The sequence below is a fragment of the Colletotrichum truncatum genome, assembly GCF_014235925.2.
Source record: "Colletotrichum truncatum strain CMES1059 chromosome Unknown Contig_0010, whole genome shotgun sequence".
Taxonomy (NCBI): domain Eukaryota; kingdom Fungi; phylum Ascomycota; class Sordariomycetes; order Glomerellales; family Glomerellaceae; genus Colletotrichum; species Colletotrichum truncatum.
This window is the reverse complement of record NW_027222407.1, coordinates 2,758,566-2,878,742: the sequence shown is the minus strand read 5'-3', so window position 1 is coordinate 2,878,742 and position 120,177 is coordinate 2,758,566. Positions and strand designations below refer to the sequence as shown.

Sequence of the window (120,177 nt, the reverse complement as noted above, 5' to 3'; positions counted from 1 at the left end):
TGCCCAATGTTCGTTCACAGAGGGAGAGGAGGGGAAAAACACATTGGATGATGGGGGATTTAATGCGAGTAGTGAGACGACCAGATGATCCACCCAACGTTGATCCGTGGCGAAACTAAAATAAAATAAAAAATAAAATAAAAAACAAGCGGGAACTGAGAACAGAGACAGCTCCTCGCTTTGGGACGACCGTTGAAAGTTTCCGTCGCAATTCTTCTCTCACGGCTGAGCCCCCTTTTTTTGGACCTCATCTGCTTCTCATTCGGAATCCGTGGTATAGCGAAATAAGGGAGCTATTCGCAAGGACCGCCCTGACGCTGTACAGATCCAGACCCCACAAGGCTGGGGGCGTAGCACACCATCCATTCTCGGCCGAACGAAAGGGAGCCCCAGCCCACTTCACGGACATTGTAGTCAGTTTTCCGGCTCTTCGGACATTGAAGAACCAGAAATGACTGTGAAATGGTCCACGCAATTAGGCGACGATCACCACATGTGTAAGTTTCTCACATGTCATTGTATGGCAAGCTTGGTAATTCCCAAGGTCTTGGGGATGGGGCGGCTTCTGGAGCGGACACCGTCGATGCCGGGAACCTGTAATTTCGCAGTGGGCATCTCCCGTCCTTCAGCGGACGGCCATCATTACTGTAAGCCCTCGTTGGCGTTAGTGTGGAGTCGCCTGAAATCCATCGCTCGTGAGATCAGACGAAAAAAAAAATTGATGAAAAAAAAAACACACTGTTGCCAAGCTTCTGTCAAGGAACCGGGCTTGTCGGTTCATCTAGTCGAGTCTGGTACGGTCCCAGCACCAGGTTTGCTAGGCGGATCTTTGATACGAATCCGACCCAGACGTTGCGATCAATGCCGTGACCTTTTTTGCCGTTAGTTTTTTTTTTTTTTGTCTTTCTCTCTTCTCTCTTTTTCCGCCCTCGTCCCGCCTGGCCAGGCATCGCATTTCCACCAACCACATGCAATTTATGCCACCCGTTATCATTCGGTTCATGGGCTTTCCGATGATCATCACTACCCATCACCGGTAGGGGGAGATGAGATGGCAGAGTGACAGGCAGGGGGCCGTGACGTTTTGACGTTCACCCAACGGATTCGGAGACTAATAGTTACATAACCTGCAGCCAGCTGCATCCTTAAGCCGGAACAGACCTGGCCGCGGGCGCTCAACGACTTTCCACGGGTGATGGGCGATCCCTTACGATCCCCCCAAGGTCTGCTGAGGGGTTCGAGTTGAGGCGGTTGGCAAAGAGCTTATTGCTGGTTGATGGCCCGGATGATGGCCCTTCCGCCCCGTATGTGTTACTCTCTTGTCTTGGTGGTCAAGAAGGGGGCAAGATCCTCATCGTTTCTGGCCTTTCTTGGCCGGAGCCTCTCACAAGCCGGGGGCCTTGTTGGGGCAAGTCGACTGGTAGGGCAACCCTGGGTTTGGTTGCAACTTGCACGTTTTGACACTAGATGAATGACGGGATCAAACATATGCCGGGGGTGTGCATTTGAGCCTGAGATAATTAATCATGGTTTGCTACTGAGGTCAGCGGTGTGTGGCTTTGCAGCAGGCATGAGAGCGATCGGGCTTTGGAGAGTTGGGGGGTTGGTAGTTGGTTGAGAAGAAGCCTAGCAGCTTTAGCAGCCTAGTAGCGGGCGGACGGGCGGGCGGGCAAATCTTTGGGTGGCGGTACCTGTGTACCCGCAGTGGACGCGTCAAGTTAGGGAGCTTGGCCACGGGGAAATTGGGGGCGGTAAAATGCCGTTGGGCTGTGTAAAGTGTTTGGATCTTCATCGCCTCTCTTGAGTGCTATAATTCCACTCTATTTTGATTTTATTTTCATTTATTTTGGGGCAAGTCATTCCAGGAACGGCCTGTTTCCGTCGAGTGGCCACTGGCGACCAACAATGTTTCCGTAGGTGTACGAGATAGAGTCCTAAAAGTGAGATCTGTGATGGATGGCAGCCAGCAGTTCTGACTCAAGGGGACCCGTCTGTCAGGTTAGGCAGCGCACCATCAGACCGGTTTGACAGCCAGGGCGAAAAGGTCAGACGAAAAGTTTGACTAAAAAGCGAGGGTGGAAGGGTGAAGCATGGTGAGGAGACCCGACACCAAGGATTGGCTCAGACTTCTTGACTTAGGGACACTCAGACGCTTTTCCTCTGTTGACCCCTCCCCCCCTCCCCAGCGATTCCAATTTTCGAACCATGAGACTGGCGCGGGTGATGCTGATGATGATAACAATGACTAACTGAAGGGTTCACGACGGGGACACCTGAGGGAGAGAGGGGGTTTGGTTATGTTCCATTTCGAGGGGAGAGGGGGGGAGGAGTAAGAGCTGGAAAGGGAAAAAACCGACCCCGTTAGTCGAGTCCGAGCCAGATTCAGATTCAGCAGAGATCTTGTGAGAAACAAATAAGGTTTCCTGCATTAGGGCCCCTCTGTTGTTTCTCATTATCCATGTTCATCCCGTCCGCTGAGGGGAGGGGTGGCCGGCTGTCTGTTCGCCGTTATAGTGAGAACGTTTGGCGTTGAAGAGGAACAAAGAGAGAGAGAGGTACGGATAGAGAGTAGGGTATAGGTAGGTGATGGTGGAGGAGTTGAAGTTGTAACGGGCGTGGGCAGAAAGAGAAGCAAAAGGAAGGGTGGGGCACTTTCATGACTGTGGGCAGCAGATCCAATAACGTGAGTGGCTGAATTAGCGCAGATGTGGAGAAGAACGGAGACTACGTACCGAAGTGAAGCAGGGGCCACCGTTGTAACATTGTGAAGGGAGACCAAGAGGGAAAAGGCTGATACGTGGGTGAAATTGCATCTGCTCGCTAGCGAGTTTCAAGGGACGTGGGCCCAGGGCCGCAACTCACTAGGGACGTGCCTGGGGATCCTTGATTGATGCCAGCCCGGCAGCCCAGTAGGAAGACCCCCCTGGAGATTTTGGGAGGGACAGAGGGAGAAACCGACTATCCTTTAATTGTGCTGTTGTTACGAAAACAGGTGAAGCGTTTTTATTGCCCTCTCCACATCTTGGCGGAAAATGGTGTGGTCTTGATGTTTGGTGTGCCTCGGTGGTCATGGGGATGGAAAGGAAAGCGGGGGGAACAGATTATCAGGCAGCGGGCATGTGTTTCTTGTCTACAATGATTAATATGTGCTGCATATGCATGTGGCGTGAGGGTTTAAAAAAGGATACTTGATCAAAAATTTGTTATGAATAGGCACACCGTTGTTTATTCAGGTCGATGATAGGGCCTCACATAAGGTACGGGGACTTAATGACGCCTAAACGCTATATACTACGTAGTGAAGGTTGTATATCCATGGATGGGATGGACGAACTTGGACAAAGAGAAGGGAAGAGGGGGCCATGCGTTTTCAAGGTTTAACGCTGCTGTGGCTAATGGAGGCCAGTCAATATCGACAAACATGCCGTTATGCCCGTTACCAACAGAAAGATGGAGGACAGTGTGTGAGTGTGGCCCCCAATCAGCCTGAGAATTGTTAGTCTCAGAGCGCAGATGCCGAGGCGCCGTCAGAGAGGGACGAACAAGAAACAGCCTCATGTTTCGATGCCAATGCCAGTGCCATGCCCTGGAGGCGTCCGTCACTGAAAGGCGGCGGTCAAGGTAGATCAGACACTCATCTCACTCGACCTACCCTACCCTATCCTTGACCCGACAGGACACTCTTACTAGTAGTAGATTGCCTACTTGATAGCTAGTGCTATAGCACTTGGCGATACCGACGAAGCTACCGCACATGGTATAGCGCCTTGTAGCACAAGAGAAGGGGGCTAGACTTCAAACCAAACAGCTGGGTTGGAAACTGATAATGGGCGGCTGTTAATGCCCAGCACCAGCATGCTTCTGGCATAGTAGCACAGGCGCTGATTCCCTTTTTGGAGGCTCTTTACGGTGCGACGGCCACGACACCGACAGGGGTTCTCGGCCCCGCCGCACCGGTGTTCATCGACCTGTGGCTCAAATATGGGGCTCTTTCTCTGCTCATCCTTCCCTCTTCCCTGCTACCTTCTCTCGCTGCGATACCACGATACGTACTCTACGTGCCTACCATTCTTAGCGGTTGCGAGGCTGACTGGGGCCACCGCACTTGACCGTTCCTGACTAGGCCCGATCTGGACTAGCCTTCCCTGTCTGCCCTTGCCCTTTTGCGCACAGCTGCAGGGAAGGCTCAGGGGCAATCGCGAAAATCGGCCAATGATAGCCCTCGGCGCGCCTCTGTAACACGTACCGTCCATTGCTTGACCCCGCCGTCAAACGTCAGACAGACATCCTCACACAACCTTCAGACACGAACGAGCACATTGAGCAAAGACAGACGACACTGACGATGATGACGACCTTTTCTTTTCTTTTCTTTTTCTTCCCCCTCTAAACACTGTCTCCGCAATGGCTACTACTGCACCAGCAGGAGCACGAGCAGCAAAAAGAAGATGAAGAAGATGAAGAAGAAGCATGGGCCAAGCTGCACCACCAAAAGCTGGCGACGCCGAGCCAACCGTCCCCCTCCTCCTCTCTGCTACCGTATCGCATCGTACCGCACGCACCAACTTCCGTTCAGTTCTCAATCCCACCAGCATCACCATCTCTACTAGGAAACCTACATGGTACCCCGTTCTTAGCTCGAACGGGCATATGCCGCGAATGTATGCAACGTGTACCCGCAAACCTCCCCTACGGTTTGTCTCCGTACACTACTACGCACACCGTATCTTTCTTTCTATACCCATCCTGGCAGACCTCGGTTTCTTCACGACTCCACGGTATCATCACCTCGACAGCCCTCCCCTTCCCTCATCAATACGTCCTTCGCGAGATCGACGCCGAGCAAACGTATGCTTATCGCGACTTGAGACCAGACGTCGGCCGCAAATAGTAACATTGTCCTCCTTGTTGCGAGAGTCATCCGACCCAGCGTGACGGTGTCGTTTCGCCCACTATGGTTTGTTCTTGAGTCAAGAATGCCCTGCCAAACATTGTTCGGCGATGCCATGCCAATGCCACGCCATCCCAATATGTTCCGCCCCCATCTACACAATGCGGTTTGCGGCTCAGCCGCCTGCCACCTGCTCGGCAGCAACTGCAAAAAAAGACTTTCTGTCCATCAGTCATGAACAAGATCCACTGGCCATGTGCCGTGACCGAAACCAAAACCGGCCGGTGGGTAATCAAGATGTTTGCAAACCTGAACTTTGGTATCCATTTGAGGCTCTGATCAAATCTGTCCTGGAGGGTCCCTCAGCGGACTCTCAGACAAGGTGGTTAGCCGCAGGAGTCGCTCAACCCACGGAAGAAAAAAAGAAAAAAAAAGAAAGGAAGGAAACAAACTGGAGGCGAGACACGCCTCATTTGGGCAAGCGGGGTGCTACGGTACGCGGAGCGGATTTGGTGGCGCTCTCCATCTCTCTTTTCTGTCTCTCCTCTTCCCATGTCCTTGGGGTTCACCCAGAGCCTCCTCTTGTCTGTTCTTGGTAACGCCCCGGCCTGTGTCTCTCTCCCTATTCTCGTTTTCACATCGTCAACGGGGCCCCGGAGAATTGGCAAACTTGGTCTATGCTTTCAATTTGCACCCGAGGCTCCGAAAAGGGCTACGTTTTCGGTGGTGGGCAGTCGTCCACATACAATGACAACCCGGCTCGGGTGGCTGCTCACTTCTCAATCCATCATCACCGCCGCCAATTTGAGACGCACGTTCGTCTCTCACCGGATCCATAATCTCGCACCCATGTCCGGTCTTCGTCTTGGGTCTGGGTTCCTCGTCTCCTCTTTCTGCCTCGAACAGGGGTGTGGCCCGGACAGGGTGTGGCTTGCACAAGCGTGCTGGGCGTGTCTGGTGTTCCTCGACAGAGGGAAAATGGGGATGGCAGCAGGCCGACGGATCAGACCAAACGTTATGCTCTGCTAATTCTGTCACATCCACCCCATCTTCTCCAGGGTCTGCTGGCATCACTGCTGAATATCTGCAACAGGGCTAGACTTGACGGTGTGCTAGACCCCTGCCCATGGATGTACCAGCGCCCGAACATCATGAGGCAATGTTTGCCATGCCCGCCCGCCCGCTCTCTCTTCTCTTTTGGGGAGTGTGCGAGTGGGTAGGGCCAGGCCTGCCTCTCCTACACTTGGTACCCTCGTACCTACAGTACCTTGCATAGTACGCACTCCACGAGAGGAGTGTGGTGTGTCTAATGCTTGTCTCTTTTTTTTTTTTTTTTGTCCCTGCCAGTTGCCAGACGAGACGGGACCACCACCACCACCACCAACGGCGGAGAGGGCTGCATTATTACTTTATCCTCCCCTCTCCCCCCGTCTCGATCTCTTCCCATTCCACCTGTTTACTTTCTCTCTCTACCTTGGGTTATCATCAACATCCCTTTTTTCGTCTTCTTGAAGCGCAGTTGCGTGTCCTTCTTTTCTTCTCCCGCAGCTAGGGTTTTACTTTCCTTCATTGTCCAACTGGCTTGGCTGCACACACTCATTTGACTACGCTTCTTGAACACCACCTTTTTTTGTCAATATACTTGACCTATCCGGTTTATTCAAACGAACGACTTCACTTCTTCTTTGGGTCCCTTTCGCGCGCCCCTCCGCCTTTCAACCAAAGCTTATCCGTTTCCTCTCCTTGACGGATCTGCACAAAGCCGACTTCGTTGTCACGAGCTTCTGGCCTGGGAATCCCTTCAAAACCTTTTCAACCACCCGATTTATACCTTTCGATTCGTCGGCAGCAAGTTTCTGCCTCCTTCTTACAAACCCAGCTTCCAGGACGACGCGAAGACGCGCGAAGATTTCAACAGATTCTTTCCAAGTGAAACCAATCTCCACAAGCCTTCTTGAAGAGCTTCACTTTCAAAACAACCATTACCCGGAAACGATTTTACGAGGAAAACAATGTCTCCCACGATGCAACTTGCACCCCACACCACCACTTACACTCCCACTTCTGATGCCATGGACCGTCACGAGTACGGCGTTACCAAGAGCCGCAAGGCGGCTTCGACTGGAGGAGGCCGAGCATGGAGCGAGGACGAGGTACGTGTCACCAACTTATTTCACAATCCACAAAACCAACCCCCCCCTGTGGCTGTGTGCTCCAAGCGTCTCGTTTCGGGCTTGAAGGATCATATGTCTCTAACACAACAAACAGGAAGTCTATCTCCTCCAGACCCGTCTCCAGAAGATGCCTTACAAGCACATCGCCGCTCATTTGAAGAAGACTGAGCTGGCTTGCCGCCTGCACTACCATCAGCTTAGCCACGGCAGCAACCGCCGCAAGCAGCGCACGACTTCAGTGTCTTCTGGCTCTTCGGCCAACCATTCCCCCGTCATGCAGGCCACGATGCCTTCCCCGATCCGAGAGTCGACTCCTCGCTCTGTCTCGCCGCCAGGCAGCTCGGGAAGCTTCGCCCCCATCTCGCCTGGTCCCATGCAACTTCCTAGCATCATGGGCAATGTCGCCTCCCCGCGTCTTCCTGCCATCCTCCCCAAGCCGGTCTGCATGACCCTGCCGCCCCGCACCTCTTCTCCTTCCCGTGGTTATCCCACCCCCCTCCCGGAGCCTCACAGCGCGGCCCTCCCCTCGGCCTCTTTCCAGTCCATGTCTGGCAGCCTCCCCATGACGCCACCTCTGCGTCTGGAGTGTGCTCACTCCCCCACCCAGCAAGCTGCCACCACCCACCAACACGTTGATATGAACCGTCTCCAATCCGTCTACACTGCCCACCGTGCCTCATTCTGGGCCGCCGTCGCCAACGACTACGGCCCGGGCGCCAACCCCGTCGTCCTCGAGCAGGCGTGGAAGAACGGCTCCTGCTGCAACCAAGCTAGCACGCCCATCACGCCCACTTCCAGCCCGGACAACATGGACCGTGATACCTACGGCAAGCCCCAAGATAAGACTCGCATCTCTGCGATTCTCGGCATCGACGCCAACCCGCGCTCGCCCCGTGAGCGCGAGCTGGTAAGGCGCATGGAGGAAGAGAGAGTCGGAGCCTAAAAACGGCTAAACCGACCACACGATAAGGGCTTACACCAGCCCAGCTCTCTTTTCACTTCTACCAGTGTATTACTTCATACCTTTTGTGTCTGATTCTTGCTTGAGGTTCTGCTTCTTCCTGATGTGAGCACAAGGAGACTACAGCATCGAGCCACAGCCCTGTTTATTCACTTCTGTCGGCTGCTCTTTCGAAGAGATTTGAATTTTCTTTGTCTTTTGGTCAATTTTTTTTTTTTTTTTGATTCGCCGTTTTTTCCGCCGTCTTCTTTCCGACTTTTTTTTTTTTTTTCAACACATCCGTACATGAACACATACGACCAGAGGGAGGCTGTTGGGGATGGTTGATATCCGGCGCAGGGAATGTGATGGACGATCTGCGGAATGGGGGAAAAGACTCTTTTTCATTTCTTTTTCATGTTCCGTTTTACGGGCAACTTTGAGTCACAAACCGACAACGGCGACTCACGCGAGGAAAGCTTAGGGGGAGATTTGGGGATGGAGGGGACGAGGCTGGCATGGCATGTGGCAGCAGTGCGGAGGCATTTTGACACTTCTTTCATCTTGGGGGAGGCATCTTTTCCACAAACACCCATTCGCAGAAATGAAGTGATGACACACACATACACACACACAGCACACACTCCTCACATGAGTGGCTTTTTGTGACCACAATCGTATGGCGCGAGTTTTTTGTACACTAGAACGGCCCAGCCGGGGTCCGCTGAGGGAACTATCATGCAGACGACGATTGCTATTTTTTTTTCTTGATATTTTTTTCTCCAAAACGGCGAATTGAAAGAATCAGAGTTTTTGGGAAACGCTTCATGCTGTTTTTTTGCCTCCTCCTCACTTGGGTGTTACAGTGATGCTACGTCTAGTGAAGCTAAGCGAGAGCCATGGCGGTGGTGATTAGGAGAGATGATTGTGTGATGATGGTGATGATCACATTGCGCAAGTCCCTGTACTGTCTAAAGCGTGGCGTTTGACACCTGATCCTTCCAGCGCCTGGACGACGATGTGGTCTGTCTGTCTGTCTGTCTGTCTGTCAGCGTCACTGTCACTGTCACTGTCACTGTCACTGTTACTATCTTGAGCTGGCGAATGATGAATTCAGATCGGATTCGGTGTCGATGTTGACACCGAAAGGTGTGTGTGTGTGTGTGCTATGATGGGGAAGTTGCAGGTGTTGCTTCAACGTCGACACGTCAAACGGGCTTAAGGCATGCGGCTACATCGGCAATTGTTCCCGTGGAGATGGCTGCTTTGACGGTCTATATTCAAGACAAATGTGACGTATCTTTGAGTATGTCTAAAGGTGGTGTTTGTGGTGTGTAGAGTTGATGGTGGCGAGTTGGTGAGAAACAAGCCATGGAGAAAATGTGGGGGGTGTGTGTGTGTATGTGCAGAAACAGAGAGTGAGTATGGTTTTGAGTAACGACGATCCAAGATGAAGAAATCAGACGAGGCGAATCCGAGAGTATACAACCTCGTCCGTCTCTCTATCCAGACCATCGCAGCATAGTTTTACGCACCTGTTGTTACTGTGTGTCGTCTCGGTCAATTCCCGTCCAAGGTGTCCGTCCAACTCAAGACCCAAAAAAAAAAAAAAAAAAAAAAACTCAGACCACCACCACACCAAACCCATCACGACGGCACGCCACCCCCCCCCCCCCCCCCCCCCCCCCTCCACGACCCCCAAAAACCTTCTTTTTCTCCCAATGTCTTGAAGCATAAATGGTTTTGGGCTTGTTGGAACACACGACCGCCAAGCATTGTCCCTGAAGACGTTTGTCAGGAGAACCGAAGAGGGGATGGGGGGCTTCGTAATGGGCTGCGCCATCGTCTGGACTTTTGAAACACGGGAAAAAGTGAATGGACGTGGAAAAGGACACGGAAGAACTTTGAGAAAATACAATAATAATGAGAAAACAAACACGCTCACATACACTCATACATCATACAAGAGATGGACGGATAGCTCGGACGAAAGGTGATGGAGGCCAGATGAACACCCCTTTTCCCTACTTACTTACTCCCCATGACTTCACACTGCGACACCCCCGGTGTATCTGGTCCCCCCGTCGATCCAAACAGAGTCAAAATACAGCCTTTTTTTTTTTTTTTTTTTTTTTTTTAGTCATCCCATCCCGTTCATCGTAGCACTCAGCTCAGCTTTATGGTCCCCTCAAACCCAACCCTATTCCTTACGCAACACTCAAAAGGTGTCTTGGCGAGGGTCATGTTTCTTCCAAACCCCCTCTAAGGGGTCTGGGGGAATTGGGCCATGATGGGGAGGGGGTGTACGATAGGGTTACAGACGAAGCGAGGTCGTCGGTCTTGGGTGACGATGACTGGGCCTCGGGCGGTGCGTGGGACGTGATACCAATGGAGTAGACGGAGTAAAAAAAACTACACGCCGCATTAAAGCACACTCTTTCCGCGCGAATGGCACGTAATTCGTCCGGCAAAGGGGGGGGAGAATATAACCGGATAGTATGTAAATAGATGGCTGCGTGCTGCTTCTGCTGCTGTGGGAGAGACCGTTGCATCACATCATTCCTCCACGCCCCCGTCTCACCCCCTTACCAACCCCCGCCAGACAGAGCTCGGCTGTCTAGCTATTGTTGGAGATGCGGGGAACAAGACGACAGAAAGAGAGTGTGTGTGAGTGTGTGTGAGGCGGAGACTCCGTCGAGGCAAAAAAAAAAACAAAAGGCAGAATGGACGGATGAGCTCGTATGAATGGACCCCGAAGATCGGACCGCCAACGACCGAGTTACGAACCGAGTCTTGTGTTCCGTCCCTCGGGCCAGGAAAAGCTGGGGAACCCGGATTGGTTCCGCTGTCGGACGGGACATGGCATGGTTTTTTGGCCGATGGCGGCTCAGCTTTTTGTCGTCTACTACGGCATAGTATACCCCTTGATAATGACAGTGGAAAGTCGGGGGAAAAAAGGAAAGAAAAGAAAAGAAAAAATACAATAAAAAGGTATTTACCCTACGATTGCAACCCCCGCACATCACCACCAAGATCGAGGCACGAGGATGCAATGCGATGCGCCTTACCGGCACTGAATCATTGGCTACCAACGCCAAATACGTCTGCCGTGATTGGAGCCACTGTTTGAGTAGGGGTTCGTTTCCCCCCAATAGCTACAAGCTACACTAGTTTGATGGCTAAAACATATTATGCTAAGGACTATGGGGGACACACACACACACACACACACACACTCACACACACATCCGCAACCAGATCAGAGACATTGCCGTCGTATCTTTGTGTGACCCTACACTATACTCAACTCACTACTCTCTAACCAGCATGCAAGTCCTTCTCTCCTACGTCAGCCGTGTCCCACGTAGTAGAGTATATCGTCCAATCAACAACCTCAGCCAGTTCGGTTGCTGAGCTCGTTTACGGCTTTCTTGCTGACGGTGTCGACCATGACGATGAAGCTGTAGCTGAAGCTGCGTATACTACATGTCGGAGAGAACGCCGTGGTTGGTATTGGTGACACTGTTGCTATATGTACGTTGCTATCAATACTGGCAACACTCCATAGGATTGCTCACCCTGCTGAACAAACATCCGTTCCAAACCCCCCCCCCCATTTCCGTAATTCATCACCTCGCAATCCTTTTTCCGTTATACCCGTCCCTGGAGGGGGGAGTCTCTTCCCACCTTTACCCTCTCCACCCAAGACCCTCCTCCTATTACTCATTCATCCGCAGACAAATAAAAAATAAAAATAAAAATAAAAAGTCAATGAGCTACGGGCCTCTTTCTCCACTCGCAGCCCGCGGACAGTACCCCGATTCCCCTCCGATCCAGGGTGGAATCACCCGATTCTGGGGCCGCCTCGTCGCGTCGGCAGCCCTCCCCAATAGAATCGCGCGTATTAGCAGTCATCCGGGTTCCAGGGGTCGTTCCCGAGCGGATCTGTCCCCGAGGCTCGGTGGATCGCCAGACTGTTTCCCGTCCCCTCCCCCCCCCCCCCCCCCCCCCCCCCCCCCCCGGTGGTCTAACCCCAAGTGAACCCGCCTTGTCCCAGCGGTTGAATGTGTCTCTCTTCCCTTCCCCCCGCCCCCGCTCTCTATCCGCATTTTGTTGATTTCTGGTAGCTGTCATTGGGGAGGGGAGGGGAAGAGAAAGGAATAAAGAATGAGAGAGAGAGAGCTCTAGCTTCTGTGCTGCTCTCTCGTACGAAAAAAAACAAGGTTCAAAAGAAGTCAGCTACCCACCCCAGTCATCCCATCCCATCCCATCACCTCTCCCCTTCTCCCCGCTTCTGTGTGTTTTGTCCATTGAACGAACCTCTTCTTCCCTTTTCTTTCTCTCTTCTGACACACATCCTCCCCTACCTACTACGTAGTACATCCATCCAAGCTGCTTCAGCACAGCCACCATCTATCTACTTGCCCACACCTTGTCCAAAAAGGCCGTAGACCATCTCACCGCATCATCACACTCGACTAGACCACACATATTGAACCCAATTGAGCCCACGGCAACTGCCATCTTGGCACCAAAACGCACACACAGCGAGTCTCTTCCGCAATGAACGGCGACAGCGCAGGCCAGGCCACCTCCAACGGCCATAACAACAGCACCTCCTACAAGGACAGCCATGACTACCTCCAGTTCGCCGAGCTGCCTCCCGGAGGCCCATTGAACCGGTGGTCGCACACCATCACGAGGGAACATGACTTTCCCGGCGCACAGGTACGCGAAAATAACAAGGACAATTGTTCTTCGGACAATTGTTGTTCTCTCATTTCGAGTTGGGGTACATGCGGGGTTCTGCCCGGTGTGCGGGGGTTACACACGCGATGATGAGATAGAGAGAGAGAGAGAGAACGAGACCGAGGGGCGGTGTCTGAGAGACTAGAGAGCTCACCAGTCATTGTAGGCCATGTTGTACGGCGCCGGCGTGCCGAACCGCGACATGATGAAGAATGCGCCGCATGTCGGTATTGCGACGGTGTGGTGGGAGGGCAACCCTTGCAAGTATGTGTGCCTTTTAACCTCCCATGGATGTATGACGTTTGACTAACACCAAACACAGCACACATCGTGAGCTTCACCTCACCAATTGACCCGAAAGATGTTCCTTCCTGGCTAACCCACCGCAGTTCTCGAGTTTGGCAGAATCGTCAAAAAGGCCGTAGAGAGGCAGGGCATGCTCGGATGGCAATTCAACACCGTCGGCGTGTCAGACGCCATCACAATGGGAGGCGAAGGTGAGCTCTCACCAGACCACCATGACCATCAAGCTTTCACTTACTAACTGATCAAGGCATGCGATTCTCCCTCCAGACCCGTGAAATCATCGCCGACAGTATCGAGTCCGTCACCTGCGCCCAGCACCACGACGCCAACATCTCCATCCCCGGCTGCGACAAGAACATGCCCGGCACCATCATGGCCGCCGCCCGCCACAACCGGCCCTTCATCATGATCTATGGCGGCACCATCATGAAGGGGCACTCGGAGCTCCTCGAGAAGCCCATCAACATCAGCACCTGCTACGAGGCCCGCGGCGCCTTCACCTACGACAGGCTACACGCAAAGTGCAACCCGGGCGCCGAGGGCCGCACGCCGTCCGACGTCATGGAGGACATTGAGCAGCACGCCTGCCCCGGCGCGGGAGCCTGCGGCGGCATGTACACGGCCAACACCATGGCGACGGCCATCGAGGCCATGGGCCTCTCCCTGCCGGGCTCCTCGTCGTACCCGGCCCTGTCCCCCGAGAAGTCGCGCGAGTGCGAGCGCGCCGCCGAGGCCATCAAGATCGTCATGGAGAAGAACCTGCGCCCGCGCGACCTCATGACGCGCGCCGCCTTCGAGAACGCCCTCGTGCTGACCATGATCCTCGGCGGCTCCACCAACGGCGTCCTCCACTTCCTCGCCATGGCCAACACCGCCGACGTGCCCCTGACCCTCGACGACATCGACCGCACCAGCAACCGCATCCCCTTCCTCGCCGACCTCGCCCCCTCCGGCCAGTACTACATGGAGGACCTCTACCGCGTCGGCGGCACCCCGTCCGTCCTCAAGATGCTCGTCGCCGCCAACCTCATCGACGGCTCCATCATGACCGTCACCGGCAGGACCCTCGCCGAGAACGTCGCCGACTGGCCCTCCCTCGACCCCAACCAGAAGATCATCCGCCCCCTCTCCGACCCCATCAAGAAGACGGGCCACCTGCGCATCCTCCGCGGCAACCTCGCCCCGGGCGGCGCCGTCGCCAAGATCACCGGCAAAGAGGGCCTCTCCTTCACCGGCGTCGCCCGCGTCTTCGACAAGGAGCACGAGCTCGACGTCGCGCTGTCCGAGGGCTCCATCAAGCGCTCCGACGGCAACCTCGTCCTCATCGTGCGCTACGAGGGCCCCAAGGGCGGGCCCGGCATGCCCGAGCAGCTGCGCGCCAGCGCCGCCATCATGGGCGCCGGCCTGGACAACGTCGCGCTCGTGACGGACGGGCGGTACAGCGGTGCCTCGCACGGCTTCATCGTGGGCCACGTCGTCCCCGAGGCGGCCGTCGGCGGACCCATTGCCCTCGTGCGCAACGGCGACAAGGTGACCATCAACGCCGAGACGAACCGCATCGACGCCGTCGACGTCGACGACGCCGAGTTCGAGAGGAGGAGGGCCGAGTGGAAGGCCCCGAAGCCCCATGTGCGGAGGGGCGCGCTGGGTAAGTATGCCCGGCTTGTCGGTGACGCTAGTCACGGTGCCGTGACGGATCAGGCGGATCCTTCGTGGTAGTTGTTGTGTGTTACTAGCAATGAGGGGGAGGCGAGGGGGAGGGGATGGTTATACTTGATGTGTCGTCTGTGAGGTAGACCATTCTGAGAAAACATCTTGGTATAGAGTTGTAAATCTAGCGTACTTTCAAAAATAGAGAAAACAGCTTGAAGTCGTAGGAACCCTATATGCATTCAGCCAATCCAGCTAACCTTTCACGAAGTTGTAAAGTATGATACCATGTCGTTTTGAGGAACTTATAACACAAGTCACCAACTCACCATAGCTGTAAAGACTACATTTCAGACTTCAGCTTCACTTACCAACAACAACACAGTTGTGGACATCACTTCACTGACATCGTAGACAAAGCATATATACCATTCCGCTGGACCGCCTCCGCAATCCAGCATGCTACTCTAACATGAAGAAAGCACACGTCTCTTTTTCTCTCTCCAAAGAACCCAAACATTCATGTTCGTTGTTTGTAATCCCCATTCAGCTGGTATCCTTTGCGCGCGTAAACACGTCTCCGTTTGGGAGGTTCGTTTCTTTCTCTTTCGCTCTCTGCTTCTGCTTCTGCTTCTGCTCTGCTCTGCTGCCCATCCTTCCAATACAAACGTTGAAACAATAAAATAATAAAAAAAACGTAGATTCTCTTTTCCGGCACCAGAACCTAATCCGTGCCAAAAAGAACAACCGTTTCTGTAGCTTTCCACCTCTCTATTTCATGCTTCGCAAGTTTCCCGTGCGTTGTAAAAAATAAAACAGACAAAAAACTGATTATGGACAAAAAGGCCGGAATACGTTGAAACCCTGATAACTCCCAAAATAAGACTGTGCGAGCAAAGACCGATACTGGCGATGCCGATACACCTCCCCGCGTGAGCACCAACATTATGGAGACAACCTCTGAAAGTTGAAGGAGTCGTAAGCGTCTCCGCTTTCATCAATATACAATCCCGTTTTTTATGATGTGTTTTTTCTCTTTCCACCCAACAATTGGCGCCAGAGTTTGTGTATGCTGGCCGTGACTCGTGACATCGTATGCGATGTGTTTGTTGTTGTTGCTGTTTGGTTGCTTGGAATTACGGGCTGGCCCATCCGCCTGCGACGTCAACCCACTCGGCGAGGCAGGATCCCTCCTTGCCCTCAACGTCGACAATGTCCGTGTCGCATCGGCAGCGGCATCCGACACCGTTCTCCTTCTCGGCATCCCAGTGCTCCCAGTAGTCGTCCTCCTCAATGCGCTTCTTTTCGTCCAGCGTCGTCTTCTCCAGGTACTTTTGTCTAGGGAGCTGTCGCGCCGGGGCGTTGGCGGGGCAGTGCTGGATGGTGGTGTGTCGGTAGCCAAAGTCTCGGAAGTAGTGAATGTCACGAGGGGCCAAGAGGGCGCCGGCCGCCAAGGAATGGATAGGAGCGTCACCCCACTGACAAAATATTAGCTTAGGTCTGACCGTGATGCATGCTGATGGCGACTTACGCGTTCCATCCAAAAACCGCCACTGCGGTCCATCATTTGGAAGAAGTCCTCGTATTCCTTACTGCGGAACCACTTGAGGCTGGCAATCTCGAAGTTGGACCAGAAGTGGCACATGTTGTACGTCTCGCCTTCCATGGCCTCGGGGTCGATCTCGGGCACGGCGTTGCGGCCAGGGTCGCTGCGGAGGACTTCCTCGGGGAGAGGGGTCTGCTCGGTGGGCTCCTCCTTCTTCTCGGGGACGGGGTCGACAAACATCTCCCACAAGCCCTTGGACTTAAGGCCCTTGAGACGCTTGTAGGCAGAGGCGTATCTGAAAATGTTGGGGACAGTCTCGCGAAGTTCCTTGACAGCAATGGTGAAACCATAGGTCTTGTTGGCGTCGATCATGGCCAAGAAGGGATCACTGCTTCGGTTAGTATTGTCAGTCAGATACAAAGGAGAGGTCAGAACGTACTAGGTGATGTCGCAGAAGTACTTGATCTCCGGCTCCAGGCGCCAGTACCACTCGTACTTCTGAAGGAGCTCATGCTTGTAGAAGAATCTATCGCATGTATTAGTAACGATCCGAAATCATGTTGCCAGCATTCGACTTACCCAGAGTAGAAACGACACATGGCGTGGTAGCTCTCCAAGCCACCGTACATGACAGCGGCGTCACCCTGCTTGGCGATACCCTCCTTGGCGACCTTGTGGTCAATCCAATCAGGGTAGCCCCACATGTCGGGGCCAACCTTGCCAAACTCGACGGGAGCAGACGTGTAGTTGGTGACAACCTCCTTAAAGGTCTCGTTGAAGTCGCCGTCGTTCAGGAAGACATAGGGGTAGTGGTACCATCTGTTGAAATGACGCTCAATAGACTTGATGGACTGGATAACGCCGTCCAATTCCTTGTTGCGGGCCAAGACAACAAAGGCACCGTTGGCCCTGGGTCTGCTCGTGTCGGGTTCGAGACATCCGGTTACGAAGACCTTGTCATGTTCTTCACTGATTTTCCTGTGCGCGCCATCACGTCAGCTATTGTCAATTGCTTGCGGCGGAGCGCCAGACATACCTAATGGCCGGAGGGGCGCCGGCGGGCATCAATATCCTGCCAGGGGAACTGGGATGTCTGACAAACAAGACGAGGATAAGGATCACAACGATCAGGGGGAAGAGAATGACCACGCCGAGGGGAACGGAAACGCTCGAGTTGCCCCGAAGTCGCAGCGGCCTTCTGAAGAAGGCCAGGCGCGAGGTGAATCTGTTTTGCCGGGCATGCTTTGTGCTCGGCTTCTCATCGGCGGTAGGAAGTTTGGGCGATGTCGACGGGATGGCCTTTACGGCTCGCCTAAAGAGATCCATGGTTGCGGCGTATCGTCGCAAACAGGTTTGTGGTTCAAAGTAGAGGTCAGATCGGGCGGCAAGGCGATATCTAGGTCAATGGCGGAGTGCGGGTTGATGTGGCTCCAAGAGTGGCGCGAAGGGATTTGGTGTTTTGTCGATTAACGAGGCGGCGCCTTAAGATAAGGGGGGGAAGGATGGAGATGAGGTAGCGAGGTGCGGATTAGGGATTTTGGATGGACACGCGAACCGCGAACAAAAGCAAAGCCGTGTCTAATGAAAGCAGCGAAACGTTGAGCGGCGGGCAATGCAGATTGCGAAGTAGACGTGAACGAGCGGCAGGGACGAAGTTTCCCTCTAGCAGGCGTCGGGTTTGCGAAGGTAGTATGACAGTGAAGAAAGGCGGGTCGAACCAAATTCAGACAGCCTTATGCGTAGAAAGAAAGACCTCACGCACAGCGGCACGGCAGCGGCGTATGGGGGGCAAGGAAGAGGGTGCGATAGCGGCAGCGACAAGGGAACCACTGATTCAGTCGCCTTTGTGCTTTGTTACGCTTCGCGTTGGTGGTCTCGGGGGAGACGAGAGAGGGAGGTAGTGGTGTGGATAGGGACAAGAAAGTCAAAGGACTCTGTCTGTCTCTATCACTCTCCAAAGATCTGACGAGTCGAGCCGAGTTCCAATATCAATTGTGTCTGGGCGACCTCTCGGCAGGCGACATAGGGCAGGGGCGCTGGCAAAGCGGCCGAACGCTGTCGATGTCGTCGTCAGATCGCGGGGGGTTCGAGCTCGAAAATCGAAGTCGAAGTCGAGGTCGAGGTCGAGGTCGAGATCGGAGAAGGGGGGGTTCGTGGGAAAGGGAGATAAGTTGGTGAGGAAAAGGAACCAACTTTTTGGGGGTGTGGGAAAAAAAGAGAGAAAAAAAAATAAAGCTGACAGATGTCACAGATGGGAGCAAGAGTAAGGTGGTCGGTACGGAAAGAGACAAAGGCCCAGTACCAGCACAAAGTTAGGTTGGCATATTTTTTGGCGATAGGAGAGCCGGGACGGGGGACAGGGAATGGGGGACGGGTAGCGAGATAGGGGACTGTCATGCAGAAGGGGGCACAGGACAGGACAGATGGGATTAGGGGATTGTGTGGCCACTGCACGCTGCTCTCTCTCGTTCTCTCTCTCTCACTCTTTCCCGCTGCTGCCCAGCCTGGGTCCCAGGAAGTCCAGACTGTTCGCGTCTACAGACTGGGCAGTTGGTGGCAGTGGCTGTGGACTTTTTCGAGGAACTGCAACAGACCTTGGGGCCAACCAGATGGATTGAGTGAAGTCAAAGTGGGTACGAGGGGGCGTCGAGTGGATCCTTGTTGGTCCAGGCACCAAGTGTTATTGGATGAAGCGTCCCGCCAAGACGCGCGGAAAGGAGAAAGTGGAGCATCTCCTTTCCTCAGGCAATCTGGATTCTGGATTTCTGCAGTCGAAATAGAAGAGAAAGAAAAGCCTGCTACTGGCTTGGTCTGAAAAGTGCTTCCAGACTTCCTTCCATGCCATACTATGGTGCATGCCTGGCTTCCTTCCCTCCTTTTCCATTGGATTGCCAAAATTAAGCTGCCTTCCCATCCTGTGCCAGCCTGTCCTTGCCTTCCTTGCACACTTGCTTGTCCTGCCTGCCCAGCTCCACCTACCCTTACTGCCCTTGAGCTTGTCATGTCTGCGCCACGTTTCTATTCCCACTAACTACCACTGTAGTACGTACAAAGTACTAAGTTGCTCCGTAGCGTTCCGTCCAATGGTCGCCTGCTCAATTCCTGTTTATCCGATCCTCTCCCGATTGTGGCATATTGGTCCAATCGTAACATGACGCATCCCTTTTTAGCGCGTGTAACCTGACGCCTCCCGCTCCCGTCATCTCCCCAAACCTGGCAGTGCTAGCAGTCTGGGAACAGCTGCTCTCAGCTGGACCCAGCTGCCGCTTTGAGATGCGATCTGCACGAGAGTTTGCGCTTCGATGCTGGATTTATATTACTTGTGATAACCATGATTTCAACTTTGTGGATAACCATGATATACACACGTGTAAGCTTGTAAACGGCCCGTCAGTGCTTGCGTAGCCGACATCCGATGCCGCTGGCCCAAACCTTTCCATTGCCCCAGAGTGTCTCGCTACCAAAACCTGGCACATGCCCTTGAACCTCCTCCCATATTATACAGCAGATCGCCGAGATCGCCGCCCACCCGCTTTACTGGCCCTTGGAAAACATCCTCTTCTCTTCGTACCTTAATCTGCGGAAAACCTTTCCATAGAGTGGGTTCCTCAGAACAAGAGGTACCAAGTCCAAAAACAACATTTGTACCAGGTGCGGCCAGTATGGCACCAGGACTGAACGTCCGCATCCCACACGGTCCAAGATGGCATTGGCGATGGTCTCCACTGAGGGCCAGAATAATCCGGGTGTCATGAGATCTGTCTTTGTAGCCACCGCTCCGATACGGACGCCCATGACTTCCACGTTGATGCCGTCCATTGCCAGCTCCCTGGCCATGGCAGTTGAAATGGCGTTGATGTACGATTTGCTGGCGCAATAGAAAGACAACAACGGCCAACCGCCGTCCGACACCGATCCAACATTGATAATGAGCGCAGGTTCCGCACTGCCGGAAAACCGCGGAATCATCAAGGCATTAAGTAACGTCGGGAACATGGCGTTCATGTGGACATTGTTCGTAATCTCCTCCATAGAAGCCTGGTCCAAACGCCTCATCATCGGCATCGGCGGACATCCTCCCACGTTGTTGACTAGGACCCTTAAGTTGAGCCCCTCCAATGCAGCCAGCATGACATCCCACGGGTGCGAACCGGAACCTAGTAGCCCCGCGTCGCCTACCATGATTCTGAAGTCTCGGTCGGGGTGCTTGAGTGCAAGCTCGTGTCTCACTTTCTCCAACTTGACGTCGTTGCGCCCGTGGAGGACGACGTTGAATCCCCGGTGGGCAAGCTCGTTTGCGAGGCCTTTACCAATTCCATCGCTCGCGCCAGTGACCAATGCCCAGGCGGATTTTCCATTGATGGTTTTGAGATATTTTTTGAGCTTTGAGGTTTGAAAAAAGGGAAAAATGTACCAAGCAATATTATAAGCTGCGATAACAATGGCTCCTACTCCCACAGTCCGAAGAAACCCCTCTAGATTCATGATGGAGAACAATGTTGTACAGTTTGAACAGAATGAGAAAACATAGTTGAATGACACCATATCCAAATGTTTCTGCCCGCCGCCTTTTAAAACACCTTAAAGTCAAAAACCGTACATGTGAAGACGCCGAGTAGACGTCACGAATTCGAACAAACCGGTCGAATTGACTCTAGAAACAGGGATGACCGGGCGAGACCAAACACTCATCCTCATGCTTTGCTGATGGGAATAAAGCCCATCCGCGGGTACGAGAACGAATCGTCCTGCAAGATACGGATACGCTTTCGGGGTTATCGAAAACCTCCGGGCAATATGCAAGATCTGCCCGTGGCGCTGCTGGGTGGGGTTGGTTCACAGAGAAGAGCAAGTTGAGCTGAACTCTGATACAAAACCCTTTCCCCTCCCTTTTGTGCTGGCTTCCTTGCCTTAATTCGTGGCGGGACTAAGCGGAACTCTAGGGGAGCCTCAATATCGGACGGAAACATGAAATAAACACGGCTAAACTTGAGAGAAGTCCCAGCGTGAATTTCTGCATGGGGTAGTATACATAATCTCTGTACATACATATCGCCGGGAAGTAATGGTACAATCGTCTGCTATAGCTCCTTTTATGTCCTCCCCTGTCTTCACGCTCCATTTTACCAGAGGAGGTCCTCCTTGACAACCTCCTTCTTGCGCTCCACCTTCCGCACAGCCTGCACACGCTTCTTCGCGATGGGCACCTTGAAGTACAAACTGGGCGATTCGCCCTCCTTGAGCAGATGGCTCAGGTATCCGCGGTGAGCGGGGTCGCGGTAGTACTCAATATCGGAACGGCTTGTGGGATCGGGAAGTCTGTACTGGAAGGGCTTGCTGCGGGCTTGGGAGAGGATGGGCTCGACGTGCTCCTTTCCGTAAGGCAGCGGCTTGTCCGTGTTCTCGCTCTCGCCGCGCAAAAGTTGCTTGATGGACTGCTTGGTGTAGAATCTCGTGAGGATCTTGCCACCGGCGTTCTCAACTGCGTCGATGGCCGAGGCGGAAGCGCGCGAGACCATGATATCGACGGGCTGGCGGAGCTCTTCCTTGCCACGAGCGAGGAGCTTGATGCCGTCCTTGACACTGCCAATGAGGCCCGACTCGATGATTTCCTTGACGGTGATGCGCTTCGTGGCGTCCAGTCGGCCGGCATCGATCCACTCCTGGAGCTTGTCGAGGTTGACCTTGGACATGACGGGGGCACGCCTGGTTTCCTGTTAGCCTCTGCGACAGAGTAAAAAAGCCCAAAGCTGTCGTCTCGAGAGAAATTGGCAGCAATTGGCAGAAATTGACAGGCAAAAGAGAAGACCTACTTGTTGTCGAAACCCTTTCTTCCCTTCTGCACAATCAAGTGTGTCTGACCACCCTGGAACCACGGCTTGACATGGCCATGCTGCTTCTGACCCTTGTGACCTCGACCGGACGTCTTGCCCTTACCGGCTGAGGCACCTCTACCGACTCGGATGCGCTTATTGTAAGCTCCCTTGTTGTCGCTCAGGTTGGCGAGAATAGAGGCATTGCGGACGCCGATGGAGAGACCAGCAAAGAGGGAGACGAGGCTCGTGGGGTTCGTCGAAGGTCGTAGCGCCCGGCTACAGCATGTCGACACATGCAATGGGGATAACCGCGGCGGCATTGTGAGGTTGGTGGCTCTGGTGACAGACTTTGGGAAGTGGTGGTGCAGCCCAAGGCCCAAGGTTCGAGCCTCCAAAATTTCCAATGGAGCCTCGCAGGAGCTGCCGCGAGACGCGGAATCATGCGAAGAAACGCCGAAGGCCTTGCACTTGCGCCACAAACCAGATTATGTGGCTGGTGAGCACAATACCATTGGGGCTGATTGGAATGATGACATAAACAGCTTACCGTGTACCTCGACTTGGCCGTTTCCAGTAGTGTGGGGGGAGGGGGGGCCATGACTTGCTCGAACTCATAGTGGAAACAGTGGGACCTGCAAACTGACGCCGCCTGCCCTGGTCTGGAAGCTCCCCCCTAGTCCGTCCCCAGCCCCCCTCTCTGATGCGCATGTTCAGCACCTGCGACAGGGCACATTTTGCTCCGCTTCGGCGTGGTGTCCAGGGCAGGTGAAGCTCCCTACGATGCCGTACTGTACTGTGTTGGGTAGGGGCCACTGCTGCAAGTCAGGCACAGACGACAACGATTCAGGCCCTCCGTCTCCGGCTTAGGCTTCTGTCGTCAGCGTTCCCCCGTCCACGGTCACGGCCCGCCTTGAAGGTGTCTCAAGCTTTACACTTCCGCCCCAGCTCCCTTTCCGCCCAAACAACAGACCAGACCAAAGGAGGGAAAAAAAAACCAAGTCCTCGGGCTTACTTTTGCTTTTGGTGTTTGAAAGTCCAACATCTGTAATTTTTCCTTCTGTTTCTTCAACAATTGAGGCTGCGCTGCGTGTGCATTTGCCTTGGCTTCTCTTTTGTTATCATCCATCACCGTTCGCAGCCTTGACCTTCATATGTTGTAGCGATTGGACCTCGGATTGCGATTATTACCTTACGCGGCAAGCTTGACGTGCTTTGGTGTGTGCTGCCGCCCTGCACCATACCATCCATCCTCCATTACGCATCAATTACGAGGCCCTGCAGCTCATTGAGTGTCCTACGACGCTCCTTCATCAGCAGTCATTGGAGGGAACTCTTTTGGCGTACACAGCTAGCTGCCAGTACTACCTAAACCAATCCCTACCTATCAACTGGTACATACACTCTCAACGTCTCCAAACATGTCCCTCTTCGGATCATCACCGCCAACGGAGTCTCCGTCAAACACCTCCGCCGCTCCCTCGAGATCATTGTTCGACGAAGAGCCCATGTCCAAGTCTGGTTCTAATTCCCTCTTCACCGACGATGACTTCGCCGGTGCTGAAGGCTCGCCTTGGGACATGCCCACTCCGAGAAAGCAGCAATCCCGCGCCGACGTCGTCCGCAATCTGCTGCCGTCATCCGACGTCCCCGATGCCTACATCGAGACCTTCGACACGGTAGTGCGCGACGATGGCAGCGCCGGGCGCGTCAACGCCGGCGGCATCGCCAAGGTGTTTGCTGCCGCACGTCTCGGAGCTGACCAGCAGGCGCAGATCATGTCTATGGTTGTGCCCGCTGCAGGTGGCGATATCGCCATCGGACGCGCCGAGTTCAACGTCCTCTTGGCTCTCATCGCTTTGGCACAGGAGGGCGAGACAACCAGCCTCGACACTGTCGATGAGCGACGCAGAAGTACGTTTTCTCTCTCCTTCTCTTTTTCCATCGGAGATCTTCCAGCCTTCTCCATGACGATATCTCGGCCCCTGTCCGCCGAGCTATCGACTATCGACTTATCAGTGCGCAATCTGTGTGGGGTTCATTGCTAATTGCCAATACACTAAACCAGACCTTCCACTCCCCAAGCTTGCCGGCCTGACTGCTGCTCCGGTGATGCCTCCCGTCTCCGAGCCTGCTGTCGTACCTCCTGAAGCTCCTAAAACTCCCACCCCCGAACCTGTTGCATCGCTGCCGAAGCCAAGCACCCTGCGCCGACCTCCGATGGACTTTCCCGAATCCGACGACCCATGGAATTCCCCCGATGTGCACAAGGGTCATGCCCACGCTGCTGCTGAATCCCCCAGCAGACCCAACGGCGCCAGCCCCCAGCGCCCGGCCGCGAACGGTAATGGACACAGCAATGGCAACTTTGGCACGTCGCCGAGCACTGCCATTGCCGGCCGGACCATGTCTTCCTATACAACTGCGACCGTGGGTTCCGAGACGGCATCCAATCGTCAGAGTATAAACACTGGAACGTCCCCTGGCGGCTGGGGAGGCTTCTTCGATGGCAACACCGCGGGAGGCGGTTTTAACGAGCCTACCTCCAACCCGGTCACAAGTCCCTTTGGCGGTGCCGGTGGCGAACGTGAGCCGACTGAAAATACCCCGAGTGTGCCCGCACTACGGACCGGTACGAGTGGGCGGACTGGAGCCGGCGTCGAGGAAAATGTTGTCGTCACTTTGATGCCGGAGAAGGAGGGTCTCTTTATGTTCCAACACCACAACTACGAGGTTTCCAGCATACGCCGTGGCAGCAAGGTCATTCGCCGATACAGCGACTTCGTATGGCTTCTGGATTGCTTGCACAAACGGTATCCTTTCAGAGTACTGCCTCTACTGCCGCCAAAACGTGTTGCCGGTAAGTTGTCTTATATCATATACCTTTGATGGTCGCTGATATCCGTAGTCAATGGAAACCATTTGTCCAACGATGGCGCCTTCATCGAGAAGCGCCGCAGGGGCTTGGCAAGATTCCTGAACGCCCTCGTCCGCCATCCAATCCTCAGCCAGGAACAGCTCACCATCATGTTCCTCACTGTACCTACTGTAAGTTGCTACTTTGACCCCACAGCGCCTTACACTGACAGCGTCAGGAACTTTCCGTATGGCGCAAGCAAGCCACCATCTCTGTCCAGGACGAATTCACTGGACGTGTCCTCCCGCCTGGGCTCGAGGACTCCCTGCCTCCTACCCTCGAAGCCTTGTTCGATAAGACTCGATCCGGCATCCGGCGGTCGGCCGAGTTGTATATCAACATCAGTAATATCATGGATCGTTTGGTAAAGCGCACCGAAGGCGTTGCCGCTGACCACGCCCGTATCGCCATGTCTCTCGCCTCCCTTACCGAGACCAGTGCCGACACCTACGCTACGGACACCAACGATGTGCCTCTGCTTAATGACGGGCTCACATCGATGAGCAGACATTTGAGGACATGCCAGAGTCTTATGGAAGACGAGAGCAAGGCCTGGGATGAAGGTGTCTTGGAGGATCTGAAGCGCCAAAGAGATGCGCTTGTTAGCGTTCGCGAGTTGTTTGACCGTAGAGAGCGGCTCGACAAGGACAACATTCCCTACCTTGAGAGACGTATTCAGACGAACGAGACCAAGCTGGCCAATCTCCGCAGCAAACCCGAGGGCATGGTCAAGCCTGGTGAAATCGAGAAAGTGGTGGAGGCCATCATTAAGGTATGTCAAGGCTCCCTTGTCCTTCCCCACACCAGCACTGACATGTTCTGCAGGACAAGGAGTCGATAGTCAATCAGCACAACCGGTCCGTCTTCGTCAAGGAATGCATCCGCGACGAGCTCATCTACTTCCAGACGACGCAGTTCCATGTGTCGCGTTGGAACCAGGATTGGGCGCAGGAGCGCGTCAAATACTCGGAGATGCTTGCCGACAATTGGCGCCGCCTGCTCGACGAGCTGGAGGGCATGCCTCTCGGCGACTAGCCGCGCAAACTCCCTGTACCTCTCTGATTCGATGGGCTTTGCATACCAGCGTTTTTCTACATCTGGCGTTCCGGTCCTTCTCTACATCCCGCCATATTCCTCAGCATCTCTGCCGACTGTCAGCCGCAGCCCCCAAGTCTTGTATGAAATTGTGTTGCTCCTTTTAGCGCAGTGTTTCCTAAACCAAATGTACATCTTAGAGCAGGGACACGTTGCCGAATACCCTTTGGTTATTGGTTACGCATTTTGCTTAATAAATCGTGCTAATTTCTTTACCTGCAATCTCGTTTGTGACGGTTCTTTTGCTCGGGGCGACGCTAATTAGTCGTTTTAGTGCTCGCGCAGCACACCCATTTGACAACTCCACGCGACGAGGACGCGTCCTAGTAATCCAAGTTATGGTATGACTGTCATCCTCAGCTGACATAGGTTCTTTGGGCAGATGTAGTGTTCAAGATGCTGGCAAGGAAGAAAGACTGGGTGTTTCTGGTGGATGGCACTCTTACGGTGTCCGACTTTGTCGAGTCCGCAGTAGTTGAGAATTTGGACAAATTGCAAAGCTGTTGATTTTATACCGCCGTTTTTGTGTTATCCGTGTGTTGTATTGGGTGTATGGGAAGGGTTATGATCAGAAGGCTCGATATGCCTTGCGGGCTTAGAGTGTGTACACTCAGTTGCCTTTGTCTTGTTTGCTGTTATATCTCAGTGTAATAATGCTATCTCTGACTGGCTCCAATGTGGCCAGCCTCGTCACGCCTTCCTCTTCTCCCGCCGCTGCTTAAACCAACTGGCAGCTGCTCAACAGAGAACCACAATGTGAAGAATACTAAACAACCATACCATTGCCTTCGTTGTTGCTACTTAGAAAAGTCCTTGGAGCTACATGGCTTTTTGAAGTCTTGAAAACATCAGACAAAGATGGCCACGACACACACGACTCACGACTCACGACTCACGGCACCTACTCACGATGGCTTCAAGGTCCTCTTGGCAGACCACCCTCTGGGTTAAGAGTCCTTGCATGTGCTCGACGATGCATCACGAAATTCGCAAGCCTCTGATACTGTCGGTTTGATTAGTCGCTAAACAATTTTCGTCAAGATATAAAAGCAGGTCCCGTTAAATATTCTTTTCTTCCTTTTGAAGTCTGATACAAAATACCACACAAGATGCCTGTAAGTCTTCCTTGTTCCCCATTATCCTGCAGCATATGAGCCCTCTTACCTTGATCTCCCTGTCGCGGATCATCATTATCGTCTCTCAATCCCTTTCTTCCTTGGTTTGTATACTAACTAATACCTAGAACAAAAAGAACCCGAAGGGCAACAAGGGCAAGAAGCGGCTCCCCCACGCCGACTGCCTCATCCGCCACTATCGCGCGGAAGGCCATCTCTACCCCGAGGGAACCCCTCGCCCTTGCAGAGAGCGGGGCAGGGGTCCCGAATACGATAACCTCTTCTTCTGTTCGAGCTGCCGCGGCTGCCTCGACGGAAGCCACTTCCTCGACGACGACGGCAACCATCCCTCCTACAAGTCCTGCGACGGCTGCCGCAACCGCAGCGTGACAAGAACCAAGAAGACGCCGGACGAAAAGGCCAAGGCCAAGACCCGCGGCAAGGCCGTCAAGAACCTCGACACCACGAGCAAAGTCACAAAGTCTCGCGGTCGCACCGGCGCTCTCTATCAAGCTTCGACTCCGAAGCTCATTCACGTTCTCGCGGCACAGAAGAGGAAGGAGGAGGCCAAGGCTGCTGCTGCTGCTTCCCGTGTTAATATTGGCAACTTCCTCACTGAGCCTGATACAGACGACGAGACTTTGGACGAGGAGGATCTGGAGGATATGGAAACGGATGAGGATGAGCACCCGTATAACCCTGGTTATCGCCGTACACCCGATGATGAGGATGACAAGCCTGGTCAGGATGGAACGATGGGCGGCGGTCTCACTGGTACTCTCATCGCTGCTTGAGTTCACTTCTTTCACGTTTTTCTTCTCGGTTGGTTGATATTAGATTTTGGCAAGGTTCCAGGGACTGTTTGGGAAGGAACGATGCAGTCAGGAATGAATAAGACTAGTGAGGAAGAAGTGGACTCAGCCTCATGGTTGAGAACAGACCTTCAAACAATTTATGCAGACTTCAGGCCCAGGAAACAGTCATGAATGTTGCAGACCAAACAGAATCAATAAGAATTGCTGTTTCTTATCATTTCACTCTCTGATATGAACCTCAATAACCCGCTTGAAGGAAGAACACCCATCCAGGTACTGCCATTCCCAAAACGTCAAAGCCACACCTCAACGGTTTCTGTCTCGGAATATCCCGCCTCAGCTCATGGCAACGAAAACAGAATGGACTTGAGAAACTGTGCCGCAGCACGCCAAGAAGACTCTCGTTCTCGCTTGAACGTTCAATCTCACGCGATTGGGCAGCTATTCCGGGAGCCAAGAGTTCTAACGAACCCATGGCGTGTTTTGGGGGTTCAATAATGGTGCTATATTATCAATGGAAAAAAACGACCTTTGCTAACGTGGCAGCCTTGCAAGGATGAGTTCAGATTTCGATCGGTACCTTTTCCGGATTCTGAAAAGTGAGGGGATGGGGTCGCATGGTGAATGTCTCTTGTTAGATTTACAGGATCTTGTCTGACTGTGTATTTTTGCATTATGAGTGATGTTGTTTAATATTAGAAGTGATATAAGATGATTTCCATATTATTAAGTCCTAAGTAGGAATACTCTGACCAGTTATCTGACAACGGCTGATGTCATGTAGAGACACATGATTCATGACTACGGCTTTACTATAACTTAATGTAACATGGGAGACTAACGGGAGACGATCGATGGGGGAAAGAACTCTTAGTTGTAATGTCTCTGCCATCAGCCACGCACGTTGTACAAGAGTCTAAACTGTGGCAAAGTCAAGTATCAACTCACATGATCTCCCAAGAGATCAGCAAAGACAGACCCCAAGGAATACCTTAAGCTCATCCCACTCTTCCCTTGACGGAATGCGCGCCCTCCGAGAGCAACAGACGAGATACGGGATGTAATGGTGCCGTGGATGACAGCTGTCTCTGCCTTGGCACGCAAAAGACTACACCGCCGGGCCCCGAGACGGCCGTCTTAGTCGCTCTATAAGAGGGTAACAAGCACTTTGTGGCCCTCGTCAAGCACCCCGCAATAGTGCCGTGGCTGCTAACAACTTGTGATCGACCATCCGTGACTGCGCAGCACCTTCTCGTTGGCTCAGCTCGACGCCATATGCCCTAACCCAAGGTCATTATGCAGTCAGACTCGACCTTGGATCAGCTGGATCATCGAGGCCTCCATGATACCTCAAAGCCTACAACTACATGAGGACCACGGCCACCGGCAGTTTGTCTCTGGACCTCCTCTGGCTAGGCACATGGACAAGACCATGCCAAGTTGACAGGGCGCGGCCCGTAGTCTTGCCCTTCTCATCCAGCCGCAGCAATATCTTCCGAGGAACCTCTGAACGTTGCCTTAGGGAGTCGACGGGAAGCAAGTGAGGGGGGACCCGGGAGTTGAAGAGGAGGGAGGGGGTCCCGTCTTCCGACAATACCATCCGGCGACCCTTCGCTTAAACTCGTCAATCATTTTTTTTTTCTGCTCTTTTTTTAAACGGCAAGACTCGCCAACCCGTTTGCCCAGACGGGAGCTTTTACACCGCTCTTCACACCATCTTTGGGGCATTGTCTCATCTGGTTTGTACATCACTTCTCGTATTTCCCTCGTCCTTTTTCCCTCCTCTATCTTTCCCGTGTATGCCCTCACTTGCATCCATCACACAAAGACAACTCACAACACTACTCTCAGAGGGAAGAAGATAAAAAAAAAAAAAGACTCAAAAACGCAACCCTCTTATCTCACAGACCGGCATGACCAACCTACTCGAAACGGCAAGGCTGGGCCCAACAGATCCCGGCCTCGTGCCGATACCGATGCCGCGCAGATCAATAGATTATGCAGCGTGATATGAACCCGGAAACAGAAAGTGTCACCACCCCCCCAGGAAGCAATATCTCCAAAACTGATAACAGAAAACGAAAGCACATGCACCATGCGACTGCATACACGGGGGAGGGACGGTATAACAACAACAACCTCCTCCCCGCCTCCCACCACCCTTTCCCTCCCCCTCCCCCCCCCCTCCTCCGCGGCTCGTAATCTAAAGGTCCGTCGTCGCACAGGGCCGTCGACTTTCATCTCTGCTGACCCTTCCAAAAATGCCTCGCGAGACATGTTCTCTACAGGGTCGACCCGGGAATTCGGCACCGTAGGGCGTCGGTAATCCGTCGTATTAGCGACGGACGGGTTGGTTGAGAACTAGCTGGTTTGACAAGTGGGCGGGCATGGGCTATGTGCCGTGTTTCCCGGAAGGGGGGGGTCACCCATGGGGATTCTTTCGTTTTTAAAAAAAGACGACATCCGCATGTGTCGCGTTCCCATCTTCATCATCATGATTTATACGTATACGATACTTCCACCTTTGCGATTGTGGACATGGACAGAAAGAGGTGGCTCAAGAAGGGACCGTCATGGCATGGGAGGATAGATGGGCTGGGGGCGCAAGAGACTTTGTCAACATCAAGGGATTGGAGGCGACGACACTGGACTTTTGAGAAAAGATAATGGAATGATGCAAGAGATTCTGGATTTCCACGATTGACGCGACCTCTAAACCGACTTCGATACCCAGAAGGGTGGATGTAGGGAGTGGCGACAGCCACAACACGCTAGAAGCCATCACCATCGATCTCACAGTCGGGAATGTATCCGCTCACACTTCGACACGAGAATTCACAATCAAGGTAAAGAGAAAAAGCGGAATTTGAACTAATAAGTCGAATTTAAGAACAGTTCCGGACATATGTATCGCGCGCATCTATCTTCGACGGCAGTCAATGCCCGTCCAGGTCGATCTCGTCGAAACACATCTGATCGACCGAATTTTTTTTTCTACCAAAAAAATCAAAACCAGGACACCAGCCCATGAGAGACAAAGGAAAAAGAGAAGCAAGGAAGAAGAACTCCGAGGTATTACGTCCGTCGTCATCCGTCTGTTACAACAAACCTGTCGTTTGCACCAATGTACACACCCTCTGGCAAACAACAGGTCTTGTGCGCCCAACGATTCTAAGAAATCCCCATGATTGGAAGGGATGGGGGGGAAAAAAGAGAAAAGGAAAAGATCATGAAAGCATGAGGAGGGGATGAGCTCGGTCGGTCGATGACGAAACGAATAGCCACCGCCACCGCCAAACCGGCCCAGCCAGCCCATTTCGCAGCCGCAAAACCTTGGCTTGTCGACTTTAGTTGCACCACATCTCAACGCGAGTGTCCTTCAGCTGACCGAGAACATCAAAGTTGAGCCCTGTTTGCCGGTAAGCAACGATGACCATGTCGAAGCGCTGCTCCAACGACTTGACGTTCCAGCCCTCGGCGTCGTCCAGACGCGGGATCTGCGGCACCGCCTCCTGCTTGACCAGGGGATCGGCCCAGCAAACATCAACCTTCTCCGACAGGACAAGGCTCTTTGCGAGCTCCAGTCCTGGGGAGTTTGCAAGGTGAGATTGGCCCTTCTTGAAGCCCATGCCCACGACAAGGACGCTGGGTCGCGACTTCTCCGCGCACAGGGTGTCGACAGCGCGCTGGGCGATGGCTGATGGACGAGCGCGCATCGTCTCTGTTGCGTGTTGCAGGAGGGGGAATTTGCTGTTGGAAAGAAGGTAGTATGGGTTGACGGGGATGCAGTGACCGCCGACACCGAGACTGGGAGTGTAAGGCATGTAACCGAAAGGCTTGGTCGCCGCCGCGCTCGACACCTCGTAGGGGTCGACTCCGTGGCCAACGCAGGCGTCGGCCATCTCGTTGGCAAATGCAATGCACATCATGCGCTGGCAGTTCTCGTAGAGCTTGGTCATTTCGGCAACCTCAGGTCGCGACACGGGCACGACGTGGTCGAAAACCTGGGAGTACAGGCGGACAATGGCGTTCAGGGAGCCGGGGACCATGTCGTCCAGGCCGGAAACAATCTTGGGGATGGCAAAGGCGGGAGGCTCGACACGGCCGGGGTCGACGCGCTCGGGAGACATGCCAGCGTAGAAGTGGCGCTCCTTGGCGAGGGGGCCAAGCAGCTCTCTTGTCATGCCGACAGCGACGGAGGACTCAACAACAACCACGGAACCGGCGCGAGCGTATGTTGCGACGTTCTTGAGAGCAGACCTCAGAAATGAAGTGTCGACAGTCTGGTCTGGGCGGAGAAGGGTAGGGACTGAGATGAGGAAGTGTGTAGCCGCTGCCATGTCGCTCGGCTTGCAGGTGAACTTGGCCTTGCTCTCGGGGCCAAAGTCCTCCTCGAGGCTCTTGATGCGAGCTTCAGAGACGTCGAAGCCGAGGACGTTGAACTTGCGGGCGAAGTTGGCGACGAGATGCTCCCCAACGTATCCCACTCCGATGACGGCAACCAGGGGCTCGGCATCAAGATCAATGGAGCTGGCAATAGTGGCCAGCTCCTCATCAGACTCACACTCCTCGGTAGGAGGAGTGACGGGGTAGTAACCATCGTGAGAATACTCCCAAGACTCGGAACCATCCTTGGGGGAGCCGGGGGAGCTGGGAGAGCTGAAGGGGAAAGCCTCACGGGCAGCCGGAGACCGCTCCGGAGTGTCGGGGGTGAGAACTGAAGAGTCCATTGTGATGGTGAGAGGGTATCAAACGAACGATGAGTGGTTGTGTGGCAGAACGAGTGGAGTAAGTAAAGATTGGGAGGAGGGTATTATTGATATCTTAAGAGTCGACTTACACTGCCAAGCAGCTAGGGGACGTAGAGAAGGGAGAGAGGCGCGATGAGTTGGAAGAAAAGAGCCTGATTGAAGGAACGAAGGCGGAAGTTAAATGAATTGCCAACTATGGCACTGACATATAATGATGTACCAGCAAAGAGGAGGAGTAGGAGAAGGAGGAGGAGACAACCCACCCAAGTTGGCCCTGCCTTAGCGTGAGCGTCTCGAAGTCGCCCAGACTCTGGACTGGCGGCAGCCTTTCCTTCAGCCGCCTGCGGAAAGCTTTGAATGAGACATGGACATGGCATCAACCGGGTGCCGCCGGGCCTAATCGGGATCCATGTTTGCACCACGGCAGAAGCATGGACACCGTGGTGGTGATGGCTGCGACTGAGGTTCCAAGCCGGTGGCACGCGGCTGGGACAGCGACGGGGCCGTGGACAGATCAAAGTTGGGACAAAAGACGAGATGATAGTTTCAGGTCCACGCTAGCTCCCGGGCAGACCAGAATTGGAATCAAACAGCCGACCATCAGCAATAGTCTGTCCAGAAGCAGTCCATGGCAAGCGGCGTGAAGGTGGCTGAACGGCGTGAAGGCCCACCCCCAAAGCGCAACCACAACCACCTACCTCACCACCACAGGCGCGCTTCGGCAAGACGACACTGCACGGAGAGGGAAACAATAGCGCAATATGGCATCAGCACAACATGAATGGCAGAATCTCTGCACCGGCTGGAATCCAGAACTGTACCAAAAAGGCCAACTCGAGGTGACTGGGTCGGGTCACTCCATAACAACACCATCCAGCGGGATCGCCAAGCTGGCAAGCCCGGATGCATGAAGCAGGCAAAGACACTCATCTCCCCTGCTTGGTCATATCGTACTTTCGCCGAGGACCTCTCCGACGCTTGATGTCATGCAGAATGCCCTTGTCATTAATTGCTGAGGACTTTTTTTTTTCTTTCTTTCCTTTCCCGTCCCCCTTCCCACTGGGGAAAGGTTGCCTGGCCGGCTGAAGGTGTGGTGGTTTCCTCTGGAACTTTTCGAGGGAATGCGGAGTTTGAACATAACAACCAGCTGCAAAGCCATTATTCAAGGTCGTCAGCTGCGGCCGGGGGTACTGGATCGAGATGACCCGGTAAGGGCCTGGCATTACTACTCTAGGGTAACGTTCGATATCGAGGCCGGTGGAGGTACTTGCTTGGCCACCGGTCTTGGAACCGACGATCACAGTCTGGCCAGCCAGGTGGACTCCGTGTTGGGCGAGAAATTTCACTCAATGGACGTGACGTCTTGGAGGCGTTGAAAGCGTTCTTCGACGGGAAGTCTGCGAGGGTATGGTATGTATCGACAGGGGCGTAAGTTGTGGGAGGGGTGAGAAGCAGTGGGGGACCAGCATAGACCTTGCTTGCGTAGTACGAAGTACCTCTCTGGCTGAGGAAAAGGAGGGCAAAGAGTCCGTCCGTATGCGTAATTCGAGGTTGCGGAAGCTACTGTCTTGGCAGACGAATTCGAAAAAAAAGTTGAATAGAACGTTATGTGTCGAAGCGCAGCAAAAGAAAGGCACCAAAAAAAAAAAACAGGGACTGAAGGGGTTGTAGTGGAACGATTGGCCTGAGAAACGAAACAACGGACGAGGACGAACGGACGTTCGGTCAGCTCCCCACGTAGAAGTAGTGCATATGCACGTGTCATGCATATGCAACACGACGAACAGACATGGGAAAAAAGATGACCCCACCCCCGATCAATGCAAGTCTCAGTCCGTGCGGCGGACCTGCCTCGCAATTGCATTTAATTGCATTTTGTGAAGGGTGGGTTGTATTGCATTGTGGCGGGGTTTCTCCTTGCCCCGTTCTTTCTTTTCTGCTTTTCTGACTACCACCCATTCCCTCTCTTTTTACACCCCCCCTCCTTCATCACCCCTCCTTCATCATCATCCATGTACCTTGTCTGTCCCTGAGCTTTTTTTGGCCGAGAGTCTCTACCCAAGGGTTTCCGGACCGTCCTCCACGATCCCGCCTCCACCCCCATCATTCCGCCATCCACCACATCCACCAAATCCACCAAATCCACTCCGATCAAAAGCCTCCAAGCCACAGTCTCTTACCACCGACCCCTGAGTAGAGCGGCCCTACACGTGGTGGAGATTGGAGCCCATCGACCGGCTGTTTCTGTTTTACGTGTTGCCGTGTTTGTTCACCCTCAAGCCCACTAAGAAATAGCGAAGAAGAAAAGAAACGCCAACCAAACGCTCCTTCATTTGACTCGATTCAGGACCAACGCGAAGACAGTCATGCAAACACGCGGCCTCCCATGACTTCCGCTCCACGCATCACCTTATCATTTCACCCGTCAAGCCACAGTTCCTGCTCAGTTCAGCTGACTCTGGTTGTCAAATGATTTTAGCGGCCAGTAACTGGTTCGAGCAGACGTCGTGCCATGGCGATTCTTTTAAACAAGCAAAGTCGTCGCTCGAAACGGAAAAGAGCGGGCGTCTTGGGTTGCGGGACGGAACGCCGCAGCGACCGGAATAGCATCAACGTATGTTCAGCTGGTTTCATCAGCAGTAGCTTTCCTCGTAACGTACTCAAACACCGAGAAGACAATTTCCCATCTAAAGCTCTTCACCATAGATGGCGAGTATAGCTATTTTTGAATTCGAAAAGGGTATTAGACTCTCCAAGGAACGCGTTTCCCGCTCTTACCACGACTAAACTGCAACATCTGCCGACCTGTCTCGGGCACCACCACGGATACGACGCCACAGACGAGGCACTCTACCGGACTCCTGGCACGGGGACGCGACCAGTCTTCTGAGTCGCAAATCGTCTTTAAAATGCTGCTAGAGCCCAGTTTTGCGCATCTCACAACTTGTCACATCGATAATGGCCTGATTGGTGGGACATTTCAATCTCGTTGTGAACTGGCGAAACAGAGCTTGGGAAATCGGGGCATTTGCACTGGTGTCGTCTACAGACAAATGCGAGATGGCATACAATTTTTAGAAATGCAGAGCAACAGTGCCCGCGCCGAGGACGGGTATTGGGAACCGCAGCCCTGCCAAGTTGGTGCCAAGTTGTGCCAACAATGCAGAGAAAACGAAGTGCATCTCACTCGTTGTATGAGGCCGGGGTGGTTATTGGTCCAGGCTTTTACTGCACCACTTCCACCTCATGACTTGTACTACTTCGGCTTCTGGTAATACGAGAAACTCGAGTCCATGAGGCTGCAGTGGTTTACATGACCCATTCCATTCTGGGAGTTTGTCCAACCCAATATGACCTTAACATCTGACTGGTGTTGTTGAGGAATCGTCACTCGGGCGGAAAAGAACATCCGATTCGCAACCCACCAAAGACGCTGGATTGCGGGGTGAAGGATTGAATGCTGACGCTATGACGGCCATTGAAGCAAAATACTGCTTCGTTTCGAGGGCCGATAAGAAGTTTTCCTTGCCGCCCAGGCTGATTAATCATTCATTGATGTTGAAAGAGAGCTTACCGATCCACCACGGAATGATGCAGCATTGAAGAGGAGAAACAGTGGCTGCGCTATTGTGACACTTGGGATGAGGAGAGTCAGTCAAGCTTAACGGGTTGTTTAACACATGGCCTGGGCAGCGTGTGGCCAGCGCTGCCGGCCGGCGCTTTCATCCTTCAAGTCGATTACCAGATCCTCGGAGCCAGTGAGGGACGGGCACATCCGAGAGACGAAAGCGGTGCAGCCCAAAGCGACAGATTTACGGCTCAGCTTGGTACGTTTACCCAAAGTATCAAGCAATCCTCGGTCTCCCTTAATCGGCAATGATCAATCGCATAGACAAACAAATGAGACAAATGGAACGACAACGGACCCTGGGCTGATTCCTCTAGGTCAATTTCCGTCGACCTCATACATATCCTAGTTCCCTTGGACTTGACGCGGGGCAAAACAAGATAGATTGGGTAAGAATTTGGGAGACCGGACGGGGATTGCGGAGGTGTGTGTACGTACCCTCCTCATAAGCTCCAGGGCTCTAGAACACCCCGGCCCTTCCCGCTAAGCCTGTCCTGGCAACGTTCGGATAATTGAATTGTAATATCAACAAGGATGGACAATTCAGAGCCAGGGGTTCTCGAAAGTTGTCCAGCCGGCCAACAGCCGACTACACCCCTAGGTCCTAGTCTCTGATCTACCTCTAGGTCTTTCCCCTGGTCTTGTTCAAAGCACATCATCAATTAATCATCAGGCCAACATGGGTAGCCGCCGTGGATCTTCGTCGTAGCTGGTTGGCTGGTTGGGAACACTAACAGCCAGCCTGCTCAGCTTCTGCAAATCGGCAGAGGTCCCATTTTGTCTTGTCTCACTCAGCCCATCTGATATTATTGAAAGACTTTTCTTTCTTCTGCTTGTTAGCCTGCCAACGCACACTTGGCCCTGCAGCTGGACTCGTACCCAGCACTACATGCGGATCCCAGCCTTCAGTCGGCCAGGTCAGCATGATGATCGGGAGGATCCTAATATTGAATACTTCTGCAACCCAATGTATGGCCAGGGCATCTCGACCCTGAAAGACTCACGGTCTTGAGACTAAGCATGGTTATGATAGTCCAGTCTGACAACGTCAGCCATATCATGTCACCGAGACCAGCCCCCGGATCCGGATGTACGGCTCCAAGAACGTGGGTTGAACACGCGGTGAGTGGCTGCGAAGCTCGAATGGAGTCTGAATACACAAATTTTAGAGGGGCGGCGCCTCGTATTGCGAAAAGTCGGGGTGGGAGAGGGGGCGCCATGTTTCCTTTCGCAAGTGCCGCCTGTCCCGTCTCGTTCCATCTTCTAGTCTATAATTTGAGATCATACGCACATGGCCAGGGCGCCATCAGACTACCTGCCAAGTGCGCCGCCGAGTCAGCTAGTTTTCCTTTACTCTACCTTTCTTGGCCATCCTGAAGTGCTGGATTCGAAGTCCGCGTGCTTGGCAGGACCAGAGCGGAAATATCAAACATTGCAGCGTGGTGCTCGAAAGTCGACTATTGCCTTGACGCGTCTCTTGTAAATACCGCTCCTCGCTGTATTTAAATTTGCCCCGGACTTTCGCTACTCATACCGCTCGCAGTGTCGATCTACCCGAATCATACCCTCTTTGCATCACCAACTGCCTCATACTCTCTAGCTATGCATGCGCTACTGTCTCTCCTCCTCTCGGGGGCCGCCATGGCCGCCACTGTCGACAACCCGCTGAGGAAGCGCGCCGAATGCGGGCCAGGAATTGGGTCTTGCGCTCCGGGCTCATGTTGTAGTGAGGCCGGTTGGTGTGGAAAGACGGCAGAATTCTGCGGCGGCTCGCAGTGCCAGCTCGAATACAGCGATTCTTGCGACACCTTGTAAGGGCTCCCGACGTCTGTGTCGGCGTCATACAGATGCTGCACCATGCTAACATGGCCTTGATAGTTTTCCACCCCCGGGCGCTAGCACGGAGAGCATCCCCCGTCCCGCCCTAGGATCTGTGCCTTATGGTGTGTTCATCTACTCATGCATCATCGGATAGACCCTAACTTGCATGGAATCTAGGCTCAATCATCACGACTTGTGCCAATCCGGGCTCCATCGCACTCACTTTTGACGATGGCCCTTACATCTACACCTCCCAGCTTCTCGACATTCTCGAAGCCCAGAATGTCAAGGCCACTTTCTTCGTCGCCGGCAACAACAAGGGCAAGAAGCGTATGGACGACCCCGCTACACCATGGCCGGCTATTATGCGTCGCATGCACTCCCTCGGCCATCACATCGCCAGCCATACCTGGACCCACCGCAACCTCAACCTGGTCAACAACACCATCTTGAGGACTGAGATGATCTACAATGAAATGGCGTTCCGGAACCTGTTTGGTTGGGTGCCGACTTACATGCGCCCGCCTTACCTGGAGTGTCACGCCGCCTCTGGTTGTCTAGGCCTGATGAAGACGCTCGGCTATCATGTTATCAATGTCAACATCGACACAAAGGACTACATGTACGATACGCCTGCCTTGATCCAGACTGCCAAGGATCGCTTCTCCAGTGGCATCTCGACAAACGCGGCAGCAAACAGCTACATCGAGCTGTCTCATGATGTCCACTATCAGACCGTGGTCAACCTGACCCAGTTCATGATTGACACTGCCAAGGCTCGTGGCTACCGTCTTGTGACTGTTGGCGAGTGTCTCAACGACCCCAAGGAGAACTGGTACCGCCCTGCCGGCGGAGCTCTTACAACGTCAACCGCGCCGTCCAGCACGTCCGCTCGCGCCTCTTCATCGTCGGTGGCGCCTGCTGTATCATCATCCAGGCCTGTAGTGACCTCTGTCTCTTCCGTCCGTACCACTTCATCTCGGGTGTCGAGCTCGACAGTCGCTGTGCCTACAGCCCCAGTGTCCAAGGATCAGACCTGCGGTGGTGCCAATGGCTATACATGTCTCAACTCTGTGTTCGGAAACTGCTGTTCGTACTACGGATTCTGGTAAGATATACAACGTTGTCATGCAATTTAAGAAATGCGGCTGACAATTTGTTCTCAATTCTAGTGGTTCTAGCATGACTTACTGTGGCACTGGTTGCCAATCTGGCTTCGGTTCCTGCGCGCCACCATCAGAGGCTGTCACCGACACTACTAACGGCCTTTGTGGCAAGACGTACAACGCCACGTGCAAGAACTACGGCACAAAGACTTGTTGCTCTCAGTACGGATACTGGTAAGTTTTTCTTTTCAGCCACGAGTGCCTCCTATCTCGGGCATAACCCGTACTGACACGATGTGACCAGCGGCAATTCCGCCACCCATTGCGGGACTGGCTGCCAGCCGCTTTTCGGCACCTGCACATGATCGGGCTGTGTATGTAATGCAGCATATTGCTGCAGCCTGCACCTCGCGTGAAGCTGGCCGCTATTCTGATACAGCGCCGATCCCCGGGAATCACACTCTATTCTCGAGAGATCTGTACAAACCATTTCTTGTGGGACCTGTCACAAGGAATGACAACGAACATGAGGGGGCAAAAAAAAAAAAAAACAATAACAACAAGAACCTGGATTAATTATGGTTTCTTTTTCTCCGGGCAGGCGGGCCCAGGGACCGTCGGAATTGCAGCCTGCGACTGTCTACTTTGTAATTGACAGGCGGTGGGCACGCACTTAACGCACTGCGACCTATCTGATGCCCACCACGATGATTCTACGGCCGGAAGCTGGGTAATATTTGGATCAAGCATGGATGTGTTACAGCAAAGGCGTTGAAAAAAATTGCTTAATAGTAAAACATAATCGAGAACCATTATGTCTCAATTTTCCTTTACGACATTTCAACGGTTGATCTCGTGCGAATGCTTGTCTATGTCTCTAATCCTCCCCCCGCCTTCCTTAGCTAGACATAGGTCCGAGCCCTCAATGTCTTTGGGTAGCAGGCCGCTGCAACGGCTTTATTCTTCGTGGCAACCTTCCATTTACGATGAAGTCTGAGACGTCCTGTGCGTGGCATCGGGAAAAACGCAATTGTCGTGGGTTTCGGTGGTGATGATGGCAGAACTGATTTGCCATGCCACGGTGACACCACGGCGATACCACGGCGGTAGGACATAGCCCGAGCCTCGGAGTTTATCGCTCCTCATAGGAGAGAAAACACACATTTCGATATTTCGCTGCACGACTACGTAAGACGAGGTTTTGCCGAGACTTTTACCGATCCTTTAATGAATAGAAAGTGCATCTCACCCCCCTCGTGCCAAGGCACGGTAGGTATGTCTTCCCAAGAGTTTACCCGAGTGAGCTTGCTGACGTGGGCCATTCAATGGCATCGGGCATGGCATGCGCAGTCAGCAACGAAGCGACGAACGCCAAAAGCTTCGCCCACATTCCCGATGGCGAACATTTTACTAGAAAGGGAGAAGTAGCGAGATGTGGAAGAGGAGCAGCTGTCCGTGCTTTGGACATGGCTGTGTGCTACGGTCGAGACTTTTTTTTCTTTTTTTTTTTTTTTTTTTACCGCCCAGGTGTCATCCCAACGACCAGGGTCTCCGCGCGGACTCTCGGTCCCATTGTATTGAGTCATAAACATCAAATGTTTATTTAGATTGTTTTTCGTCTGTTGTTTGTAGACACAGACTTGCAAACAACAGACGACGTTTTCTCCGCTTCACTGATTGCACGGATGGATAGACGGCGCCAGGCCGTGCCGTGGCGCTCTAATCGACCGCCCAGCCTGACGGGACGTTCAGCTGCAGGCTAGTGTCCTCGGGCAAATTGGCAGCTCATTTTATTTTTGGGATTATACTAGCAGCATAGCTTGCGTGATAGAACGATCTGTCATTCGATTCTATGGGTGGTCCGGGATTGCGATGTGCACGCAAGCCGGAACCAAAGCAATCCCGAGCTGGGTCATGTTGTTGGGATGGTGGAAAATGGGGGCGAAAAAAGGACATGCCGTACGGTAGCATTTCGTGGGGGAATAAAAGGAAAATAAAGTAAAAAATCGATAGTGCCTCAATCAGCCGACGGCAGCAGTGAATACCGTAGTTAGGCAGTCATGAGGCGGAGAGCTTTGAGCGAGGCGTTTTGGGCGACCAAGGATGGGGGAATAGATAGGTACGCTGCATATGCGAAAGGCATTATTGAGGTGACTTTGTGCCTCCCAGGCGACCATGCGGATTGCTTCCCTAGCGCCCTTAATCTTTTTTACACTCTCAGCTTACCTTAACCTCGACGTCGTTCTTTGGAGGAATCCTCGAATCAACTCCCCGGTTCTCGAGATGCCAAGCTTGCGTAACCTTGAAAAACAAGGCCAGGGGGGCTACTGCAGGAACTGGGATGCCGCGTGCTTAGCGCCGCGCCAACCTCTCATCGGGGGGTCTAAAGTGGATCCGCTTCCGCCGCCACCGTCAGACCCACCACCTCCGACACCCCGCCGGGCCCCGATGCGCATACTATCGGGGTAAACGGTTATATGCATAGTGAGGAAATTCCATCATCGGGGATTTAGACGGTTAGGCAGGAAGGAAGCTAAGGGGCGTGTGCATTTTCTCCCGTCCCACGTCCCCCCCTCCCTCCTCCCCCAGTCACCACCATCTCCACACCCGCATCTTCCTCCTTCACACACCACAACCCACCACACCAAACCAAACCAAACCACACCACACACACACACTCCCCCTCCATTCATCTCTGCCCTGTCCTACCTACACTACACACAGTAGTACTATGCTCACTTCTTACATGCAAGCCACTTCCGCATCTCGTTTCTGCCCCGCCCTCCAGCTGTCGTCCGCCCTCTCACAGAACACATGCAATCTGCATCATCCAGCATCGACTCATGTATTCCCTTTTCGGCTGAACAGCTGGGATTGAAGCCCATGATGCGACTCCTTCTCTAGCCTCCGTCCACGAACCATGGCACATCCACAGATGGTGTGATGATGCATCGACGCCACTATTTCTTCTTTTTTTTTTTTCTTGCGCAGCTAGGCTACCCAGAGAGGAGAAGAGTGCTACCATGATTGCACAAACTCTGCACGTCCCGCTGGTCTGGCTTGGCATACCGGGACCCCCTCCCCCTTTCATCTGGACGGGCACAGGACGGCTTCTACTTTGGAAAACTCTTTGTTGCCCCTCCCAGTTTCTATTAACTAGGGGCTACCAATTACCACAAAAGAAAGCGTTTAGTAGCCGCGAGTTCCCAAAACAGGCGCGAAGATGCGAAATGGGATACCACTGAAAAGAAGGGTCCTCTTGGCATATTTGGTCCTCCTATGCTATGGTTATTCTTTCTTTTGGCCTGGGTAATTTGCCACGGTAATACTAGACAGCTGTTAATGGGCCTGATATTGCCTTGGGAAGGATGAGGCAGCAGGGTCCTAATCCGAGTCGAGTCCGAGTCGAGTCGAGGCGAGCGTCGATACCAAGCCAACGCAACCAATCCCGTTTGTCATCCAGTCTCATCCTGTCGTCCGAAGTGCCTTGCAGACAGACAAGAACCACGGGCGCAGCATTGGCAGCATTGGTTCGCTCACACAGATGTTAGACAGCACTGCCTTACATGCCAGGACCATGTACGATGCGGACGACGTTGTTCGTCCGGCCTTTTCGGTCAGCATCCGCGTACGGAGGGAGCTAGAGGCAAACGCAGACACACACACCACCTACATGCGACTCACCACAGCGTGTGCCTGAATGACGGCGTCGGTGGCGGTGGTGGACCTGCCTTACCCTGTGTTTCTGTTGTGCTCAGAGGCCGTCCGCCTCCTCACCGGGAGCCCAGAAATCAAGCTTACTTGCGTGTGGAGGCCATCCATCTGCATGGACAGGCACTGTACAACCTTTTCGCCTGTGCCCATTCTTGCAGCTCGCGAGTCCATAAACACGGGCTTGGCAGGCCGGGGTTGATCTGATCTGATTCGATTCATACTTTTTTTGCTGCCAGCAACCCATGAGATGCCAACCTCTGCTTACTTCTTTGTACTCGAACTGGTTCCCGCCCCCGATCCAGGAGGTTTTCCTGCAAAAGGGTTGGTGGTTTTGTCTCTGGATGAAGTGGTATTGTCTCTAAACGACAGCACTCTTCCCCCCCCCCCCCCCCAGAACCCCCCTACCCCCAAGGACAAAAAATAAAAATAAAATAAAAAACCTCAATCCAGGTCATGCCCAGCCATCAAACGTTTCGTCGAATAGCATCCATCTGCGGCTCTTCTGTTTCATTCGCATCCAGCTGGGGTTATCGAAGCGAAGATCACCCGCGAACACGGGGGCCAAGACAAGGACTTTGTGTGGCCTATGCTGTGGGACCCCCCGCCCAACCCACGTTCGCGCCCAAAATATCTCTCATGGCTGCACGCTGGCTGCACTTCACAACCTCAACCAGCGGTGTCCTGAAGTTGAAACTGACGTGTATATTGGACAGGGGGTCAGCGGAGCTTGACCGCGCTAAGATTTAGGGCCGGATCCTCACCAATCGCTCACCCACCCCCAGCACAAACGACACCGTTCTCCTTGTCTTGCTTAGCGAGCGGCTCCCGTCTTGGGTGTAGCACTAACTTGGAGTGCCTATTTTTTGAGAGGTGTGTGTGTTCGTGTGTGTGCCTGTGCGGCAGTGTTGTTTCTTTTTGCGCCAAATTTGCTGCTTTTGCTGTGTTTTCTGTTTTCCACACCATGCCGATGTTGTCGTTGGCCGACGCCACACAATTCCTCGGACGAGGCCGATCCCCTTTCGGGACATTTTTGGTGTGTGAAATGGTCCTTCTCAATATTACACACACAATGCATAGTGACATAGTCACAACTGGCCGAGTCCTAGTCGCCGCCTGCTGGCGATCATGGCGGTTCTCGGATTCAAGCGAATCTGCCGGGCAAAATTCAGCGGCGGCAAGCAATTGCGAGTAACCAAACAGTCGACAACCACGCAGGCGGATGATACGAGCTCGAGCCAAGATGACCGGTGCCGAACCAGGGGGCGTACCGAGTGAACCGTCAAACCAGACGTACCGTTGCTTCTCCATCCAACCATCCACCTGCAGCCGCCATGCTGTTGAATTCTTTTTTTTCCCACCCTTCTGGGACCAGGATATGTTATGGTACGGCTGTCTCATCTCCACCACCCAACCACACGTTTGGTGGGAAACGTCTTTGGATGGCCGGTTTTGCTCATACTAACCCAAAGGCGTTTGATGTACCTCGTGGCCGAACCATGTCCAGGTGGGCATGATAGAATCAGGTTGCTTCCATGCTCGTTGGCCTCCTGCTTGCCATCTTGCCCAGCTGACGCTAGATGCGGCATCATTGTCGCCATGCCCGCTTGCCAGCCCGAATTGTTAATTCGGGCCAGGCTAGAACTGCTGCAATCAAGCAATAGTCCGAATTGCGAGACATCACTACACGTCGTTCAGAGAGAGAGAGCGAGTCAATGTCAGACCAAGGTCCCCCCATCTTACGGAAGGACCCTAGGCGGTCCATGCCCACACCCACCCCTGGTCGTGAAGCTGGCTGCCACTACTCTCTACCTGAGCCTGAGCTGTGCTTTGATTCTGGAGAACCCAGAAAGCTGGACGGGTCAACCGCCTCGTGAGGCTAGCCCGAGTCGAGGAGTCTAGGTCCGGCGTGCTGAATGCTACCCTCTTTTTACCCATGCCGGCCCTCTTTTTCTACCCTGCCATCCCATCCGCATGAATATAGATTCCCTTCCACTTCACACCTTTCGCTTCTGTTCTTCACTTCGGCAAGAACTTCTTTCTGTTGTCTCCGGCAGTCATCACACTCGTTTTTGTCGTTGGCCCCCAACCAGGATCTTGATTTGATCCTTGACTTCCCCCACCCCGTCTGTCGACAATTGCTCTTATTCCGGCCTGCTTGAAAGTCACCTACTCTTCTCTCGCCGTCTTCCTTCGACGCTCCCCTTCCTCCTCTTCTTCTTCCTTATCCGCATACTCGAGCAAGCATCACCATGCGGACCACACCTTCTCCTCCCATCCCCCCACCGCCTGCCATGATGGAGGCTGGCCGTATGGCTCCTACCTCTGGGCACTCTACACCAGCTCGTAGCCAGCGTAGCCTGTCTATCCCCAGGCCTTTCAACCCTTCGAGAGTCCAGTCCCAGGGATCGGTATGTTGATATAAGCTTGTGCTCGATATGATTCAAAATCGCTGACTCGAACAGTCCGTGGTTGGTTTTACCACCGATGACCTGCCCTTTGGCCAACGCACTCCCCGTTACCAGTCATGGCAGTCCCGCGGCGGCGAGTCCGCTGCTTCTTTCGTATCGTCCGTCCAGCAAGAGGAGGCCAAGCTTAGATGGGACTCTGACGCAGAGCTCAAGCTCGTGTCCAAATCGCTTCTGTGCTTACAGAAGTGGTGCCTGCTCATCGGCCTGCTCTGCATCAATGCCGCTCTGATCTACGTGTCGTTCACGTACCACGTCGCCCACTACTTTTTCATGGTCCTGCTCAGCTCCAACACGGTCCTCCAGTTCATTATGATTGTCTTCATCGTCGGTCACTTCCTCTTCAAGTCCATCTTTTTCTGCTTCCGCCGCAAGGAGAAGGTGCCCGAGACCCCGGAGCGCATGGTTCTGCTTCTGCCGTGCTACAACGAGACGTATGAGGAGCTTACTCGCTCGCTCGACTCCCTCGTTGCCCAAAAGAACATTGACGACCACCCTCGCATGATCTTCATCGTCGTCGACGGCAACGTCAAGGGCCCCGGCATGGAGAAGACTACTCAAGAGTACCTCCTCCAGGATATCCTCGAACCCGGCCCAACCCGTTTCTTTGAGAACGGCTACCGTGCCCGTGACGGTCTCTTCATGCCCACCAAGATCCAGACCGGCTACTACAAGGGCCTGCCTTACCTTTTCGTCGGCAAGCGCTACAACCAGGGTAAGCGCGACAGTTTGTGCTTTGCCCGTTCTTTCCTGTACCACTTCCACAAGCGCTCCGTCAACGTCATGACCATGTTTAACAACGACCTCTTTGAGCACGTGGGCAACGCTTTCGTTTCCCAGGGCCTGGAGAACATCGAATACCTCGTTGGTATGGATGCCGATACCGTCTTTGACGAATACTGCATCTGGGAGATGTTGAGGGAGATCCGCAAGAACCCCAAACTCGTCGGTGTCTGTGGCCACGTCTGTGTCGATTACGATGGCAAGAACTGGGGTCTCTGGTCGCTGTACCAGTCCGTCGAGTACTCCCAAACCCAAGGTCTCCGCCGCATGTTCCAGTCTCGTATTACCGGCAAGGTTAACTGTCTCCCTGGATGTTGCCAGCTGATCAAGATTGACGAGGCGACGTTTGGTGATGAGGTCCTCCGTGAGCGCTTCGGATACTGCCCCAAGCCCAACGATCTCATGACGCAGCACATCATGGGTAACTACTCCGAGGACTCCATTCACGCCAGTATCATCTTCTCGCTCTTCCCTCAACGTCAGACTGCCCAGGCTCTTCGCGCCAAGGCATTCACCATCGTTCCCCAAAACTGGACCGTCTTCCTGTCGCAGCGCAAGCGCTGGGCCCTTGGATCCATCTCTAACGAGTTCGTCATGATCTTCCGCCCCGGTATCATCCCCATCGAGCGTCTCCAGTCCATCATCGCTGTCCTTACCTGGTTCATCACTCCTTTCATTATGGCCGCCGTCGTTGCTCTGATCATCATCTTCATTCGCCGTGGCGACGAGTTGGTTCGTGATCCCGTCTTCATGGGTCTCTTCGGTCTCCTCTTGGTTCGATATGTAAGTTTCCCCTTTCATGAAATCCTCCCTGGCGCGTGGCGTTGGTGTAATCGAAACATGGCTGACGATGTCGCAGATCTACTCTTTCTGCATCGGCTTCTGGCTGCCGAGAAACACGCTCGAGCGCATGCAGTACTTTATCGGATACTTTTTCCACCTCTGCACCTCGCCCTTCCTCAACATGATTATTCTCGGATACTCTCTGGTTTACTCGGATGACTTCAAGTGGGGTAAGACTCGAGAGGTCATCAAGGGCGACGACGAGAAGGCCGACGCTGAGGGCGGTCGCGGTACCCATTAAATTGGGGATGCTCGTGGCAAGGCTCGGAACGAGCGACAACACAAAAGCATGACGGGGGCTGGCTGAGTCCAGCTCACTGCGGAGCCCCACCACCCTTTGGATTGCGTTAAGGATCCAACAGGATCGCGTCCTCTCACACCTCATTACAGAGACAAGTTTGCTGTCTAGTGTTTTTCTTTTGCATTTCTTATCATTTTACTCGTCAAAATCATTTACGTGGCGTTTTTTATTATTTATTACAACCCGATTGTAGGGCTGAAAATGGGAACAATAGACTCGTCGATCCAGACGACCGGGAAGGGTGAGACATGGTTTTATGATTGGAGGATACCGGAGGAGAACCAACGAAAGAGTTACCAAAAAAAAGGGAGTCAAATATCATTCATGATGACTATTGACGCATCTTGGGAGGGATGATTAGCATACGGGCCACCTGAAAAAGGCAAAGGATACGCGCACAGAAAACCACCACCGACATCATCACATACGCTGGAGAGTTCGTACATAGCGGAGGACCTCTGTACAGATGGACGGAACAGGACGGACGGGTGATGAGGGCTTGCGCTCTGGCAGGGCCCTTGATCTTTTTCGATTCTTTCCCACTTTCGATTCTTTCTCCATATTTCCGACTTGACGAGTCCGTCTTGTCGAAATCTTTATCAATATTTCGGGTCATTCCTTTTTTATTTTATTCTCTCTTCTCTTTTCTTTATCTTTAAATGTAATGTTTTAAAGTCTGGTGGCTCCATGAATGATTTACGAGGCATAGATACCTTTCTCCTCAAGTATCCGTACAAAAATGAAACTCATAAAACCCAAACTAGTTTGATGTAATTTCTCCGTCGTCGTTTACGGGTATGTGTGTATATGCACATTATGTTATCCGAAGCGAAAACATGTACCATCAAAATGAGGCTTTTTTTTTCTCCTTTCGTGGCAATAGTTGTGGTGGTGGTAGCACTCTCCATGCCGACGGCAGGATGGCGCCTTGAGCGGCGGCCACACCTTAATCTCTTGGCTGACCAGCACATCTCTTCCCAGATGCGCAAATTATGGCGATAATCGCATGAAGTCGCTCAAAAAAGGTAGAACGTGGCGTCGACGAAGTAGCTGACTTCAATAGTGCCACATTTTCCCACCCTTCAAAGTTGCCGCAGCTCTGTTGAAAGTGTAATGATTTTTTTTTTTTTTTTGATTACGCGTACGCCGACGTCTTCTCGTCCGTGCATCCAGACACGCTTCTCTGATTAGACCAATTTACTCTGTTCATCTCGGGCCGTTCTAGATTCAAATTAAAAAAAGGAAGCTTTCCTTCCGCTGTGTTTTTATTTATTTATCTATTTATTTGTTCGTCTTTACCCCGTCCTCTCCTCCACACCCGTTTGGCCGTAGTCAAACGCCCGTGTTGTGGGGGGCACGGTCATCGCCAAGTCTTCCCGTCTCGCGCAAGGACGGCGCCGTCAGGAGGATTAGATAGTTTAGTTCCCGTCCGCCTTTGCACATATCAAACGCAGAATAGGCGCGAGAAGAAAACCGTGGTGAGTGATCCATCGTCAAACGACTCAAATTTCCACATGGGTTTCTTGGCAAGTCCCGGCATCCCGCTAGAAAAAAAGGAGATCCGAGACAGTTCGTTCTTTTTTTTGTGGGGCCATCTTCCACGCGCCGGTCGCCGATGAGGCTTCCGGTGGACCGGGGAGGAAAAACACTACGTTTTGCTTGACTACCAACTAGAAATGCTTGAATCGCGGCTCTGTCTGTCTTAGTCTTTCTGAAGCCGCGATTTGTTTCTTGACTCAAAAAATATGCAGGCCCCCGCCCACAGTCTCACCGAAGCTGAATCAGCGGTTAGAAAAAAAAAAATGGACATGATAGATCTGAGTCGACAGCTCCAACGGTAGGATTGTCTTGACTGATCGAACCACATGGGTATTTTTTTTTTTTTTAACTTTGCCCAGTGTACGATTTGCTCCAGTGGAGACGGGCACGAAAATTCAATCTGAACAGCGTCGAGTGAGGCCCACCTGGGGAAGTGATCCGGACAAGGGGGGACCCGTCACTCCCGCTATCCACCCGCAACATGCCCCTCAGAACTGTCGATCTCTCTCCCCGTCTCTGTATCCGTATTTTGTGACGAGAAAGCATCCACAGAAAGTCTCCATCTAGAAGTGGAGGAAAGTAGACGTGGGTTGAGGCCCAGTTCAGCACATACACGTATACTATGTTCTCATTTTCTGGCGGGGTAGATGACGGGGGTGGGAAGGAAAAAGACCATACGTCCGTAGGCATCCGTCGTCCAGACCCGGTTCGGCTGTCCTTATCCACGCCATTCTGGCCCGATTCCTCCATGATGGTCAATTCCAGTTGTTGGCTCAATTTCACTGGCAAATTTGGTTTCCTTTTCTTTTCCCTCCGCCAGATACGATCAATCCTGGCGATACCAGCCGCCGTCGACGACTGTCGCAATGTCTTTCCGTTTTGCTTTACCCCTCATCTCATTCGTATTCCAGCCACCAATCTGATCTGTTCGGTGGCCGGTACGATGTCTTACACATGGGACGGCTCATCGGTTGTCTTGAACTCTGCCATCACAAACACACGACTGGGATATGACTAAACTTGACAAGCATTACAAAAAAAAAAAAAAAAAAAAAAAAGGGCTGGACGTGTTGCAGCCTGCCCAGCATGCGTGTGTACTCAGAAACCCTGTGCTTCCCGCCATCATCGTCACAACACACCCCCCTCCTCAGCCTCTTGGCACCAGCCTCAATATCGAGTACAAACTGCCGGGCAGGGAGGAGTCAGAGTAACACAGAAAAAGGTTTTTCTATCTCCTCCTCCTTCTCCCCTGTCCTTCCTATTATCCATGCGTGCATATAATCCTGGTCAGCATCTTTTTCTTTTTTTTTCCCTTCCCGCACGCCCTCCTCTACGGCTTACCACCGAATACGGCGACCTGCGACGTACATCGAAGCTGTGCCGCAAGAAAGCATGAGGTGTATGCTGTACAAAAAGGGAATTGAAGCGAGAGAAAATGAGAATACCCGTGGCCGCGGCAACAGGGCGAACCCAGCCAGGCTGACGGACGGGTACCGGGCCCGGAGTAAAGGCTGTTCTTCCTGAATAAGGCAGCTCACGGGTAAATGTTCACGGAGCCGAGTATTTCGTGATCCGAAAGCAACGTGGTGAGATTGATTGATTACTGTGCAACCTCTCTCTCGCGCCCGCTCTCAACAACCCACTCACCGTTACGAGTATCCCGATGGCAACGTGGGATAGAGGGATCTGAACCTTGCTTCTTTAACTTTTGTCTGAGAAACAACCTCCTCGTGCTCCTCCACCCCGTTGGCCAGTGTCTCGAGCCTGGCCGAGCCCGTGTCTGCACGAAAAACTGGGGCGTACGCTCCTAAACCACGACCGCAAGTTTAGCGGCCGACGTTGCTGTCAATCGGGCATCGGGGTCTTTTTTGCCGGCATCATAAGTGGCTAACTATAGGGCGAATTCATCAAGCATCTCATTGAGGTATACTCATCCCACCGTAAGAGTCACATCAGGGGGGGGAAGGGAGGGAACCGTGAGCAGACCAAGGAACCTCTGACCTGCCGAGCCGCGCGCGAGCACAGGGCAAAATTGCAACGTGAACGGTTGTTTTCCCATGGTGAGAGACTGTCCAGGGGTGCGCTCAGTTAACAGTTTCGACTAAGGGTAAGATTGATTCACTTTTTACCAGAGAGGGCAAAAACAACCACCCCCTTCCGGGCAGGAGCCCTCGCAGGTTCCATCGGCCGTTTGAGTATCCTTCAGCAAAAACATGCACTGGGAAGCGCACGGGGCAATGATGAGAGAAGATGCAATCGTATGCCTGCATCCGGTATTCCCAGCGGCACCTGGACGCACACACACACACACCGAGTACTGCCAAGCCAATAATTCGGCAGGTTAGGGGGCGTTTTCCTGGGACGTGGCAGACGCGCAGCGTGTAGCTTGACCTTTCGGTAGAACGTTTAAGGAGGGGGTGGTCTCATCTCGTGGCCGGGGTTAAGGCCGGGGGTAGTTATCGGGGAGGTAGTCGGCAAACGAGGTTCACCTCCGATAACTTCAATTGTCGCATATCCCTTTATGCATTCATTCATCTTCTCCTAAGCAGGGGGGACCACCTCCCTCTCAACCCTCCCCCGGCTCTCCGCCCCCGGCTCGCTGCCCCGTCGAATTCGCTTCTCACTCATCCGCCTTCTATTCACCTTGTCTTCTTACCACGCTTATTTCTCTAACTAAACCAACTGCAGGAATACGAATGCATCTCATAATCCACACTAACATCCTTCCATCTCACCCACATGAGAGAAAAACAGCCGGGCACGCTCGAAAGAGAGGGGCCCGTCTCCATCTTCAACTTGGCCCAGGCTCCGCCCCATCGCACCAACAATCGCAGTGTGACAGGGCAACCGTGATAGTGTACTACAGTAGGGGCCCAGCAAAGGATTCCCAGACCATCATACCACCGTCTTTCGGGGCATTGCCCGGCGACCGATCTGCAAAGCACGTTGCTGCCGGGGGGCCTAGCACCTGGTAACGCACCGGCATCAACGAAGCCTTGTCGTCTCAACCTCTTTCTCGTTTTCTCTTATTACACATTCTTGCTTTTCACACACTTCTCATCCGTATCGATCGATGTTTTGCTCAATGGACCCACCGCAGCTTACTTGGGCGCTTGGAATTCCGCCCAGGCTTACAAGCAGTAGCACGTACTGCGATGATGGCCCCGTTGTGCAGCACCCAAGCTGTCAGACGGGCAATAGAACCATGTATAGGATCGATAATCTCTGCCACATGCCGCCGCATTTCCAGGTTGGCCAGTCATCAGAGGACTCGGCCTAGTGGCTGTAGTCGGCATCGTACCTGGCATCGCCTGGAGCCTTTGGAACTGGGCCTTCCGGTGCCGGTGGCGTCCTGAATGCGTGCCGCACTTCAGCCAGGCTCATGGCCATTTGCTGTGTCGTTCAGGAACTGATCCAGATGTTCTGCACTAGAAACGTTTTTGTCATTGTTTCTTTTCATTTGCTACGTTTCTTTTCCCTCGTTCGTCCTTCGTATTCCAAGGAAGAAAAAGGACGCACTTAAAATAGCCATTTCTATCCAGCCAGATCCGCCTGGCCAACCAGAGCCACTCATGACCAGGAACCTCCGCCCTGAGCTGCCCCTTGTGACCCTGGAGCAGGCTCTACGGTACAAGCATCATGCACCCACACAGAGATCAACGTCCAAGTACTATGCGTCAGTTTTTTTTTTTTTTTTTTTTTTCCCTCCCTCTCCTTCTTCCCCCCTCTGCGCTGACCTGCCCGTTCCCCATCCAAGCTGGAGCCCAGCGTATTGGGCTGCAGCATGCTGCAGCCGGCTACAGGTTGCCTGGCCAGGGTAGTATTTTCAGCTCAGAAACTGCGCACTCACCCGACGCCGTTGTCTTAACCGATGAGATGACCTTTTTTGTTCGTACCGTTATATAACGCAGTTTCCGGTCCCGTGGTGGCCTGAATCGGTTTTTACAGCTCTACCGGTTCATGGTGTAAGTGGTCGTTGCCAAGAGCAGATTTTCGTTAAATCCTCAGCTGCTTTTGTGTATATTGCTTCATTTGGCTTGGCCTAGTTCTTCAGTGAACCCCGCCTCGCCATAGTCCATTCGTTAAGAGTTGTTAATTTTTACCTACGGGATAACTGTTCGTTACGTCCACCCGGATATTCCTTCGTTCTTTGCATTCATCCACGATGCACTTCACTACTCTGGCTATCGCGGCCGGTCTCGGTCTGGCAGCTGCCCACGGTGGCGATGGAGTGCCTCTCCCTAACATCATGGCCGGAAGACGTGCCTTGCAGGAGTTCACCTCGGCCCGTCGCCAGGTGCAGCGCCGCGCGGCCCATGTCGAGCCTGTCCATGAGGCCTCGGAGCTGGAGAAGCGCCAGTCCGTTGGTCGTTGTGGCCCCAACTTCAACAATCAGGTCTGCGACGCAGGCTACTGCTGTTCAAGTGCTGGGTAAGTCGTATCAAAACCTCGGATCTCAGATTTGAAATCTAAACATGGCAACAGATGGTGTGGCCAAGGATACTTGTATTGCTCTGCGCCGTCGTGCATGATTGAGTACGGCCCGGCCTGCGACGCAAACATCCGCCCTAACGGGCCGGACACGGCCAACATCCCCCGTCCAAAGGTTGGCTCCGTGGCTTACGGCTCGGCCATCTATCACTGTGAGAAATATGGTGACATTGCTCTCACATTTGACGACGGTCCTTACATCTACACTGAGGACCTGTTGAATAAGCTCAAGGTATGACGGCGCGCATGATGTTACATGAGCTTGACTAACCGTCTCACAGGCCTACAATGCGAAGGCTACTTTCTACATCACTGGAAACAACCTGGGCAAGGGCAAGATCAACGACCCCACCACTGCCTGGCCTGGTCTCATTCGAGTGAGTTCAGTCTCAGTCCCTTCATCCAATCTAAATAGCTAACCGAATCACAATAGCGCATGATTGCCGAAGGCCACCAGATTGCCAGCCACACGTGGTCTCATCAGAGACTCACTACCGTCAGCGCGGAGAAGTTCCGCAACCAAATGATCTACAATGAGATCGCATTCGCCGACCTGCTGGGCTACTTCCCGACCTACATGAGGTATGTTATATGTTAAACATAACTGCTTCGCAGCTTAAACAAGTTGCATGACTGACAACTGCAGACCTCCCTACTCCGCTTGTGATGCCACCTGCGAGGGATACCTCAACGACCTCGGCTATCACATTACCTACTTCAACCTCGACACCGAGGGATACCTCCAAGACAGCCCCGAGCTCATCCAGATATCCAAGGACATCTGGGACAGCAAGGTGGAGGGTAAAAGCCCCGCCAACAACAAGTGGCTCCACATCGAGCACGACCCAGTCTACCAGACCGTCTACAACCTGACAGACTACATGCTCGAGTCTCTCTTCCGCAACGGTTTCAAGTCCGTCACTGTCGGCGACTGCCTCAACGACCCCAAGGAGAACTGGTACCGCCAGGTCGGCAACGTCCCCCCCAGCAGCAGCAGTAGCAGCAGCAGTACAACTTCCCGCGCCACTGCCACCTCTTCCACCTCCCGCGCTGCCACTCCCTCGGGAACTCTCACCCCCTCCAAGGACGGCCGCTGCGGCCCCAACTTTGGCTTCACAACCTGCATCAGCGAGCCCGGAGCCACCTGCTGCTCCGCTGCCGGATGGTGCGGAAACACCGCCGACCACTGCGGCGCCTCGTGCCAGCCTCTTTACGGCAACTGCGCCATTTCGACTCCCCGCGTATCTACCTCTCCTGTGCCTCCGGCATCATCCTCGTCGTCCTCGTCGACGTCGAAGTCGACGTCGTCGCCCACCAAGGTCAGCTCTGCCCCCGCGTCTACAGCTTCGCCGCCCATCAGCACCAACGGTCGCTGCGGCTCTACGCAAGGCGGCACAACCTGCATCAAGGAGCCCGGCGCCACGTGCTGTAGCCAGTACGGCTGGTGCGGAGCCTCCGCTGACCATTGCGGCGTGGGATGTCAGCCTCTCTTTGGTACCTGCAACAGCGTATAAAAATGACTTTTTATGAGGGTGCCCGTAGTCATCTTTCTCTTTCTCTTTCTACTTCTTACTTTCTACTCTTCCTCGTGTCAAGCACGTCTGGAATACGTTTAGTGTGTAATGCAATAATTGGATCGATCCCTCCCCCCCCTGTTGAGGGGCTGGTGAGAACGGCGGAGTTCAGGATATGGGATTGTGCGGTGGTGAAAAGGACATATCGGACGAGGGTACAAATAACTGAGCATTTATTGAAGCGCCTGACCTGAAATGGGAAAATTAGATGCAATAACAAACTTTGATTGAAGAGTAGTAGCGTGATGTGCTGTGCTGTGTAGTACAATCGTGTCAAGATGAGCGATCGTATACAGACTCTGGGCGGCTGGTTTCTTACGCATGCTCATCACATCATACCGCGGACTTGATATTTGTAACCAGCAGACCAGTAGCACGAGGCCAAGACACTTCTCATGGGGATACTCTTATGATTCTTATGGTCAAACAGGTCTTTTCATGTCTGAAACATGCCAGTTGAGGGTTTTCGGTGAATGAGAGATGATAGTTGGGCTGAATATGGTCCCTTTCCAGACTGTACGGCCTCGACTCTCACACTTTGTCTCGTCCATTCAATTACCTTAAGTGATTAGAAAGTGGGAGTTTCTGTGGGAACAGCCTCTTTAAGCCAATATCGGCTGATAAAATGGAAGAAACTGATAATAGATCTCTCTGAGGAAACGAATAACCGATTCTTAAACGTCTAAACAAGATAACGCATGCTTCAAGCCTCAACCGCATGACTTTCACGTCTCCCGTAACCACGCTTGGTTGAGAGTTAACAGGAAACTTGGGAAGTTTATGTGGATGAGCTAAAAAACATTCATCCAAGTTAGGGTCGGGAACTGTCATTCAACCTACTTTCGTCGGATGAAGCACCCAAGGGGTAGCAGGAGAAGTTCTGGGACAAGCGGCCAATATCTCATATCGCATATATTTGAGGCCCTAAATACACTACTACATTCAAGCGTGTTGATGGCCGATTGGGCAGTGCTAACTCGATAATTATCTACCACACCCTTATGTTTGATTAATTGCAGATGGCTTGCGTCTTGGTCATTTCTGATTCGGACTCCAGTAGCATTTAATTTCTCAGACTCTGTCGCTCTTTCAAGCTTTGTGGGTGACTCCTTTATGTTCGGTCATGCAATTTATCCTCATTCGGGTCTAGATAACTGCCTAGCTGCCGCCCCGACTCTTAACCCCAGACTACAAATCTCACGATCCCAATTTGCGTTAACTAGTCACTCTGGCTTTAATTTTGGCCTGTGTGATGCTTGAATCGTGCAGGATAGTCAAAATACCACCATTCTTACTGGTCTGATAGTCTACGAAAACCCTGAGTTGACTCAATCGCTCAGTCGACATGTCTAAACCTTCGTTGTACTAGCGGCATCCATGAAGTTCCTCAACCGTACTAGACGAAAGTGACATCTCCTTCTCACAGAGGTTCCGCACAAGCCATGATATCGGGCTGTCACTGCTTTCAGGTGGGGCTTTCTGGGCATTCGGGATCTGGACAATCGATCCCGGGACAATTAGAACTCGGGCATTGGGGCGCAGGAAAAGTGCCTCCGCCGCCGCGGTTGCCGGGCCTCGAGCGCCACAGCGGTAGAGATATAGTGAGAGGACGGATGACAATAGGTCTTGAAAAGAATAGTGTTTGAGTGTAACTGACGAGGATGACGAGGGTGGTGAGTGTCTATCAGTGTATGGTGGCCGTTCTGGAAACCTCGGGTCGTGTTCGTGTCTCATAAGCACAGCCTATAAAACCTTGCTTTACTGACCGTATTACAGTCCCAAAATTTCATCTATACTCTTGAACAGGAGATTGACATAGGAACAAGACCATGGAGTAAGGGATTCATTTTGCAGGAACTCGTGCTAGACTGCGGAGGCCGCCGGAGAGCAGCACATCGTACTCTGATGACCGGAGTCATGCTTCAACAAATGTTAGACCGATCATTCAGCGACAAACTCAATACAAAGTTCCCATGTATTCTGAGACCACTCTCTTTGTATTGATAAGTTACGCATGTGTTCTCTTGATCTATACCATTCAGGAATCCATCTGTTATTGTTGAATGTAACTCCTGTTGCATCGTTTACCAGTATGTCACTTGAGGACGGTACTTTTATGCGGACCGGTTTCATAGGCGCCGTTGGCTAGGTAGGAAGATGCGATGGACCTCAAGATTGCAAGATGTTCTAGTCAAGTAGCGATTGTTGGGTCATTTGTTCAAACTCTGGGGTTGTACTGGGATACAGGTGATTGAATCTATTCCAGGACCTCCGAAGGCTTAAGTTCAGTAAAATGGCCGAGAACGGTTCAATAATAAGAATATCAGACGAACACATCCACTACAGTGATTTCGATAGCGAGCTAATCAGATTTGCTGACAAGACTATGGCCCCCAGTTCGGTTTCATAGACATGTTGCAGCAGCAACAGGAAACTCCGTCGTGCGATATCTTAAGGTGTGTTTAACTTTAGTTTTAAGGTTAGCAAGACTCCCCAAGGTAATGTCAATCCTTCGAGCTTACCTTCAGCCCAGGTTAAGGGCTCATGGTTAGCCACCGCAATCTCCCACCATAGCCTCAGACACCACGTAGCTACTAGTGCGTCTCTCTCCTTTTGGGTGAGAGCTTCGCAGACGCGCAGCTGGTATATGCCACCTTCGCTCTCTTCGTATGCGACGATACGGTGTTCACCATCAGGACCGCCGTTCCGCCATTCAAATTTGCCTTTTCCCCTCTCTTTGACAACAAATGCAATATCACCGGGTTCGAGATCAGCATATGGTCGCGGCCTTGAGGCTCGATAGGCGCGGTAACCAGCAACTGTTCCAAACCAGTGGCGGTGTGTCTTGAGACCTAGATGGCCCAAGTTGTTCCGCGAAAGCGATTCGAGATAATAAGAGAATTGGGGAGCTGTCAGCTGAATCGCGAGAGCGCGCTTCAAATCAAAAATGTGCTTCTTTCGCGTTGAGACTCGAGGAACCTGTTGAGTACCGCTCGCTGTCTCTCCAGAAGGTTCTAGGGTAGTGTTTTCGTCGCTCAACCGAATGCGATGTTCAACCCGTTCAAAAGAAACCGTGGTGTTGGACTCGCGAAGGTGACCGATTGGATAAGAGAGCTCGTAAAGAGGAGGTGAAGATGCTGAGCCGGAGCCGTAGATAGTGGCCCCGGCGAGCAGTAATGTTGTCGGTGGGATCAAATCGTTATCAGCAGATATGCCATACGATGGCGGCTCGTCCTCAACTACTGCGAGCGATGGGCCCGCCCTTGACAAGCTGCTGTAAGACGAGGTAGCGAGTCTGGCCTCAGTAGGACTCCTCTTCTTGTCTTTTTCAGCCATACTGGCGATGGCTAGTTGTTGGAGGAACAGGATAAAAGGGAGAAAATGGCCGCGATACCTAAAGTACAATCAGTACGATTTATCAAGCTTGGAATGCATTTCGACAAGGCTGAATGGACAGGGTCAGCAGTTAGCCTTGGCAGCTTGGCGCTTAGGGCTACGTGGAAACGCCTACCTGGGGATATTCTATTTTTTGTTGAAATGGTCGAGATGTCTGGTGCGAAAACACCACTTTTAGGACCTTTGTATAGATGATCGATCTAGCATATACTGTTACCCCTTAAACAGCGCCCAGAGAAGGCCTTGGCATCTCATCTCGGCTAGGCTTCACTGACGGCTTCGCTCTGGAGCCAGCGCGAGGCTTTTGTCTGAGATGTTTTCTTTATACAAGTTCTGTGAATCGAGAAATTGGCAGTGGAACTGAGGCCTCAAGCCATCACCCAAAATGCTCGCTTGATCTTAAGCGATGGTGATAACATGGATTATGTGGCTAACATGTTGGGGGGATATAAGCACTAACTCAATTTGATGATTCAAGAATCTAGACACCATGTGGATACCATAAGAATAGGTTCAAGAGATAAAGAACCCTATCTAGGAGATGCACAGCACGTGGATTTTCAGAAATTTTTATTCCTTAGCTCTTATATTTCGACAGTGTTTTCGAATGCCTCAAGAAGACAATCAATACTTAGGCTAGTCGAGCGGTTAAAAGTGTCCTATGACAACTAACGCTGTGGGATTCAGTGACATGTAGAGGTGACTGGCGCCACTTGGCAAAAACCGGCAGGCTGGTGGCAGAGTCTTCGGCAATGAACCGGTGAATATCCGATATCGCCAAATCTAAAACTTGTCAGTCTCACATGAAAGCCACTGCAAATATCCTGAAATAGACCAGCATTATCCGAATCTTCCATAAGGCTCAAAATCTTACAGCTGTTACCGTTAACATGCTAGAAACAACGGCGTCTGCGTCCGAAAGGTGCAGTCGGCCAAGTCCGGTTTCTGTTGGTCAAGGCCGTCTCCGTGGACGTTCGGACAGCCAATGGAATTATGATGATGCGGAGTTAGAGGCATCCGGGTACCGGCGCGAAATGCCTAGGCAGTTCTCTACATTTTCTATGCTAGCTTTGGCCTATGCTCTTATATGCACATGGAACGGGTTTGCCAGGTACGCATCCTTCGTACGCTTCCCCAGCGTTACCGTGGTGCTGTCGAGGACAACGACATGATAGGTCGCTGCTGATCTATTTACAGTGGAATTGGAAACGGGCTTAAGCAAGGCTCATCTGCTGGCAGTATTTTCATGCTGTTTCCTGCAGCAACTTTTATCGGTATTGTATCTTTGGGCATGGCCGAGCTGACATCGGCTTTCCCCGTTGCTGGTGGGCAGTACTATTGGGCCTAGGTTTTATCACCTCCGAAGTGGGCTCCTTTCATCTCATACAGGTACAATCCGCAGGAACATCTGGAGAGTAAATCGGCTTACATGATGATGGTAGTACCGCAGTTATTACTCTTCTCGGCATCTGGCTAGGAGGTGCGACCACGTGCAACTTCATCTCCGGCATGATCCTTTCCATTGTGCAATTGATACACACCGACTACGTCATCCGCTCATTGCACAAGTATCTTGTTTACGTCGCAGTAATGACAGTAGGGTCTATCATCAACATCTTCGGGTCTCGAATGTTGCCGGCGTTCAATCGTTTCATATGTAGGTCATCAAGATTATCAACTCTAGCTAAAAGCTAAACACTAACAACTATCGCGAGTTTTTCTCTCCATATCTACCTTTACGATTACCACTGCTACATTGTTGTTTTGTAGTTATCCTAATTACAACTCCGCCAAGTGGGTGTTCACAGATATCACAATCTCCAGCGGATGGAGCAGTCACCCTCTTGCATGGGTGCTTTGTTTTGTCAACAGCCTTTATGGATTTCTAGGGACTGATGCTGGTGTCCATATGTCTGAAGAGCTTCCCAGCCCATCTTCTAATGCACCTAAAATCATCGTGAGTTTTTCTCTCAATAGTGGTGAAGATACACTGCTGACCGGAATTAAGCTGTACCCCATCATCATCGGACTTGCCACAGGTAAAGATGCTCAATAAGCTGATAGTAATAGTCTCTGAACTAACCTTGAAAATAGCGTTCCCTTTCGCCTGCGCCTGCATGTTCGTTATCAAAGACATGGACGAAATCCTTGGTGCACCGAGTGGACTTCCTCTGATTCAGCTGTATTACCAGGCGACAGATAGCCGCTTGGTAACAGTTCTTCTCATGATTGCTTTCACAATTTGTTTCTTTGCCTGTGTCGTCGCAAATATAACAGGATCATCTCGTACCTTGTGGTCTGCTGCTCGAGATGACTGCTTTCCTCGGTCTGATCTATGGAAAAAGGTCAGCCCCAAGTTTGGGATGCCTCTCAATTCTGTTCTGCTGCAGGTAACCTTTACTGCTGTAAGTGAATCATAATCTCAGGTCAAAGTGTTGTTAATACTGAAAGACTTCGTCTAGCTTTATGGACTCGTTTTCTTAGGATCAGAAACGGCATTCGAGCTCATGGTTAGTGCTTCGATAATATTTTTGGTAGGATCATATGTTCTTCCACAAACGATTCTATTGTTTGTGGACCGCAATGAGCTTCTGCCAGTGCGGCCATTTAATCTTGGACGATTCGGTTACGTCATAAATCTCGTCTCAACTGTGTGGACAGCTCTACTAGTTATTGCTTGCTGTATCCCTACAGAATATCCAATCAAACCATCAAACATGAATTACAATAGGTTAGTTATGTCTTAGTAGAGATGAAACCCTACTAGAAAGCCTTGGTAGTAGAGCAATATCTAATTATTAGTAGCGTCGTCACGGTCGTTTTGCTCTTGTTAACTTGGATTGGATGGGCCGCTTCCCGTAAGGGCGTCTTCCGGGGGCCGAATATCGATAGAAACAGGCTCGACATAACAAGAAGGAGGCGCTTGCGTGAAGATGACGTTGATGAGCGCACGCCACTGCTTTGATATACCTCTTGTTGATAATATAGAATACAGGGAGCACAGCCCCCGGTTGACGCTTGCTCAATGATTAAACGTTAGGAATCAGTTCAGCACCAAGCTTATGAGTTTAAAGGAGAAGCTTCTACCAAAGAAAAAAAAGCCCAATTGATGTCGCAAGGCTGTGAATTATCTTTAATATTGGCTTCTATTAGCGCGTAGGTACTTGTGGCTCCGCCCATCGCTTCACTTCGTTATACCTGGAGTATAGCAGTCTATCCCCTTCAATATCGTCTTAGAATTAGACAGGCAAGTTAAGTCCAAATGTCAAATACTACTCAATATCAATGTTGCTTATACGAATGTTTGGCTCTTAGCCTGCTAATCCTCTGATCCCAGTCTTCGGAGCCCAACACCCTGTTGCGGTACCCCCGTTTGGTTTTGGGGTTTGCATAAGCAGTTGAACTGGAAAGAAGCTGCTTGGTAAAAACCAGGTTCAATGACCACAAGACCTCGAGGAAGTTAAAGAGAAAGCGAAATATTGTTTTCTAATAGAATTGGAATTTCAAATCACGACACCGACCGCAACAGATCAGCGAACAAGTGAAACAAATTTCTCCTTGCTAACTTGCTCAAGTTCGCTTTTTCCCGTTGGCGGGAAACATTGATGTGTGTAGCATACCTTTCTCAAGGTCTTCACAGCGACCTTGTCCCTTGGCCCACCCTCTCAGTAGATAGAACTTTCCAATCGCCCATTCTTTCAGTAGATAAAACCTTTTCGCTGCCCAGTCTCCGAGGTATTTAGATAGTAGCCATATGCTGATGGTCAAAGCTGTTGTAGCAGCAGCAAGGATAACAGGCCACCGCCAAGATGGGTTAGATGCAAGTTGATCAATGTTCATGCCAAAGACACTCTGTACATATATTCAGTTACTTATATCTCGAAGAAAGTAATAGGACTATTCATCATACCGCGACAAACATGAGTGGAAGGAAGATAAACTGTCAAACAAACTGTTAGCAGGCGATGTCCGATTCAGCGGCGTCAAGGAGGCGTTTACAGTTATCCAACTTAGACGTTTCATACTCTTGTTAGTTGATCTTGCCATTTGGGCTTCCGCGATTGATGTGAGATTGAATTCCTTTCGTAGTTAGTTCATCTGTACTAGCCACCAGAGAGTGGCTGTTTCATACCAGTTGAATGAGGTTTTGAGAAGTCTCTTTCAACATGGGAAGTTTCACGTGTTTCAATATCCTCAGATCATCTATTCTGTTCGAAAAGTTGTCCATGTCCTTCATTTCTGGGGTTTCCACTCGCTCGACTAGTCTTTCGCCTGCATCTTCCGATACAGCCCGGTTCATCTCGTGAAGTAAACTTAAGCTTCGTAGCCGTTGGTCAAAATCAACCAAATCCAAGATTTGCTTCTCGAAAGTCTTTTCTATCTCATCCCACAGTAGGGAATCATTTAGCAAGCTGCGGATCAGTTTGGAATTCAACCCTTCTGACTTGAGTAATTTGATACGCTATATCATGTAAGCGATGAAGCATTTATGACTAGAATTTTACCTACCATGTTTGACAAACGTTCTTCTGCTCGCTGGAAGGTTCCTTTCCATATGTCTTCTAGTTCTTCAACCAGCGGAAGTAAGAGCGCCGAGGCATAGGGTGGCACTTGCGCATATTCGGACGTGCTGAAGAATGCCTTAGACTCTAGAATATTCCCGTGTTTTGAAGTGTCTTCGCTCATAGTCATAATCCAAAGAATCCCGTGGGTTTTCCGGAGCTCGTCAAAGTCCCACAGAGCATCGGTATCAGACCAGATAGAGTCTTCAAGTGAAGGTAACGCAATAGAAATGCTAGTAAAACGGCACTCAACAAAATCTTAAGATTGTTAGTAGGCAGGCGTTCCTAAGTGCAAGCACTTACAGTGTTCTTTAAGGAACCCAGACAAGGTTTTTTTGTTCACAAAAACCCCAGAATGAGACTTCCATTCCCATCCTACGTATGCGGAAAATACCTTCTCCCACCATCGACAATAAAACCCAGTATCCGGCGAAGATATTAGATTTCCATCCGCAAGAAGACTGATGAGACATGTCAGTAGCCAAAGAGGTTGGTTTAAGCAAGTTAACATACAAAATTCGTTTGGAATCTACATCAGTGACCATAAAATCATTGGAGACTGCCGTCATCCTACCATTTCCAAAGCTGAGTGGATAATTTCTGCTTTGGATAGCCTTCTCTGGTACGTTCTTGATGACTGGAGACGGATTGTACCATAATTCTAGATGGTTAGTAGAGCCCCGTAAACATGATCTCCACTCAGATGCTTTGATTGACATCAGGCAGTCTCTGCTTTCTGGAAGAAGCTCATCTATAGTCTTAGAGTCTCGTTGCTGGATAGCAAGTTGAAGGGGGTAGAGCCCATCAAAATCCCGTATGTTCGCACGGGCATGGTTCTTGATAAGGGTTTTCACAATGTCGGTGGCCTTTCTGGTTGTTGCGGCATGGAGGGAAGTTCCATACTGGCCTCCTTCGGCGTTGACATCTGCTCCGGCTTCAAGAAGCTTGTTCACAACTTTCAAATTGCTCATCCATGATCCTGTGGCGGCCTGAAGAGCATTTCCATAATGACCACCTTCGGCGTTGATTTCTGCCCCGGTTTCGAGAAGCGTGTTCACAATTTCTAAACCGCCAGCATATGCTGCAGCCTGAAGAGCATTCCCATAATGGCCTCCTTCGGCGTTGACATCTGCCCCGGTTTCGAGGATCTTGTTCACAACTTCTAAACTCCGAGAATACGCAGCGGCCTGTAGGGCATTTTCACACTCGCCTCCTCCAGCGTTCACATCTGCCCCAGCTTCGAGAAGCTTTTCCACAACTTGTAAGTCGCCGCTCCATGCTGCAGCCTGAAAGGCACTTCCAAATCTACCCCCTTGAGCTTTGATATCTGCCCCGGCTTCAAGAAGCCTTTCCACAACTTCAAAATCACCTTGCACTGCAGCAGCCTGAAGGGCATTTCCGTACTGGCCTCCTTTAGCGTTGACATTTGCCCCGGCTTCGAGAAGTTTGTCCACAACCTTTGAGTCGATGGATAATGCTGTAGCAGCTAGAAGGGCATTTCCATACTGGCCTCCTTCAGCGTTGACGTCTGCCCCGGCTTCGAGAAGCCTTTCCAGAGCTTCAAAACTGCCCATCAGTGCTGCGGCCTGGAGCGCATTTCCATAATGGCCCCCTTTAGCGTTGACATCTGCCCCAGCGTCGAGAAGCATATTAATGACTTCTAAGCTGTTGGCATATGCCGCAGCCTGAAGAGCGTTTCCATAATGTCCTCCTTCAGCGTTGACATCTGCTCTTGCTTTGAGAAGTCGTCTCACAACTTTTACGTTTCGTTCTGCTGCGGCAGCCTGAAGAGCGTTTCCATAAAAGCTTTCTTGAGGATTGAAATCTTCACCGTATTTGAAAAATTTCTTTGCTTTTTCCAAGTAACCTTCATGAGCAACATGGACAGAATCATACGATACGATGGAGGAGGCCATAGCGTCATACACCGGAGGAAATAATTCGGAGAACTCAAAGGTTTTACTTGGTAGCGCAGATGCTGTTAGGTACCTGTCTTTTTTCTGCGAGTTTTGGTAAGGAAACAATCAAACAAATTTAGATCTTCTTGCCGTACCTTTGTCCAAGGACCCTTAAGTGTTCGTTTGGCGTTAACTGTTGATAGATGGTTGAAATTAAACCCCTGTTAAGGCCTGCTCTCGATTCGAAAGATGAAAGTTGTGGACGGAAGAAAGACATCTTTCGCAGGAAGGAAAGTCTGACACCTTGATTACAGTATATTGTAGCACCAACCAGTATGCGCCACGGTTCTAGCCTGATGCAAGACCCACACCGGTGAGGATGCAGTGTTGTCACATGGCTGGTCGTGTTAACAGTCCCTATCCAAGATTGAAACGTCAAATTTCTATCTTAGTTCTCCAAAAAGCGGTGTCTCAGATGGCGCAAGCATTCTCCTCATCACCCACAGGCGCTATCGAGCTCTACATTACCTTCTAGGCCCAACCACCGCCACTGACACGGTCGTCACCAGAGCGGCCCGGGACGTAGAGTACTATGTACCTAGTGGAAGATGGCTCATTGGCTATTGGAAGCTGGCCAAGATCGACTTGATTGGAACACCCATTGTACATAGCATGATCCGTAAGAGGGAAGAAGAAAAGCTTCCAAAATCTGGCCTCATATGCATTGGAGCCCAGTCTTCGGTTTCAGCTGCATTGCATGCAATGTTCTTGTTTGGCCAATACAGATTTACGCCATTAACCACCATTGCACCTTATGCATCTTGTACTCGTAAAATTACAGAATTGCAAAACTTGTGCCAATGTGGGTTTGCTGGGCTCTAGAATAATTGGGTCATACGAAACCTTTTAGAAGCGCGCGCGAAAGGGGCACGTCAGCGAGAGCAATGCACAATAACAGCGCGCAACCTACCCTTGCACCACGTTGAGTTTGTGTGGCACGGCGGGGTTTTAAACTTATGCTGCGAGAATGTTGGGCTAATTCTGGTAGTATGTGTCTTGTGGTCATGCTGTCCGCTTGCTTTTGCCGCTGGCGTAGTATCTTGGCCTTGGCTTTCTGCCCTGCCTTTGCTTCTCCGACAGACACATGATTGGTGAAAGGAACTTGGCTTAATATGCCATCTTTGAGCCTATAATTTATATATGAGGTAGCTTCGAATGCTCCTATCAAAAGATGAAACGTGCACAGCAATAGTTGTACTTGGGAAAAGGACTATTAATTGATCCAAGAAGTCTTTGCTAGCACTTGAGTGGTTACTTTCCTATTCATAGACAATGACTACGATGTTAATATCCCATTTTTTTGGCGCGTAGTTCTAGTCGTACAAATCGCACAGCTATGTCAAACCAAAATCTCTGCAGTGAGGGTCTTTTCCACACACCCATATATGCAAGGTGCACTCAAAATAAGAACGGCTAACACCTGAAGTTCGCTGATGCTGGTTCGTCAAGCCAAGATCGACGATACATTCCCAATATGCTTGAAATTCATTTGCAGCCTATCGAAACACCGCATGAAAGTATATACGCCATTCCATATAAAGATTGTTACTGCCCTTCTAAAGCTGCTCATCTTTGAGATCCACCAGTGGCGTTGTAGGCTTTTAAAGGCATCGCACTGCAGTTTTCCACTACTCGATGCGGAATGTCTGATAGGAGTACTCCCCTAGCGTGGCGGCTTTGGTAATTTCGCCATCCATGACTCCATGGAGATAACTACAAGACTGGTTAGCTATAGTGATACATGGGGGGAAAAGATGTGAGAAGCAGAACTTGAAATCAGCTTTTCCGTCTTTCTCAAAGCTTCTATACACTTACCCTTCTCCAACGTAAATCCACCGACCGTTTTCTGTTGCTCGAAGACCATAGATTACATCTCCTCCTTTCAAAGTGCAAACTGTATCTCCAGGCTGTAAAGATGGGTGCCCAAGCCCAAAGTAACCTTTACTGGTGATGAAGAATCTCCGATTCTGTTGTTCAAGGAGTCTTAGTTGTCGAGCGTCAGGCTTTTTCGGATCTTCCCATGTTAACAAAAGGTTTTCCATGCCCTCATGCGACTCCAATTCTGACAACAATTCCAAGTCCTGGGCCTTGAGACGTTGCGCCCCGAGTGCGCCCCCCTGTTGTAAGTCTGTCAACACTGTTCTCCAGAAAGCATCAACTTGAGGCTCTCCCGTCGAGTAGTTTTTATCCGACAATGGGATCATTTTTCGCCATTCCATAAGAACTTCTCGCATCTTCTCTTTCCATGGATTTCCAACAAAGCCATGAGCTGGGTCGAGTGGGTTCCATCCTGGAGCTGTCTTGCCTATTTCAAGAACAACATCAATTGATATTCCTTCAACAACGAGGATCGAGTCGTCTTCTTCCGTCGTAATTACCCTGTGATCTTCCCCTGTAATTAGGGAGTTTTTCATAATGAAGTTTCCTTTACTCCAGATGCTCTTCGATAGTGAAGCGAGATCGTTGCTACCTGATGTGGAATGTATCTCGAAGTCAGGAACCCAAGAAGGTAGCATTGGGTTTCTCTTGAAAGAAAACTCCGAGAGGAGCCCCAAGGGGCTTAGATTTTTTGTTTCCCGAAGCACGGCAGCAAACCCCTTGCGGTAGACCTTCTCAACTGCCCAGCCATACTCAAGTGCCAAGCCTGATGACTGGTCAACGAGACCAAGAAGACCAATGATCTTATCCCTAGGATCTGAAGCAGCTCGATTCCACGAGGCTTCTAGCGCCACTAGCAGGGGGATCTTGCCATCTTTGGCTACCATCCTCCCAAGTCTTCCCACCCATATTGCAGTTTTCCAGGGGATTGACGCATCAATGGGATGCCCGCTCCAGTGTCCGTAATTTAGTGATAGGTAAATGAACCATGCGAAATTCCAGAAGCAAGAAAGTGGTAATGACTTCTGTCCACACCAGCACGTAACGTAACGACACAAGACGCTTTCTTGCAGGGTCCACATTCTCCTCCACCAAGGTTTTTCCAGGAGCTGAAGGGCGTCGTGAAGATTGGGAGACAATACACCTTGTCGAAGGCCCTCGATGAAAGGTCCAAAAAGACTCCAGTAAGTCTCAACTTTCGCACTCTCTGAATCATGTACGCCCCATCCGTCGGTTGATATGTTCTCAAATGATTTAAGAAATTCAATACCGCGATCCGTCGCGGCAGAAGACCTTCCAAGCCAGACATTGACGCGCTTGGCGCCGGCGTAAATTTTGTTCATCTGCCGGACCTGGCAATTTCTTTCGTGAACGCTGCCTTGATTGATACAAATAGCATCTACCCAGAGCCTTTTGGGCTCAAAGTCGCTCCTCAGTGCTATTAAAGCATTGTACAGCCCTTCACGGATTATGAATGGCTTGTCATTTATCAAGATGGTTTTCTGGGTCTTTACGTCCCCCCACACATACGATAGAGCTTCATAAGAGCCAGCGCGGGACATTTCCTGAGCTTGTAGGTGACATATCAGAGGATTTGTTGGTTGATCTGATGGTTCTAGCGTGAGCAATCGATACCACGCTGTCGCTGGGAGATCGTCCCCGTAATGCGGGGCATTTTGTGCCGTGTATTCCATCTCACTTCTCACTTTAACAGCGCTGGTTTTGTTGTGCAGAGGGATATGTAGGTAGGGAGGCCACCAACGGCGATGGGGAATAGGCAGACCATTTCTTATGTAATTTTGATAGGTCTGTCGCCGGTGGCTTATCTTCGCTTCTCTTGGTGTCCAATCAACATCACCTGACGTGAGATGAATGGCCGGAGGATTTTCGGTACAAAAGAACCAGAGCATGTCCCTAAAATGCTGAAATCCCACAGGGCCTATTAACGATAGGCTGCATACATCACGACAAGGCCCCGGCGCTTAGGCTTGGAACTTACCTAGCCTTCTTGATACAGTTTAGGCAGTAGCGGGCTTTTTATACATTTCACGACAAGAAAGAAACACCAATGAAGCGTGCAGCAAGTGCATCTGCATGCGTTTGCCAAGTTAAAATTTGTCTTGGGCTTCTCTTTTGGCGAGGAAGATGGTTGGCAGGCTCGCTAATGACATTAAGTAGCAAGCATTGGGATTCTCATGGTTGGTTAGAGTTGACGTCTCTGTATTCTTAGGTGGTACTATTTTAGCTTCATTCACAGGGGTGGTTTTCTTGTATGAGCAGTCATAGCATTCAATGTGACACATGCTAGAGCTCCCGGAATAACAATCACGTTCGCTTCATTCTCTGTTTCTGTTCTATTTAGCTATCTAGCACAGCACTCAATTGCCTTGGTCGTGAAACTTCTTAAGAATTTTAGTATATCCGAAGAGAGGCTGTTTCAAATCCAACTATTCTTTTTCGATGTGGGATACTGCTTCCTTATCAGACGAAAGCCGGCTTGTGCCGCCATATTCCTCCTCGCCCTTAAGAGTGGGTGCTTGACGCATTCTGTACATAGGACGCTCAAAGATGGCGTCCATTTCATCAAGACTCAGCCCACTAGTCTCCGGGATGAAGAAGAGAGTGTAGATGAAAGCGAGAATGCACCAGCCAACGAAAAACAGAAAAGCGCCCCATATGTCCATGCTGCTGAGAATGCTGGGAGTTGCCTTTGTAATGGCGAAGTAGAACAGCCAGTGGAAGCCCTGTGATAGAGCACCGCCAAACGATCGAATACGGTTAGGCCACAGCTCAGCTCCAAAAAGGTACGGCAGGGTATATAGCCCAACAGCCCATCCCAGAGCATGAATGTAGATGATGCCGATTGCAGCATCCGAAGCCCCCTGGGGCACAGAGTCTGGATCTTTGGTAAAGTACCTGAGATATCCGCTCAGATACGCATGGCAGGCCGCCTGGATACTGATTCCTATCATGAGGGACTTTCGCCTCCCAAGTACATCCACAAAGACTAGAGAAGCTACCAGACAGCAGATCATCTTTGCAACAGCGTATAGGCCCGAGGAGTAAACTTTGACGCCTGCGCCTTGAACGCCAATATAACCGAATATTGTTGGTAAGTAATTTGTAACCGAGTTGGCGCCAGAGAACTGCGCGAGAATATAGGCGACAATTGTCAGCTGTATCCGGCGGAGGTTTGATGGAATAAGGAAAGTTTCCTTCATGATGGACCAATAACCCTGATCGGCGAATTGCTGGTTCTCGTCGTCTAGGTGAGCTTCGATGGAAGCATATTCATCTTCGAGGTATGGATGGTCGACTGATAACCCACGCAGAACGACAAGCGCTTTGAGAGCTTCTTCTCTGTTTCCCCGGATAGCAAGCCATCGGGGTGATTCGACCGCAAAGAAGGACAAGCCAATGGCAATTGCCGGTACAAAGGTTTGAAAAAACCATGGAATCTGGTACTGAAGACTGCGGCCAGGATAGATGTTGGTACTGCATCCAAAAACGGTGAATATTCCCAGGGCCTGGCCTCCCAGCATACACACGTTGAACCATAAAGTCATTAGGCCACGAATGCTCTTCGGAGCCATCTCAGCAATGGCCATAGGTCCGACTACCGTGCAAGCCCCGATTCCCAGCCCGGCAATAATGCGCCCAATGTATAGGACGCCATGGTTCCCGTAAGAGAAGCAGGATATCAAGGATCCAGCGGCGTATATGACCTGGTAAAGTCTCATGGACCAGATTCGGCCAATCTTGTCGTTCAGGAAAAAGGAAAGGAATGCTCCGACTCCAGCACCGATGTTTACAAACGAAACAAGGTTGGAGATTGTCGTTTTACTGTTTGGGCCGTCGAGATGGTACGCATGCCGAAACGATTCGAGTTCCGTTACGGAAGCTGCTGCTCCTTCATCCCACCCTAAGAGACTTTGAGTTAGTTATGATCGGTTGGTCAAGGGGCTTGCTAAGTATGTAACCTTTCGGGCATCCAGATAGAGCGAATGCGGTGACAGTGACAAACAGGTGCCAGTTGAAGATACCGGCTGGCATTGATCTCACGCCATTGACATATTTTGCGAGAGAAGACTTCTTCAAGGCTTCCATTATGACAGAGGAATAAAGAACAAGAATTTCCTGATAGCTGGTTACAGACAATCGAAACTGGCCAACCCGGAGGAGTCTGTTATAAACGACCAAGTCATCCACCTAATGGGGTCTCACTCTACCCCAATTTCCCCAGATTCACAGATCCATACTACCCCGCAAGACCATAATTCATTCTAGTTACCCCAGCTCCTTGTCTGTCGGGATTGTGCCGATGACAGGACGCCACGCCACCTACCATCGGTAAGAACCGATAGACATGGCTTGACAGGAACATGTCTATCCGTAGAACAGAAGAGCTCTCTCACATGATCTGATAAATCGTTCGACTGTGGGTTTCTGTTGTGAGCATTTCTATAGCTCTGCCTTGTTTTCACACACGGAAAAGCGGCAGAGCCCCCAGTACTACACCGGCATGACCTTGGTCACTCAGAACAAGTATCGTACTATCGGTCGTTGCCGATGAGGTAAGATGATAAGCATAATGACTGGGACATTTTTATCAGTTTTGATAAGTCAAAGAAATGTAGTGTATTACATGTATCTGCGCAATTCACACAGTCAAAGTTGGAACAATCAACGCCAACCCATGTCGGCATCCAATTTGCTTTTCTTGTTTGAATCCGAGGTGGCAGCAAGGATCTGTGGAAGTAAACACAACCACATAACTCTCATGAGGTATCTCAACGCAAAGTGCTGTGCTCTTTTCCATGATTTTTGAAGTGAATCAATCTTGTAACACAAGTAGATAGCCGCTGTCCCGGAAGAAACCTTTACGAACACATTTAATAGGCTCTTTAGCTGCTATTTGAGATGCCATATTTGACATCTAATTGTCAGGCTCCCACGCTGGTTGGATGGGTGAGGTACTGGACATTCCTCGTCAGAACTGTCGGACCTATCCGATGGAGATAATACCTCAGATAAGTATATACAAGACATCGAGAATGTTTACGCTTACTCTGAATACCATTGTAAAAGAATACAATCTGAAGCTTTTAATCATCAGATTACCTGATGGCGTGCAATGTTTTGAAGGCACCACTCATGCTCGAGTATTACCATGTCATCGAATTGCCAAACTAGCAACTAGAGAAGTCGGCGTAAAGCCCAAAGCTTTCGACCCCGACGATTCCAAACCCTTTCATCTTGATCCCTGAGAAGTGATTCATAAGTTTAGATGGTGGTGAATTCTGTCTTATTTATTCTAACTTGTCGCTATCTATGTCTACAATAAGTGTATTCCAATGATTACAGCCCGCAAATCCCTTCATCCATTTCTATATATCTTCAAAGATCTCACATGAAATTCAATGTAAGATAAACCACACTGCGGATGGTAGCATTTGCACCGCCTTAGAGGGCCGCCTTAACAGTAGCTTCCAGTGGCCGCATAATGGACTGCTGCGTCATGTTCGCAACCAGATTGCCGTCACGATCCCAGAACCGTGCCTCAGTGTAAGTTCGGCCGTCGCTTCCCGCAACCGTCTTCAGCTCTCTCAGATGCCACTTATCCAGGTCCAAATCCCCGGTGAAGAACCGCAAAGCGAAATCAAGGCTTGAACAGGCCGCGGTATCGGTGAGGAACATTTGGCTGTGGGTGAGGGGGATGAATGCCAGTGCCCCGTCCAAAAGGAAACCGAGACCGGCGAATCGGTCTTTCAGCCGAGGTAAGGGGTGCCGGCAGCGGACCCAGTCGGCGGACGTCTTGGATGTGAGAGGCAGACCGTCCTGGGGAGTTTTTGCTTTCCTGGCCATGCCGTGGAGGTTGTTTGTCGCAACGCCTTCGGGCGTCGCACGAGTCTCAAAGAAAATGCTGTTGAAGCCGAATGTCGCCAGGTAAGCCTTGCCCATCTCCTCCGTCGCAACTCCTCTCCGGACTAGTTCCGCGGTGCCCTGATGAATATCGAGACATTTCTCCGGCGGCGAGTATGTCATCGACGGCGGAGGCGAGTATACCAACATGGAAGCCGGCTCCTTTACTTGAAAGTCGGCCAGCATGATCATGCATGGGCGCGACTGTCCGTCATCCTGGTCTTGGCTTATCTCAACCAGCCTCGTGGCAAAGGTTCTGGTATCGCGGATTTTGCGGACCGAGAACTTCAACTTGCGGTCGGTCAAGGCCGGACCAAGATAGGTCCCGGTGACTGAATAGAGAAGGTATTTTGATGGCACTGAATCGTATGCTGCCGAAATGCCGCAGCCCATGGCGCACCCTCCGTAGGCAATGTTCCGCGCGTTCCCCATCCGGGCGGGCTTGACGCGACTGACGTACTGCTCGGGGCCCAGCTGGTCCACCGAGACTTGCTCTTCCAACGTGGTGGCCATGGTGGAGATGGCTTGCGGGATTGGTTGGTCGAAGCGCTTTCTCTGTCCAGAAACTTTCTTTTTTTCCCCGATATGATGCAACTTTAAAAAGTTATGTATCACTTGATGATCAGTAATCTGGCTGGTTCGGCTTGAGTCTTCTTCGGCAATTTCCTCCCTTAGTTGGCCTCTGTTGGAATCAGGTGCTAAGACAAGCGTGGACAGCCGAGGTAAAAAAACGCTGGAACATAAATGTGGGGTAAGGCTGTGTCGCAGTAGCGGTTAAGCGCGCTGTTAAGTGAGGGCGTTGGAACAGTGTAAGCTCAATGGCAGATGCATACGAAAGACAACCCGTTTAGTTACTCAATATTCATAGCATAAAGGCTTAGTCTACCTGACCAAAACGCAATAATCAAAATTGGATTGTCCGATTGTTGGGTCAGGATGAGACGAACCACTCAATACCAGCAGGCTGCAATCACATGTGACTTTAAAGGTCTATAAATAGGATTCTGCACGACTAGTACCAAAACGGCCGGGCCAAGATCGCCCAAAAATATTGGTGTCAGGAGCTTCAGTAACCACAGGGGTCTCCTCTTAAGGCTCTTAAGAGAGAAGTTTAGCCTATTTCTACTGACTGCTAACGCCTACAATTAAGTATATAAGTAGAAGTCTTAGTCTTAGATCATACTATATGTCACATAACCTATAGAACTACTATTCTCAATAGTAACTCTGCGTAACAAGTGGGAAGCAACATATAGCTCAGCTTTACATTTAAATGTAAGGGGTCATTACTATGATTAGGGTGTACAGGTGAACTTGTCCATACCTAGTTATACACCCTTGTATTGTTTCAAGCATTTCATATCAACTTTGCCACCAGCACAGCCACCCCGACCGAGAGGTAACCCCGACTTAGATAGTCCGAAGTAAAGACGACAAGGGTTTAGAAATGCTTCTAGTGAGCTTCTGTAAAGGGTCATAACCCGCCTACAGGCTTGCAGCAGCAGCCTCACACCAGCCTCCAGCAATTGTAAAAACAGAGGTGCTACACAACTTGAGCTAATCGCAAAAGAAAACGTACCAACAAGCTGCTCACTTGTTGTTTGGCTGCACTTATATAGGGAAAAGGCGTAGGCACAGCCTTATGCCACATCAACCGTGGCATAGCCCGTAACATATAAAGCCTCTATACTTATGTTGACTTTAAGAGGCTAGCTAAAATGATTGCCGGGAGGAGCTCAAGTTCGCTTAGACCAATATTTCGTTTCTGTGGAGACTTTGTTTTTTTTTTAAAAAAAAAAAAAAGTGTTGCACCATCCGGTAAAAGAAGCGGGAGGATTATAAAATAGTTTAATGGTACTCTAAATTCAAGATGAACAAAGTCACAGTGATTCTCCGAGACCATTCATGGTAATGGCATAAGCCGTGGGTATCTTGAGTCACATAAGACTGTTTACAAATAGCGATTATGTACAATAGTAAGTTTTACAGCCTATGTTCTGCAAGCAAACGGCTTGTGAGCAGAGCCACTCGATGTCTCGTGAATCTATACATCGTTAGTATGTCAATTATGTTGTGAAGAGGCATCGCTAGACTTACAATATCCACGATGGTAGCATAAGTGCCGGCACCGAGAGTAACGGCACCAATGATGAAGGCAAGAATACTCAGGGCGCTGGTGAGGATGTTCTCGCGGGAGTACCACTTGCCCTTGCAGAGCAGAGCGAACCACATGATCGCCGGGAGGTAGAAGGAGAAGCCGGAAACGAACAGAGCAGAAGCCAGCGAAAGAAGATCCGAGAAAATGGGGATAGCCTCGGCAATGACCCAAGCAATGATGGTAAAGATAACGACAAGAACGATCCAGCTAGCCCAGCCCATGGGGGTGTTGATGTAACGAAGCGGGGAGTTCTTGTACATACGGCCGTGGATGTATCGGAGGGCAACGGTCGAGTTAATTGAGCCGGAAATGAAGATGACGGGGAGTGCGACTCCGAAAGCGATCTTGGAAATAAGAGGTCCAGCGGAGAGCAAGGCTGGGGACTGCACCGTAGGACCAACAAAGGCATAGCACAGAGCGCCAGTCAGGGTGTAGATGGCGATCTGAATGAATCCAGACGCCCAGATGGACTTCATGTAGTCGTTGGGAGTGTGCATCTCATCCATGAAGGAGAATTGACCAATGGCGAAACTGAAGGCCAAAATGACGTTGCTAACCGCAACAAAAGCCTCAGAGAAGCTGAGATCCTCCTTGGGCCAAGCAGACCATTCGACGCCCGAGAGACCTCCGACGGACTTGCTAGCCTGGATTCCAGTGGCGATAACTGTAATACCAATAGCAGCGAGGATAGACACGAAGTCGATGTAACCAAGAATGGCAACCTCGGTGAAGGACGGGGGGATGGCGAGAATGAGGAGAATGATGGCCGAGACAACCGAGAAGACGATGGAGCAAACATGGCCTCCGTTGATGTCAACCAGAGCGATACTTCCAGTCAAGGCGTGGGAGCCGACGATCATGACAAGCTCGAGAACGAGGGCAGTTCCGAAAATTTCATATCCGACCTGGCCGAAACGACCGAAGCGGTCGAACAAGAGTCTTCCGGCATCGGCATAGTTGGCGACGTAAGGGTGGGCCAATTTGACCTGACCGATCAGGTAACTGGTGAAGATTGACATCAGACCGAGAGTGATAGTCAGGAAAACACCAGGGAACATTCCGAGGGTGTGGTAGGCAGACGGCAGACTGAGGGCACCAAGGGCGACGGCCTCGACGATGGTGACAATAGCCAGGCGCTTCCAGCCCAAACGGTGGAAGTGAGCGCTGCCCTGAGCGGCAATTTGCTTGAGGCGAGCATCGTTGAGCTCGTCGCTCGTCTCGCCGAGCATGGTCTGGTCATTCATCTCGGGCCAAGGGTTAGGCGGCTGAACCTGCTCGGCGTCGGGCTTCTGGGCCTTGGAGTCCTTGTTGCTGAGACCAGCGTTGGTCGTGTTGGTAATGGCGTCCGTCATGATTGGGAAGAGAAGAACTGTTTAGCCACTGCCGGAAAGCAAACCTGGCAAAAAATGGGTAAAACAGTTCAGACGGAAGGGTCTAGAAGATGTAGGAGGGAGAGAGGAGAGGACGGAGAGGGACAAGACCACTGCAGGAGCGAGCACCCGGAGAGGCAGACACGACGCGAAAGGGTCTGACGTTTGCTTTCTTTTAAACAGCCTCTCTCAAGGCGCGAGTCAGAGTGACTTTGGCTCCACACGAACAACGGTGGACTACTAATCCATGGCTAAAGAGGCTGTCATCTGTGACATGCCCGGTGGAAGCCGGGTTTTCCTCCACAAAACGATCTTTGCCCCATGGGCGCTCAGAGATAAGAAATAACCCCTACAATACGGGGAATGCATTTTTAAAGTTGATAAGATCTAATTGTTTTTTGTCATTGTGAAATTGAAATGCGGTAGAGGGAGAAACCCAGGTACGCTCAATGGTGCTTCTTCGGCCAGAATCTCACGGTCACCTGGGGGGGGGGTTTCCAGCGAAGGGCGCCATCAACAAGTTTTGATGTCGTAAAAGAAGCTTTCCATGGCATGTTGAGCCGCGCTAGAAGGCCCGCTTGGCGGTTCTCCTAGGGGGCCATACCGCTTAGGGGAAAATAGGCGAGGAGCTTTTAGGTAAATAATGGGGACATTTTATGGCTCCATTCTAGATCCAGGTGGATGCAAGAATTTTCTACTGGGTCTATAGTGTTATTGTAAGGCATAAAGCGTTCTAAAGCCGAGCAAATACCGCCGCCAGCCACTAGTATCCAGAGACGAAGCTCATCAAAACTTTTTGCATCCAGGCGGTCCAAGCGGGGGCGGATTACGTTCGCGAAATCTCTCCATTGGATGGAGGCACCGGCCGGCAAGTCATCTGTCCAGGCTGGACCTGTCTCAAGGTGGGTTTTGCTGAATTACAAGTCAGGACTTGATGGTTGCCTCTCCCCGGGAACGAGAGATTCGGCGAGGGATATACGTGTACGTGGCATGAAGGCGCGGTTCCAGTTCCTGTAACAGTTCGCGTCTTCAGATTCTTTCAGGCACTTGATCAGGGGTCCATGCCAACGTTGCAGGGGATGGCTAGCTACCATTGTAGCGTCAAATTTTTCTCCGATCAGTATACTAAGGTACCTAGTAGAATCCTACAGTTCGGTTCAGGCGGGGCGAAATCGGTGCGGGACCTCCGGCATTTGGCGGTATTACGGCTTCGTCGTCTTCGGCTTATGCGAACACCTACTAATTAGTAGGCTTACGACTGATTGTTAGTCTTCTTCAATTCGCTGTTTTTGTTATTCCGCGGTCAAGACAATCCGAGGCTGCTTATCTTCACCCCTGCCATGATTCCCACATCTCAACCCATGAGTCTCCGCCTGATGGCTAGTCTGAAAGGATCTATTTCGTGCTTTTTTTGTCCGGAGTAATACGATGGAAATCGATCAAAGAATAAAGTCTTGTTCGCCTAAAAAAAGTTAGACCAACTAAATTTTTCCGACTCACGGGAGCAATTTCTCCATGGCTTGGTTTGTCGACGTCTGTGCTTCAGTGGCTCGCCAGCCGTTGGAACCACAAATTTTACCAGCGCCAGTGCCAAAGCAAAGACTTTTTTCAGTCAACAACAACGTTTTTATTGCCTCGCAATCTGCATATGCAAACCGAAGTGGCAAGCTGGAGTACCATACAGTAAAGATTCTTTACATGTGTTGATTGATTGTCCATCAAGTATTCCCCTGAACTGGCCATCCATTTGGCCAAAGATTTTACAAAAGTCCTCGCCAATTCCCCTCTAGAAGCCGCCCGCCTTTGCGTGGGAAAACGGGCATGTAGCTATTCCCCTGGCCTTGATTACTTGAATATCCGGAATCATGTCATCTTGTCCTTTTCCTTTTTGAGGCTCCGGGCCAATGGTCATCAAGTCGTATCCCTGTGGATAGTATCTGTCGCCTCGCGATCCAGGGGCTTTACCTCCCACCGCTCTCAGGAGCAATGCGCTCGGGCCCCATGCAGACCAAAACGTAGGCTTCATATACCATGGCTGAAGAACTTTTCGTTGGAAATTGTACAGCTTTGTCTGGGGATTCGGCGCCTCGTCTACGAGCTTGACGGCGAAATAGGACGATCGAGGAAGTGCGAGATGTCGAAGATATAGCTTTCGCAAGTTGCGCAAAAGATCAAAGACGGCGGAAAGAATGAGCCCAGGAGACTCCAGACTAGTACGAAGAAGAACTTGTTAGCTGCATCATTTGAAGAGTTGCGTCTACGTAGACTGCCACATATTGGCTGCTTGCTTCCGATGGTCTTGCCACCTCTTCCTCGTATTGGAGGACCCAGTCTGTCAACTCGGAAGCGAAATGCAAACCATCTTTCCAGCCTTCCTTACTCGAAGGCAGTGCATCGTAAGGAATCTTCAAGTCTTCTCCCAAGATCTTGTGGAAAACGCCTGCGGCACACTTTTCGACATCCGTCAACTTCCGCCACTCGCCCTTGTCGACAATTTCGACGATAGAAACAAGGCCGTCCCCTAGTGTGTGGAGAAGATCGTTGTCGGTAATTTTATTGGCTTGACGGTAACGCGCGTGTCTAGAGGAGGTTGGAGAGCACTTAGCAGTTGAATCAACAATGTTGAGCCTCTTTGAAGGAACTGTAACTCACAAGTAATTCGTCCTCGCGACAGCGGTGGCGTAGCGATCCGAGTCTCTGGGTTTGGATTGTACTTCGCGCAGAAGGATTTCTGTATCAACGGCTCTTCTTCCCGCATTGCGTCTGTTATTCTGCCCCGTTGCCGCGAACAACCTGGACATGGTTGGAATTCCTCCAGCCTAGTTGAATTTTAATCAGCTAGTCTCACTTGTAAATTAAGCTACTTTTTGCCAACCAAATACCTTAAGAAGAGCTATTTGACGAGCTTTGGCCATGGCGAAAGGAAACTCGAGTTCTTGCAGTTGATTCATAATTTCCTGTGCTTCTTTTACCGTCATGCTTGACAGCGGTCTTCGCCCGGAGGTAAATGGAGCTTCGATCGAAGCTTTACGGCGAAATCGCATAGCTCGAACCAACAACATGTAGATGACCACTGAGACTGTCGCTATCAAAGGGGTATTTCCCCATGTAAGTTTGGGGCCAAACATGGCAAACATTGAACCAGACATGGTGAACTAGGCGCCTTCTTGGTGAAGATTCGACTCCTTAACAACTCCTTGTCATCTTTAGAGAAATGTTAGAACATTTATCTTGTCCTTCGGATTTCATCATCTTCAATTCCTACCGTGCTATCCAACTGCCATATGCAAAGAACGGACGAAAAGGGTATTCCAGCCGAGGTCCAAGCCTGGTTTCGGCTCTTTGTGGGTCGGGCTGAGGCTCTTGGAAGCCTAGGACAAGAAATTTGTTGAGCAAGTTGAGCCAAAGGGAGGATACAATAGGAGCCTGTAGCTCCACGTTTGATTTCGGATTGCTCCGTCTTCTGAATTTTTTAACGTTTTTTTTTTTTTTTTTCAATGACGTTCTGGTCTCATTTGACGACATGTGATTCTTCGTCCAAGTACCGCACGATGCAAATGAATTGGGGTGTGCAGTTCAAGCCTGCTAAATTCTCCGAAAAGATTGATTCTGGCTTTGTTCTTGAATCTGAAATGCAGAGGTTATTCGGATTGCGTAGCCAATGGTAAAGCTCAAGGAAGCGCAAACAGGTATGCCAAAAGCGCGTGAACTTATCGCAGAAGTGTAGCTGGCGCAGGCTCACATTAACACAGAGGTTTTGCTTCAATGCACTATATTTTCCTTATGTGATGCGTTTGTTGCTGGAAAGCAATTCTGAATTCCGCTATTCGTCCTGAACGATAAAGTCTGCTAATTGCAATTCTTCCGCGAGATCCATTAGCTCCGTCGGTGACAGCGCGAAACCCCCTTGATTGTCCAAAAGGCCCCATTGCAACATCTCGTCAACGGAATTAGTATCGCCATGGCTTTCTGGATTGTGTTCATTTGCCGTCTCAGCATCTTTACTACTAATCCCGCCTTCAGTCAACCCCATATTTTCTTGGCGGCCGTAGCTCATGAACGATGTCAAGATCTCCCCCAAGTGTTCAAACTCGCGCTTCCTCAGTCTTGCTGCCGGGCTTCCTCTCGATATCATGGTATCAAATATGCAAGATGCTGCTGCCAGCCAAGATCGGTCGCTTATGAAGTCAGGTGATAGTGCTTCAATGAGCTTGAGCAGAAAAGAGGACGACCAGGCACTTTCTAATTGAAATGGAAGAAAGCAATCTGAATGAACCTTGTATTAGCAATTTGACTTTGCAGATAATGGAATCTCAAATGCCTTGCCTAGCAGATTGTTGTCGCCTAGCGCTTTCAGCGCCTTGAGGGTGTTCAGGGCAGACGACACACATGTTTTTAGGAGACAGCTAATAGGTCCACTGGGTATGGATGTATCATTGTCGGTCGAGGCAAGTCGCTGTTGCAAGGCACACATGACCAACGGTCGAGTAGTCAGAACAACACACTGCCGTGCAAATCGTCAGTTTTGGCACAAAATGAAAGACACCTTCAGAGCCAAACCTACATGGTGATAGGAGAGAATCAGACTAGTTGCAATTTTAGAAGTCCGTATGTCAGCTCCTTGGAGACTTGTCTCCATGTAACTGTTCAAGTGCTTTGACACAGCGGCAAGCTTGTGTAGAACAGACTGAGTTTCTATTAGCAAACTTCCGTCGAAATTTCGATCAACGCCATAGACACCTAAGATGCGATTAGCATGATTCACAATCGACGGTTACTCAGCTTCAAGTGCTCACCGTTCAGAATTGTTGCCATCAGACGGGAAAGACGGATATGTAGCTCTAGTGCTGCAGCTTCGGGGGTATCACTTAGTTCCGAAGGGAGCTTTGTCGTAACATCTTCGTCTCGTATAGAAGTAGGGGCTCCAACCAATGTTGAAAATTCTCGGTCAATGATGTATGCAGACCAAAAAACGGTGTTGCATCGCTGGGCATACCGCGGCTCCACTTGCTCTGGAGGCATATGCCTGTGAAGTCCATCAAGGACGCAGATCCGCAATGCTTGGCCTACCTAATTATCAGTTCAAGTTAGCAAACCATTCAAAAAACCCCATCTTAACTTGGAATTTGTCGACATACAAGCTGAAACGACATCAATCTCAGGTCCAAGGCCTGAAGATATAACGCCCCTAGGCATAGAGCTTCGGCAGCTGCTAGTGGGTTCCTCTCCATTGGAACAATGGCTGGTAAGAGAGCCATGGCTCGAGACGCGTAACTAATGCCTGGAACAGACTTTGATCGTCCTGCTTGATTGAAAGCTTCTCCGAATGCTAGAACAAACAAGAACTGGCTAAACCAATAACGAGATCTTTTCGCTTCAGCAGCGGGGTTTTCATATAGCCTCTCCATTCGTTGTTGGAACTTGTCGTGGTCGATAATTTGGTAAAACAAGCCCAAGTTATACTTGACCGTGGCCAAAAGAAAGACGGCATAGTCGTAAGAGGGCAGATTATCGACATTAGGTTGTTCGTACAGCCCAACTGGACTCCATGTTAGGTTTAATGTTTCGAGGTCCCAGGGGTTGATGGGGGCTTTGGGGTCTGGCATCCGGCTGCCGATTATTGCAAGAACGCGTCTACAGAATGCCCAAGACGATGTCGGGCCCATAAACCCTGATGCTGATATCAGCATGGAACTCACTGGAATATTTCGTGTGATTTCACGCTGCCTTACAATATTTGCCATGTGGATCAAGCGCATAGCTCTCTCCATTGCTTACCAAGGGATTTGTTTTGAACTCAGTCGGGGAAGCTTGGTAAGAAGTCCCCGTTTGCTCTTCATTTTCGTCATGCGGATGACAAGAGCCGAGAAAGTCTGACTTCCCGAATAAAATATGAGTATGGATGTCTGTTTTGAGAGCTTAATCCATGCGGCTAGGTGGAGTTTCTCACCTACTCCCGTGTTATCACGGTTACCATAGTGTTCATCAATGTCATCGTTCACTCTTGAAAGATGTTCACTCGATTGACCGGATGGCTCAGTCGATTGTGGGGGAGAGATTATCAAATCATGTGTGGAGCTTCCGCGGCGCCGTGGCAGGGGCTGTCGTAACGAGCGCCTAGGATCTTCTCTATGGTGACTACTGCGAGTTTCCAAGGCTCTGAGATAACTGTTGACTCAAGTTAGCTTTCATTTACACATTGTAAGCAATCCCTAGTGCTGGGGTTATTTCCCTTTCTGAAACGGTAATCCGATTTTCTTCAGGTCTGAAATAGCACTTTTCTTTTTTCTTTTGGCACCTTGAACATGGAACTGTCCCAGAGCATCGAACTTTCATGTCACGACACCTGGCGCATCTGCTTGGTCCGTCAGTGGTGTTTAGATGAGCTAACGCTGTTAAGGCAGTCTCACGCTCGGTTACATCTTCGGTTTGCTCTATCTGAGTTGCTCAACGACGTAGACATTATGATGGAGATATAATGATGATGGTCGGCAATGCGTCTCCGCATCTGACTGCGCTTGGTGTTGTTATGAAGGACGTGAGACAGTGTTCATCGGCCCCACAGGCCGAGATCGGCTCCACTAGCCGATTTCTCCGCGCGCGGGGATGCGAGTCTAGAACGTCTTTCTCCTCCTTGGTCAGGACAAACAGAATTTAGGGAAATGGAGCTCTTGATGTATTTGGAATTCCTTTTGATTTTGGACTTCTGTTGACACATCTTATCCCCATAGGTGTGATAGGGGCTTGCTTTCTATCCTCGGGTAGGCTCAAGCCATTTTAGGGGCTCACCAGAGATCACATGTATGTCTGAAATAAATCCAACTTTCTCGCTTTGAACAATGTGGGAAATATCAGAAGGTTCCTGAGGCTTAATTATCTTAGAAGGAACCCAGGAAATACAGGGTCCGATGGATCTATGAAGAAGCTCATGCGACCGACCAGGTTGGCTGAACCTCTGACACAAGGAATGCAAGCAGGGAATTCTTTCACTGGGCTCTTTTCTCTGGACCTGATCTTCCCTTCAAAAATCGTCGATATTATGGATCCGTGAAGAAGCTTGGAGGTTTCGGATTCCAATCTGCCCTGGGCGAGGAGGACAGCAAGTCTTGCACTAGTACCTGAACCGCAGGGAGAGCGATCGATCTGCCCGTCGGCAAAAACGGTCACATTTCTCTGTCGTACCACGTCCGCTTCGTCTTTCCTGTCGCCTTCCTCGGTGTAGAAAATGACACCATAGAGGTCGTAAGATCCATGGTTGGCTCTTTGGCCGATCGAGCGCTTTATCTCACGTCCAAGCCTGATGAACTCATCGCATTGATTGGCTTCCACTTCGAGGCCGAATTGAGCTGCATCTAAAGTGGCATAAACAGCTCCAGCGAATGCAAGATCAATGTTGACAGTCATGTCCCGAGAGGATACATGAACAGATATGTTCTTTGCAAACTGGTAGCTTAACACGTTGACGAAATCGGCATGTATGGGCTTCCCAGACTTGACGGTGACACTGGCAACTACCCTCCCGGACGGAACATCGACCACGACGTCTACCACACCATCTCCATCAGGAGCCTTGACAATGCCTTTTGCTACGGCCCAAAAGCCTAGGGCAATAGTACCATGGCCGCAGGCAGTAGAGAAGCCGTCCTTGTGCCAGAACAACACACCAAAGTGAGCCCCGTTGTCATCAGGTGGAGTTATAAAGCCGCCGTACATATCCGCATGCCCACGGGGTTCATGGCAGAGAGACTGACGTAGAAGGTCTAGGGGATGTTTGGCATCATTGACAACGGCCAAGCGACGCTGAGCCACTGTTTTATTTTCTGGTGGATAATTTAGCGGGAGCTTTTCAATGATGCGGAAGGACTCTCCAGCTGTATGCCAGTCCTCGGAGTCTATCCAATAGGGTGCCGTTGTGATGCCAGTCATATTGGTTGCCTATTAATTGACTGTCGCGGGAGTTGAAGTTGGGGAAAGAATGTTTGCGACCTTCAGATGATGATCCCTAGTACTTAGAAGAGAGTTGGCCCCAATAAATAAACAAGCAACGCCTGCGCCCTCGGCCCCTCTGAGCCAACCAGATCGACAGAATCCCGACCCACCTCCCGATCCTAAACTTATTCCCGAAGGGCTTGCGCCGTTTCGTCGTGATTTCACATCATTTTCTACATGAGCAAGAGTTTCAAAATTGAAAAACGCTTCCCAGACGCAAAAGCCTAATATTTCTTTGATTCATAACCCTTGATCTATGAACCATGACAAACTCATATGCTCCTCTCCCCAAGATGGCGGAAACCTTTGGGTTGAAGATTCCAAATCCACTTCAGCTGATATGGGTGTTCACTACATGGGAACTGACCATAACCATCCACTCGGCCACTTCCATGAAAACATAATAAATCATGTATTGGCTATTCTTTATCTAGCCATATCATCGAACCAAATTTCTCGTATATCTTCGACATCTCAGATCCGGGCAATAGAAGGCCATTTAGTTGCACTTCAGCACTTTTTCCAGTACTTGGTCTATAAAGCTTTGATGTCTTTGTCTCATCCATTCTGACTACCGCCATAAACGCTTCATGTACGGTAGGGTGTAGTATTCTTTTAGAATCCCAGAACACATACCCGCACATACATAGTACGCGGTGCGCAGTACCATTGAATGAAATGCTACGGTAAAAGTCGTAAGGCGAGCTCTCAAAGTCGAGCCAACCCTTACTCGGCCGAGAGCTATCCTCTGTGAAATCTCCTTCAGGTAGAACTGTTTGGAACAGAATATCGGGCAGATATTGAATTGCCTCTGGTAAAAAGCCACGTCTGCGAGGCGAGTTGCGTCGAATAAGATCCCGGCGACGATCTTTACTCGATGACATTAAATCTTCAAGAAATTCGAGCCCCAAAGATGCCATGAACCCGGCATATTCTCGGAGGTTGTGTTCGTATTCGGTTGAAAAAAGAGCAAGTTCAGTTTGATCAAGTTCCCGAAAATTATACATGTCTTCTTCTGTTGCTTTGCCATATTCAAAGTTTTCTCGAATGTTAAATCGACCACTTTGTGGATCGTAGTTTGGGTGAACTCGTAATTGAGAGTTTCCTAGCACGGTTTGTACGAAGCTGTCTTGAAAGTCCGCGATGTATTGACCGATGTTTGTTGTGAAGTATTCATAGACGCAGCTTAGTTCTTTAACCTCCCATGGCTCTAATTTCGAGAGAAAGTGTTCAAATTGTAATTGGGGAGAAAAGAAGGGCTCCTGAGGAAAACCTTCGAAAGGAGGGCAAAGTTGGCAATAAACCTCGAATCGAAGAAAAGCTCTGTGAAGTCTAGCGTGCTCGGTGGCCGACAATGGCCATGAACCGCCATCGCCATGTTCGTGAGATATACCCAAAGTTTCCATGGCAGATGCAAAGAATTTATTGACGAATCGATGCACACGAGCGGTTAAACGAGTTAACGAAATGATTTGTGATAAATCTTTCGGGAATCTCCATGAATTAAGCTGCAGGTATTGGTCCAAAAAGGTCCCGACCTCTCCTACATCCAGATAATCTGCTCCAGAATGGGGTTCTGGAATGTATAACAGGGCAATGGCGTGGTGGATGATGTCTGGCGACAGTACGTTCTGAATGACCGAGGTCAAGACGATGTTTCGGGATGCCAGAAATGCCCGCAGGCTGTCAGGCGATGCTTTGATGAAAGAGTAGAGGTCTTGGGAAGAATCCAGCAGTGACATAATAGTACAGAGCAGTTCAGGTGCGAGACGATCCAGCGCCATGGCGGAAATGGTATGCGTAGTATCGGTCAGCTGGATCTTTGCTAGGTCTGAGGTTACGGAAAGAATTCCAGAAGTAGCTTGTCTGTTGCCGGGGTTGTGTAAGATGGTTTCGTTAATGATGCGATTAACGAGTTATAGAGGGTTTGCACCTAGGATGAGACTTCTTTGGGGAAGAGAAGAAGGCAATCTTGGACAGAGGCAATCAACCCATCTGGTCCACTAGTGGTGATGAACCCCCTGCGCCGTATCAACAGCCGAACCCCTCCCTCCACAATGTATGCACCCAAGTAATCTTATCCCTTCGCGCGCGCCAAAAATCGTTGCCCAGCCCGGCCCAGCCGTCATCAGGCAATTTGGATTGGCGTGGGTAGGGATCCCCACTGGCCAGTGACAGGAATAGCCTAGCTTCACGTGCGCAGAACCAACAGGATTGACCATTGTTCCGTCACCTATTTCAAACAACTGATGAGCAAAGCGGCCAACGCCAATTTGTGAATCATGATAAAGAGTCAAGCTCTGGTATCGGTGTTCGCAACTCCCCTCTTTAAGGCTTCATGGCAAGTTGGCATGTATCGAGTACGAAACTACCTTTGATGTTCACACATGACGGCTTCTCGCCACAGTTCTGTTATCACTCATGGCCATATTATTGTACCATCAGAATATTCGAGCCGAGCCGTCTTCCAACGAAGTAAACCGAGAAATGGATATCCTCAAGCTGGTTTGGCAACAATACAAACATTTTGTTGGATCATCTGCTCATCTGACAGCTAATACCCGCATGCAACTCACAGAGTTTTGATCATTTCTCCGAAATGAACACCCGGTTTCCGGGAATGACCATGTTTAGATGGTAAATTCACTTGTTTGACGACTTTTCGAGTTTATCGACGTCGAGTTGATTGTCCCAAAACAGAGCCTTACGGCTATAAAGGTTTCTGCGATACAGGGCTCATGAATTTTATGGAGACATTCCTGACATGGAGCTCGAACGAAGGTCAAGGAGCATTGTCGAGAACCCCATAGAGAGCTCTAGTACGAACCATGCAGGGATGCAGGATAAAATCATCATCGAGCATTACGTAATAACAGAGGACCGTAAGTTCGGTTCTTTGCTTTATTTCAATGGTCCGTTTTCATTGCGGAATAATGCATGAGTGTTTCTAAAAGAAACTTAAATCCTGGGGCTACCTGAGCTGTTGACATTAGTCCCAACCCGGAGGAATGGGAGTCCACAATCGCTTTACAACCACGCGGCACAGAGCTAAAACCCCATCAATCCCGTTTTCGTCAATTCTCCCAGAGCCTATCAACGTGGAGGTGGTAACGGAAGCCAATGCCGCAGTGCCCCCACACCCAATTTGAACGGCATGCTGTCAGTATCTGGCCATGTGGCTCAAAGGGCTTGGAACACGGCTGAATTTGGGTCACAGAATCAGCTTGTTTGCATCGAGGCTGAGAAGTCAGACTATGCATAGCATCTCGATGATGAAAGCAGGGTTGTTCACAGGTTTTCAAGAGAGTCGAGGAAGCGGGATATCTACCTATAAATGAATGAAGCAGTCCATGAATTTGCAACATCTTTTTTGCTTCATGCTCTCATTGACAATCAGATTCAATTCCCACGCTCATAGGTGCCCTTGCATCCCCCAACTTCTCCATGGCTCCCCCGTCGAAAGCTTGGAATCATTCCGTCGATGAACGGATCAAGCACATTGCACAAGGACTACATGACGCCCCAAAATTCAGCAAGAAAGAGGTCCCTGGCCTCCAGGGTCTCCTTGACGACTACAACAGCAAAGATGTAGACGTGGACTACGTTCAATTCCTCCGCAGACTTCTTAGAGTGTTCAAAGATTCGGAGACCGACAACGCATACTCTAAAATGCTGAAAAAGCACACAATTGACGAACAGACACGAATTGAGAGATTCCTCGCCGGCGATGATCCCGAGAAAGTCTGCCATGACTTTGAAATGGGCCCCAGCCTGGGGTGCCGCGAAGAGTTGGCAAGATTCCATGATGCCGACTGCGTGGTACACGTCAGTGCGCAAGGCCTCAAGAAGCTCAAGGCGCCCATTGAAGCGCTTGCTGCGAAGGAGAAAGCCCTTATCCACAAAGTTCTGACCGGCATGGAGAGTTTTATCATGGGGAATAAGGACGAGCTTCAGGGAGCCGGCATCACGGTAGGTCACCAGATAAGAATCCAGCTTCCTAGAATGACCTTACTTATCCATTCGTAGGTTTATTATAAAACCGAGTTCCAGAACTGGGGCCTTACTGTGAAGAATACTCCAGCTCTCACCTGTGTTCCCAGGACAACCAAGGAAGTTCAAGTCATCGTCAAGTATGCAAAGGCACACAACATGAGCGTTCGATGTTCAGGTTTCCGTAAGACTCAAATATCCTATATCCTCATCGCTTTCCTAGATCTGACATTCTCGCAGGGCACTCATGGTCTCCCGTCTTTGCGGAGAATGGCTATGTTCTCATTTCCTTGCTCGGTCTCCATGAAGCGACTAAGCTGCCAAACATCACGGCTCTTCCATTACCAGAGTCTCCCGCCACTGATCTCCAAAGCATCAAAATGATGTCGGAGAAGCCTAACGAGAATGGTAATTACATTGTCAGAGTCGGCGCTGCCTGCACGAATGAGAGACTTCGCCGCTGGTGCATTAAAAACAAGACAGTCACGCTACCACTGAACGTCATCATGGTAGAAATAACCCTTGGTGGTTCTAACGCTCCAATATGTCACGGTGCCGGCCGCCGTCACCAGACCCTCAGCGACCTGGTCCGCTGTATCGAATACATTGACTGCAATGGTGAGACAAGGCACGTGTCCAAGCCTGAGCATCTCCGAGCCGCGAGTGGATGCTTTGGGCTAATGGGCGTCGTCACACACATTCATCTTGAGATGTCTCCCATGGCCTACGCGCTTCTGAAGCCAGAAAAGGTCCCTGTGGCTTTCGCTGTACCTCCGCCGGCAGACTTGAATCTGGATTCGTTGCCTCCTCCCCTAACGAAGCCATGGACCGACCTTTCAAGCCAGGACAAGCAGAAATATCAAAAAAGCTTTGAGCAGCGTGCCACGAATGATTTCTATTCAGAGTGGTTCTGGTTCCCGTATAGCGACAGGGTCTGGGTCAACTGCTGGAACGACACGACTGACAGCACAGGCGTTGTGGACTTCCCCGACAATCTGCACATCTTCTTCTCCTTCATCCAGACGTTCACAATGAACGTGATGCAAAACAGTGAACTCCTCAATAGGCTTGTGGACCACTGTTTCGCCGAGGCGGCTGTCACAATCATTTCCCGCTTCGCCATGTGGGCACTACCCAGCAAGGCCGTCAAAACCTATCTCCCCGACGCACTCCACTTCCAGCGAGCTATCCAAAACGTCCGCGTCCGCGACATGGAGGTCGAGATCCCCCTTGTCGCCAAGGGCGGGAAGACACCCAAGCCCAACGAGGTCGTTGAGATCGACTATGCACCCATCCAGCGAGCCTGGTGGGATGCCATCCTCACCGCATACACCGAGGAGAACCGGCTTAAGTGCCCCATGCGCATGCCGTTGGAGATGCGCATCATGGGAGGCAGCAACGTCATCATGGCGCCTCAGCGTGGTAATGAGTTGGGAACCTGTTCAATTGAGGTACTCACTCTACACGCTGCATCGAATATCTGGATTCCATTTGCTCAGCAGGTTCTTGACAAGTGGATGGCGCTCAAGGACCCCAACACTCAACAGCCATTAAAGATCCGCCCTCATTGGGCAAAGGAATGGAAGGGACTTACGGTGAACGGCAAGCCGTGGATCGAGAAAATGAAGAACGAAGATTACAAGGACGAGATTCAAGAGTTCCTCACTGTCATGTCTGAGGTAGGCAAAGAGGCTGGCTGGACCCTGGACGATTTGCAGAATCGGTTCTCAAACAATTTGTTTAACGACGTTTTCTTTGATGGTATTTCACAGAGGAAGACAGTTGTCACCAATGTGCTGCAAAGTCAAAGCGTGAACAAGTTGCCACAGGTTCGTGCGACTACAAAAGAAGTTGGCTTGGATTCTAGAGAGGATTTAATCACCCTATAGTTTAGGTATCAGGAAGAATTCAATTACTTCTGCTGTTTAATGGTTAAACATCAAAGGCGTTGCCGAAAGGAGGGTGTTCATTTCTAAATGACCGTCATTTCTTGCTTGACGATATTCGAGCTGGAAGAAAACGTGAACTCCTTCAAATTATCAAGACTTAGTAGTTATGTACCATGAAGACTGAATCATTGCCTTAGGTTCTGCAACACTGCCTTGATCTGTTGACGGCCGTTCCATATAGGATAGAACCCGGCAGCGAGAAGTGTCCACCACAGCCATATGAGCGAAACTACAGTCCATGCTGTGAAAAACTGCCAACAATCGATTAATTAGTCATTAGACACACTAAAAGGCTTTTGAGCTTGGTTATCACCAGTTAAGTACTTACCTGCTTACTGAAGACGTATCTTGCTGCGTACATTGGTAGTGGCCACAGCACCCAATGCCCGAGGAAAGTTGCAATTGCCCACCACAAAGCATATTTAGCCCACCGTTGCTGGGTGCTGTCGTCCAATATGTGAACTTCAGCTGTGCTAGGGCTCTTTCTATCCTGTGATGGGGGTTCCTCTCGTCTGTCGTTCTCGGAATCGATGATGAGCTTCTCCTCTTGAAAATCGCTCCAGTCGTAGTTTTCGGGTCTAATCAGAGATATAGCAACGCTGTAAAGCATGGGACTGAAAAGTGATGCTACTGTCCCGTACATGCAAGGTAACGTCCCCCCAGTGGATGCGATGGAAACACTTCCAGAGAAGGCGTAGGCAGAACCAAGCCAAACTCCAAGGCCCGTTGCCATGCCAAGAAAAGCAGAACTAACAACTGCTATCTTGCTCTGCTTGCGCCAAATTAGGGTGAAGATTAGAGGGACGACCCCAGGGCATGTTAAAACACCTGCGAAGTTCAGCATTAGCGGCTATCAAACAATCGACGGAAAGCTTCGGACGCACCTAGCATGTACAATGTCCAACCCATGTCCACGCCGATATAATAAAACATCGCAGTGAATCCAGCAGACACCAACCCAAAGAAGACAACTCCCAGGTGTCCCCATCGAATGACTTCCTTATTACCAGCGGTCTTATTGAAATACACGCGGTAGATGTCAAACGTTAAGATAGAGGAAACGGCAAGGATTTGTGCAGAAAGAGTGGATGTAACAGCCATGAAAGTCATCAACAGCACAGCAACCGCACCTCCTTTGCCTGCAACGGCCACAGCCACATATGGAAGGGCCAATCCGTTAGTAACTTCAGCACTTGTCATTGTCTAGGAAACGCGTCAGTATCATGCCCTATCATGCCATATCAATGAATGATCAACTAACTCTTGGATATGTTGGGAAAATCGGTAACGCCTCAAGCCCTAGGGAGGCCATTCCCACGACAGTACCAAGACACCAAGGTATGCTGAAGTACGAGATACCCCCAAGAACGTAACCTGGTACAACGGCACTCGGAGATGCAGCAAAAGCTTTCAGGAAATAACCTGTATCCATCTAAACAGGACTCTGTCAGTGTTTGGCTTACTATAGAGCAATCTACACTCACAATGACGGCCCCCAGTTTGGAAACCAACAGTATGATAGCAAAGAATATTCCCTGTTGAGATGTCATCGTCAGAAGGGAGCCGTTGTAGTTGCCTTCGATCAAATGCCTCTCTTGAGCAGCAACAACCAGGTCATAAAGCCCCCCAATTGAACCAACAGCTTCAGATGTGATGACCTTCGCTGTCAACCAACAACACAGAATTAGGATGATGAATGTGTGAATGTAGTCTGTGAGAAAGCTGCACATAGTATCAGCATCAAACAACTTTCTGAAAGATCCGTTAGATACTGACGTCGCTTTGATACCACCCACAAGAGTATAAAGAATCACACCGAGAGGCAGCAAGAAGGTAAAAGCCATGATATGTATCCCGGTGCTGTAATTATATTATAAGGATTAGTCATTTGCATAGAAGTGAACTGCTTGACTGTGAACTTACAGAAAGGATATAGCTGCGGATGCGCCGAGAATCATGTTGATGGTGTTTAAAAGGTTGTTGACAACGGCCAAGAACGTAAAGCTGAGATGTGCAACAGTACCTTTGGAATTGTTAGCCACAAGAATGTTAAGTCTGATACATATTTCTTCATCTCACCATATCGAATGCGGATAACCTCGAGAACGGTATGTGCCTCTGGAACGCGACTTTTGCAAACCACGCCAAGGTATCCGAAGAAAACTATAACGGTTGAACACCCAGCACCGTACCAAAAGGCACCACTAATGCCATAGCTGTAAGTCACTAAGACACAGCTCAATAGAGCTGTACTCCATAGCCAAGACTGTCATTCCGTCAGCTTATTTCCATGTCGGCTAGTATCAGAAGGCAGGCAAAGGTAATACCGACCGAAACGACAGCAGACGCAACAAGACCGGCCTGCACACTTCGATTGGCGACCATGAACCTAGAAAATCCAGTAAGCCCACATTAGGTTTCTGTTAGATTGCTTTCCTTATTGCCATACGTCTCGGCTTTTGAGTTATCTTCGTGGAGGGTTCTTTTCAGAATGGCTGTGACACCCATCATGCCTACGTCCAATCAAGGATTATTAGTTCACCACCAGTAACCACTTCGCTTGGCTTCAACTAACCAAAGGCAAAGATTAGTCCGACAGCTACAACAACTCCATATCCAACTGACTGTGGGAGTGGAGAGGGAACCACAGAACTATCGTCCGCGCGTTGGAGGATGCCAGACATCCTTATTCTCACTTTAGGAGTTCAATTGACACTGTCACAAAAGATCGAAGAGCGTTCGTCAAATTGGATTATCTTAGATGATGAATTCTTCTTATATAGCACTATTAATTGGAAAGCCTGTTTGAATTTCTCTTCATTGCTCATAAGGAAGAATGATAGCGTGATTGCCAGAAACAGGGGTTTGCAAATTTCCAGAATTTGGATATGAGCACATCATGGCTGAGAATCTCGTCAGCGAAACCCGTTTTGCTCAAAACGCTCAAAGACCTCACAGAGGCACACGGCAACGAAACAATGTTCATTTTCGGCATTTCAAGGCCGATCCTGGCGGGTCGAGACAAGAGTCAAGATAAGGGTGGAATCTGGGGTTGATTGACAGGGATCGCGTCTTGGCTGCCTGAAGGGGCTTAGCGTCGATTACACAATTTGTCTCCGTCCCGATCTGCCGGTATTAAGAACAGCCCCGCCTGTTGCTTCACTTCCACAACTTGGCAACCCAACTTTCTGCCCAGAAAAGACACCTCGCGCAAAGCCACCGACGGAAAAGCAGTCAAGCATGTCTCACGCGCCATGCAAAATGCATTCTTCGCTTCCAAATCGTGCCTAACTTGCCGTCAGAAGCGGGTCAAGTGTGACAAGCGGCTTCCAGCCTGCCTGCGCTGCTCCTCTCTGAAGCTCAGATGTCAGGGGTACGACCGGCCAAACAAACTGGTGTGGACTAATAGTATTGCCAGCAGGGGCAAAATGATGGGCAAGACTACCTTCAATGCGCTTGAGCAATCAAAGAACGTGGCTTTATCACACAAACCCTGGCATCCCCCTAAACAGGAACAGTCCACTGGGGCAGTTGTGGAGGCTTGCACATCTTCAGCCGCGGTGACATGGTCACTCATGGAGCCTAGCTTGCAGGACTTGCCCTTTGATTGCAGAAAGTATATCCGTTATTGTGAGTTTTACGCAATGGCTCTACCACCATTTGAATCGCTAACCGGAAGTGTCGTGCCAGTCGACTTAGATCTCTCAAGGGAATGCGTGGTTTACAATCAGCCATCAACCAATCCATTCCTGGCTCTGATGCCCCTCATGCCAAAGAGCCAAGCTTTATCGCATGCTATGATATCAATATCTGCGTTTCATTATACTCACCGTATGGTCATCAGTCAAACACAGTCTTTCTCGGAAGATGGCGGCTTAGTTGTCGCCGAACGGCCTCAGCGATGGCACATATCAAATGGCCGCGACTGGCAACTGGACCAACCCGTTTTTCGTGATTCATTGCACACAGCGCTATCACATAAGCAGAAAGCTCTGCAATTTCTTAAACAAGAGGTTCAGTGTGATCCTATGAGGAACAGCGACGCTGTCGTTGCGGCAATAGTTCTCTTCATCTGCATGGACGTGGTGGAGTTTGGAAGCCATGGATGGAATCATCATTTGCGTGGCGCAGAAGAGATGGTTCGAAGCAGAAGAATGCTCTCGAATAATGATGCCAAGGATTACGCGCCGTGGTTGAAATACTTCGATGCTGCGTGTATAACGTATGGCCCTTTGCCGCTCGGTGCAGTGTTCCTCGTTGCTAATTGACGGAGCAGCTTTGGAATATTGGGAGCGACCCTTGCACCAACATTAACCCGATCCGCGCATCGGTATCCTGTCTTAGACTCTGCTTTCCTAGAATCTCTGCGACACTCAGAAAACCAAACTTGGGTGGGTTGTCCCGCTGAACTCTTATACTTACTGTCAGCTATCAATTCAATGCGTCTACAGTCTCCAATGGACCCTGAGCAATTGGAGACAACCACCAAGATATGCAAAACACTGTTTGAGTTTTCACCATTAGCTTGGGCTGAGGACTTCCCTGCCCAGGAACACCATGAGTCTAGATACCATCTTGCGCATGCCTACAAGGCTGCAGTGGAAGTCTATGCTTCTCATGTGATAGGGGCACTCCCTGGCCAGCACTACTTATCAGGTTCTTTTGTTCTTGAGACTATTCAACTAGCGATACTTCACATGCTCAAGATAGCACCCACAGATTTCCATATCAAAAGCCTGGTATGGCCGGCATTTGTCCTTGGGGCAGAAGCGCAAAATCCAGAGCTTAGAGAAATGGTGCGCACAATCTTTCAGAGGATATGGGTGTCTTCTTGTTGCTACAATGCAAGAAATGCCGTTGAAATTCTGGAGTCGATCTGGGCAAGAGATCTCGGTGAAAGAATTGGAAAGTCGTGGTTGGAGTATGTATGGCAGTTTGAAGAGACTTGGCTGTTCGTATGAAGTCATGGTGATAAGACGACTGAAAGACATAAAGAACAAACACATAGACTTCATCATGAGTATTTCTCTCCTTTGCCACCTTCAGTATCAAGATTGCAACGTCAGGATCATTAAGCAGCAACATGCACCAAAGTAGCATCTCCATTTCTGACTACATGTTGTGACAATGCGCGACCTGACATTCTGCAGCGCGCTTGTCCATGTATGGCAGCTGCGGGTCGAAACATTGGAGGCTGGGATGAAGGGTTCTCGCCAAGCTCACGCCACCGCCGAAATGTGGATAACCTGCATGATACCGGCTTTGATCCAAACTGGGCCCGAGCCCGTAAGTTTTCCAGATTGGATTTGAGGCCTGCGACAAACTCCGAATACTATGGGACGGTTAAATACCGTATCACTGCCCTCCAAACTCCGCGTTGGTCCTACACCGGGCCTACACCCTGTTTTTGTCACTCTTCCCCCAACATGGCCATGGCTTCAATCCCTCACCCACTCTGCCCTCTAACTGGTGCTGAGATTCAGTATGCGGCCAAATTGATCCAAGGCGCTTGGCCGTCATCAGTACCCCTCCAGTTCAAGGCAATCACCTTGAATGAGCCTGCCAAGCAGGAATTAATTCCTTACTTGGAGGCCAAAGAGAAGGGATTACATCCCTCATCGCCCGATCGCCGAGTATTCGCTGCATACTACATCCGAAAAACGGTGAGACAGCAAAATAATTTGAAGTGTTTCGAGAAGGACTGAAACTGATAGAAATAGGAACTCTTTCATGAAGCCATTGTCAACCTTACTACCGGAAAGGTTGAAAGCAATGTCAAGCTTGGTGAGCACATTCACGGCAACGTTGATTACGACGAGGCCCAAAAGGTGGAGAAGATTGCGCTTGAGGACCCTAAGGTCCTCGCTGAGATCAAGAAGCTTGAGCTGCCAGAAGGCACTGTCGTCTGCGCGGACCCTTGGATCTATGGTGAGTAGAACCAAATAAGATTGATTCATTCAAGCTAACAGCTGCCAGGAACTGATGGAATCGGCGATGACCAGCGCTTGTACCAGGTGTTTCTCTACATGAGAGACCCAAACAACTCTTCCGAGGCTGACTCCAATCACTATGCCTTCCCTCTTCCGATCTCGCCTGTGATTGAATGTACCGAATACAGGGTGATTCGTATCGATGTCATGCCAACCGGTGCAGACAACACCATCAAACCTATCAGCCCGTATCAGCCCAAGCCTCCAAATGAGTACATTCCTGAAAGCCAGAACCTCCGAAAAGACCTCAAGCCGCTGCATGTCAGCCAGCCTGAGGGGCCCAGCTTCACCGTCACGCCGGTAGGCGAGACTGGAAACACCCTCGAATGGCAGAAGTGGAGTTTCTTTATTGGTAAGTTCTGGTGGCGAATCGTATCATGCAAGTCACACATTGACACAGCATCTCAGGATTCAACCAGCGCGAAGGCATGGTTCTGTACAACGTCAAGTACGACGGCCGCCCGCTCTTCTACAGATTGTCCCTCTCGGACATGAACGTTCCCTACTCTGACCCGCGCCACCCTTTCTTCAAGAAAACAGCTTTCGATTTGGGCGACGCAGGAGCCGGTGCCACGGCTAACAATCTTCAGCTTGGATGTGATTGCTTGGGAAGTATTCAATATCTTAGCGGAGTCATCTCCGACGACCGTGGTCAGCCGGAGGCGAAGGACAACTGCATCTGCATCCACGAGCAAGATGCCGGAATCGGCTGGAAGCACACCAACTACAGAACTGGTCGTGCCGCGGTCGTCAGATCTCGTGAGCTGGTGCTGCAGTCCATCATCACAGTATCCAACTACGAGTACATCCTAATGTTCCTTTTCAACCAAGCTGGCGAAGTTACATACGAGGTCCGCGCCACTGGTATCCTGTCTACACAGCCTATCGATCATGAGTTGGACAAGGTGGGAGTTTCTTTCGGCACAGTCGTTCATCCTGGCGTCCTTGCTGGTCACCACCAACACATCTTTTCCTTGCGAGTCGACCCCATGATTGATGGCCACACCAATCAACTGGTTTACCAGGAGGCTCATAGAATGCCGAGAGATCCTAACTGGAACCCCCACGGCATCGGTTACGAAGTAATTGAGAAGCCCGTAGAAAGAACGTCGGGGCTGGACCTTGACGCTGATCTTAACAGAACCTTTAAGATCACCAACCCCAATTCACTCAACCCAGTCAACGGCAAGCCGGTAGCCTACAAAATCATGGCTCCTCCATTCCAAAAGCTCATGGGTGATGAGCATAGTTACAACCACAAGCGCGCGGAGTTTGCAGACCACAACATTTACGTCACCACGCATCGCGACCATGAGCTTTACGCAGGCGGCTGGTATACGAATCAGTCTCGCGGAGGGACCGGTGTCAGAACTTGGTCGGAACGCAACGAGACCCTCACACCCAACTCCGATATCGTTGTTTGGGTGCAGTTTGGTATCAACCATGTGCCGAGAATCGAAGACTTCCCGGTGATGCCTGTTGAGATTCTGAAAGTGCATCTCAAGCCTGTCAACTTCTTTGATAAGAACCCTGCCTTGGACGTGCCTCCAAGTGAACAAAAGTTCAACCAGAGCACCTTGGTAGAGTCAAAAGACGTTACGAGCAAGGCGGCTGACGGATGTGGCTGCAACTCTCCAGTTTCTTCCAAACTGTAAGTTAAGGCGTGCATATGTACATATCATACATTCAATTAAAATACCATATTTCAATATCTCTTCAAGGTTTCGGTGAGAAATAACTCCCGCGAATGTTTTCCCCTCAGGTGTTGACTGCTACATGCAGTATTGCAAGTGGTCATCAGCAGAAGCGCTACGACCACATTCTCTCCAAGTTCAAAAGCCTGCCGAGCAGTAAACGTCACAATATTTCCAATAAAGTAAACGATTCGTGAAAAGATATCATTGCACCTACTTGTAAGCCTAGTTAACTATCTATTGGAAACGGTTGAGAATGAATTTCAGGGAGCGGTAATGCTCGAGCATTGACACTTCAAGTATAAGGGGACCTGAAAATTTCGCTCTAATGAAAGGTTCGCAGTCAAGATTGGCAAACAAGTAACTTACTCGATGAAATGTCCAGTTTTTTTTGGGAAGGCACAGACCGATGTCCATAATTGTCGGGATCCCTGTGTGAGCCACATGGAAAAGCCAGTCGTTATTGGCTTCAATTTTGGATCTTTCACTGCAATTTTAACCCCCCCAAAGGCAACAGGCGCATTGACGCACAGGACCTCACAGGCCAACGACAGCAGAATATTCGGACCTCGTAGATTCTTTTCCCTGCAACAACATGATCCGCAAATATGGAACCTCTTAATTTCTATCACAGACTTCTGGAAATTCTTGCGGAAACTTTCAATACGGGAATATCGACCAAGTTGATTGATAAAATCATCTTATCGGCAGACGTCCAACGCAAGATGCCACACATATTTTCCGGAGACATGCATGTTTAGTAGGTGCCACAACATACATGTCAGCTGGGAAGAAGGCAGAGGAGCTCAAAGGATGTGCTTTATAACACAAACCCCTATGGGTCAAAGGTCAGAAACACGCTCAGGCTACCAGCAAGCCCCAGTTAAACCGGTCAACTGTCCGACTGTATGTGCAACGCTTTCACCTAAACCACAAGTCTTGGGACTTTGTGTGAGTTTAACAGGACGATATCCAAATAACCCGCCGCTGTTGCCTCAAGCAGAAAATCAGCTGCTCCTGTCAGCCTGGCTGCTGCAAATACGAGATGTCAAACGTGTGAAGACGCCGTGTAGAAGGGGGAGAAAAAGATGATAAATCGATCTAGGCATAACATATAACTATCGCATCTATAAGCCTATGAAAAAATATCTCCTATGTATCTTGTGGGACGGTTGATGAAGAGTAACGGCAAGCGAGTGATGTACTAGCCAGCTCGCAATATAGTGTTCAAGGGAGATTCAACGGTCTTCTCGTGGAAAAAACCATGAAGATTGGGCATATAATCAAGTCAAGGCAACCTACCAGTCATCACACCTGAAACCACGCGCTAGCTTCCTTCAGCCTGTCGCTGGCATTCGTGCTGAAGTTTCCGTATGATCCCAGACGTTTTATGGTCTTTATATTCCCCTCGGAGACATCTCGAATAATACACATGAGCCTTGGTGAACAAGGAAACCGCGCTTCCTGGGAGCACAACAGACAAACCTGACTAACTGCGTTGAAGGTAAGAAATAGAGAGCATGGGAATAGATGAGCAACGATTGAGAAGTAAATACATGTCTTACTTCCCCTTTTCTAATGCTAAATACTGGTCATGATGTTACTCTACCTCCGACAAGGAGATTGTAGGTTTCACAGGGGGTGAAACAGGGGGTGAAACGGAATTCCGTTCGTCAATAACAAATAACAGTAAATTGGTTCTAATCGATGGTTCATGATGATAGTTGAAAGTGGTGTTGTTGACTAGAAGGTGGGGATATTCCCCCTTGGCCTGTCACGTGGGTCTGGGAGGCTTGGGCCTCTCAGCCTGGCGGGCGTGTGGCTGGAAGTGCCACACGGCTCCGTATTCCAACTATCGCAACACTGGAAACTCTCTTTTTATGGTGTTGAAGCGGTTGGAATACGTTGTCCCTATACAGTTCCGTCTCCTCGTCAATTCGGCCTCCTATCCCTACTTTCTCCCGTAGTTACGGTCTTGTTACCCATCCCTCCATACGTATCGTTATCGTGTTGCTATCAACGAATCTCTCGAGGGCTCGATTTGGTTTGCTCTTCGTGAGGGCATCAGCAGGGTTGTCTTCGCCGTTAATCCAACGAATTTCTTGTAGTTCTCGTCTTTCGTACGATTGTCTCAACGCCATGATATCGATCATGAGTCGCTTTTCTTTGGTAGTGCCCAGCTTCACGAGACACTCGTACAGCGAATAAGAATCGGTACAGACAACTGTCTGAATCGTTGGTAGGTTGAGGTGGTCAGTGATTGTCGCCAGGGTTGTGGCGAGGGCGTAGGCCATATCGACGCTAGCGACCATCCCGTAGATCTCTGACGCTAATACGCTGCGGGTGACTCGTTTACTCTTCGTAGAGCTGTAATGAACGAGGTTACCGTGAATCGTGAATTCTCCGTTGTTGCTGTCAGAGGAAGTGTCGTTGGCTAGGATGATCAGAAACCCTAATTGGGAGGAGAGGTCGTGGTTATTAGCGAACGACCCGTCAACGAAAACGAATAGCTTGGCTGTTGTAAGGTCGAGTGGGATAAACGTTATTCCTCGGTTAGGCGATTCTATTTGCCATCGAATCCGTTGATTCAGTGCTTTTATCGCTTCTGGCGAGGGGTCTTGGTGTTGGGCAGCAGTGGATAAATCGAAACAGGCCTCGGGTTGGCAAATTGACGCGATGTACGCCCCTCTGGCGCGTTGTTCGACATATTGCTGTTTTGGGTTGGGTTTAGTAGTCTCAATACATCGTAACTTCTTGGCTTGTCCCTTTTGCCTCAAATTGATCGAATTGTCGGTTGACAGCGCGATTATCCCTCCGTTGAATTGGAGGGGTTCGTCAATTGTGAGGATATTCTTCGCTTTTGCCGTAAAAGCCGCTTTTTCTAACTGTTCGTCTTCTAATTGTGAGAACGCCTTGTCTGACAAACCGAGGGTATCGTCGGTTTGCATGCCGATACAGCCAAAGTGTGGATTTTCGGTAGATCAGATCAATAGGCATGGATCGTACGAAGAAGTAACCATCTGGAGATTCTCTCTGTGATGCTTGTGATACGTTGCCCACCAGTGGGTTCCAGCTTCTGCGATTCCGTACAGAGGCTTCACAACCTCCATAATGGTCCCTTTTGGGTACTGGTCTTGAATTTGCTTCGGTGGGTAGGCGAGAATAGTACGATTGAGCCTTGTGGAGGATTGAACGTAGGCTTGTGTGATATCTCGAAGCCATAGTTGTTTCCCTTCTCGTAGGAGTGACGGGGTAATTGACAGAATTAGCCGTTGACTCGCCCGCTGAATCGTTGGCGATTGGGTCAATATAGCCTTCTTGCCATCGTCGGCGTAACCCTGTATTACAAGTCTCGATTTCTCGTAGGGTTCGGTTGTTTTACCCTTGACTTCGTTGACGATACGAGATCGGAAGATTCGTACGTTCTGGTGCCTTCTCTTATTGAACTGGGTGAATTTGAACACTCCTCTAGCGATGAGGCTGTTGATCTCTTGTTTAGTTGACTGTTCGAACGGTTCGCCTGGTGTAGTAATAACACCTTCTCGTCGTAGTTTGATTGCCAATTCTTCGTCTGCTTGCTCCTTAATCGATAGGAATATTTGTTGATAATCCGGGTCATCGTTGAATTCCTCTGTGAAGTGGGCGATTGGCAGTGGTCTCTTCCGGGGTCTGCCCGGGCGTCTTCTCGGTGGCTCCGGTGCCTCTTGCGGTTCGTCCGGTTCACTGCCTCCGCCGGCGACGATAATTTCGTCGCGTACTACTTCCTGCTGCGGTATCTTAGCTTCGGGTTCTTCTTCTTCTGGCGCGGCGATGGAATTAGGTGGTTGATCGGGATCTTCGTAGTATGGTTTGACTACGGTAGACCGGAAGGTCTTCGGACCACGTGGCGTATCGACAGTACAGGTTTCGCCGTTTATGGCTGCTAAAGTAAACGGTCCGGTCCAGCCCTTCTTTTCGCGTACATCGTACATATCGCCGCTGTATTTCATATCGTCGGGGTATAGTTTCGCGAATTCTGTTAATTGCTTTCCGATACGGTCTGTTGACTCGTATGGTTGGAAGTCTGTTAACGGAGAGACCGTGGGATGTGGCGGTCGGTACGGTAGTTGCCACTGTTGTTGTTCTTGTGGAGGAGGTGGCTGTAGGGTTGGTTCGACTCTTCCTCCTGTGCTGTTGGCTACTGTTGCCGGTCTCGTGATCTCTTCGTGGAATTCGGGGTCTTTTATCAGAGCCTTCAGGTTGCGATATCTCTTGACGCCTTGTTCGAGTTCTTGGGGTGACCAGTAGTGGAATTCTTCCTTTTTGAGGGCTAATGCCACGTTTTTCGAGATTTTCTTGCCATCCATTTCGACGTAGACGCCGTTACCGATTAAATGGTCTCTGAAGAATCGTAGGATTGGGGGAGGTACGTTCTGGAAGTCTTCTTCTGACCAGTCGGCGAAATCGGGAGAAACTTCGTTCCATAGCTCGAGGCCCGTGAGATTCCTCTTCTCATAGGTCTCAAGTAGGAAACCCATATAGGAACCCAGTTGCTGTGGGCTAGCGTTTGTAAGGTCGATTGCCCAGTTGCCCCATACTGCTGGATCGATCATACTTTCGATTCTCTGTGGGATGGGGACTGTTGATTGGCTTTTGGCAGTGACGCCGCTCGCGGGCGATCCTTCTCGTGAATTTCGCTCCATTCTGACAGTATAAAAGGATTACTTCTGTTTAGAATCTTGAATTCTAATCCTCAACAGCGTCAGCTGCGATTGGTGCAAGATGCAGGCCTGGAAGTGGGAGTCAAAAGACGATTCGGGATATTACGATTCTAAGGGGAAAGAATCGTGAAATCGGGGATTTTCGTCGGTTCGTCGTTTGTTTCCGTCGGCGCCGTTCTCGCTGATGTTCTCGAGGGGTGTGAGGGTATACACAGGTCTCGAATTGGTAGGGAGAGAGTTCTACCGTAGATTCTCTCGTGAATCTCTCTTTCTCGCTTCGGGCTTCGCTCCTCACTGTTGGGAAGTTTAGAATCTAGCGGACAGTTGGCCTTATGACGCCCACAACCACGTGCGTTTCTCCTAAGCCGCAGCCTCGGAGGCGTATACGTATAGCTGTATAGGCGGATTACCGCCGGTAGTCTCCGCTCGCCTTTCGGCGTGTTCTTCTTCTGGTAGGGAGGTCTCTTGTGGCAGGCGCCTCGCGGTTGGCACCTCGTCTGGGGATTTATTGAGAAACTAGCGGGCGCCTCGTGATTGGCACCGCGCGTGGGGGATAGTTGTAGTTGGGGAAGTTGTTGTCCCTTGTGGGATTCGTGAATCTTCGCCCTTGTGGCGTGAAGAGGTTGGAGGACCGTCGATTCGGTAGGTCTCTTCTTCTGGTGATTGAAAACGCGTGATGGAACGCTCTTGCCAGCGATAATTGGCTGCGATTAACCTTATCCCGCCTAGGGTGAGCGTAGCAGTCCCTAGGTTACTCGAATAATCGGATTGCTGGTAGATTCGAGGAAAAGAAGCTTTCTTCTGCTGGTTTCCGTAGATCCCAGTTACTCTCGCTTCTTCTCTCGTTAGCACGAAATCCCTACTTTTACCTGGGCTTGGGTATCCAGTTCAAGAAGTCGTCTCTTCTGGTGTTGACCTTGCTGATCTGCGGTTTGTCCGTAGCAGAGTGGTAATTGTGAAGTTAACCAAATTAATGGCAACTGTGAGGTTTACCACTGATCAGTGTAGGTTTCACAGGGGGTGAAACAGGGGGTGAAACGGAATTCCGTTCGTCAATAACAAATAACAGTAAATTGGTTCTAATCGATGGTTCATGATGATAGTTGAAAGTGGTGTTGTTGACTAGAAGGTGGGGATATTCCCCCTTGGCCTGTCACGTGGGTCTGGGAGGCTTGGGCCTCTCAGCCTGGCGGGCGTGTGGCTGGAAGTGCCACACGGCTCCGTATTCCAACTATCGCAACAGAGATACTGTCCTCAGCGTAAAGTGGTTGTCACTAAACCGTTCCAAAGCTACCTAGGTAAGGCCGTCAAATCCAATGCAAGTGCCATTCAATCGCATATACAAACCCGTCCGTTTCCTTAACCTCTTCGAAGATTCTAAGAATGGTTTCTAAATACGCATAAGCATCCAGAACACCAAGTTATTAATGGCTCTACCATTAGGTATCAGATAGAACAATCGAATTACCATCATGATTCTTAGGGCATAGAAAGGTCGCCAGGGAACCGGTGCCGCCTATGTTATTAGCAATATCACTGGTAAGCGCTGGGATTATGATCTCTTTGGGGTTCATCAGGCAGTCTGAACTGACTGCATAATAGCTTTGGTGTTATGTACTTTTTCAGTAAAATTAGGCTGCTTCCTCGAGTGAAGGGGGATGTTAGGGAGTTACCGACGCTTGCAGGTGGCATGTTGAGGTTTCTTGAGTTGTCACAACAGTTGGGAGTCTGCTTTGATGAGCATTTATTGACCATTTGGCTGACGGCGTCTTATGTAACCGGCGCTCAGAAGCCGTACGGTATCGCGGGGCGGCGTCGTTAGCTATCCAGTCCTTGCAGCCCTGCGTGATCAAACACTTGACTACCTCGTAACTTGAACTGTCGCACTTCTCGAGTATCATCTCTCACCCTCTGAGGTATTGGCCAGCAGACCACGACAACATCTTGCTCAAGTCGCCGACAATCTTGGGAGGCGAGAATGGTGACACAAGCGGCGCAAGGTGGCGGAACTTTGCATCTGTAGGCTTTTCCAGTTCAGTATAATGCCTCGTTTCCGCCTGTAGCCGCCACGGCCCGCCGTTCAGATTAGTTGTCGTCATTGATGGGATGGAGGAAATGTCTATTGAGGACTCTGCGATGGAGGAGGCAGTGTGGATGATGGGAGAAGTGGGAGCTATCGATGAACTTGCGGGACTTGACCCGGGCTAACCTGTTGAGAAGTGCGACCGCCACTGTTTGTATGGATCCTCGGAATCTTGGTGATGAACAATTCGTTTTGGTTCCTGCTGTGTCTCGAAGGGTGGTGATGGAGGAAGAAAATCAACACTTTACAAAGATGGTGTTTGCTGGGCTAAGCCGGCTGAAACAAGGTACTTCATAGATCGTCATGGCACGATGTAGAAAGCTCGGGTTGCGCTAGAACGAATGGCGATGCTGCATTACCCATGATTGACGTACAACTACGGCATTTCCGACGTCTCGCGTGGATATGATGACTTAGGTAGTAAGAAGTGGTAGCCAAGTGCTTGGGGTGGTGATTGTCGGCGGCGCTGACGAATGCCACGATGCCTTGAAGCTAATAGGAAGGAACTGCCGTTGTTTCGAAAGCCCCGGTTGAAGACTTTGTTTTGAGAGTGAAACTGCTAGTCTTCTGGCGGGTATCATCCCTTAACAGCGGCCGTTACACCAGGCATGAGACGGGGCTGACGATTTCGAAGAGAGGGAATCTCAGCGTCAGGATTGGAGATGTCTGTAGCAGCCGTGTTGATGTCCAGTATCGAACTTTGGAAACCTTTTGCGATGGATAGACTTGTAAAAGCAGCTAGTTTCGTCCCCCTCAAAGGCAGAGAAGACGCTCGGGGGAAGTCTTCGCAAGAGTGCACTTTCGGGGGAGATCCCCGTTCACTTGATTCTACGGTAGTCTAGGACACAACAATGCGGACAGCGTAGCAGTAATCTTTCATTACATGCACAAATTAGACATCCAATCGACTTGTAGAAGCAACACTAATATGAAATGCGTCGAAAGAGTGGCTGGCGTTCTAGTAGGTCGTTTGTTGGGACAAAATTCAATACCATCATTGCGCTACGAACAATGTTACAGATGGCCAACAACACAACAACCTGTTTGCTGCCTTCACATAGCGACTTGTTGATGTAGCAATGGAGCATGAACAACGCTGGAAATGGTAGCATTCCCAAAATATCTGAGCTGGCAGGAACAGTATGTGGTTCAAACAGTCCCATACTGGACTGTCAGGCACAACAGCTTGGATTTGGCTGGGCCGCGCTACCACAGTTTTTGTCCGGAAGGTCAAGAGGTCTTTAATGGATGTTACCAGACGACGCAGGTATATGGAGGTTGGATTTGTCAAAGCCAGCTTCGGGTTGAGGATATCATCTGAGTACACTGGAAAAAGGCATTCCGTCATAACATCGCGCCGGGTCTCACAATGTTCAGGATTGGACACCATCCAGTCTTGTGACTAAAGCGTCGAAGAGTATAGACTTCAAGTGTAACTGTCCATCGCCCAAGTTCATATGATCGATCCTGGATTTGGTCACTCGTTCACTAATCATCCGGTACACTGGAACCGGTTGATGAAGAAGAAATAAACTCAATAAAGACAAAGGGCTCAGTCGCATACACACGAGACCAAAGTAATCTCTTCATAGAACCCAATCGAATAGGCCATATGATGAGGGATATAGCCAAGGATGGAACAGTTATTACGCAAGGTACGTGTGCACCCTTTGCTCGAGCCCATCCATCATTCGAGGTCGTTGTCCTCCAAACCTCGAACTGGCGCTGAACGACTACCAGCAACATACCAAAAGACAAAGCAAGACACGGAGGTTGTGCCTGGGTACGAAAATCTTTGTCACCGAATAGAGAGATGCCGTCCGCAGCTGACCAGATTGTCTACTCCGAGGGCTACCGGGACTGGACAGGTCCCAAAAGACCTTGCTAACTAACATAGGAAGGCACATCCCCTAAGTCTAAACTCCTGCCGAGTAGTTGAGTTGCACTCTTTCTCAGCACGACTCATCGAAAGCAAATCGCCATTTACCGAGTCAATCCACTCTGTCTCATGACAAAACCGACTCGCAATCCCGGGCTGCGATAGAGGGGCCGTCACTTTCATCGTTCTCGTTAACACGACATGTCCCCGGCAGCACACATAATGATTATTCGGGAGCTTAGTCATGCCGGTATGTTGTCGATTGCATGATTCCGTTGATAATAAATGGAACTGCCGGGAGTGGATTAGGAGACGGTAATGCTTTTTTAACCTTTGAAACTTGGCTGATTCTTGAGTCATGGCCCAAAATGAGTCCCCGTTGTGAGGCGCTCGTATAGCGGATACATGCAACGTTCTCTGCTCGCATTTTGTTCGCATTCCTCCTCACAGTCGGGTCTCGTCAAAGGGCTTTAGGGTCAATTGCGGAGCCACTTGGATGCGAAAAGCCTCGGTAATCAAAAGTCAGTCACATCATTATTAGTATAGAGCCTCTTGGGGGAGTTCCACTCGGGTCTCATCCGGCTTTTTCGGATTCAACGAGACCGGGGGCTAGCCGTCAACTTGAGTCTCGACTACTAGTACTTGACAAGACTAGAAAGCGCTAGGTCAAAGCCGCAGAACTAAGTCAACATGCCAGATCCATGATAATAGGGCTCCTTGTGTTGCTCTCGCAAACTCCCCTTTGGTCAGTTGACTTGCCTTGTTCAGAAACTGCCAAGTCTAGATGATTTTGGTCACGATGTATTCAAGCACGCTTAGAGTTGACTCGGGCCCCACTGGGGATTGCGCGCTGCGCCCAGATCGCACGCGCAGCTGTTCGGCACTCATCTGTTGGCTTGGTTAGCTCGGAAACATCGGATTGAGGCGGTAGTTCTTGAAGAACTGATATGGAATCGGGCACGTGGCGTCCTACGAGAACGGCATTGCCCAATTCGAATCGTTCAGGGAAATCATACCGGTATGCCTATCACCTAGGCGCTGCACTAGGCGAATAGGTAACAAAATACGTAAGTTCGTATACTAGTAGAAACGGAATACTAAGCGGCGTGGGGTTGCACAACATACTTCCGGCAGGCGAGAATTGCCAGAAGACTGAGTTTCAGGCAAAGGCAAAAGCTCGAAGGGGTCATAACACTGCCTTGACCGGGTGGCCCGTGTCGTGGGTCTGGGTGCTGGTACATAAGCATAGTAGGCTGTAAGGTAAGGAACCAATTTCCTTACTTGGGCAATACTCGCCCAGGACATACACCCAGACAGTAGACTGAGTCATGGCTAGTCTACTGAAACTTGGTATAATCTAGGGGCTGTCTCTTCGATGATGCCGTAAACAACCCTGGGAGAGTATGGGATGCCGAGACCGAGTCTATCGCGTTAAGCCCACACTCAACTTGACACCCATCCTCATCCATTATCCGGGCTGGCTAAGCCTTGTGCGGCAAATATAGTGCCTTGTTATCGGAAATAGTACTCCCACGCCTACATCCAGGGCGGTGGGCCGCGGATGGCCGAGTTTGAAACATGGACAAGTCGGGTAGGTAGAAGCTGTAAAACTTAGTCCTAATGCCAAAGAGCCCCGGACGCACCACTACGTCCTGTATAGGTAAAGGGTAATATAACGGAACTCAGCGATGGAAAGCAAGTTATGAATAGAAGAGTCAGGATTGGCCTCCTAGTCGACAGACTATAATGTCAATTGTCAAGTGGATGAGTCGTGCGTCGCGTAATTGAACAAATGACCAGAGCCCACTGGGGATAAAGTTCTTTGGCCAGGCCGAGGCCACAAGAATAAACCACTTCATTTTCAGAGACGCCTCATGTCGACTAAGAGATCTAAAGTTCGGTAAGCGGGGTCGCATTTCCTGTCAAAGAAGTTTGACTGATTGACGCTTTGCTGTAGAGAACCGCGGCCGGATTATGCTGTAATGGGCTGTCGGGGAAGGAGCGCCCGCGCTCAGCTGGTGTTTTGAAAGACAGAAGAAAGTCAAGTGCTCCACTCAATGACGAGACCTCAACGGATATCCGTCTCTTATTCGGTCCCGACACCTCCTCCCTCCATGGCTCGAGTAATTTGCGCGGCGGAGCTTCAAAGGAGAGTAAAGTTGGAATAGTCGAGGTCCCACCCATGCAGCAATACTGATACCTGAAGATGATGACGATGCAAAGACGGCGTCTTATTTTATCGCGGTGGCATCCTGGTGCAGTGTGACAGCTTACACGGAATCTAAAATCAGAAAGATGCATAACAAGGCTGATGAATAAGCATAGGCGACATGGTAGAGTAAAGGTAGTACTGCCACCGGTCTCGATGCGCCAGTAACACACCGGTACAGCCACGAACTAAGATGAGGACCGTGTGCACTCATACAAAGTGCCTTAGCTGAAGTATAACCCTTAAGCTTTGGCGACAGATAAAGTGTGTACGGCACACCAGGGGCCTGTCATCTAGTGGCTGAGGGCGCCAGGCGTCCCCAATTACCTTAGTAGAAGTGTAATAACAGAGCAACGTTGGAGGGGTATCCAATCAAGACGAACGATCCCAACATCAGTACGCTCCAATCGTCATTAAACTCGCCATATTCGAAATGTCATATTGGCAAAGCATGCAGTCTTCCACAGTCACAGTTCTGCGCCTTAAGGTGTGACGCAGTTCTGCGCCTTATGTGTGACGGATTCAAGACCTAAAGTAAGAACAAGTAGGGGAAACATACATTGACTCCACAGCACGCCAGACGTAAAAAAAAAAAAAAAAAAAAAAAAAAACCCTCCTAAGCCGATCAAATAGACACGTTGAGCCGGCGATTAGTGAACCATCTTGGTTACTCATTAAAGACGACCGTCCACCAGTGAGGCGCATCTCTCTACCTTGACAAGGACCATGCCAACAGTTCAGGATAAAATAAGGACACACATCTTGTACTCGTACGTATGCACATATCTACATACGTATCAGTAATTTATTTATTTTTTTCATTTTTTTTTCCCTAATCCCCATGGAGCCGAAACAAAGGTAAAGAAACCCTGTAGCCCACCCTCATAATACTTTGTAAATTACCGTCCGAGTCACCTAAAGGTCGTAATAACCAGCCAAGGAGAAGAGAGAACGCATCCGTCCTATCCGTCCCGTACTCGAAACCCAACCAATCAGCTAGGCGTGTAAAATCGGAAATTTCCCAAACGTTAATAAAGTCAATTCGATTCGGGAAACTATTTGCGCCGGACGAGCCAAAAAGCCGCGAATGGCCCGGCTCCGCGATGCGACACAGGCGGAGGAACCTTGGCGGGAATAAGTGGAGGGGGCGTTTGTGCGTGCCCTGCAGTACCTCCCTCCTCCTCCTCCTCCTCCTCCACCTCCGGAACCGAGCACAGTCCCTGGATACTGTTATTCTTCTTCGACGCCAAGAAAAGAGGCTTTACAGGGTGCCAAACGTTAATAAGCGGTTAGGTGTCAAGTTTAGGTTTTACTTCTAACATGCATACGACCGCGGAAATTGTTGCCAACTACAGTTGAGGAAGCGCGCTCATTTTTTACCTGCTTTGGCACCAGATTTCTAGCACACTTGGGGAAGTCCACCCGATAGGGCCAGCAATCTTATTCCCCCAGATTATACTGGCCACTACTGTTCCGAGTACCTCAGAGACCCCGAGTCGTGGCTAATCAGACACGCCCAAGGTCGCTGCGCTTGCTGCTCCTGTGTTTCTGCTATTGAGACTGTGATTAGAAGAGGAAAAAAAAAAAAAAATTAGAGAAGAGAAAAAAAGATGGAAAAACCACTCTATTTGGCAACGTCTTCATCACGCGAGACCAGATAGTCCTCAGCAACTTGAGAGGATCGCCTTATCTTACTGTGCCTACTTCCAACCAATAACTCCAGTGTGATCGAGCTTTCTATGCCCGAAACCGTGACCAGTGCAACCCAAAACTCAGAAACTAGAACCAGAAACCAGGGTATCTCCACCACGCTCAACGCAAAATGACAAACGTCTACCGTCCACCGGCAGTCACAAAGGCCATCAAGCAATCTCCGACTCTGCCATGGCCGGAACGTCAGGCGATTCATACTCATCCCAAGCCTTCTCAATGAGATTCCTGCCCGTTGTCAGTTTTCATTCCACATGTTTTAGCCTTTGGTAATACTCACGCCTCCGTCTTGACCACTTCGATGCCCTTCTTGCGGCAGAAAACCAAAAACCGCCGTTTGGTCCTTGACCGCTTGAATTCCGCAAGAATGTCTCCTCTCGGCTTACCGTCTGGTGACGGTACAACGCCTGGTTTACAGACCACAATAATCTTTTCCGTGTCGGCGGCCCACCTCATCTCTTCGATATGATCCAATTCCAGATGAAAGTTAATCGGCTTAGCGTAGATGCCCCAGGTGAAATTATCACCCTCTGCAAGAACCTGATGCTCAAACACCTGTTCACCGTCGTCTGGAATCCAATGCCAGTACTGAGTCACGCCCGTGCCCACTGTGTTCAGTCGCGACTTGATCCGATGTAGGGCCCAGTCATGTTTACCGATTGAGTCTCTGCTGTAGTCGTCGACGTCGGTGTATCCATCGTAGCTGAGATCCGTATCCATAGACTTGCTGTGAGATCGTTCTTTGAGCCTCTTCGCAGCCTTCGCAAGGTCAGGTGTTGATGGGGCACTAGCATCCGTGTCTTCTTGCTGAAGATGGGTCTGAATTTGGGGCGAAGGCGTCGGTGCGAGGGGCCGTTGCTGCTGCTGCATACCAGGAAATTCCTCGCTGACGAAAAGCTTTCGTTTTTTCGCGTTCGGCGTCATCTTGGACGAGTTTGGCGAGTCCTTGGGCGTCATCTTGATGCCTGATGGCCTACCGATGCTCTTCTTACCATTGGCATGTCGTAGGTCGACATATTTGCGGTCATGGTAGAAGTCGTGAATAATCTTGGCCAAATTGAATTCGGGTCCGCTTTCAATAATGAGCTCGTGCAGGCGCTGGCGAAGCCACTCGAGTGGGGTGATGTCGAGCGTTTTGAAACCCTCCAAGTTCTTCAACGTGTCTGCTAGGCGGAAGACAGTATCGTAGGATACCAACCTCTGTGTAATATACTTCTTAGATATCAGCTGATAAGGGTTGAAGTTTCCTTCCTTCAAAAACTTCATTATGAGTTCACCCCGGTTAACCTGCCGGCCGAGCTGGAACTTCATGCCCGTTTGTCCGTTTCGGAGCGCAGTGTCCAGCTTCGCTCGCCAGCTCTCCAAAGTAAGCTCAACCATTGGCGCTATCTCTGGCCAAGAAGGGTCCCAGTAAGGGTGGTTGGGATCAATCTTCTCAACAGGGACGCCTTGCATGCACTCTGGGTGGGTGTAGACGTTGCCGTCATGCTTGAGAAGTAGATTGGCCTGAGTAATCGGTGTGTGGTCCTCTTCCGCTGTCTCATCGGTGACCGTCGATCCCACCGTGCTTTTGTCCCGAGAAACTGGTCGACTAAATGACATGGGAGTAGCCGTGCCGTTTGTGTAACCATCATCTTGGCTCAACAATTTGGCATGGTGAGGCATGGGCGGTGGCCGCTCTTCGAGTGATATGCCCACGCACCTTTTCTTCTCCCAATAGCAATTTCCGCAAGTCCCAAACCCTTCGGCGACAACGCAGTTCGCAAAGGGGCCGTCTCCTTGGGCACACAGGCTGCAATGTCGTGGCGGCGGATGAAATTCACCAGTAGCTTGTATCATAGCTGCAATCCATAGGTCTTTGTCCTCGTGGAGTCTTATCAACTCATGCTGGCCAAAGTGTACGCCCCGGCGCAACTGTACGACCCTCTTAGGGGCTCTATCGAGAAGTAAGGCGGCGTTGCCTCCCACTGCGATGCGGTGAACAGGTCCCAGAGCTTGGCCCGCGGCATCGGTAATAATGGTCACTGGCGCCTTTTCTGGAATGCTGGGAATTGGTGGCGGCGTAGGTATCTTGCCGTTTTGCTCTCCGTTCGTGCTTACACCATTGGGCTCAGCTCCATTGGCGATGTCACTAGTCTGCGACCGGTCGGTGCTTTCAGGATCGCACCGCGAGGCACCGAGGGCAGCAGTCGCTATCCTAGCGCGCTCGTCATTTTCTCTGCGTCGATGAGCGCTGAAGTAAGCCTGCATCTGTTGAATCCTTGCTTCGCGTACCATGCGGACATTCTGTCTCTCTTCATGGATGCTGTAAGTAAGATCCTCTAGGAGAGCATGCTCCCTGGCAATGGCTTTGTGGTTTTCAAGGGCACGCATCTCGAGCTCCCGCTTTTCCTGGTTCAGGATATCCAGGCGATGGCGAGCTTCGCCGGCTTTTGCCATGAACATCCGATCAAGCTGCTCATCTTCGAGCTCCTGGGACAGACGTAAAGTCTGCCAGTAGTTCTCCTCGTCTTGGAGGGTTGGCCCCTTGCCGTCACCCTTGTCGAAATGCATGGCGAAGGTGGCCAGATAAGAGCGAAGAGATGTAAAAGGTCAATTCAGAAGAATATAAAGCAGGCGAAGGGTGGGAACACGGCGACGTGGTTCATTCAAAGCTGATTTACCTCGTTACCGAGGAGCTGTTGGGGAGGAGTGTCGAATTTACTCTAGCACACATGCATAGGCGGTCTAGTAGTAGGCAAGGGCTGCGGTTTCGCATCAAAGAGAGCTTAGTAAAAAGAAATGGCAGTAGCTTCGAGTATTTAAGAATCCCAGACGTCGCTTGTGTCGATCAATCCGCGACGGGTCGGGTGCGGTTCCCGTGCGTAGTGACAGCGAAATGCGGGCGGACTCTGAATCAAGGTTTGGTCGGGTAAAGGATGGTGAGATGAAAAGAAGTGTGTATTGATGGTACAAAGGTGATATTCGCCGGGTAAGATGGAATCGATAGGCCCCGGGCGGAATGTGGGCGCGATATCAGGCGGCGTCAGAATAGGACTGGACTGCCAACTGCTAGTGAGTGTGTGTCCTGGGTAGGAAAGATTCAGCGCTAGTGGGTGCAGGGGACAACCACGAAAAGGTGCTGTATATATCGGTTGTATCGTTCAGGAGACGTTAATAAGGATTGCATAGGCCAGGTTGCTATGCTTCGCTATGCCTTGCTATGCTTTGCTATGCTTTACTAAGGTTGAGCACGGGCAAAATGGCGGCAATGCCGGGGAGGCAGGCGACCGCAAGACCGACCTTTAGTGTAGTGCGATTTATTTGGGGGGGAGGACAAAAACGCAATCCACTATGCTATGAAACGTGCAAGTCGTTTGTGGGCACTCCTCTGGTCTAATGCTTGAAGATACTGGCGCAATCGTCGCAATCAGAGTATCGCGTGTTTGCACGTGATTTTGCGCAAGAGGTGACCCTGTCCGGCTGAGCGTCCCTTTGGGGGGGTGGCGGCACAGCAAAGGGAGAAATGAGAGATAGGCAGGTCGCACTATTGGATGTGGGACGGGGATCAGTTCGCTGTTGATGTCTCCGTACAGATAGTGCAGTAGTTTGATTGCGGAGATGTCGGGGAGGAGGAGAAGTAAAACGGGCGAGAGATGAGATGCAAGGGAAAAGAAAAGAGTGTTAAGTGACGAGAGAGAAAGGGAAAGGGCAAATAAGGGTTGAAAGGAAAAACTGAAAATTCAGAAAAATCAAACAAAGGGAAGAAGGCAGGACCAACTGGCCAAATGCATGAGATTTGATTTCTTGGCCTTACCCTACCTCCCTGGATTTTTTTATTATTTTTTTAAGCAAATGTCGTTATCGGCCGTTCATAGGCACCCCCCTCAAAAAGCAACATAGTTCCTAAGTCCTAGTGCATTGCCTTGACTGTGCATGTAGCTTTGCCATACTAAAAAGTATCTGGGACATGCATACGCTGGCACTTTTGAATTAGGAAATCCGCTTACTCCTAGTCCCTTGACTTTAGTTATGGGGGGAGGAAAGGGTTGAAGGGGGAGCGGGGGCAATACATATTGCTAGGGCGATATACAACAGTAAATTAATGTACTACAGCAATGACACGTGACTTACGTAACGTGCGAGAAAAGCCCCTTAGCTTCGAACTAGCGCATCCCGATAACAGATTTGATGGGCCCGATAAGAATTCCTCCACTTCTTCCCTCCTCCCTCTTCCTCTGTCCTTCCCTCCCTCCAGTTTGTGGTCCCTGAGGCACTTAGTGTACTGTCTACTATTTGCCTCCACTCACCTCCACCCTCCGTGACCAACCTAATGTGACTACACATAGTACCCTCAACCATCTCGCATTCGGAGCGAGGTGACCTGACTAGCCCATGTTTCGAGTTTCTCGTTCTGTTGTACACACTAAGTTGCTTGATTAATCATATTGTGACGTAGACACCTTAATTCAACAAGGTTTGTCCAGGAATTTGTCAAGAGTTAATCATGTCTCCGAAGTGGCTGGCCAGGCCCGCATTGTCAAACGCCCTAAGAACATGCCCTACTAGATACGGTAGGTAGATAGTGTTGAGCTTTCCCTTCACTGGCACCAAACCTACCTACCTACCCGAGGGGTAGAGTTGCTGCTACCCCATAGTTCCGAATGCACTGCTGCTAGCCATCCATGTCTGCCCACCTTGGCGTACGACTTTGGAACAGTTTTCTTGTATCATGATGGAATTAGACTATGTACTATGAATACCCGCTGGCATCAGTACCTATACGTTTTAATGTTATTACCCTCCTCTTTGTCATTTTACAACCGATCCCGCGTCGGGTGCTCACGGAGCCTAGAAACTCAAAGAAAACCCGTGAGTTGCCGTGGCTTAGTTACCGCATCCCGAACTGGAAAGACAGTTTTTCCCAAACGCCGCTCCGACCCAATGCTCCTGTCGTCATCATCCAAGACGCAGCACGACGTAAACAGATGAATAAGTGCCAATTCCTTACGAACCGGCAACTTCCAGAAACCCTGTCAAGAAAACTCGCTATGAAAAACTCCTACTTGTCTAAAGTCAACCAACCATTGCCCAACCAAACCACTTTGTTTGCTCAGTATCTAACTGAGTTTCGCGCCGGGGACGGAGCGTATGTGTGATCATAGCCGCTGGCTTGGCCGTACGGATCATCCGCATAAACCGTCGCACGTCGGTCTTCCTCAGGCAACAACTCTTTAACTTCCCAGTTGTTCATCCTAGTGCCAACCGAGAACTCAAGGTCCTCGCGAGTAATAGAATCCCAGTACTGCAAAGGAAACAAAGTTAACAGTTGTAGATTAGTTTTTAAAACGCAAGTACATACCTTGTACACCATCATGACACCCAGGAGGTTGCAGATAGTGGCGAAGAAGAGCCCATCAAGATAATGGCTGACACCGGTACAAATCTGCGTGCTTACGGCGTACAAAATGACCTGACCAACGACGAAGAAAAAGACGCCGAACGCGATATCACCCAATGGCCATCGGTCTTGCAGAGTCCTAACAACAAGAAGAATTTGGAGGGTGACATAGACGAAGAGCTCAATGGCGTTCAAGAGGTAGAGGACGACGAATAGACCGACGGTGTTGGTGGGACCGAGGCCTGCCCAACCCTTGAACGTGGCGAGCGAAACCAGGAAGCAGATAGCGAATGCTACCAAGGAGCAAACTCGGAGCAGCCACACCGACAGCGGGGTGCCATCCTCGTAGAGCTGGAACCCAACGAAGCCGTTAATCAATAGAGTCGTAACCAAAGCTGACGTTAAGCCATTCTGTACTGATACAAAATACGGATACGGAGCTGAGCCTGGGGGCACAACGCCGGCGTCGAGGCAGAGAGAGATGAAACTGAGGAGCATGTACAGGTAGAAGAACATGAGGATTTCCTTGCGACCTGAGAGCATATGTCAGTTTGGTTTGCTATTGCGCTGGTATCTAGGAGCTGACATACCGACGGCAGTAAACTTGCCGCGAATGTGCAGAATCATAACCACGGTCATGAGGAGAGCGACGATGTGCATAGCGCTGGCAGCACCCTCGAAAATAATGGTGTTCGCGAGTTCAATGTTACGCGCGTAGCAGTCCGGCTCAATGCCGACGCCGCTTGTCACCTCCGTAATGGGACCGATGGATGCGCACAATGGCAGTGGCGCCATGTGGCAGATGTTGGTGAAGTCGCCGAAGCCAGACATGTTGGATAATCTGGCCGTCCTACGACGACGACGCTGGTAGTGCAATCGAGGTCAAAGGGCCCTGGTCGAGGTTTGCAGAGGGGCGGTTATGGATGTCGTCAAAAATCTGCGAGGGTTTGGTGATGATAGCGATGTCGAGTGATGGACAGACGAGTTGGAGGCCAAGCGATGGAAGTATATGAACTACGAATGTAGGGCGTCGTGAGAAGACTGGCGAGGTGCAGCCGGGCCGTCACAAACGATGGTGAAGATAGCGCGGACAGGTGAGAGATGTGTATTGGGTCGGCGGCCAACGAGACCTTGACGGGGTATCGTATCGTGAGATCGGAAGGCCGAGCGAGACGTCGCAAGGGAACAAGAATGCGGGACGGTCGTCAGGGTTAGTTAGAAGCGATCGGGAGACGATGACGATTACGGAGACTGTCTGAATTTGAGAGCCGGCGAGAATGGATCGGAGCGAGAGTGCGGGAACGAACGACTGGACAGTAACCTGTTTGACGTGAGGTTGAAAGTCCAGGGGGGGATGCAGTGAACGAGCGGTTGCTGGCCGACGAGCAGACGCTGACGGGGAGGTTGGAAAGGCGTTGCTGTGGAAAAGGAGAGGGAGAGTCCACTCGTGGCAGGGCAGGTGCTGGCAAAGATCAGGTTCCCAGCGGAGGGCGGACGGTGCCTTCCCTGTCTTAGCCTATTTTGGCGGAGGAGGCAGGGGCGGCAGCTGAGGAGAGAAGGGACCACAACATCGAATTCCTGCTGGTTCGCAGCCAGGAAGGGCCTATGACCAGGCAAGAACCTTGGGGGGAGGAGCGGGAGGGAGTGGGGCCACTTGCAGTGTTTTTACAGTTGGAAAGAGCCACGCATCAACACCAAAGGGGGCTTTGATGGACTAAAGGCGCCCCCAACGTCCAATAAAAGCCATGAGATACCTTTGTTTGAGGCTTCTGAGTGGCTGCTTCGTGACTTTTCCTATTTTTTGCTCGTCGCTTACTGGGCGACTTAACCTAAATGGGACACAACCCCCTGTTTACTCTCTTTAAGCGAGAGCAAATCTTCCCGGCTAGCTCGAACACGAGGCCCCGCCGCCCCTTCCAACACGATCCATCACTATTGCGCTGCCACTGCTAAGGACTCTGGCATCCAGCTGTCGCCAGTTGACGTCTATAAAGAAGCTGGTATGGGCAGTCTCGATGATGATATCTCCTCGGCTTCAATCTGGTCATTGATTGCGAGCTCCATCACCAACCCGACACTGCTGTGTTCTGAATGTCCTAGTCTACCGCGCGAGAACTTCTTGAAACAGGATACCCTTGGAGACACCAACAAACTCCCGCTGTCAGTTTTCGAAGCACGTTCTTCCCGCGTCGTCCAGTCAAACATCGCATGGTTTCGTCCCAACTCATCAAACTCTCATGCTGCTCTGATGCCTGCAGCAAACGGGATGTGGCGGTTCGTGAAGCATTTTCTCATCAAACGGCTGGCTTGATCAATCACTTTTCCCCGACTGCTGCCAGCCAAGAGCACCATTGCGTCGCCCTTTGCCTAGTTGAACAATCGAAACCATCGTCTCAGCCCTCCATTCTGTTGAAACAGCCCCCCCCCCCCCCCCCCCAACGCAGCACTCCTCTGCATTGTGACGCTACTCGGCAGATGGCTTGGCCCACTGCCACCCATCCCATCTTCTCAACGGCTTTCTTGCCGTCTGTCATTGCTGTCCGACAGCAAGAGAAGCCAAATTTGCATGTTAATGGGATCTGTGGCTCGCATCGGATATTCCACCCAGGTGCCAAGCACCTTGTCGTATCACGAACCACTACTCTTGGTCGGCCATCTTTCCTTCCAACGATGGATGGCAGACTACTGAATACACGGTGCTATTCTTCATTTCAGGGCAAGGCTTTTCATTGTTTTCTGCCTGATCTTGCTTCAACAGTGGGTCTATATTCATTCAAATGAAATCGTTGGCTACCTATAAAAGGAATGACCGAGACTTCGCCATAGGCCAGAGTTGGCCGGTTACAGCAGCCTCTCTGCGGATTAACATCTTCCACAGAAGCCCCATAAAATTGTCGCGTCGTAGTTTGGGATATCAGATTTGTCCCAACTTCAGACTCGTCCTTATATCAGTTGACGGAAGTGCTCGGACGTATGCACTAACAACGGCGCAATTTCCCTGGACAGCTAAGTGGAAATGAACCATTGCACAACTGGAACACCGATGTGAGCCATGCAGTAATAATGAAGTACCTAGTCCAAGAAAACATAACAGTTATGATTGACTAACTTATACAGTCATGGCAGCTGGAGTTTCTAGTCGTGCAGAGCAGCATCGTTGTCGATTGATTACAAGGTCACCTCTGCAGTCGATCAACAACGCTCTGTCGTCACCCTATCGCCATCGGTTTCCATTTGGAGAAGGGCATATCCTCAACTTCACGTGCTCCCTCCCAGTAAAAGACTCAACCCAAGGCAATATTTTCATCATCTCCAAGTGCGCCGGGTGAATACTCACCTCAAGACGACTAGACGTGGGCCACCTAACCTCATCCAAGCAATCGCACTCCAAACGTCGATGAGTCAGGATCCGCACCAACTTACTAATGTCCAACAATAAAAGTCCCTATCCTTGACTATGAAGACCCTTGTAGTCTTTGAGCCCATCTTTTCTCTGACCTCCTCCAGGTCGAAGCTCCGCCAGTCCTCGGTGCTCAGAATCTGCAGCAAGCAAAGTGCCTCTGGCAATGCCCCCTTTTGTTCGCCTATAAACGCAGGCGCAAGGTTCTAGCCCAGCATACCGAGCATGTTGAGGCTGATGAAGTTCTAGGCAGCCATGCTTGCTGCCGAGTTGAGACTCGTAACATTTTGAAAAGCCTTGCCAAGACACTGGACCGCATTGATGGCCCGGTGGACTTGATACCTTTCCACCAGCCTCAACAACCTGAGCATTGCCGTGAACGTTGCGGGCGTGTACCACTCTCGCCGCTTCGTCGTCTCAAGGAACCGTCCAGCAGTACTCGCAAAGTCTAGGAGCGCTCTCGCCGTCAGTGCCAGGCTGGCTGCGTTATCACCCGGTAACCGCCTCCGCAGCCCCCCGCAGTCCTGGACACGATACCACAGTAAACCCCCCATGCTCATCGCGAGCCTTTTACACGCTGTTTGGCTGTCGGTCTTTATTCTGTGTATTATGTTCTCTTCGGCGGAGGCACCATGCACGATAAGGTATCTCAGAGGTGGCAAGTGGAACTAAAAGTTCACAATTATAGAGCCGCAGATAAATATGACACCCTTGCCACCCGTCTTGACCTTGGAATTGAGATCTTTGTCTGCTAAATGGACGCCGTGATAGTCTATCAGGCCGCGGGTACTGTTGGCAAGGGGCAGCCGAAAGGCGTCTTCTGATAAGGACCTTCTGGGAGGTAGAACTTTGAGTTTTCTAGAGTGAACGTTGATCGCGGGGCATCTACGGCCTTCCATATCCCCTCTATATCGTTTTGGTTCATTTTCAGAC

At 50.7% G+C, this 120,177-nt stretch overlaps 33 protein-coding genes across 33 annotated transcripts; 12 read left to right on the top strand and 21 right to left on the bottom strand.

Moving 5' to 3' along the window:
- Positions 1-6,903: 6,903 nt before the first annotated feature.
- Positions 6,904-8,008, top strand: CTRU02_214249 (uncharacterized protein; the record flags this gene model as incomplete). Its single annotated transcript, XM_036729561.1, has 2 exons — positions 6,904-7,044; positions 7,160-8,008. The coding sequence occupies 2 exons, from the start codon at positions 6,904-6,906 to the stop codon at positions 8,006-8,008; spliced, it is 990 nt and encodes a 329-aa protein (XP_036578732.1).
- Positions 8,009-12,568: 4,560 nt separating this feature from the next.
- Positions 12,569-14,779, top strand: CTRU02_214248 (dihydroxy-acid dehydratase; the record flags this gene model as incomplete). The annotated part of the gene is made up of 4 exons (XM_036729560.1): positions 12,569-12,733; positions 12,921-13,043; positions 13,134-13,251; positions 13,308-14,779. The coding sequence occupies 4 exons, from the start codon at positions 12,569-12,571 to the stop codon at positions 14,777-14,779; spliced, it is 1,878 nt and encodes a 625-aa protein (XP_036578731.1).
- A 1,067-nt stretch (positions 14,780-15,846) lies between these two features.
- CTRU02_214247 (alpha-mannosyltransferase) lies at positions 15,847-17,582 on the bottom strand (the record flags this gene model as incomplete). Its single annotated transcript, XM_036729559.1, has 5 exons — positions 15,847-16,188; positions 16,242-16,644; positions 16,696-16,782; positions 16,836-17,234; positions 17,293-17,582. 5 exons carry the CDS (start codon positions 17,580-17,582, stop codon positions 15,847-15,849), a joined length of 1,521 nt encoding a protein of 506 aa, XP_036578730.1.
- A 2,208-nt stretch (positions 17,583-19,790) lies between these two features.
- Positions 19,791-20,801, bottom strand: CTRU02_214246 (short chain dehydrogenase; the record flags this gene model as incomplete). Its single annotated transcript, XM_036729558.1, has 1 exon — positions 19,791-20,801. One exon carries the CDS (start codon positions 20,799-20,801, stop codon positions 19,791-19,793), a length of 1,011 nt encoding a protein of 336 aa, XP_036578729.1.
- Positions 20,802-21,379: 578 nt separating this feature from the next.
- On the bottom strand, positions 21,380-22,392 carry CTRU02_214245 (mitochondrial 54S ribosomal protein uL15m; the record flags this gene model as incomplete). Its single annotated transcript, XM_036729557.1, has 2 exons — positions 21,380-21,962; positions 22,070-22,392. 2 exons carry the CDS (start codon positions 22,390-22,392, stop codon positions 21,380-21,382), a joined length of 906 nt encoding a protein of 301 aa, XP_036578728.1.
- A 1,098-nt stretch (positions 22,393-23,490) lies between these two features.
- On the top strand, positions 23,491-26,021 carry CTRU02_214244 (sorting nexin mvp1; the record flags this gene model as incomplete). Its single annotated transcript, XM_070206214.1, has 5 exons — positions 23,491-23,983; positions 24,138-24,929; positions 24,978-25,117; positions 25,165-25,758; positions 25,812-26,021. 5 exons carry the CDS (start codon positions 23,491-23,493, stop codon positions 26,019-26,021), a joined length of 2,229 nt encoding a protein of 742 aa, XP_070060246.1.
- A 1,169-nt stretch (positions 26,022-27,190) lies between these two features.
- CTRU02_214243 (uncharacterized protein) lies at positions 27,191-27,990 on the top strand (the record flags this gene model as incomplete). Its single annotated transcript, XM_070206213.1, has 2 exons — positions 27,191-27,196; positions 27,325-27,990. The coding sequence occupies 2 exons, from the start codon at positions 27,191-27,193 to the stop codon at positions 27,988-27,990; spliced, it is 672 nt and encodes a 223-aa protein (XP_070060245.1).
- Positions 27,991-31,358: 3,368 nt separating this feature from the next.
- CTRU02_214242 (udp-glucose dehydrogenase udp-mannac) lies at positions 31,359-32,741 on the bottom strand (the record flags this gene model as incomplete). Its single annotated transcript, XM_036729554.1, has 1 exon — positions 31,359-32,741. The coding sequence occupies one exon, from the start codon at positions 32,739-32,741 to the stop codon at positions 31,359-31,361; it is 1,383 nt and encodes a 460-aa protein (XP_036578725.1).
- Positions 32,742-38,330: 5,589 nt separating this feature from the next.
- CTRU02_214241 (polysaccharide deacetylase) lies at positions 38,331-39,682 on the top strand (the record flags this gene model as incomplete). Its single annotated transcript, XM_070206212.1, has 4 exons — positions 38,331-38,333; positions 38,388-39,319; positions 39,384-39,551; positions 39,622-39,682. 4 exons carry the CDS (start codon positions 38,331-38,333, stop codon positions 39,680-39,682), a joined length of 1,164 nt encoding a protein of 387 aa, XP_070060244.1.
- Positions 39,683-45,280: 5,598 nt separating this feature from the next.
- CTRU02_214240 (chitin synthase) lies at positions 45,281-47,363 on the top strand (the record flags this gene model as incomplete). Its single annotated transcript, XM_036729552.1, has 3 exons — positions 45,281-45,439; positions 45,494-47,062; positions 47,139-47,363. 3 exons carry the CDS (start codon positions 45,281-45,283, stop codon positions 47,361-47,363), a joined length of 1,953 nt encoding a protein of 650 aa, XP_036578723.1.
- Positions 47,364-53,127: 5,764 nt separating this feature from the next.
- On the top strand, positions 53,128-54,967 carry CTRU02_214239 (polysaccharide deacetylase; the record flags this gene model as incomplete). The annotated part of the gene is made up of 5 exons (XM_036729551.1): positions 53,128-53,393; positions 53,448-53,685; positions 53,735-53,830; positions 53,887-54,035; positions 54,100-54,967. The coding sequence occupies 5 exons, from the start codon at positions 53,128-53,130 to the stop codon at positions 54,965-54,967; spliced, it is 1,617 nt and encodes a 538-aa protein (XP_036578722.1).
- Positions 54,968-56,392: 1,425 nt separating this feature from the next.
- Positions 56,393-56,761, bottom strand: CTRU02_214238 (uncharacterized protein; the record flags this gene model as incomplete). Its single annotated transcript, XM_036729550.1, has 1 exon — positions 56,393-56,761. The coding sequence occupies one exon, from the start codon at positions 56,759-56,761 to the stop codon at positions 56,393-56,395; it is 369 nt and encodes a 122-aa protein (XP_036578721.1).
- Positions 56,762-57,478: 717 nt separating this feature from the next.
- On the bottom strand, positions 57,479-58,363 carry CTRU02_214237 (uncharacterized protein; the record flags this gene model as incomplete). The annotated part of the gene is made up of 2 exons (XM_070206211.1): positions 57,479-58,027; positions 58,067-58,363. 2 exons carry the CDS (start codon positions 58,361-58,363, stop codon positions 57,479-57,481), a joined length of 846 nt encoding a protein of 281 aa, XP_070060243.1.
- Positions 58,364-59,457: 1,094 nt separating this feature from the next.
- Positions 59,458-60,907, top strand: CTRU02_214236 (amino acid transporter; the record flags this gene model as incomplete). The annotated part of the gene is made up of 7 exons (XM_070206210.1): positions 59,458-59,534; positions 59,621-59,755; positions 59,866-60,080; positions 60,139-60,380; positions 60,432-60,462; positions 60,518-60,828; positions 60,875-60,907. The coding sequence occupies 7 exons, from the start codon at positions 59,458-59,460 to the stop codon at positions 60,905-60,907; spliced, it is 1,044 nt and encodes a 347-aa protein (XP_070060242.1).
- Positions 60,908-61,140: 233 nt separating this feature from the next.
- On the top strand, positions 61,141-61,388 carry CTRU02_214235 (uncharacterized protein; the record flags this gene model as incomplete). Its single annotated transcript, XM_070206209.1, has 2 exons — positions 61,141-61,154; positions 61,229-61,388. The coding sequence occupies 2 exons, from the start codon at positions 61,141-61,143 to the stop codon at positions 61,386-61,388; spliced, it is 174 nt and encodes a 57-aa protein (XP_070060241.1).
- Positions 61,389-62,549: 1,161 nt separating this feature from the next.
- On the bottom strand, positions 62,550-64,901 carry CTRU02_214234 (uncharacterized protein; the record flags this gene model as incomplete). The annotated part of the gene is made up of 4 exons (XM_036729547.1): positions 62,550-62,885; positions 62,933-63,243; positions 63,289-63,446; positions 63,499-64,901. The coding sequence occupies 4 exons, from the start codon at positions 64,899-64,901 to the stop codon at positions 62,550-62,552; spliced, it is 2,208 nt and encodes a 735-aa protein (XP_036578718.1).
- Positions 64,902-66,571: 1,670 nt separating this feature from the next.
- On the bottom strand, positions 66,572-68,515 carry CTRU02_214233 (heterokaryon incompatibility protein; the record flags this gene model as incomplete). The annotated part of the gene is made up of 2 exons (XM_036729546.1): positions 66,572-66,656; positions 66,759-68,515. The coding sequence occupies 2 exons, from the start codon at positions 68,513-68,515 to the stop codon at positions 66,572-66,574; spliced, it is 1,842 nt and encodes a 613-aa protein (XP_036578717.1).
- A 753-nt stretch (positions 68,516-69,268) lies between these two features.
- On the bottom strand, positions 69,269-70,928 carry CTRU02_214232 (MFS quinate transporter; the record flags this gene model as incomplete). Its single annotated transcript, XM_036729545.1, has 2 exons — positions 69,269-70,743; positions 70,802-70,928. 2 exons carry the CDS (start codon positions 70,926-70,928, stop codon positions 69,269-69,271), a joined length of 1,602 nt encoding a protein of 533 aa, XP_036578716.1.
- Positions 70,929-72,284: 1,356 nt separating this feature from the next.
- On the bottom strand, positions 72,285-73,256 carry CTRU02_214231 (acylthioesterase ii; the record flags this gene model as incomplete). Its single annotated transcript, XM_036729544.1, has 1 exon — positions 72,285-73,256. The coding sequence occupies one exon, from the start codon at positions 73,254-73,256 to the stop codon at positions 72,285-72,287; it is 972 nt and encodes a 323-aa protein (XP_036578715.1).
- A 1,477-nt stretch (positions 73,257-74,733) lies between these two features.
- On the bottom strand, positions 74,734-76,253 carry CTRU02_214230 (amino acid transporter; the record flags this gene model as incomplete). Its single annotated transcript, XM_036729543.1, has 2 exons — positions 74,734-74,787; positions 74,838-76,253. The coding sequence occupies 2 exons, from the start codon at positions 76,251-76,253 to the stop codon at positions 74,734-74,736; spliced, it is 1,470 nt and encodes a 489-aa protein (XP_036578714.1).
- Positions 76,254-78,057: 1,804 nt separating this feature from the next.
- On the bottom strand, positions 78,058-79,420 carry CTRU02_214229 (uncharacterized protein; the record flags this gene model as incomplete). Its single annotated transcript, XM_070206208.1, has 4 exons — positions 78,058-78,474; positions 78,533-78,851; positions 78,924-79,090; positions 79,154-79,420. 4 exons carry the CDS (start codon positions 79,418-79,420, stop codon positions 78,058-78,060), a joined length of 1,170 nt encoding a protein of 389 aa, XP_070060240.1.
- A 674-nt stretch (positions 79,421-80,094) lies between these two features.
- CTRU02_214228 (fungal specific transcription factor) lies at positions 80,095-81,937 on the bottom strand (the record flags this gene model as incomplete). Its single annotated transcript, XM_070206207.1, has 6 exons — positions 80,095-80,275; positions 80,303-80,537; positions 80,598-80,775; positions 80,836-81,011; positions 81,068-81,341; positions 81,410-81,937. The coding sequence occupies 6 exons, from the start codon at positions 81,935-81,937 to the stop codon at positions 80,095-80,097; spliced, it is 1,572 nt and encodes a 523-aa protein (XP_070060239.1).
- A 1,207-nt stretch (positions 81,938-83,144) lies between these two features.
- CTRU02_214227 (proline racemase) lies at positions 83,145-84,197 on the bottom strand (the record flags this gene model as incomplete). The annotated part of the gene is made up of 1 exon (XM_036729540.1): positions 83,145-84,197. The coding sequence occupies one exon, from the start codon at positions 84,195-84,197 to the stop codon at positions 83,145-83,147; it is 1,053 nt and encodes a 350-aa protein (XP_036578711.1).
- A 482-nt stretch (positions 84,198-84,679) lies between these two features.
- Positions 84,680-86,044, bottom strand: CTRU02_214226 (uncharacterized protein; the record flags this gene model as incomplete). The annotated part of the gene is made up of 1 exon (XM_070206206.1): positions 84,680-86,044. The coding sequence occupies one exon, from the start codon at positions 86,042-86,044 to the stop codon at positions 84,680-84,682; it is 1,365 nt and encodes a 454-aa protein (XP_070060238.1).
- A 1,660-nt stretch (positions 86,045-87,704) lies between these two features.
- Positions 87,705-90,139, top strand: CTRU02_214225 (uncharacterized protein; the record flags this gene model as incomplete). Its single annotated transcript, XM_036729539.1, has 3 exons — positions 87,705-88,229; positions 88,287-88,434; positions 88,491-90,139. The coding sequence occupies 3 exons, from the start codon at positions 87,705-87,707 to the stop codon at positions 90,137-90,139; spliced, it is 2,322 nt and encodes a 773-aa protein (XP_036578710.1).
- Positions 90,140-90,324: 185 nt separating this feature from the next.
- CTRU02_214224 (urea active) lies at positions 90,325-92,883 on the bottom strand (the record flags this gene model as incomplete). The annotated part of the gene is made up of 11 exons (XM_036729538.1): positions 90,325-90,450; positions 90,528-91,027; positions 91,084-91,402; positions 91,461-91,631; positions 91,684-91,921; positions 91,976-92,059; positions 92,123-92,222; positions 92,279-92,465; positions 92,531-92,588; positions 92,649-92,712; positions 92,775-92,883. The coding sequence occupies 11 exons, from the start codon at positions 92,881-92,883 to the stop codon at positions 90,325-90,327; spliced, it is 1,956 nt and encodes a 651-aa protein (XP_036578709.1).
- A 570-nt stretch (positions 92,884-93,453) lies between these two features.
- Positions 93,454-95,160, top strand: CTRU02_214223 (C6 finger domain-containing protein Acr-2; the record flags this gene model as incomplete). The annotated part of the gene is made up of 2 exons (XM_070206205.1): positions 93,454-94,421; positions 94,476-95,160. 2 exons carry the CDS (start codon positions 93,454-93,456, stop codon positions 95,158-95,160), a joined length of 1,653 nt encoding a protein of 550 aa, XP_070060237.1.
- Positions 95,161-95,625: 465 nt separating this feature from the next.
- On the top strand, positions 95,626-97,844 carry CTRU02_214222 (copper amine oxidase; the record flags this gene model as incomplete). The annotated part of the gene is made up of 4 exons (XM_070206204.1): positions 95,626-95,862; positions 95,920-96,127; positions 96,176-96,545; positions 96,590-97,844. 4 exons carry the CDS (start codon positions 95,626-95,628, stop codon positions 97,842-97,844), a joined length of 2,070 nt encoding a protein of 689 aa, XP_070060236.1.
- A 2,006-nt stretch (positions 97,845-99,850) lies between these two features.
- CTRU02_214221 (uncharacterized protein) lies at positions 99,851-100,831 on the bottom strand (the record flags this gene model as incomplete). The annotated part of the gene is made up of 1 exon (XM_070206203.1): positions 99,851-100,831. The coding sequence occupies one exon, from the start codon at positions 100,829-100,831 to the stop codon at positions 99,851-99,853; it is 981 nt and encodes a 326-aa protein (XP_070060235.1).
- Positions 100,832-100,864: 33 nt separating this feature from the next.
- On the bottom strand, positions 100,865-102,565 carry CTRU02_214220 (uncharacterized protein; the record flags this gene model as incomplete). Its single annotated transcript, XM_070206202.1, has 1 exon — positions 100,865-102,565. The coding sequence occupies one exon, from the start codon at positions 102,563-102,565 to the stop codon at positions 100,865-100,867; it is 1,701 nt and encodes a 566-aa protein (XP_070060234.1).
- An 8,051-nt stretch (positions 102,566-110,616) lies between these two features.
- On the bottom strand, positions 110,617-113,017 carry CTRU02_214219 (uncharacterized protein; the record flags this gene model as incomplete). The annotated part of the gene is made up of 2 exons (XM_036729535.1): positions 110,617-110,692; positions 110,745-113,017. 2 exons carry the CDS (start codon positions 113,015-113,017, stop codon positions 110,617-110,619), a joined length of 2,349 nt encoding a protein of 782 aa, XP_036578706.1.
- Positions 113,018-115,556: 2,539 nt separating this feature from the next.
- On the bottom strand, positions 115,557-116,675 carry CTRU02_214218 (chitin synthase export chaperone; the record flags this gene model as incomplete). Its single annotated transcript, XM_036729534.1, has 3 exons — positions 115,557-115,748; positions 115,806-116,377; positions 116,435-116,675. The coding sequence occupies 3 exons, from the start codon at positions 116,673-116,675 to the stop codon at positions 115,557-115,559; spliced, it is 1,005 nt and encodes a 334-aa protein (XP_036578705.1).
- Positions 116,676-119,489: 2,814 nt separating this feature from the next.
- Positions 119,490-119,804, bottom strand: CTRU02_214217 (uncharacterized protein; the record flags this gene model as incomplete). The annotated part of the gene is made up of 1 exon (XM_036729533.1): positions 119,490-119,804. One exon carries the CDS (start codon positions 119,802-119,804, stop codon positions 119,490-119,492), a length of 315 nt encoding a protein of 104 aa, XP_036578704.1.
- Between the last annotated feature and the right edge of the window lie 373 nt (positions 119,805-120,177).